General features: G+C 44.5%; 3 protein-coding genes across 7 annotated transcripts; 1 reads left to right on the forward strand and 2 right to left on the reverse strand.

The window, feature by feature from the left end:
- Positions 1-4,974: 4,974 nt before the first annotated feature.
- On the reverse strand, positions 4,975-8,100 carry LOC101546281 (serum amyloid A-3 protein-like). Its single transcript, XM_004607834.2, has 4 exons — positions 8,066-8,100; positions 7,138-7,232; positions 5,620-5,758; positions 4,975-5,268 (listed from the first exon to the last, which is right to left on the reverse strand). The coding sequence occupies exons 2-4, from the start codon at positions 7,226-7,228 to the stop codon at positions 5,106-5,108; spliced, it is 393 nt and encodes a 130-aa protein (XP_004607891.2). The 5' UTR covers positions 7,229-7,232; positions 8,066-8,100; the 3' UTR covers positions 4,975-5,105.
- Positions 8,101-16,588: 8,488 nt separating this feature from the next.
- HPS5 (HPS5 biogenesis of lysosomal organelles complex 2 subunit 2) lies at positions 16,589-64,221 on the reverse strand. 5 transcript variants are annotated; one of them, XM_055141404.1, is made up of 23 exons: positions 64,058-64,221; positions 60,216-60,379; positions 57,383-57,493; positions 56,666-56,730; positions 53,985-54,177; positions 52,629-52,762; positions 49,681-49,893; positions 49,232-49,303; positions 43,546-43,634; positions 41,755-41,933; positions 40,577-40,735; positions 39,170-39,353; positions 38,422-38,545; positions 37,069-37,218; positions 34,925-34,999; positions 33,585-34,210; positions 32,031-32,151; positions 31,520-31,675; positions 30,147-30,266; positions 23,428-23,541; positions 22,613-22,719; positions 20,257-20,527; positions 16,589-17,668 (listed from the first exon to the last, which is right to left on the reverse strand). In XM_055141404.1, the coding sequence occupies exons 2-23, from the start codon at positions 60,321-60,323 to the stop codon at positions 17,608-17,610; spliced, it is 3,432 nt and encodes a 1,143-aa protein (XP_054997379.1). In that variant the 5' UTR covers positions 60,324-60,379; positions 64,058-64,221; the 3' UTR covers positions 16,589-17,607. The 5 variants fall into 5 exon arrangements, with proteins under 5 accessions (XP_054997379.1, XP_054997380.1, XP_054997378.1 ...); XM_055141405.1 differs by lacking the exon at positions 64,058-64,221 and adding an exon at positions 63,865-63,881; XM_055141403.1 differs by lacking the exon at positions 64,058-64,221 and adding an exon at positions 63,697-63,880.
- Positions 64,222-64,317: 96 nt separating this feature from the next.
- Positions 64,318-108,865, forward strand: GTF2H1 (general transcription factor IIH subunit 1). Its single transcript, XM_055141407.1, has 15 exons — positions 64,318-64,500; positions 78,152-78,320; positions 81,488-81,680; positions 83,451-83,616; positions 85,832-85,925; positions 88,488-88,637; positions 88,967-89,046; positions 89,868-89,995; positions 90,102-90,189; positions 94,752-94,840; positions 95,194-95,311; positions 102,486-102,576; positions 103,180-103,295; positions 106,031-106,123; positions 107,554-108,865. Exons 2-15 carry the CDS (start codon positions 78,167-78,169, stop codon positions 107,638-107,640), a joined length of 1,647 nt encoding a protein of 548 aa, XP_054997382.1. The 5' UTR covers positions 64,318-64,500; positions 78,152-78,166; the 3' UTR covers positions 107,641-108,865.
- Positions 108,866-137,136: the final 28,271 nt, after the last annotated feature.

Consider the following 137,136-nt stretch of genomic DNA (forward strand, 5'->3'; position numbering starts at 1 on the left):
GTGATGCTCAGGGGACTGTATGGAATTCCAGTTCCCTCTTGCATCATTGGCCTGAGGGGGCCAGAGTGGGGCTTTAGGGTCACTTCCGTGCAGATAAGCACCAGGCCCCTGAGCGGGCAGTTGGGGTGGGAGAGACTGCTCGGAAGAGTCCGTGGGCTTCCAGCCTCCTCAACTCTGTTAGCAACTGAATGCCCACCCTCCCCAGGATGACACTATCCCTGTCTGTGTAACATATATTCATTGTATGTTCCTCAATACTCACTCCATTCTCTCTGATGAACACAAAAACTTCTCCTGACTACTTTCTATCCATACTCACTCTTCCTACTTCACAAGAAAATTTCTTTTTGTGTGTGTGGTGGGGGGGGGTAGAACACTGGCAGTTTTTCTTCAGATTTTACACGTATTGTTAATGGAACCCACCATGTAAATATATAGAAATTGAACAAATAGCGATCTAGAGCACTGTCGCACTGTAGCACTGTCATCCTGTCCTGTTGTTCATGGATTTGCTCGAGCGAGCAACAGTAACGTCTCCATTGTGAGACTTGTTACGGGTTTTGGCATATCAAATACATCATGGGCTCTTGCCAGGCTTTGCCATGCAAGCGGGATACTCTTGGTAGCTTGCTGGGCTCTCTGAGAGGGGCGGAGGAATTGAACCCAGTCGCCATGTGCAAGGCAAACGCCCTACTCTCTGTGCTATCTCTCGAGTTCAACAATCTAGTGCATAAATGTAAATACATGTACTATTAACAATTTTATATTTATTGTCAATGTAACATGCAATGTAAATGTACAGGATCTGAACAAAAAATCTACTACATAGCTCTTTGGTATTATTTAATTTTTAGCCAAAGCTCCTGGGGGTGCTCAGGGGACCACATGGGATTTGGGGGATCAAATCCAGACCTGCTGTGTGCAATTGCCCTACCTGCTCTACTATCACTTCAGTCCCTCAATCCAGTACAAGGTTTAAGTCAGTCACGAATTTTCAGCCCCAGGTCCTATTGTGTGGAAAACTGCAGACTGTTGATAATCTGCCCATTACCTAGGTTCTAACTTCAGGACTGGGATGCAGACAGGTGCCAGTGCACAGGTATAAGAAGCTTAATGATTTTAGTTTAAATGATACAAGCACTGCGACAGTCTTTATTAGAATTCAGCTTTCCTTTATTATAGGTTTTTAAAAATAATATTTAAAAAGTGCATGATTCCCGGGGCTGGAGAAATAATAACACAGGGGGTAGGGCGTTTGAAAAAAAAAAAGTACATGATTCCTTTGGGCGATTTTGTTTAGGAAAGGTTAGAGATAAAACATTGTTAGGAATAAGTTAGCTGTACAGAGGCTCAAATTAGAAGAGAACAAATACTGAGAAAATACTAAACATGAGCTCATAAGAAGCAATTTGACTTAAATCATCACATTTGTGTATTCACCATTTCACTTATTCTGTGTGTCAGTCCCATGACACCCCATGACACTAGGAGTTTTGCAACATTCTCATGTAACCTATAAAGATCAACTCCTGTAAATTATATTTTGTCTTCATGTGCCCAGGATGAGAAACTTCTGCTTCCTGAATGGGTGAGAATTTCTCCACTCCACTGGAAAGGGGCAAGATATGGTACCTGAGCACCATATCTTAGTATGGTAATTCCTGAGTGCAGAGCCAGGAGTAGCCCATGAGCATTGCCTGGTATGACCCAAAGAGGAAAAAAATAATTTTTATTTCTACAAGATGTAAAGATTTGAAACTGGCTGTGTAATTTAAATCATGTGTATATACTTTACAATACTTAATAAGTGGGTAAGACGGTTGATTTTGGTATCAGTATTTGACCACAGTAAAATAAAAAAAAAAGTATGACTGAGAGAATTAGGTATCTGGTACCAATAACGGTCTTTTGTTTTTTCTGGCCACCCCAGGACTGCTCAGGGCTACTATCAGATTATATCTTGGAGGACTGTGTAGTGCTAGAAACTTAACCCAGGCCTCCTGCACACTAGCATGTGTTCTAGCCTGCTGAGCAATCTCTGGGCCTGGTACCAAGGACGTTCTTTTTTGGATATTTTATCTTGGTCATACCCAGTGTTGCTCTGGGTCTATACCGAGCTTGGTATATGTGGATCACTCATACCAGTGCTCTGGGGGGAAGGTGGGGCGAGAGCCATGAGGTTCCAGGACTACAAACTGGACCCACATACAGAGCATGCACTCATTCTACAGAGCTGTCTCTTGTCCCCAATAACTTTTTTTTTTTTTTAGGGCAGGGGTGGCGAGGAAACCCAGAAGTGCTCAGGAGCTATTTCTGATCCTGTACTTGGTAGCTGCACCCAGGAATGTTTGGGGGGTCAAACTGAGATCTGCTGTACATAAGGCAGCACCTTACCCTGTGCTGTCTCTCTCAGTCTCCCAGTAACAGTCTTAAAGACCCAAGTCATATCAGATTTTGGTTTCACTACACAATGTTTTGGGCATGACTGAACAAAATATGTGAGCCTCTTCCTTTTTCTTGTTTTTCATTTTAGGCTGACTCCTGGCTCTGTAACCAGGAATCACTGCTGGCAGTGCTCAGGGCCTGGAGTAACCCTTGAGCACCACCAGGTGTGTCTCAAAAGCAAAACTAAACAAAAAGAAAAGGATTATTCCATCGCCCATCATTCTATCATTCACATTCAGTCACTGTGAACTTTTCACGATCTCCTGTCTAAGGATGAAATAAGCATCGGAAATAAGCTTTTTTTCCGAGCCTCTCCAGGGACGGAAAGACACTGAAACCCAGCTACCGATGACTCCTATGGAACAGGTCTTTAGCTCAGTTTAATCAGCATTTTTCCTGGGATGGACACACTCGGTCGCGCGCTGGGTAAAGGCAGCGGGAAGCGCGCGCGGCTCCAGGCCCCGTTCCAGCCTGGGCAAATGTGCAAAAGCAGCGTGGGGGTTGGGCGGGGCGGTGCACCTGGGTGAGTCCCCTGAGCACTTGGAAGAGCCAGCGCTTGCTGTGCACCTGTCCCCTATGCAGTCCCCCAGGCCTCGTCCTCCGCCCGCCACAGCGCCCCCTGCCGCCCGCGGGCCGTGCGGCTTTAGCAGCGCGCGGTGTCTACTATGGGACTCGCCACTAGGTCTGGGGAACATTTTTTTTTTTTTTTGCAGGATATTTTCTCCCTTTATTAGTTTTTTTAATTAATTTTTTTGAATTTTGTTTTCAGATATTTGTTCCCGTAATTGTTTCCATTCGATATTTCAACACCCATCCCACCACCATAACACCTTCCCACCAACATTATTTTGGATTTTCTCCCCACCACCACCCAAGCCTGCCCCCTAGCAGATGCTAAATTATTTATTTTGCATTGCTTGGAATGAAGAGTATGAGATGTTGCTCCTGGAATTCTTAAATTGTTTGGGGTTCGAAGGCATCTCTGTCACCTCCTACTCTATTCCAAGATTCATTTGGGAGTCTCTGAATCATGGTTGTTAATGTGCAGTAATGCCCTGAAATTAATTTCTTCTGAGATTTATGTATAGATCTGTTTAAAGCCAGGCCGATAAATTAGCTTGTATAGCTGAGCTGGAGGTGGTTTGTGGGGGTGTCTCCCACATACCTAACTTTTCGAAGTTTAATTTCTTGGTAAACGGTCCCTAGGTGGTGGGACCCGGCCAAAGGCCCAGCTGCAATTTTGGGGTATCAGGAAGCCTGAAGGCACCATCAGGCTACTGATGTACTGGCCCTGAAGGCATAGCTTGACCTGCTGGAGGCACCATATCCCACCTTTTTTTAACTTTTCAATTGAATCACCGTGAGCTTCAGTTACAAAGCTTTCATAATTGAGTTTCAGTCATAAATGTTCAAATGCCCATTCCTCTACCAGTGTACACTTCCCATCACCAATGTCCCCAGTACCTGCTAGCCCCTTCCCCCTAACTAACACCACCCTCACCACCACCCCTTCTATGGCAGGCGCTTTCCTTCTCATTCTGTCTCTCTACTTTGGGGTATTATGGCTTGCAATGCATATACTGATAGGCCATCATGTTTGGTCCTTAGTCTACTTTCAGCACACATGTCACATTCTCTGCACCTTGTTTATTTAAAAGCTCTGAAAAAAAACTGTATATTTTTTGAGGTCTCTTTGATCCTCTTTTTTATATGACAATGACCCTGGAAGATTATTTTCTTTTGTTTTTAAAATTTGTATTAGTGAATCATCGTGAGATAAAGTTACAGACTTACAAACATTCATGCTTGCGTTTCAGTCATACAATGATCAAGTACCTATCCCTCCACCAGTGCCCATTTTCCACCACCAAAGTTCCCAGCATCCCTCCCACCACTGCCACCCTGTCCCCTCCACCCCACCTTGTGGCAGAGCATTCCCTTTAACTCTCTCCTTTTGGGTGTTGGAGTTTGCTATAGAGATGTTAAGTAGGCATCATGTTCAGTCTATAGTCTATTTTCAGCCAGTATCTCACATCCCTAGCGGGCCCACCTAGCACCCTTTACTTGGTGGTCCCTTCTCTATCTAGTTGCTTTTTTCCCCAAATGAGGCCAGCTTCCAAGCCGTGGAGTAATCCTCGTGGGACTTATCTCTACTATTCTTGAGTGTATAACAAAAATAGAAATGTTAATTCTCTTTATTTACCCATGTTTACTTGGGGACTGGAGTCATATTACAGTGGAAAAGGCATTTGTGTTACACACTGCCGACCCAGATTCTATTCCTGAACTCTATAATGGTCCACTGAGTGATTCCTGAGCACTAAGCAAGGAGTAAGTTCTGAGCATAGCGGAAGTCCCAATCTCCGCAAATTACTTATTTAATTTGGATATTAGAATTTTCTGCGATGCTTATCGATCATCCCTATAGTACAGAATAGGCTCATGTACTCAGGAAAATGTCCCCTATTATTTTATACCCAGGCACCAACAACAACTTGGATTTCACAAACGTTTATTAAACACTTGCTGTTCTCTTTATCAAGAATCAAGTACAAGAGATTTGGTATTCAATGTAGATTCAATATCAAATTTAGGTCAGAAGCTGAACTGCCCCACTGAGGCTCACAGCCGGGTCTCCTGAGAGCAGGTGAGGATGAAACTCAGTACTTGCTAGGCAGGCCTTTAGGCCGGAAGTGATTGGGGTCTTTGCCACTCCTGCCCCATTCATTGGCAAATTGGTCAGCCCTGGAGTCTTCCCGTCCGTGACCGCTGTCTCCATGCTTTATAAAGTCCGTGATTCTCGGATAAGTCTCTCTGGCATCACTGGAACAGAGGGAAGGAGAAAAAGATAAACCACGGGCAGAAGAGCAATAGTCCCACCCTCGCATCTCTCTCCCTTTCCAAGGGAGCCAAGAAGAGAGAAGCTGTAGGATTGGCCCTGCAGGGGCATAGCCCAGCTCTGCCCACTCTGACCCCTGTGTGCTGGGAGAACAGCCCTGAGCTGTGGGTGGGACTCGCCCTCCCCACTGGCCTTATTCTGACTCTCTCAGGCACTCCAATCTCACCTTGGGCACAGAGGAGAGTGGCAGAGGGGAAGACCACTCCCTCCACTGACTCCCTGCTGAACACAGTCAGAATTTTCTCACCCACCCCTGCACCCCTAAGGCCCCTCACCTGATCACTTTGGCCGCCCAGGCCCCGCCAGGGCCCCTTCGCGCAGCATCATAGTTCCCCCGGGCGTGGAAGTATTTGTCTGAATTTTTGTAATTGGCCTCTCGCATGTCACTGTAGGCTCTCCACATGTCTCTGGTCCCTGGAAGGAAAAGAAAGTGATGAAATGCAGATGATCACGATGTGGGGAAATACAATTAAAATGCTCCTGCCCAGATTTCAAGAGCTTGGGACAAAGCACCTGGAAGCAGATGGGCTTTGAAATGAAGGTCCCTTTCCCCTCCCTCTGGTTACCATTGAGAGACGCATTACAAGACTGATTCTCTGTGTTCCCCTCTGGCCCCTGTTGCTGCTTTGACAATGGCTGTGTGTGGAGTGTACACCCCAACCCTTGCACTATCTCCCATCTCCCATTAGACTATGCTCTCTTAGCTCTTTGTGTCTCAGTTTCTCTGTTAAGAGATGCTACCTCAAAGGATCAAAGGATTAGAACATGAAGATAAAAATGAGCTTTTATGCACTTGAAAACTACTAAATGGTTCATTTGCACTTGAAAACTTTAAAATGGCTTCACCTTATTAAAAATTCCATTATTTTAACTGTACTACTGAGGCTGGGGCCAGGAGAGGTAGGAGAGGCACTTGCCCTACCTACACACAGCTGACCTGGTTTGATCGCCAGTACAACAGAGATTCCCCCAAGTTTCACCAGGACTGATCCCTGCACATAGAGCCAGGAGGAAGCCCTGAGCACAGTCAGGTGTGCCCCACCCCATCACCAAAACTTTTTACTACGAACTAAGGAATTGGAAACCCAACTCCCAGGTTTGACCAAGTCACTTCAGAGCAGCATCAAAATGCTTAGCTAGAACGTCCATGAGGGGGCAGTAGGTCCTTACTTGTATTATTTAAGGAACAAGCACCTCTCATTTCCAACTCTCTTCCTCACACCTGTTAAAAGTTGGGATCCCAACTTTATGTGCCCTGGGGTCTATGGGTATTCACAGAAGAGGGGAAAACCTGGCAAAATGCTGCGATAAAATCCTTACTTAGGGCTGGACGGTGCGGAGGGCGCTCCCCTTGCATGTGGCCAACCCTGGTTAGATGCCCAGTATCCAATACGGTACCCCAAAGACAACAGAAGTAACTCCTCAGAAAACAGCCAGGAGTCACCTCTGAGTACCACCAGGTGTGGCCCCAAAACAAAACAAACAAAAGTCCCTACTCAAAGGAGTAAAGGCATAGTACCGCGGGTAAGCTGTTTGCCTGGCATGCAGCAGACCCAGGCTCGATTCCCAGCATCCCATATGCCCCTTACCCCAGTACAGCCAGTACTAATTCCTGAGTGCAGAGCCTGAAGTAACCCCTGAGCATCGCTGGGTGTAAACTCCTCCAACCGCCCCCCCCAAAAAAAAAATCTCTACTCAGTTTCTATCCACTGATGGACTGTGTCCTCCACTCAGGTAATTACAGGAGACAACCCGGTTACAGACCCTGACCCCCACTCTCCTCCGGGACTTACCTTGACCAGCTTGCTTTATGAACGACAACCAATTTTGGCTGCTGACGCAGAGAAACAAACAGCAGAAAATGACAGCCGTGGACAGTTTCATCTTGCTGCAGGTACACAAGCAACAATGAGGCAATTCAGGCTGTTGATCTGTAAGATTGACCCCAGCTCACATTCTGCAAAGGACTTCCACTTACATGCATAGATTGGCATGTAGATAGATAATAGATGTGGAGAGATACGTCCTGATCATCTAAGATACATTTAGAATATTTATTCTCCATTTCAACTTGTTTCTTCAGAATCCTAGTGCTTTTCTAGGATTTACTAGAGGCTTGATACTCACAGCAATTACACTGGGCTTTAAGCATAAACCGTTGTCCATTCCAAGCACCCCTCCTCAGCTCTGAGATCTAACTGTGTAGCAGGTTTTCCTGGATCCATGGGAGGATCCTACCTCTGAAATAGCCCCTGAGTTTAAAACTCCACCAATATTTGTTGTGTGTCTCCTCTAGCCACCACTGACTGCCCATCGCAGGCACAAACAACATAATTTCTAATGATTTGCCAGACTGAAAAGTATTCATGGGGCTGGGGTGTTAACTCAAAGGGCTGGGGCACCTGCTTTGCTCCTGCAGGTGCTCCAGCATTTTGAACTTGGGCTGGGAGAGGGGGGAGGGTTGTCTAGGCACTGTCAGAGTAACCCTGGTGACTGGAGCACAATTTCTGAGCAGAGTCACAGAGCACTGGGAGCGGTCCCCAGAAGCCTGAATAGTGCTGCAAGGTCCAGCAACAACAATACCAAAATGAGTAGCACATCTGAGGAGACCCAATGGTCAGAACAGTTCAGTCAGGAAGGATGCAGCCCAAGAACGCTGCTGAGGAAGAGGATTGCCCCCTACCCCCATAGAAGGAAACTTGGAATGTTCTAGAACCTCACCTTTGGCTGTCTCTTCCTGCTGAGTCTCCTGGTGCCGCCCAGCAGTCTGCGCTATCTGCTGGGTAAGGTGTCTCTGCTATATATACAGACACTTGTTCCCAGAGCACATGGGAAGAGAGGGTTGAGGCAAAACAGTGAGTATGGGGAAATCCCTTGCGTCCAGAGCACAATTTCCCTGATTGCACAATCTGGTAGATGTCCAGTTTGTAGCAAGATGGAGTTTTGCTGCCAATTTCTGGAGTTCTTGTAAGTCTGCTTGAGTCTTTCTGGAAAGGTCTGTGAAGGTCTTGGCTGGGAGCTTTTGCAGGAAGGAGGTTGGGCAGCATGGTTTGACAGGGCTCTGTAAGCAAGGAGCTCCCGTGGAAAGGAGACCTGCTCTCACCAGGGGAGACTTGGCTTTTCTTTCCCATAATGGGGAGTATCAAAAGGTAACTCAGGCAAATTCAGAAATGTGAAAGAAATACCTTTGTTCCACAGTTTGAAAGAGAACCCAAGTGATGGTTCTTTCCTGCTGTCTCCAGCTGAGAACAGCAAAACTCCCAGTATTACAGATCCAAGAGAAGAGGTCATACAAACAGGATCAATTTCAGAGGCCCACAAGACAGAGGAAGAGGTGGCAGTGAGGTTCCTTAGAATCAACCCCCTTCTCGTCTGATTCCTTTGTCTGGTCCCATGGAGAGGCTCAGACAAGGGGGCAGAGGGGAGAGTCGTGGTGTCAGTCTTGTTAGCGTTCAGTACTTTTGGAGATTGGTGACTTCCTTATATAGACTTGGGGTGTCAAGAGGAAAAATGTCTTTTGAGTCCCTAGTTGGGTGCATGCTGAGCCATGAAAACTCTCCTTGTTCTTTCTCGCCAAGCATAGGGGAGTTAAGAAGGGAATCCCTGGGGCTGGAGCGAAAGCACAGCACGTAGGGTGTTTGACTTGCACGCAACCAACCCAGGTTTGATTCCCAGCATCCCATATGGTCCCCTGAGCACTGCCAGGAGTAATTCCTGAGTACAGAGCCAGAAGTAACCCCTGTGCATCACCAGGTGTGACACCCCCCCAAAAAAGATGGAATCCCTGAATGACTTGGTATGTGTAAGACTCAGAAAAATCTTCTGGTGTTTTTTCTCATGCAGGATTTCTTTTTTATTTGGGGGAGGGAATTGAGTTACACCTGACAGTGCTTAAGGTTTACTCCTGCTTCTGTGCTCAGGGATAAGTCTTAGCAGCACTGGGGGGGAATCATATGGGGTACTGGGTTCATAACCTGGGCTGGCTCCATGCAGGACGAGTCACCTACCCACTGTACTATGTCTCCTGCCTCCCTGCTACAATTTTATCCACAGTGAAGGAAGTTGTGTCGACAGGGAGCTTATAAGTGATGCAGTGTCTTTAAATAATCAAAAATGACTCACATACTAAGACAAGAGAAGTAGGTAGAAAGATCCCAATTAAAAGCATATTTGGGGACTAAATCTACCTTTCTGCTTTCTGTTGGGGTTTCCTTGCTTTGTACGAGGTGTTTTGGGGTCACCCCAGAGACGAACAGTGCTTACTTGTGGCTCTGTACTCAGGGATCATTCTTGGTGGTGCTGGAACACCATATGGGTTGCTGGGATTTGAACCCAAGTTGGCTGCATGCAAGGCAAGTGCCCGACTTGCCGTACTATACCTCTGGCTCCCGTAGTTATTTTGTCTCGTAGAGCTTACTTATAGGAAGAAAAAAGTCCTCTGAGCATTTTCTGTTTATCATTTTTTCAATCTGCTTTAAAACCTAGTATAGTAGAGGATTCTCAGAGGTTATTTTCATTCACTACTTTGAATATTGTATTCTCTTCTTGCTTACAGTTTCACTTGAAATCCAGGATGAGTCTTATGCATTGCTTTTGTTTTTGTTTCTAAATGTGTGAGACTTTGCTTCTCTTGCATTGCTTCTCTCATTCTTGCCATTTTGATTGCAGCATGGTATTTGGGTTTGTTTTTTTTTTTTTGGAAATCATTGGGCTTCCTGGATCAGTGTAAAGTTCATCCCTCACACAATGGGGAAAAGACTACAATTTTTCCACTAAGAATTCTTCCTCTTTCGAGTCTCAGCAATAGTATAGCGGGTGGTGCACTTGGTTTGCACACAACTGACCTGAGTTCAATGCCTGGGGTGAAACAATGATGAGTTCTTTCCTTTTATATTTGTCCCGGAGATCTCTTAAGCTCTGTTCCTTTTGAAGGGGAGTTGGGTTTGGCCACACCTGGAGGTGTTCAGGGCTTACTCCTGGCTCTGTGCTCAGGAATCACTCCTGGTGGCTATCAAAGGACCCTGTGAGATGCTGGGGATCTAACTGGAGTCAGCCAAAAGCAAGAATCAAGTCTTAATTCCTGTAATCTCTACAGCCCATCTCTCCATTGAAAATCTATTTTTATTTTCGCTCATATTTATTGATGCTATTGTTTACCTTCTCCTGGAGGTCACTGATTTGAGCTTTGGCTCCTTCCATTCTGTCCTTGAGTCTCTTGCATCTGTATCTTTTTAAAGGTCAGTTACTGTCGATTTCCTTTCTGCTGAATAACTTCTCTCCTTTTTCTTGAGAGGGTGTTCAGTCCACACTCAGTGGTGCTCATGGGCTACTCTCAACTCTGTGCTCAGCGCTTGCTCCTGGAGGTGCTCAAGAGAAGCAGGTAGTGCCAGGGACCAAACCAGACTCAGCTGCATGCAAGACAATCCTCAACTCCTCTACTACTATCCCTAACCTTTTTTTTTTTTCTTTCTTTTTTTTGCTTTTTGGGTTACACCCTGCGATGTACATGGGTTACTCCTGGCTCATGCACTCAGGAATTACTCCTGATGGTGCTCAAGGGACTATATGGGATGCTGGGAATCGAACCTGCGTTGGCTGCATGCAAGGCAAACCCATACCCATGGTGTTATCGCTCCAGCCCCACCTTTGCAATTTTTTTTCTATCAAACTATCTTTGAACTTGTATTCTTCCTATGATTTTATTGCACCGAACAATAAGAGAATTCTTGTTTTGAATTCCTCCTCGGGCAGTCTTTTTTTCTTTTTGGGTCACACCTGGCAATGCACAGGAGTTACTTACTCTTGGCTCATGCACTCAGGAATTACTCCTGATGGTGCTCAGGGGACCATATGGGATGCTGGGAATTGAACCAGGGTCTCTGCCCAATGCAAGGCAAACTCCCTACCTGCTGTGCTATTGCTCCAGCCCCTCCTCGGGCAGTTTTAGCAGTTCAAAATAGCTGAGGATCTTCCAGGGCCAGATGAATGCCTATCATCATCACCTCACCATCACCATCATCATCATCATCATCATCATCATCATCATCATCATCATCATCATCACCATTTTGTTCCTGGTGCTACATGGGGATTTGCCACGGAGCTTAAAGTTCAAATTATCCCAGCAATGATCAAGGGCTCCTATTTGTAAGGCTAGGTTGGTACCTCTGACTCTACTGATTTATGGCAATTTGTCTGAGAAGCGAGATCAGGGGGTAGACAGGGGGCTGGAGAGATGGGATAGCAGTTGGAACACTTGCCTTGCCTGAGGCCAACCTCAGCTCATTTCCCAGCAGCCCCTATAGTCTCCTGTGCATCACCAGGAGTAATTCCTGAGTGCAGAGCCAGGGTAAGCCTTGAACATTGCCAGGTGTGACCAAAAACAAATAAAAATACGAAGTCAATGAGAATGGTGCATATTAGTGAGACAAGATTGAGGAGAGGGGTATGCATATTGGACCCAATAGAAATAGAACCGTAGTTGCGAAGCACCTGAGGGTGGAGGATGAAGAGCTAGCAGTGTCCTTCAGGCACGATACACATGCAGACAGGACCAACTCTTGTCCCTAGTTGGCCTCATTAAGAGCACAGTATGATATGATTAGTATTGCAGTTTTGCCCCCTCTAACAAACTTTTCTACATGCATTATGGGCCGTCACACTACACAGGCAATTCAGTTATATAATCCACACCCATCAGCCATCCACATAAGGGTGACCTAAAATCCCACATCAGGTGATGCAATCCCCTAATCCACCTTAACATTAGAGTATAAAAATTACTGCTTGAGCATAACAGATCCAACTACAGTTCCTTTTGTTGGAGGAGGTAGATGGGAGGGACATACCTAGGGGTACTGAGGGCTTATTCTTGGCTTTGTCCTCAGGGATCCTTTTTCTGGTGGTGGGTGCTTAGGGATCACATGGGCAGGGTTCGAACCCAGATCAGCTTTGTGCAAGGCAAAACCCCAACTCGCTGTACTATTGGGTTCTTCAGTAATAGTTCCTGTGACTGACACAGGATGTGAAAACATCCTGTTTTCACCAGATGTGGTGGTTGATCTTTCTGAATTTATAGACAAGGAGCTGTACAAAATTCTGTCTCTAATGCTGTGTCATTGTTCAGCTACCCAGAGAGTTCTCTGCCTCAACTCCCTTTCCTGCAATCTTGGCCCCACTTCCTCTTAGATTCATTTTGTTTTTTTCTGGGCAACCCAGCAGTGCTCAGGGTTTACTTCTTACTTTGCACTCAGGAATTACTCTTGGAAGTGCTTGGGGGACCATATAGAATGCTGGGTCGAACCTGAGTCGGCCATCTGCAAGGCAAACACCTTCCCTGCCAGACTATCTCTCTGTCCCTTGGATTTCATTTCTGACACCTGCCAGATACACCAGCAGGGACCATCCTGAAAAAACAGACTTCAAGCCTTCGAGACGGAGTCCCTGTCCTCCCAACTCCCACATTCCAGCAGCCTAGATGCCCAAATCCAAATGTTCCAATATGCTCCATGACCTCGTGTGCCCTCTCAGCCAGGCTGCCCCTCACAGCACAGCTGGACTCCTGGCCCAGGTCTCAAGCAAACAGCAAACATCCTTGTTGGCTCAGGTTTACACAACTGGGACCATAACCTGAGGATAAAGAAACCACTGATGTCTGGGAAGTTTTCCTGTACAGTTTTCCAGAATTATAGCTTGCGGGGACTTTCCCAGGCTCTACACCTGCCCTTTCTTCTCTCCCTGGATCCGTGTAGGAGGGAGCACTGGCAGAGCAATAGATGTCCCGAGCCAGAGGGACCAGCAGCTTCATGGAAATCAGGTCGGGCCTGTTCCAGAAAGTGATCTATGTAACAGCAAGTACCCTACCTGCTGTACTATATTCCTCTTTTTTTTTTTTTTGTCTATTATTTTTTTTATGAATCACCATGAAAAAAGTTACAAAGCTTTCAGGTTTAAGTCTCAGTCATATAATGATCAATCACCCATCCCTTCACCAGCACATATGGTCCACCACCAAGAACCCCAGGATACCTCCCATCCCACCCACCCCTCTCGCCTGTGCAGCTAATGATCTTCACTTTACTCTCTCTTTACTTTGATTACACTCAATATTTCAACAGAAAACTCACTATTATTATTTGGAATTTTCCCCCAACAATCAGACCTGCTGGAAGGCATCATTTGATAATTTGTTTCCCATTGCTGAGGATGAAGAGCATATGAGGTCTGTCAAGGCCGCACGGTTTTGGATTTCTGGTATTTTAGTAATTAAGTGCAGGGAAATTTCTGCCAGAAGTCTCATCACTGCAAGCTCGTACCTCTGTTTAGTGGGCTCTATAAGATGGCGGTCGTCTCGCCGCCGCCGCCGCTGCTGCCAACAAAAGGAAAGGCCGAGAGAGAAAATCCTTTCCCCTCCCAGGGCGGCTTGGGGCCGTAGCTCAGTTCACAGTCTAGAGGTATTTCTGCAAGAAGCCGCTGGGTGCCGAAAGTAATTAGTAGGCCTCCGGGATCATGGTCTTTTAGGAGCGGAAGAGCCGTTCGTGTGCGGCCGCTCGGGTCTCCTCTGGGTGGAGAGCCTGTATTATATTACTCTTAACCCCTCACGAGATTTTTTTTTGTTTTGTTTTTGGTTTTGGATCACACTTGGTGATATTCCCTGGTTATTCCTGGCTCTACACTCAAATTACTTCTGTTGGTGCTCAGGCCCTGGCTTGGAGCCCCTACGAAACAAATGCCCTACCCAGGGTACTATGGCTTCGGCTCCCGTCATGGCCAAATGAGTTCTTCGAGAAAGCACAACCTTTATTCCAAGCAAGAAATCCTAGCCCCAGCCAGTTGGGTCTTTTCTACTCCTGCCAATAGCGGACATGAATATGAGTCCAGTACAGTATACAATGCCCCTCAGGAAACTGCATGAAGCATGATCAAAGCTGGCCAAAGGCTGTCCATTCTTTTTTTTATATTTTGACACTTCTGGTGGTACTCAGGGCTTACTCCTGGAGGGAACTGAGAGATCATAAAGGGTGCCAGGGGTGGAACACTGCATGAAAGGTCAGCTGCATGCAAGGCGGTATGCATATCTCTGTGTATGTACTATATATACTATAGTACTATATACAGTACCATATATATCCTACCGGCTGTACTATATCCCTGGCCCTGTCTATTCCTTCTTTTCCCCTTCCCACTTCCCTTTCCCTCTCTTCTTTCCCAGTAGGTCTATTCAAAGAGAACTTCTGAATAGGGTTTGCTGACGCTGCCTATAGGCACTGGCTGTCTAGTTTCAGATTGCTCTGTCCTGCTTGGTCTAATGTGAGTCCTGCCCTTGTAACTGAGTACAGGTGAGAACGATTAGCACACACAAGCACGCACTAAGAATCTGCACTGCCCTGTCACTTGGGCTGACAGGCCAGAGACAGAAACAGGTCTCAGGAGCTGTCCTCGGCACTTTAAGAATTTGCCGGCTCTTGGCATGGGCAAGTAAGACAGTCACCTACTTGAACTTGAGAACTCCTTGGCATGTCAGGCCTCTTCCCCCACTAGAAGCTGGTAAACTGAGGCTCAGAGCAGCATGTTTTATAGCCAGGAACTTACAGCAGCCAGCAGTGGGCAGAGCAGAGAATGATGCAGATGTGCACAAGGATAAAGGCCTGGCCAGGTGGCTGTCTTGGGTCAGGGGTTCCTCCTGGCTCTGCAGGAATCATTCCTGGTGGGAGTTGGGGGACCATATGGAATGCCAGGGATTGAATTGCGTGTGCAAGGCAAATGTCCTATCTGTTGTCCTACGTGGCCCCTGGCTTGTTTCTCTTGGATTACCTAAAATGCTTGGGTTATGTTTTATTGTTGTTTAATGAAATGGTGTGTTATTGAAAAAGTAGCTGTATTTAATTTCTCAAGTGATAGTTAGAGGCCAGGGAGAGAGCTCAAAATGCTGGAGGGCCTGCCCAGTCGATCTTTGTTACCCCATGACCCCTAAACCCCACTAGCTATCACCCTGGAGGCTCTCATCTCAGCTGTACACACACAGGCGTCAGACAGAGAGCAGAACAACTGACCTGCACTCCACCTCGAGTCTGCGGGAGACTGACCTGGGTGTGGCCTGGCGACTTTTGGCATCTCCCCACATGACAACATGCAGCCAAGGCTGAAAATATGTGTCAAAGGGGAAGGCTTCCTTGAGCCTTCCCCTCTGTTAAAGCAGTTGTTTAGGGTCCATTTATGTCCCTACAACTCAGAGGGACTCAATGAGGTGTCTTCATGGTAGAACACATTTACCTCGGGGTTTCAGGGAGACTTTGTGTTGCCTTTCTCAGTCCTGCCTTCCGTGGATCCTCCTCCAACCCCAGGTCCCCGTCTCTCCTTGCAGTCACAGCACTACCAGACCAACCAAGGCTCTTAGTGTCTCAGGGACATCGGCAGTGTCTGCAGTTTGGCTGGTCGCTGAGGGGTACGCTGCTTCCTCTACTGGGTAAGAGCAGGGGTGCTCTGAGCAGCTCAGGACAGCCCTGAACTGACTTCTTAGTGGAGCTAAAGTTGAGAAATATTGGCACTGAGAAATCCTGTCCGATAATGACACTTCCCGTTTCCTGTAAACACAGGACAGGGGGCTGTCAAAGATTTGCAGGTTTGCCCCATCTCTTTCTCCCCTGCAAGTTTGGGGACTCTCTGGGGTTAGGAAAAGGTAAACAAGACAGAGGCTTGTAGTTGGAATGCTGAGCCCACTTCTCCCTGGGAGAAGTTCCCTCTTGCATCATTGGGCCTGAGGGGCCCAAAGTGGGGCTTTAGGGTCACTTCCATGCAGATAAGCACCAGGGCCGCTGAGCGGGCAGTTGGTGTGGGAGAGACTGCTCGGAAGAGTCCGTGGGCTTCCAGCCTCCTTGAACTCTGTTAGCAACTGAACGCCCACCCTCCCCAGGATGACACTGTCCCTGTCTGTGTAACATATATTCATTGTATGTTCCTCAATGCTCACTCAATTCTCTCTAATGAACACGAAAACTTCTCCTGACTACTCTCTATCCATACTCACTCTTCCTACTTCACAAGGAAATTTTTTTTTGGGTGGTGGTGGGGGCAGCACACGGGGCAGTTTTACCTAAGATTTTACACTTACTGTTAATATAACCCACCATGTACAGGAACTGAACTAATAGCAATCTAGTGCAGACAATGCAAATACATGTACTATTAACAATTTTACATTTATTGTTAATCTAACATGCCATGTAAATGTACAGGATCTGAACAAATACAAATTTAGTACATAGTTCTTTGGTTTTATTTAGTTTTTTGGCCAAAGCTCCTGGAGGTCCTTGGGGGACCATATGGGATTCTGGGCATCAAATCCAGACCCCCATGGTACAAGGCAAATAAATGCCCTACCTCCTGTACTATCACTTCAGGCCCTCAATCCAGTACAAGGTTTAAGTCAGTCACTAATTTTCAGCGCCAGGTCCACTGGTGTAGAAAGCTGCAGACCGTGGCAATCTGCCCATTAGGTTCTAACTTCAGAGACTGGGATGCAGACAGGTGCTAGCCCACAGGTATAAGAAGCTTAAAGAGCATTAGCTTAAATAATACAAGCACTGTGACAGTCTTTGTTACAATTCAGCTTTCCTTTATTATGGCTTTTTAAAACTAATATTTAAAAAGTGCATGATTCATTTGGGCGATTTTGTTTAGGAAAGATTCGAGATAAAACATTGTTAGGAATAAGTTAGCTATACAGAGGTTCAAATTAGAAGGGAACAAATACTGAGAAAATACTAAACATGAGTTCATAAGAAGCGATCTCATTGGAATCTTCACCATTTCACTTATTCTGTGTGTCAATCCCATGACACCAGGTCCTACCTCAGTAGTTTTGCAACATTCTCACATAACATGTAGAGATCAAGTCCTGTATATTATATTTTGTCTTCATATGCCCAAGGCGAGAAACTTCTGCTTCCTGAATGGGTGAGAATTTCCCCACTCCACCGGAGAGGGGCAAGTAATACTGTAGTTGAGATAAGGGCGGCAGCACTGTGACTGTTGACATTCGGATTTCATAGCACTCACTTCAGCAATGAATTTCCTTCCACAACTCATCTTTGGTTGAGAAATACTGGCAGTCCCAGAGAGAGTCAGATGGCAGAGGGTTACTAAAAACGTACACCCCAAAGGAGGTAGGGTGGTCCTGCCCTTTAGCAAACACATTCAGCAGGTTCAAGCGCAGGGTTCATGTTCTCCCAAAATACAATGAGGACTGCTGAATCTTCATCCACTTAGGCCTGCTGAGACCAGAGGAACCGATCACATTTCTCAAGCATGCTTTGTACCAAGGCTCTGAAATCCCAAAGAAAAGAAACAGGCACATTTACTTCTCATTGTTCACGTTTCCAAAAACCTTAACACACGGGGCTGGGAAGATAGCTCTAAGGGCAGGAGTGCTTGTCCGTCAAGTTTGACCCCCCAGTACCACATAAGGCCAGGCAAGGCTGGACTTATCCCTGGAGGTCTCCGACCACTGCTTGGGAGACCCTCCTACCCAAATAAAATCAAACAAACTAAAAGCCTATGAAGAATTAAAAAGCTGATTCTGTGCATTTAAAAAACAGAATCAAGGACAAGATAATATAAAGGGTAGGGCCCTTGCCTTACACATGGCCAACCCAGGTTCTATTCCAAGCACCCCATATGGTTCCCCCGAGCCCTGCCAAGAATGATCCCTGAACACAGGGCCAGGAGCAAGTCCTGAGAAAAGCCAGGTGTGGGTGAAAAACTGAAAGAAAGAATAAGGGCACAACAGGATATGGAGTGATAATATATCAAGTGATGCGTTCACCCTGCACGCAGCCAACCTGAGTTTCATTCTATCCTATCAGGTCCCAAAGCAGTGACAGGAGTAATTCCTGAGTGCAGATCCAGGAGTAACCCTGGGCAAAAACAGGTGTGGCAACAAAGACAAACAAACAAAAACATAATCAACAGAGTGAAAAGACATCCTATGGGAAAGGAATTTTATCCTACAGAATAGATGAAAATATTTGCAGATCATACGTTGATAAAGGGTTTGTATCTAGGATATACAAAGAACTCATATGACCAAAAGCAAATAAGGGGTCAGAAAGATGGTGGGGAGCTTGCTTGGCATGTGGCTGACCAGGGTTCGATCCCTCGAATCCCATATCAGTAGAACCGTGGTTCTGAAGGGGCTATTTGGAAGAGATAACTAAAAATTATTGTTTAATGGGTATAAAGCTTCAGTTCTGTTGAAGGGGAGAGAGGAGGGAATTAAAAAGTTTCAGAAGCTGGAGCAACAGTACAGTGGTTAGGGCATTTGCCTTGCATGCCGCTGACCCAGGTTTGATCCTTAGCATCTGATATGGACCCTGAGAACCACCAGGAGTAATTCCTGAGTGCAGAGCCAGGAGTAGCCCCTGAGCACTGCCAGGTGTGACCCAAAATAAAAAAATAAACAAAAAAAACACAGCAGTCTGAGTTCTACAAGATGTAAAAGTTTGAAACTGGCTGTTTAATTTTAATCATGTGAATATACTTTACAATACTTAAGAAGTGGTTAAGACGGTTGATTTTGCTATCAGTGTTTTACCACAGTAAAATAAGAACAGTCTTCTTCCTCCTCCCCCCCCCCGCCCCCCAGCCAGGACTGCTCAGCACTAATATCAGATTATTGCTTGGAGAACTGTGTGGTGCTAGAGATTGAACCCAGGCCTCCTGCACACTAGCATGTGTTCTAGCCTGCTGAGCTATCTCTGGCCCTGGTACCAAGGACATTCTTTTTTTGGATATTTATTCTTGGTCACACCCAGTGTTGCTCTGGGTCTATACCTAGTTTGGTACATGTGGATCACTCATACTAGTGCTCTGGGCAGGGGGGTGCAGGGGAACGAACATGAGGTTCCAGGAATCACATCGAACCCACATACAAAGCATGCACTCATCCTACTGAGCTGTTTCTGGTCCCCAATAATGGCTTTTTGGTGTTTTTTTTTTTTTTTCCCAAGGCAGGGGTGGCGAGCACACCCAGAAGTGCTCAGTAGCTACTTCTGATCCTGTACTCGGCAAGCTGCACCCAGTAGTGCTTGGGGATCAAAATAAGATCTGCGGTACATAAGGTAGCACCTTAGCCCTGTGCTGTCTGATTCCCCTAGTAATAGTCTTAAGGAGTCAAATCATATTAGATTTGGTATCACTAGTCTAAACAATGTTTTGGTCATGACTGAAAAAAATATGTTTGTGTTTTTTTTTTCTTTTTTGGGTAACACCCAGAGATGCTCAGGGGTTACTCCTGGCTCTACAGTCAGGAATTACTCCTGGCAGTGCTCAGGGGACCATATGGGACGCTGGAAATTGCATCCGGGTTGGCCTCGTGTAAGACAAACACCCTACACGCTATACTATTGCTCCAGCCCTGCCAGACTTTTGCTTTTATTCCTTTTTTTGTTTTTATTTTGGGCTGACTCCTGGCTCTGCACTCAGGAATCACTCCTGGAAGTGCTCAGGGGACCATGTGGAATGCCGGGGATTGAACCCGGGATGGCTGCGTGTAAGCCAAGATCCCTACCGACTAAACTATAGCTCCAGCCCCCTAAGTCTCTTCCTAAACAAGGTTTGTGGTTTTTTTTTTTTCTTTTTCTTCTTGGGTCACACCCGATGATGCTCAGGGTTCACTCCTGGCTCTGCACTCAGGAATTAGTCTAGGTGGTGCTCAGAGGACCATATGAGATGCTGGGAATTGAACCCGGGTTGGCCCCATGCAAGGCAAACACCCCACCCGCTGTGCTATCACTCAGGCCCCCCTCTTCCTAAACCCTTTAATCAATACCAATGTCACCTCTTAATCTCTGTGGTTCTACATTCCCAAGCACTTCAGGAGAGGGCACAATAAGCGCATGACAGACAAGCATCACCTCTGCCTTTTGTCAGCAATCCTCAGGATATCACAGGTTCTGGTAAACTTCTCTGACAGTTCATGGGTCAGGCTGCACTCCTGCAGCAGTGAACAGGCCTGATCCGGGCCCATGGCCTTAGCCAACAGAAGTGCCACGTTTTCCACAGTGATGGGGGAAGGCCCATCACCGAAGATCCCATTTGGTGCCTTCTGCGGGGCTGATGCCGTGCTCTTGCTCTGGACCAGATGCAGAAGCAGCCTCCACTCCTCCACAGTCTCTGGAATCCAGCCTGCAGAGACAGACAGAAACAAGGTCTGACTGCTCGGAGCACGCTGCCAGCAAATGGAGTTTCATGCCCCAACACAAAACTACTGCAGGACAAAACACCACCTTGCCACATAGCTGTTTTCTGAACATTGTGGGATAAATTCTAGTTCGTGAGCAGAAGAAGCCACAAAAACAGCTTTAAAATTCTCCCATTCGCTACTGTCCCAGGGAGAGTTGGCGCGAGTTAATGGATATGTGATGAGGAGCCTCGAACCTGGTGACTCCTGCACTCATGTGAAGGACAGAACTTCAAGCAGACAGAGAAGCAAATCTGTATTTATAAACTGCACAGGTCTACAGAGGGCAAGATCAAGGGGCTGCTGAGAGAGCTTTATGAGAAAGCTGAGGAAGATGCTATGGGGAAGTGACATTTTATTTGGGGGCAGTACCCAGGCAGTGCCCAGGGGTCACTCCTGGTGTAGCTCAGAGGGCAATGGTCAGCCTTGTGCAAAGCAAGTGCCCGATCTGCTGTATCTATCTCCAGACCCTCTGTCGTAATTTAAAAAATGAAAACGTATCTGAACTCTTACGGATAGCTTCCCAGAGGTGAACAAATGCCATGAACAACAAAAACAGACCTGAACTCTTCTGGTTCGCTTCAGGGAAGTGCATGTATGCTTTAAATTCCAGTCTTACAAAACCATCTTCTCATTTCATCTCTGACACAGAGGATCTCAGCAGCTACTGCTGTAACTGAGCACTGCTCTGCTCCTCCCTTGCTGACAGGGCTGGAAAGGGTGTGGTTCATGAGGCTGGCTGACAAAACCTGAGGTCGCACTGTTGGCAGCCTTGCACTGAGGTGGAAAAACAACACTGGAAGAGTCTGGTATCATCTCTGAGCACAGGACCTCCTGACTTCAGATACCAGGGATGTGGCTCAGAGCAGGAGCACTTACCTCAAATTTGTCAGGTCCTGAATACAACCCCCAGTGCCCATTTGAAAAAAAAAATCATGGGGTTGGAATGATAGTATAGAGGGTAGGGTGCCTGCCATGCAAGCAGCAGACTCGGGTTTAGTCCGTGGCATCCCAGATGGTCCCCTGAACCTACCAGGAGTGAATACTGAGCCAGGAATAACCCAAGAGCACTGTTGGGTACAGCCCCAAACCAAAACCAAACAAACAAAATAAAAAATCAGTGTCTCAAAGTCCTGACCTGCTGATCATCATTTTATTCGTGCTGAATTGATGAACACTGAAAATATTTTAGTTTGGTTTTTGGGTCACACCTGGCGATGCACAGGGGTTACTCCTGGCTCTGCACTTAGGAATTACTCCTGGCGGTGCTCAGGGGACCATATGGGATGCTGGGATTTGAACCCGGGTCGGCCGCGTGCAAGGCAAACGCCCTACCCGCTATGCTATCACTCCAGCCCCTGAAAATATTTTAAAGAGGGGCTGGAGAGATATTACAGTGGGTAAGGCACTTGCTTTGCAAGCGGCCCACCCGGGTTCAATTCCTGGTGTGCTAAATGGTCCCAAGAGCACTGGCAGGAGTAAACTCAAAGCATCATCAGGTGGCCAAAAACCAAATACTAAAGCATTTAAGTATTTCAGAAGGCTTAGGGGAAAATGCCATGACATTTCAATTTCACAGAAATGATCTTTAACTTCTGGCTGCAGTAAACGGTGGCATGATGCAGAGTAGAGGACTTAAGCATGTTTTCAAGATAGCCCTGGGATAAGCTCCAAACTTAAGCAGCCATGAGACTTTGGGGATACTCATCGTCTTTCCTTGGGCCACAGTTTTTACTTCTGTAACACGAAATAGTAACCACTCAAGCGGTTGATACCTCATTTGACAGCACCGAGGAAAGTGCCTTAGATAGAGTAGATACCAAATTCAAAGCTGCCTGCAGCTCAAGGATTTTATTGCCTCATCATGGTTTTGTTATTATACTAAGTGGTTGAGATCCAAAGAAAATACTCCATAAATTCGACAGCTTGCTAGAATGACACTCAGATTACTGAAACACTGAATTCCTTGACTGGCACGTCTGGAGTGACTTCTGAATCAGCGCCAGAGTAATCAGCCTGGACTCACTTACCCTTGTCCCCTTCCATCAGGCCCAAATCGTTCAGATACACAATGGTGGTGAAGGCTTCTCTTCTTCTCTCCAGTTCCAAACACAGAGTCAGATATCCAGGCCAGAAACTTGGAAGAAACAAAAATTGGCCAAAAGAGCAAAAAAAAAAACAATGAATTTATCTGGAGTTTCTTGATAATAAATAGCAACCACACTGGTATTTAAATTTAAATGAACTAAATGGAATTAAAAATGAAAAAGTCACTTTATGGTTTGGGGCCAAAACTAGTGATGCTCCAGGGAAACCACATGAAGAGCTGGGGATCAAATCTGGGTCAGCCTCCTGCAAGGCAAGTACTTACCCACTGTATTTTCTTGCCGACCTCTCTTGGATCTGGTGCTTAATTAAATGCTATCTGTATACTTGACAACTGGCCAACAGCCAAGCAGATAAAGGAGAGAGGACCATCAAGGGCCAGTCTCTTCTACACAAAGCAAAATTATCAACAAAATGTGAAAGATGGTCTGCAGAAATAGCACAGGGGTTAAGGCACATGCCTGCAGTCAACCCTGCTTCCATTCCTGGCATCACATTTGGTCCCTGAAGCACCACCAGGAGTGATCCCTGAGCACTGCGAGGTGTGGTGCGGAAAAACAATAAAAAAAGTGAAAGACACGATGTCTCTACAGGATCACTTAAAACAAAAAAGGTAATTCATATAGGAAAGAGGATTCCCGAGTGAGAGACCATTTCAGTCCAGGTCCTCAACTGCAAAGTTACAGGAAGAAATGGTTCTAATCATAACATCTGATTTTCTAAGGAAATTCTCACTTACCCATGAGACCTACAGATGTCAGTCATTTTCTCTTTAGTTGCAAAATCTGCAGGAAGTTTAACCAGATGAAGAATTAGCTGACTGTAATTCCAGGAAAACAAATGTGAATAAGGCCTGCAAAAATAAAACACTCTAGGTAAATCATGTAGGAAATCAATTCTACAAAATGTTTATGAGTCATCTAATAAAGTTTAATTATATTAGTTCTATTGCTATTATACTTTACAAGTATTTGTACTTGCCATGCTTTTTTGGGGGGTAGGGGATGGGGGTGATCTCCCAAGCACTGCTTGGGTACTAAAAGCTTCTCCCACTGATCCTTCTGGCTGGCAGGCAGAGCTGTTAGGCCCAGAGGAGCCTGGGGTCACCAGGCCACCCTGGAGGTGCTCAGAGGTCTCTAGGACAATAGCTGGTGGGGTTTAGGGGCCTTGGGGTAACAAAGATCGACTGGGCAGTCCTCCAGCCTTTTGAGCTACCTCCTTGGCCTTTAAATATCATTTTTGATAATTAAACACAGCTATTTTTCCAATAACAAACATCATTTCATTAAACAACAACAACAAAACATAACCCGAGCATTTTGGGTAATCCCAAGAGAAAGAGAAGGAGCCACGTAGGACAACAGATAGGATGTTTGCCTGCATGCAGGGTTCAATCCTCTGCATTCCATATGGTCCCCCAAATCCCACCAGGAATGAGTCCTATGTGCAGAGCCTGGAGTAATCCCTGAGCACAGCCAGGTGTGGCCCCAAGCAAAACAAAACAAAAAGAAAAGGATCATTCTATAACCCATTATTCCATCACTCAAAGTCATCACTCAAAGTCATTGTGAACCTTTCACAATCTCCTAAGGATGAAATAAGCATTTGAAAGAATTTTAAAAAGCCTCTCCAGCAGGGCTGGAGTGATAGCATAGCGGGTAGGGCGTTTGCCTTGCACGTGGCCGACCCGTGTTCAAATCCCAGCATCCCATATGGTCCCCTGAGCACTGCCAGGAGTAATTTCTGAGTGCAGAACCAGGAGTAACCCCTGTGCATCGCCAGGTGTGACCCAAAAACCAAAAAAAAAAAAAAAAAAAGCCTCTCCAGGGACTGGAAGATAGTGAAGCAGGTAGTGACTTGCACGCAGGGCGGGCTGACCTGGGTTCACTCCCCAGCATCCCAGGTGGTCCTGTGAACACTGCCAGGAGTGATTCCCAAGTGTAGAGGCAGGAGTATCCCTGTAGTATCTCCAGGTGTGGCCTTAAGCCCAAAATCAATCAATCAATAAGTATAGAGCCTCTTCCCTGGAGGCCAGAGCAATAGTATAGCAGACAGGGAACGTGACTTGAAGTCAATCCAGGTTCGATTCCATAAGGGTACCTGAGTACTGCCCAAAGTAATTCCTGCATATAGAACCAGGAGTTACCCCTGAGCTGTAGCCCTAAAACAATTAAAAAAAAAAAAAGCAAAAAGATCAAAAGGGACAGCGAAGGTCATTTTCTGTTTATCAAGGGATATGTACAACAGGAAGAAATTTAACCACACTCTTAAACGTATACACTCCTAACCAACGACCGGTTAAATATTTAAAACAACTCCTAACAGACTTCAAAGAGGACATCACTAACAGCACAATAGTAGTCGGAGACTTCAATACGGCCTTATCGCCTCTAGATAGACCCACAAGAACAAAACTCAACAAGGAAACACTGACTCTGAAAGAAGAAATTGAAGAGAGAGGCCTAATAGACCTATACAGGGCCTTACACCCCAAAAAGAAAGAATACACATTCTTTTCCAGTGCACACGGAACATTTTCTAAAATAGACCATGTACTGGGCCCCAGAACATACCTCAATAGAATCGGAAAAATAGAAATTGTATCAACCATCTTTTCAGACCACGATGCGCTGAAGATAGAAGCTAACCACTCACAAATACGGAAAATCAAATCAAACACCTGGAAATTAAACAATTCAATGTTGAACAATGAGTGGGTCAGGAAGGAAATCAAGGAAGAAATCAAAAGATACTTAGAAACAAATGAGAATGAAGACACGAGCTACCAAAACCTATGGGACGCAGCTAAAGCCGTGTTAAGGGGAAAATTTATAGCTCTCCAAGCATTCCTCAGGAAGGAAGAAAGGACCCACATAGATAACTTGACTCACGACTCAAGACCTTAGAAAAGGACCAGAAAACGGAACCCAAACCAGACCGAAGGAAAGAAATAATAAAAATTAGAGCAGAAATTAATGACATCGAAACCAAAAAAACAATCCGAAAGATCAATGAAACAAAGAGTTGGTTCTTTGAGAAAATAAATAAGATTGATAAACCGCTAGCAAGACTCACAAAGAAAGAAAGAGAGAAAACTCTAATAAATCGAATCAGAAATGAAAAGGGGGACATCATAACAGAAACCAGTGAGATTCAAAAGATCATTAGAGACTACTTTGAAGGTCTTTACGCCACAAAAAAGGAGAACCCAAAAGAAATGGATGGATTCCTTGATTCCTACAATCTCCCAACACTGAAGAAAGAAGACCTGGAATACCTGAATAGACCCATCAATGTTAAGGAAATTGAAACTGTAATCAAAAACCTCCCCCAAAACAAAAGCCCAGGCCCAGATGGTTTCACTGGCGAATTCTTCCAAACATTTAAAGAAGACCTATTGCCTGTTTTCCTCAAACTTTTCCAGGAAATTGAAAAAACAGGAACTCTCCCAAACAGTTTCTATGAAGCACATATCTCCCTAATACCAAAAGCAAACAAATATGAGCACTGGTGAAGGGATGGGTATTCGAGCATTGTATAACTGAGATTTAAACCTGAAAACTTTGTAACTTTGTAACTTTCCACAATAAAAAAAAAAAAAAAAAAAAAAAAAAAAAAAAAAGCAAACAAAGACACCACTAAGAAAGAAAATTACAGACCAATTTCCCTGATGAACACCGATGCGAAAATCCTCAACAAAATACTAGCAAATAGGATCCAACAACTCATCAAAAAGATCATACATCACGACCAAGTGGGATTCATTCCAGGAATGCAAGGATGGTTTAACATTCGGAAATCAATCAACATAATCCAGCATATCAACAAAAGTAAAGATAAAAACCATATGATCATATCAATAGATGCAGAGAAAGCATTTGACAAGATCCAACATCCTTTCATGATGAAAACCCTCGCCAAAATGGGGTTTGGAGGAACTTTCCTCAAGATAGTCGAAGCCATCTATCACAAGCCTACGGCAAGCATTATCCTCAACGGGGAAAAACTAAGGGCCTTTCCTCTGAGATCAGGAACAAGACAAGGATGCCCACTCTCACCACTCCTCTTCAATATAGTACTGGAAGTACTTGCGATAGCTATTAGACAAGAAAAAGAGATTAAGGGCATCCAGATAGGAAAGGAAGAAATCAAACTCTCACTATTTGCAGACGACATGATACTATATCTAGAGAAGCCTAAAGCCTCTACTAAGAAACTCTTAGAAACAATAGACTTATACAGTAAAGTTGCAAGCTACAAAATCAATACCCAAAAATCCATGGCCTTCATATATGCAAACAATGAGGCAGAGGAAAGGGACATGAAAAAAGCAATCCCATTCACAATCGTGCCCCAGAAAATCAAGTACCTCGGAATCAGCTTAACCAAGGAAGTAAAAGACCTTTACAAAGAAAACTACAAAACGCTACTCCATGAAATCAAAGAGGACATGAGGAAATGGAAACATATACCCTGCTCGTGGATAGGGAGAATCAATGTTGTCAAAATGGCAATACTCCCTAAAGCATTATACAGATTCAACGCGATCCCTATAAGTATACCCATGACATTCTTCAAAGAAACGGATCAAGCAATCCTAAAATTCATATGGAATAACAAACGTCCAAGGATAAACAATTCTTGGGAAAAAGACAATGGGAGGCATCACCCTCCCCAACCTCAAACTTTACTACAAAGCAGTAACAATTAAAACAGCATGGTACTGGAACAAAGGCAGAGCTGAAGACCAATGGAACAGGGTGGAATATCCCTACACACAACCCCAAATGTATGATCATCTAATCTTTGATAAGGGAGCAAGAGATGTGAAGTGGAGCAAGGAAAGCCTCTTTAACAAATGGTGCTGGCACAACTGGACAACCACATGCAAAAAAATGGGTTTAGACCTTGACCTGACACCATGCACAAAAGTCAGATCAAAATGGATTAAAGACCTCAACATTAGACCACAAACCATAAGGTACATTGAAGACAAGGTCGGCAAAACCCTCCACGATATTGAAGATAAAGGTATCTTCAAAAGTGACACGGAACTAAGCAATCTAGTAAAAACAGAGATCAACAAATGGGACTACATTAAACTAAAAAGCTTCTGCACCGCAAAAGATACAGTGACCAGAATACAAAGACTATCCACAGAATGGGAAAGGATATTTACACAATACCCATCAGATAAGGGGTTGATATCAATGGTATATAAAGCACTGGTTGAACTCTACAAGAAGAAAACATCCAACCCCATCAAAAAACGGGGCGAAGAAATGAACAGAAACTTTACCAAGGAAGAAATACGAATGGCCAAAAGGCACATGAAAAAGTGCTCTACATCACTAATCATCAGAGAGATGCAGATCAAAACAACCATGAGATACCACCTCACACCACAGAACTAGCACACATCCAAAAGAACAAAAGCAACCGCTGTTGGAGAGGATGTGGGGAGAAAGGGACCCTTCTTCACTGCTGGTGGGAATGCCGACTGGTTCAGCCCTTCTGGAAAACAATTTGGACGATTCTCAAAAAATTAGATATTGAATTCCCATTTGACCCAGCAATACCACTGCTGGGAATATATCCCAGAGAGGCAAAAAAGTATAATCGAAATGACATCTGCACATGTATGTTCATCGCAGCACTGTTTACAATAGCCAGAATCTGGAAAAAACCCGAATGCCCCAGAACGGATGACTGGTTGAGGAAACTTTGGTACATCTATACAATGGAATACTATGCAGCTGTTAGAAAAAAGGAGGTCAAGAATTTTGTAGTTAAGTGAATGGGCATGAAAAGTTTCATGCTGAGTGAAATGAGTCAGAAAGAGAGAGACAGACATAGAAAGATTGCACTCATCTATGGTATATAGAATAACAGAGTGGGAGACTAACACCCAAGAACTGTAGAAATAAGTACCAGGAGGTTGACTCCATGGCTTCGAGGCTGGCCTCATGTTCTGGGGAAAGGGCAACTCAGAGAAGCAATCACCAACTATATTGTAGTCGAAGGCCATGTGGGGGAAGGGAGCTGCGGGCTGAATGAGGGCTAGAGACTGAGCACAGCGGCCACTCAACACCTTTATTGCGGGCCGTAGAAGCTAAATAGAGAGAGAGAACAGAAGGGAATGCCCTGCCACAGTGGCAGGGTGGGGTGGGGGGGAGATGGGATTGGGGAGGGTGGGAGGGACGCTGGGTTTACAGGTGGTGGAGAATGGGCACTGGTGAAGGGATGGGTTCCCGAACTTTGTATGAGGGAAATATAAGCACAAAAGTGTATAAATCTGTAACTGTACCCTCACAGTGATTCTCTAATTAAAAATAAATAAATTAAAAAAAAAAAAGCTTCTTGCAGAGGAAAATACATGGAACATTTTATATTTAAATACCGGTGTATGACTCAAATGAATGGTTTGAGAAACAAAAAACAAAAAAACACAAAAATCAGGGCCAGGTACAAAGAATTGGGCCTCTTGTCTTGCATGTGGCTAACCCGGGTTTGATTCCAGATGGTTCCTATGTTGGCCAGGAGTGATCCCTGAATGCAGAGCTAAGACTAAGCCTTGAGCACCGGGCAGGTCAAGGTCCCCAAAACAAAAGCAAACAAACAAAAAAAGGAGAATAAAAACCTAAATACTCTTCTGCCCAGATTTCCCATTTTCTAGTAGCTAAGTGGTCACACCCAGGGACTGCTCCTGGTGCCGTGTAGTCCCACCAATGGCCAACATCCAGAGACTTAAAACCAAGCTCCTGGAAGACATCTTATAGCTTAGTTCTCCCTCTGGGAGAACCTGGCAAGCTACCAAAAGTTTCCTGCCCACATGGGAGAGCTTTGCAAACTCCCCATGGTGTATTCACATGCCAAAACCAGTAACAATGCTGGGTCTCATTCCCCTGACCCTGAAAGAGCCTCTAATGTGGCATCATTGGGAAGGATGAGTAAAGAGAGGCTGCTAAAATCTCAGAACTAGGATGAATAGAGACGTTACTGAGACCACTCAAGAAATTTGATGATCAACGGGATGATGATGATGAAATACTGATTTAGTAGACCTAAACAACTAGAACCCCCACAGTAAATACACACTCCACACACATACACACTCCACACTGTTTTTCCTCTCCAGAAAAAAAAAAAAAAAGCCTCAGGGAATTAGTTCAATTCTCTGAAAACACGGGACAAACTTTGAACAAATGTACATTTCTCTAAGAGAAATCATCAGATTCTTAGAAGGCTGTGGCTCAAAAATATGTTCAGAACCATAAAAAACAAAAACGAAAACAAAAACACACACACAGAGTCATGTTTTCAATGGCATCATGCCTGACTAGGTCAGTCTCCTCCACGGCCGTTCCTGAAAATAAAGCCCAGGATGCTCTACAGGAAGAGAGCATCTCTTAGGTTTCTAGGAGCCACCAGAGCGCAGAAAGCGGACTCCCTCCATACCTGGGGTTTCCCTCGTCATCCACAGTGCTGGTGCTAGGCGGAGCATCGTGGGACACAGCCAGAAGCAGCCAATCCAATCTTAAAGACTCTGGTTGTAGAAGAGACTCGAGGAAGGAAAGCCTAAGAGAACAGAGGGGAAAATTCACCATTTTGATTCTAAGAAAGGGACATAAAATGCAGAGATGTGAAGACAATGTTTATAAGGGCTCAGTATAGTGAATGAAACAAAAAAGCCTTGCAACTACAAGCTGTCCAGGCGTTGGACTAGAGTGGGCAGGGCACCTGCCTTGCATTCACCCCATCTGAGTTTGATCCCTGGCATCCCATATGGTCCCCCGAGCGTAGAGGAGTGATCCCCGAGCACAGAGCCAGGAATAACCCCTGAGCACCTCGGGGGGTTGTCCCAAAACAAAAACAAAAGTAAACACTATGTCTAGGTGTACTGCCAAAAATCTAATTGTCTTTTAAAGAGCTGAACCTCCAGATAATAAGGAGAACACCAGAGGGGAAAATGAGAAATAAAAAATATGACAAAGAGGGCTGGAGCGATAGCACAGCGGGTAGGGCGTTTGCCTTGCACGCGGCCGACCTGGGTTTGATTCCCAGCATCCCATATGGTCCCCCGAGCACCGCCAGGAATAATTCCTGAGTGCATAAGCCGGGAATAACCCCTGTGCAATGCCGGGTCTGACCCAAAATGCAAAAAAAAAAAAAAAAAGACAAAGGAAGAGTGCTGAGCAGGAGAGCCCCTGTCACACAGGTGTGAGTCCCAGCGTATCTCCGCAGGCTGAGAGGGATTCCATGGTATCTGCTGCTGCAGAACCTGGGCACTGCCAAGTATGTGAACCCCAGCACACCAGAGCCTTGAAAGTATATCCCTGTCCCCTCCCCCCATCCCTGTCATCACAAAAACAAGGAAAGGAAGGGGAAGGAGGGAAACAGCAAATGCGTATCAGAGAAGGATTGGCCACCTGGATCAATAACCAAAGGGCAGGGGAGCTGCCCACCCCAGCACAGCCACAGCAGCAAAGACTGGGGTGGGAAAGGGAGGGTGGGGACGGGCAGCTCTGGGAAGTGTGCCAGGTACTATGAATGAACTGTGTACGTTCGCCAACATCCTCCTATTTCACAGGAGGTCTCTCAATTCTACGACAGCGCATAGGAAAAAAATGGTTGGTTTATGTAAAAATTTTGTTCTTTTTCCCTTCTGGGCCATACCTGACAGAGCTCAGGGGACCATATGGGGTGCCAGGGATTGAAGCCAGGTTAGCCACATGCGAGGCAAGTGCCCTACCTGCTGTATTATCCATCAAGCCCCCCCAAAATGCGACTTAGGGAAAGAAGAAAGTCTGTGAAGATTCTCTCCTTCTTACCGCTGATCTTCAGGCCTTGATTTCACCAGACTGTCTAAATAGGCCAAAAACTGGGCAGGATGATGATGACAAAGCCGCATGATATCCGAGGGCAAAATGGATGGATAAAACTGAATTAAGGATCGAAGGGCAGATTCCCCAAACTTCTCATACAATCTGCATTTAGAACAAAACATGTTTTCAATTTCAGTGAGACAACATGGTCACATGATCTAAGTACAGACCAAAAATAGAATGAAATATACTAAGAAGCTGCCCAGGTAGGGTGCTTGCCTATACGTGGCGGATAGGATTTTATCCCTGGTATCCCATATTATTCCCCAAGTACTAGGTGTAATTCCTGAAGGCAAAGCCAGGAGTAACCCCTGAGAAACACATTATGGCCCAAAAAACAAAGCAAAAATAAATAAATAAAAATAAAAAAGAAGTTGCCAACATAAAATAATACTTAAAAGAATTTTAAAATGCAAGTGCTTTAAAACTTCAAGTGCAACAATTTAAGACAACTTACCGGGCAGCATAAGCAATCAACAAAGGACTATCAAAAGGTACCAAGTCCTCTAATAATTTTATTTGTGTTGGGAGGTCTCCTTCTTCTATCTTCAAATCTGTAGAACCGGAACGTGCCATTTCTGAAAAATAAAGCACATCCTGTTCCCGTAATCTCATGAACACATTTTTTGTTTGTTTTGGAGCCACACTCAGCGGTGCTCAGTACTTACTCCTGGACCTGCACTCAGGAATCAATACTGGTGGACTCAAGAAAACCATGTGTGGTGTCAAGGAATGAATGTGGGTTGGCAGTGTGAGCAAACGCTCTACCCACTGTACAACCTCTCCGGCCCCCACAAACATGTTTTTAATGAGGTATCTACTGTGTAGTAAGATTAAATGTTTATTAAGCATTATAAATAATGTTTATCATTTATAGTAGGAGAGACGAAAAGAGCAAAATACCAAATATAAAAACCAAATTGTGAGGCAAAACATACTGCATTTTATGACAAAGAAAAAGACATATGGGGGGCTGGAACGATAGCACAGAATGTAGGGCATCTGCCTTGTACAAGGCCGACCCAGGTTCAATTCCTAGCATCCCATATGGTCCCCTGAGCACCGCCAGGAGTTAATTCCTGAGTGCATAAACCAGGAGTAACCCCTGTGCATTGCCGTGTGTAACCCCCCCACAAAAAAGAAAAAAAAAAAAAAAGACATTAAGGTCACTTAAGTGACTTGAAAAAATGAGCACCAGGAAAATTTATATAAGTGACCATCAAAGCCAAATTCCTCAGCAGGGGCTAGAGCTATAGCACAGCGGATAAGGCGTTTGCCTTGTACACGGCCAACCCGGGTTCAATTCCCAGCATCCCATATGGTCCCCCGAGCACCACCAGGAGTAATTCCTGAGTGCAGAGTCAGAAGTAACCCCTGAGCATTGCCGTGTAACCAAAAAAGCTTAAAAAAAAAAAAAAATCCTCAGCATTTTTTTTTTTTAAATTCTAGAGCCATTGACCTAAACCCATCTTTGGGAACAAAATTAATTTGATTTAAATAAGCTAAAAATATGTGAACTATTATTGAAATGGTATCAGTTACAGCAAGTCTTTCTCCAAAGGAAGGTTAGTCTTCAAGGAATAACAAAGGTATTTAATTGGGTCATACCTGGTGATGCTCAGGGGCTACAGCTGGCTCTGTGGCTCAGGGGAGCGGATGGGGTGCTGGGGCACACACCTGGGTTGGTAGGGAGCAGAGGGAGCGCCCTGCCCACTATACTATCTCTCCAGTCCCACCAACTTATTTGAAGCGTGATAAATAAAGCGCTCATCTACGGCTGACAGTGCAGTGACAGTGCAGTGATGGTACAGTGGGTAGGGCGCTGGGCTTGTACGCGGCCAAGCCAGGTTCCATCTCAGGCATTGCATATGGTTCCCAAACACCACCAAGAGTGAGTCCGAAGTGCAAAAACAGGGGTAAATCCTAAGCACTGCTAGATGTGACCTGCCCCACTCCCACCTCTAAATAAAGTGATCATCTAGTGAAACTACTTGTGTTAAAATATAGTTACCTTTCAATCCATCAATAAAAGTGTCCCAAACACCAGGACTATTGGGGTAACTAAGCTTGATGCTCTCCTTTGCTCTTTTCAAGTCGAGGAGAAAGAAGTACTTCTTTAGGAACTGACAAGGCAGAAGTTCAGGAAAGCACTGTGGCAAAGTGGCATCCATGTGCCCAGTTGGGCTTGTGATCTCAGACTTCAGTACGTTCAATTCCAAGCACAATGTGGCCAATTCAGCCAGTTCCTTCTGAAAACTGTTCTCTATGACGCATGGAGAACATATTTGAAAAAGGTCAGCCACGGGCTCACTCACACTATCGTCAGATTCACTTGTGGTTTCATTAACAGCATCTTCATTGCCTCCAGGGTCCCTCTCGCCTTTTTCAGATTCACCCGAGGTTTGCACAACAGTGTCTTCAACGCCTGAAGAGTCCCTTTCTTCATCTACAATTCCATGTTTTGACTCATCAAGCAATTTCACATCCTGTTTCAGCTTTACCGATGAGTTGCCAGTATCTGAAATGCCTGAGGAGTCCTTCAGAGCAAATGCTTTTTCTAACTCAGAAAGCCATTTCTGCAACACGATTCTCCGAGAGAGAGGTTCAAATAAAACAAATGGGTCCTGTAGCTTGGTCCTACATAAGAGATAAGCACAAAATTTATGTTTTATGAAGTTGAAGTGATAGTACAAGGAGTTTGCCTTGCACGCAGCTAAACTGGGTTCAATCCCTGGCACTCCATATGGTTCCCTGAACTCACCAGGAGTGATTCCTAAGTTCAGAGTAAGGAATAAGCCCTGAAAATCACTGGGTATAGTCCAAAAACCAAATAAATATTCATTTTATATGTTAAAAAAATAAAACACTAACAAATTATTTCACGCTAAATGAATCTAAGGAACACTTATCTAGAATAAATGTCACTGCTCCCCTTTCTCTTCTACCCACCCTCCCTCTTTTAGGAGGTCCCAAGATCAAACCCAGGGATACCCTCTAGCACTGATCTATACCCCAGTCTCTAATTCTTTTAATAACAATTATCTCAGCAATACAGAAAAAGATAACTTTTTGAAGAGAATTTTTTTGGGGGTCACTCTTGGCTCTGCACTCAGGAATTATATACTGATGGTGCTTAGAAGACATATGGTATGCCGGAGATTGAACCCAGGTCAGGCACATCCAAGGTAAGTGTCCTATTTGCTATACTATCTCTCCAGCTCCATTAAAAAAAAAATCAGTAATAAAAATTTCCAAATAAAACTATCCAAGCCTTGGTATCTCAGGACCACTACTACTGATTTCAAAGTCATCCCCAATATCCACAAATCCTTCTCATTCAGAAATACTCACATTGCTTCTGCTGTTGCTCTTTTAAGTTCTTGGAATTTGTCTTCTAACGGTTGACTGGTTGCTTCTTTTTTCCCCCTAGAAAAATGTGGAGAGAACCAGTCCTTTGTTAATAATTCCAAGTCCTTACTAAGTCCGAGTTAGTAATTACTTAATTTAAATTAAGTAATATTATACTTAATTTAGATACGAAAAACAGAGGAGTTAAAAATCAAGGGCTGGGACTACAGTGCTCGTCCATCAGGTAGGGTGACTGTCTTGCTTTCTGCCAACATGTTCCCAGCACCCCGTATAGTCCCTGAAGTCCTGCCCAGGAGTAACCCAAAAACAAACAAAATAAATGGCAAACAAACAAACAAACAAACAGAAACCCTCCCCAAACTGTCAAGGTCTAGAAAAAAACACCTGCAAATAACTAGAATATAGGACAATAAAAGGAACACAGAAAAAGTAGTATGAACATTGTGCTATGAAAGCATAGACAAAGTAGTATCATAACAATACAATCAAGGGAAGCTTTCCCAAGGCAGTTTTATTGGTGTTAGGAAAAATGGGGGTAAGTCACTAAAGGAGAAGAAAGGATGTGAAGTAAAAGAGAAGGTGGCCAGTTCTCTGGTAGGATGAAAATTTATAGTGCTAATAAGAATATGGTTGAGGTGGGCTAAGGTCAAACTGAAGCTTTTCTCTTTTTCCTCCAGTTTTTGGGCCATGCCCAGCAGTGTTCAGAGATCACTACCGGAGGGGGTTGGGGAGGATGTGGTGCTGGGGACTGAACCAGGCTTGGTTGTGGGCAAAGCAAGTGCCCTATTCCCTGAAAACTTGCTTGCTTTGTTTGCTTCCTTCGTTTTTGGTTTTGAACCCACACCTGGTGATGCTCGGGGGTTACTTCTAGCTCTGCACTCAGGAATCACCCTGGAGGTACCTGGATGCCATATGGGGTACAGGGGCTTGAACCTGGGTTGATAGTCTGCAAGGCAAGCACCTTACCTGCAGCACTACCTCTCTGGCCCCTGAAAGTCACTTTGAATGCTATAGAAATATCTTTATTCCCCACCTCCTCCATAAAAACAATGGATTTGTGAGACACAGTACAGAGGTTAGCATGCTTGCCTTGCACACAAATAACCCCAGTTCAAATCCCTGACATAACATATGGTCCCCCAAACTGCTAGGAGTAACCCCTGAGTACTGAGCTGGAAGTAGCCCCTGAGCACAAATGGTAAAACCTCTAAGCACTGTAGCACTGTCATCCCGTTGTTCATCGATTTGCTCAAGCGGGCACCAGTAACATCTCCATTGGGAGACTTGTTGCTACTGTTTTTGGCATATCAAATACGCCATAGGTAGCTTGCCAGGCTCTGCCGTGCAGGTGGGATATTCTTGGTAGCTTGCTGGGCTCTCCGAGTGGGATGAAAGAATCGAACCTGGGTCGGCCACGTGCAAGGCAAATGCCCTACCTGCTGTGCTATCACTCCAGCCCAAAATCTCTACATGAAATAAAACATAGATTCATTAATTTTGGAGGAAAATTCTATTTCACCCGACTATCCAGTTACACTGGGTCTCTGGTTCTCTTAATTCTTGGGTGAGACCTACAATTACTTGCCTCTAATGCTCAGATCCCCTGGATAAGGGGATAAGACAGAGCCCAAACAGAGAAGATAATTTGTCTACGCCAAATCCGGGGCTCTGCTATAATTTTACTAAATTAAGAATAAGCTGCCAGCATATCACAGGACTATCCACGAAAAGATTCTCGTTGCAGAGGCCACAGAACATTAGTGATTTATCCAAGTCACGTGACAGAATAGAGTCAAAGTCGAGACCCTGGTCATCCTATCATTCACCCACTGCTTCTTTAAGGTCTCGAGCAACACTGAACATATCTGGAAGGGAGGCAGGTTGTGTGGGGGCAGCGGGGAATGGGAGAGGTAACACGACTGATGTGTTATGAATTGATGTCATTTTCCAACACTTAATTAGGGAGATTCACTTTTCTTTTATAAGCTACGTGATGTACAATCCAAACAGTTACAGATGCACCTTCTCAGGTGTCAGTTACAGATGACAGGGCATAGTCAGCAGTATTCTGCAAACCGACAGCTGCAGGGCCTTCAAGTCACACAGATTTACATGCAATGGCTTACTCAGTAACTTCTGTTCTTCGATCGGTGGCTGCACTCACAGCCTCTTCACATGACTGCTCATCACCCCTAGATTCTGCTCGTGCTTTCAGATCAGGGCTTGCGTGAAGGGTGCCAATCTTCTCGGTAGTCTTACGCACAAAGCTAGAAACACTGGAAGTCAAATATCAAAAATTAATGAAAAAATCAGAATAAAATCATGAATAATAATAATAAAAAAAGCTGAGTATTCTGTGTTGCTTGGTTCTAGGAAGACAACTTAATAAAAAGAAAGACTTCTTATAGCAACTTCCCTGATCAATATGTTTCACATAAGGCCCATGAAAAATTAACAATATAGTAAGGATTCAGCTCATCTACTGAACTTGACTCAGTGCTAAAGAAAAGGTCTTCAAACCAAAGAAAGAGAGAAAAAGGTCTTCAAAGGAGAGCAGGTAATTACCAGCTCCAAACTGGTCAGAGAAGTAACAAAGAATTTCTTCATAAAACTCAGCTTCTCACTAGTCACAACAGTCTTAACAACAAAAAATCTGTATCCAGTAAAACTCATGATATAAATAGTTACTCAAAGTCTCTCTTAAATTCAAATGCCAAAATGCCAATCCTGTTGTCATGGAATAGCTAGAAACAGTTCTAAAGACTAATCCTGAATCCAAACTGAGAGTCAAGAAGTGACTAATAATATATGAAAACTGCTCCTATTAGTGAGAGGACAAAGCGTTTACTGCTATTGTTTTTGTGCCACATCTAGCAAAGCTGAGGGGTTGCTCCTGGCTCTGCACTCAAGGATCACTTCTGACGGGGCTGAGGGAAGGGCCATGTAGGGTGCTAGGGATCAAACCTGGGTCAAGTGCCCAACCTGAGTCAGATGCAGTGTAACTGCTCTGTGCCCAAAAGCTGCCTTAAAAAAAAAAAAAAAAGTTCAGGTCACACCCAGCGATGCTCAGGGGTTACTCCTGGCTCTTCACTGAGGAATTACTCCTGGCAGTGCTTGGGGGACCATGGGATACCAGTGATCAAAGACAGGCTGAGCACGTGCAAGGCAAGTGCCTTTGCTGCTATACTTTCGATCTAGCCTCTGAAGCTGACTTTTAAAACTTTGCTGTGATGTGAGGAAACGAGATAGGGAAGGAGGCACTTCTGTATTATTAACTCAAGGATCTAGCAACTCAGAGAAAGACAGAAGCTAATCTTTCAATATGGAAATCCTCCAAGATGGAAAAGGAGAAGTTAGCCACTTCATACTACAGACTGAATGAGAAATAATCTAAAGACTTCCTTTTTCCGATTTAAAATATCTTTTCTTTCCCAGCACAAAAACTAGAAATAAGATTAAAATGATAAGACCAATTTTACCTTTCCTTGACAGCCTGAAGGGACACAAGAGGAGATGGAGAACGAAATGATAATGGGATGCCGAAGGGGAGGACAGTCTCACTCTTATCTGTCTCACACGTCACTGGAGCATGAGAAACACTGTCTGATGAATGGAACCAGGGGGAAAAGAAACAAAAATCTAATCACGGGGGAGTTTTATTTTAAATTCTTAAAGAAATTCTGAAATGAACAAACCGAAGAAAAGGAAGGATTCAATATAAAAAAATCACAACTGAACCAGATACAAATGAGCAGAACACAAGTTCACAAAGATGCATGGGATGGTCCACAAGTAAGACACTAAGGCAAGTACCTTCATTTTCCTACTAACCCTGAATCCCCAAAAGTCAAAAAAGGAAGTTTAGAGTCTCTATTAATCTCTTCTCAATATTCAGTCACAGGAATACGCGAACATCACAAAGTGAAGGCAATGGCCCCCAAAACTGTAGTAATTTTTCATTCCTGATGGAAAATAACTTGGTTAGTCAGAATAAACTCTTCAGGTTAATGACCTTCTTTCTTATTAACCTTTTCATCATTCTGATGCATGATCAAAGTTAGGTCATTTACCAATGTTAGTCTAGATGTGAGAGGAAAAGCAAACAAATCAATGAAATACAAACCTATTAAGTCTACCTCTCAGACAAAATTTTATGCACAAGATAATCATCATGGCAAACACAATAACTGCTTCTCATCAGCAATCAGCATGAGTTACATTCATCACCTTCATTTTTGTGTGGGTTGTGACTGTGCTCGGTGTAATCCTCTTCTTGATGTGACATGCATTCTTTTAGCCTCTCATCTTCTGAGAGGGTTTGGCTATGAATCGAACAGGAGTCTTCATCGGACTGACTGCCTCTTCTACTAATGACACGATAAATTCCAGAGTCCAAAATGCTGAAACTTTCCTAAAAGTAAGAATAATTTCAGGGGCTGGAGCGATAGCACAGTGGGTAGGGCGTTTGCCTTGCACGCAGCCGACCCGAGTTCGATTCCCAGCATCCCATATGGTCCCCCGAGCACCACCAGGAGTAATTCCTGAGTGCAGAGCCAAGAGTAACCCCTGCGCATCACCGGGTATGACCCAAAAAGCAGAATAGATAAATAAATAATAATTTCAAAACTCAAAGTAAGATTTTCCTTCTAATACAATATGGCTTTTTAAAGAGAAATACCAACTCTGAAAGTAGCAATTCACTAACAATCACTGGGGCTGTTGGGATAGTGGTGGTGGTAGTGTACCTCAATGGCAGAGCACACGCCTTACACGTACGAAGTTCTAGGGGTTGACACCTAGCAGCTCCCACACAACAAAAAAACTAAAAAATATTCTGGTTTTTGGAGGAGGCTATTGGTCCATACCTGGCAATGCTCAAAGAACAAAACCACATTCAAGGCAAATACTATGCAGTCAGCTGAACTATCTCTCTGGCCCAAGAATAACAATAATTACGCAAGTACGGGGGCAAGAGACGGTTCTAATGGCCATGCTGGCATACAAGGTGCAGGCCTGTCTGCAGGAGCCCAGGGCTCCTTCTTGGGGCCATAGGATCCAGTAGCACAGGAGTATTTAGTTTCTCAAAACAAGAAAAAAAATGTGGCTTGTTAGACCAAACTGCTGAGCAAAGGCATCCTGCAGCTGTGTCCCCCTCATGTGCTAAGAGTTTTGTGCTACACTGGTGGAGGGATGGGTATTTGATCATTGTGAGATTGTAACCCAAACATGAAAGCTTGTAACTATCTCATGGTGATTCAATAAAATTTTTAAAAATTAAATAAAGTTTTGTGCTATAATATTTTTCTAGATAATCTCTAGATATTTCATAAAGCCTGGCTATGAGAATGGGGGGAAAAATAAGACAGTTCTGAGCTAAAGAAACTCAAATTGGCATGACACATCCAAATTCACTATTCGGTGTACCTAACTTGTACATAAAGGAAATAAAATAAAACGTAAATCTAAGACGCATCTAAATGGAGGCTCCATTGGGCTGAACAAAGTTCAAAGAACCATCTTGAAACCCTCCCCTGAAACACACTGTTAAGAAAAATAAAGTTAGTTTTGGTATCTTTATCTATAGCAGATAAATATTACTATATAATAAAACTATTTAAAAACGAGAATACCTACATGTGATGAAATTGAGCTTCTTCTACTGCTGCAAGCTGAATCTAAAGGTTCAAATTTTAACATCAAATCTTCTAGTTGAGAAATCAGATCCCTACAGGTTGTGAGGTCCAGCTGAGATTTCAAATGTTCCAATTTATCTACAGTCAAAGATTTTCTTCCCTAATATAAAAGGGCAAATAGAAAGTCAATGGAGCAGTTTATGGTTTGTAACAATCTATATCCAAAAGACCAATGTACTGAAAGAGAATCAGTACAAAACAGGAAACCTCAAAGGTGCTCTAAGAGAATCAAGGGACTCGAGTGATAGAACAGGGTGATGAGACACATGCCATGCATGCAGTCAATGTCAGATAGATCCCCAGTACCGCATGGTTGCCCCAACATTGCCAGGTACAACCCCAGAGGCCCCCAGGTACCAAAGAATGGCCTGGGGAATCAGACCACTTCGGGATCTGAGAGCATATTCTTCCTGGAATTAAAATGCTGGCCTAGTTAGTCAAGCAGGAACCCCCAGGGCATCCTAAGTGCTTTTCAGAAGACCCCCCCCCCCCCCCGCCACACACACACACACACACACACACACACACACACACTAAATAAAACAGAGTCTTAACAAGCTAGGCTGGGGGATGGCTCAGCAGCTTAAGCTTGCCCTGGAAATTTAAAGTCATGAGTTTGTGTCCCTGGTGCTGTCCACAGACTTGAGTGCAATCTTCAAAATTTTGCTATTTGTTTTCTGTCACACCTGGTGATGTTTCTGTTTTGTTTTGCTTTGTTTTTGGATCATACCCGTGATTCTCAGGGGTTACTCTTCACTCTGCACTCAGTAATGACTCCAGGTGGTGCTGGAGGGACCATATGAGATTCTGATGGAAAATATACCTTTTGTCCTATCTCTACTCACTCCTTGATGTATGTATCATGCTTTCTTATGTCTTGTTTTGGGGCCACATTGGGTACTGCTCAGGGCTCACTCCTGGATCAGCCACACGTAAGACGAGTGTACCTCACCTGCTGTACTATCTCTGACACTGTGTCACACTTTTTCGGGGGATTCACTGTTACTTTAAGTGTAGATCATATACAGGAAAGATTAATAAAGACAAAAATTTTAGAAAATAACCCTCAAGCTAGGCTTGTTTCAAAAATGCAAGTGAATACTAAGCTCTCTGACTCACCCTGCTGGCAATGAGAGAATTCTGGAAAAGACAGCAAGTGCGAGCAGCCAGGTTCCACAGGCCTCGCCTCAGCAGACGCTCCACACAGCGCTCCACGGACAGCAGTGAAAGATGCGAGACTTTCCCATTTAAGTGCAAACAGATCAGTTCATTCTTGCAGACAGCCACATCCTGAATATCTATAAAAACCAAAGGGGCAAACATAGAGGTTGTTAACCAAATAGTCCTCTCCCATTTTTGCAAGGACTGAAGTTGAATCTAATGCACTTTTCACAGGGCTTATCTTGAATGTCACCTGTTTTATAATCCTTGCTCCCTTCTTCCCCTCCCTTTCTTTCTCATCTCTGTGCAAGGCAAGCACCTTACCTGCTATACTATCTCTGTGACTCTATTCTTGCATTGCAGTGAAGTCACATATTAGATCTAAATCTAAAAACATCAAGGATGAAAAATATAGAGAAATAATCTCTTCATTCTGAAGTTGCCTATTTAAAATGCTACTTTCTGTAAAAGGGGCTTGGACTTACAAAAGAGCATTCTGGGAGACTGGAGAGAGAATCCAGTGGGTAAGGCTCTCGTCCTGCATATGGCTGGCGGGGTTCAACCCCCAGCACCCCATATGGTTTCCCGGAGCACTGCCAGGAGTGATTCCTGAGTGCAGAGCCAGGAGCGATCTCAGACCACTGGGTATGGCACTAAAACTAGAAAAATAAATCACTGTCACTATATCACTGTCATCCCACTGGCTCATCGATTTGCTCAAGTGGGCACCAGTAACATCTCCATTGGGAGACTTGTTACTGTTCTTGGCATATAGAATACACCACGGGTAGCTTGCCAGGCTCTCCGAGAAGGGCGGAGGAATCGAACACGGGTCGGCCGAGTGAAAGGCGAACACCCCACCGCTGTGCTATCGCTCCAGCCCCCAGAAAAATAAACAAATAAATAAATAAAATATTCTACAATACAGACCAAACCATAGCATTTCTGAGAGTCTCAATTTGAGGTTAGTGAAGGATTTTAACACAACATGTAAGTCACAAATATTTTACGAGAAGATATTTGTATTGGCAGAACATCAAGAAAGGGGGATTAAGAAGCTAGTTTTCATGGAATTAACACAATAAATTAGTGTTGATCAGATTGGTTAAGTAATGGTTCCTTTATTTTTTTTTAAGTTTTTTTTTAACTGAATCATCATGATACAAAGTTTTCAAGATTGAGTTTCAGTCATACAATGATCGAACACCCATCTCTTCCTTTATCATTTTTTTATATTTAAAAAATAGAAAGTGAAAAAGGACCCCAAAAGTCAAAACACTCTATGAGAAGCAATGCTAAAGATGCTGGATTTGCTCCATATTTGGTTTAAAATGAAAGAATAGAAATTTAATTTCTCTACCTTAGTCACATACAAGGACTTTTGGACCTCAAACTATTACAACACCAAACTCCTAATAGAGATAATAATTCAGGGTAATATGTAGAAGGAACTAATCTAATTCTTAGCAGAGGTTAGAAATATTTATGAATGAATGAAAATTTCATTTCATTTAAAATTACACATGAAAAATTAAACTGAACACAAACTGACAAATGTATTTACGAGAAATACCTGACAGTGGGAAAAAATTATGTTAATTTAATCTTTGAAAGAAATGTTGCCTCATTCTATTTTTCTGCTTCTTACACTATAAGAGACTCTTCCAACAATAATTAAATCCTCCACAAGCATGAGATTAAAAATTATGCAAGAAAAAAAAATTATGCAAGGAAGTAAAATATAATTACCTTTGACTTCACTCCAAAGAAGAACTTGAACATTCTGAGGAATAAAAATATAAATTCCCCTTTCTGTCCAAGTTAGCAAACAATGCTCGCTGCAAATGAAAATAAATCAGAATGATTCTAGTTTGATGAAATAGCTAAATTTATTATATAGAGATTCCCTAAATTCAGACCTTCACAGTAGCTATTAAAAACCACACTGTATGGGGTTGGAGTGGATAGTACAGCGGGTAGGGCATTTGTCTTGCACGTGGCCGACCAAGGTTTGATTCCCAGCATCCCATATGGTACCCCAAGCAACGCCAGGAGTAATTCCTGAGTGCAGAGCCAGGAGTAACCCCTGAGCATCGCCAGGAGTGACCCAAAAAGCAAAACAAATAAACAAACAAAACAACAACAACAATAACAAAAAACCCACACTGTACATGGGTCTGGAGAAACTGTATAGTGGGGAGGGCCTTGTGCACGTGACCGACCCTGCTTTGATCCCCAACATCCCATACGGTCTCCTGAGCCCCACCAAGAGTAATTCCTGAATGGAGAGCCAGGAGTAGGTCCTGATCATCGCTGGGTGCAACCTCCCAAAATCAGACTGCACAAAGAAGAACACAATAATGACCCAGTTAATCAAGTCCTATTACTACTTTCTGTATATAACAGTCCACTGAAATATGGTGACAAATTGCAAAAAACTTTATGCATATATATATATATGTGAAAACACATTAAATATTTTCTAGAAAAAAGAAGAGGCTTGTATTCTTTGGAGGGCCATGCCCATTGGTGCTCTGCGGCTACTCGTGCCTCTTCTGGTGGGGCTGAGAGTAGCACATGGGGTGCTGGGGATTGAATCTGGGTCAAGCCTGCATGCAAGGCAAATGCCCTTGCGCACTGTCTATCTCCCTGGCCCCAGGAATGGTAATATTTGTCCTTACTTGGTGTGGGCAATAAAGTCTGAGAACTCCTTTTACCCTTTGTGCCTCTGTCTTTCCCTTGTGTCAAATTGAAAAGGGTCCAAAAGACAGAGCTGAAGGGACTTTGATACTTATGGAGGGCAAGTTTAGACAACGTACTTTTGAAGAGGTGTGGGAAAAAAAAAACACACACAAAAAACCCGCACTTCTGAAATATAGACAGTAATGTTAATCACTGTTACCTAAAATTTAAAAAAAAAAAATGGTGGAGAAAGGAGTGTGGCTCAATGGCAGAGCATATGCCTCACATATGTCAGGCTTTGGGTAAAATCCTGAGTCCCATAAAAAATCTAATGGGGTAGGGCACTAGCCTTGCACATGGCCGACCCAGGTTTAATCCCCAGCATCCCATATGGTCCCTGAGTTCTTCAGGAGTAATTCCTGAGAGTAGAGTCAGGAGTAGCCCCTGAGCACCAATGAGTGAGGGCCCCTCGCAACATATATGTGTATATACATATATGTATGTATTCAGTGAAATGTATATTATTATCATATGTATTATGATAATAATAAAAGAAGCAACTTTTGAAAGAGAAAACTCCTGGTCAATTACATGCTAATACTTTATTAAAAGCTCTACCTATATGGTCCCCAAAATACTTTACCTATATTTTCTATCATTGTACCAACTCTTCAAACCATATATTATCCCCATTTTGCTTCTCTGGGTCCCACACAGTGGTGCTCAGGGGACATGCCCAGTGCTATGCTATAGCTATGGGCAGGAGTTGGTTCCCGTGGTGCTCCTGGGACCATTATAGACTGGGGACCGAACCAGGGCCAGCCATATATGAAATGCCTTAACAAGCCCTGCACTATCCAGTCCATCCTCATTTTATATAAAAGGAAACTGAAGCTTAGGGGAGTGGTGAAATAATATGCCAAGGACTGAATGTAGGAAGTCACAGTTTATGCACACACACAGGGGGCTGCAGTGCAGGCAAGGCATGTTCCATCTAGGTTCCACCTCTAGCACTGCAGACCCCGAGCACTACCAAGTGTGACCCTGAAAACAAAACAAAGCCAAGATCACTCTTACTAGATCAGTAATGAATGTCACGAAGATGAAAGAAATGGACAGATTCTTCTTAACATGTTGATGCTGGTGCTGCGATTTGTGTTCATTAAGCCACATCCCAGTGTGAGCCACCGGCAGTACACGTCATGGCAATGTGTTAAGGGTAAAGAAGACAAGGGAGATAGCTCAGTTGGGCTAGAGTACAGGCTTTGCATGCAGAGGACCTGGGTTCAATGCCCAACACTAAACGGCAATGAGCTAGGTGTAGGCTCTAGTAGCCAAATGTAACCCAGACACACAAAAAATCAGAAGGTAGAGGAAAACAGCCAGAAAGCCAGAGGATCCCTGGATTAAGAAACAAAACCAACCTGGATGGTGACTGAAATGAATTCCTTCAAAATTTCAACCACTAGGAGTGGCCCTGCTCCCACACACATCCCTGGCTCCATATTGACAAAAAGGAAAAAAAACAAAAAAACAAAAAAGCAAAAACTAGAGTAAGTAATACCTACTTACCCAAAAAGAAAGTATGTAAGAATTCTTTCTTATGGGATCTGCTGGTGCAACTGTAAAGGTTGCCACAGGATACAAGTGTATAAAGTTATGATTAAAGTAAATAAAAAGCTCTCCACTCATGATTTAAAAAAAAAAAACCCATTGAGCTCAGGGAGATGATAGCTCAAAGAAGGGGGAATGCATGTCCTGTGCGTGTGAAGCCCGGTGTTTGAACCCCAGAACTATACGGCTCCAGAGCACCGCGGGACTGAACATCAGGTCCTGCAGAGACCGGCCAAGACTCACCAGGGTTCCCATCACTGGTCACTACTGACAAGACCCTTATTTTTCTTTTCCTTCAGTCTGTGGGGGAGGGGAGGTTCCCAAGCAGCGATCAGGGGGCCTGTATGCAGAGGCTACTGCCAATGATACCCGGGAAACAAGGCCGGGCAGTTCAGTGCTAGAGGGACGACCAGAGCCAAGGTTTGAACTCCAGTCCCCGGCATGCAATACATGCGCCTCTGACTATCAAGCTCTCTCCTTGGCTAAGGCACCAATTCCAAAACAAAACAACAGCAATAAAAAAATCTTTAATGAATTGTTTCATGGAACTATTCTTTGAAAGTTTCCTATGTAGAGAGCACGAGAGCACTGCGTCCATAATAAAGAAGTTGCCCGTACAGTACTGGGAAGGATATCAGTGAAACTGGAGGTGGACAGAGTGATGAACAGATGCATCCACAAATAGGGAAAAAACTGAACAAATACAGAAAAACAAGATTCTAGTGCAAAGAAGGTAGAAACTAAGACTCCTGGAGACATGAGCAAAGACTTCAAAGTGGCATTAATTATTACTTACGGCTCAGAAGCTGGCACAGCCAGATCATTAAAGGGCTTTGTTTGTTATGGCAGGAATTGTAGGAGGAGCTCGAAATAGCTCAGCTCATAAGGAGTAACTCCAAGAATGCAGCAGATGGTGGTCTCCCCATGAGAAAGCGCACCTTAGGCAAGGGTCTTCTTGTCACACCACACTCAGGTTCACAAATATTCATTGTGTCTGTCAGGCACCAGCACAATGCCAACCACCACTGACAGTGCGCAGAAGCGACACAGCTCTCACGGAGCTTAGCCCAGGGTAAAGACAGGCACAATGACTGTAGGAGTATGTAATTATAAACTATGATGGGCACCATGAAGGAAGTTTTTAATATGCTGCACTCAATTATGGGCATTTAATAACTTTTTCCCGGTAATTATCAAGATTAGTTATCATTTCATAGTGTCCTCAATTTACTTGAAGTACTTTAGTGTAGGTAGAATAATATATATACACACTAATTAGGAACAATTAGTTAACACTTCAAGTGGCTTAAAAAAAAAGTTTTTGGGGTTTTGGTTCACTCCCCAGGGTGCTCAAGGGTTACTCTTAAATTTGTGCTCTGTGATCATCCTGCTTAGGGACCGATGGTGCGGGGCACTGACCTAGCTTCCTGCATGCAGAGTATGCTTTAGCACCCACTCTGTTGAACCATCTTTTAAGTCCCTCAAATGTTTTTCAAAAAACCACATACTTAAAACTGGATAATTTTTTGTTTGTTTGTTTATGGGTTTTTTTTTTTTTTTGCCTTTTGGGTCACACCCAGCGATGCTCAAGGGTTATTCCTGGCTTTGCACTCAGGAATTACTCCTGGCGGTGCTCAAGGGACTATATGGGATACTGGGAATCAAACCTGGGTCGGCCACATGCAAGGCAAACACCATACCCACTGTGCTATCATTCCAGCCCCTGGATAGATTTGTTTTTGTTTTTGTGTCACATCCGGAGGTGCTCAGGAACTAGTCCTAGCTCTGTACTTAGGAATTACTCCTAGTGGTGCTTGGGGGTCAAACTTGGATTGGCCAGAGCAAGGCAAGTGCCCTGCCTGCTAACCTACCAGTCTGGCCTTAAGAGTGGTTAGAGTTTAAAGGAACTCAATCAAAGGTTGTTGGGGACCAGGATGCAGAATGCTGGGGCCCCGAGATGGAGTGCTGCCCCGGGGTGGACCTCCTAGAAGACTTTTCTCTGAAGGCAGAGCTTCATATATGTTTATGTTCAACCAAAACCCATGATTATATTTATATTTGACCAACAGCCTCAGATATGTGAAAGCCAAGTAAAGAACATTTATAGTTCTCCAGGCATTTAATGGTTCTAATCAATAAATGAAGCTCAGGACAGTCAGGCTCTCGGTCCAGAGGGCTGCTAGCCCCCTGATCCCATACTTTTCCTCTCATTTCTTTCTCTTCTCTTAATCCTCACTATGCCCTGCTTCAGGCCTGTTCACCCAGGGCTGGTCCCTGGTAAGAGGTAAAACCTAAATACCTTATAATAACCTCTAAACAAAACAAATCAGTATTTACTAACTAGGGAGTATAAGTACTAATTTTCCATTAGTGAAGTAAGCTAAGTTCTAGATACATAGATCGCACCGGGAAGCAAAGCTGACACTTCCTAGGCTTGTAGAACAAGGCTTTTAGAACTAGCCAACTATGGCTGGGAATATAGCTCAGGGTAGAGCACACACCTAAAAGAATTTGACAAAGGCATATGCAACATTCAAGTTCTAGCCTTGCCACAGCATGTCACCCGGAGCTCCAGACCTGTAGCCCTGAGGTTCCCTGAGCACCAAGAGGATGGGTCGAGAGATACCCAGCACTGGCTGACTAAGAGCTGGAAGTAGACCCAGGGCTCCCTGAGCACTGCCTAGGGGACCTGTAACCCCCTTTACCTCTCCCCCCACCCTGTACACAAAGAACTGCAAGCTGAACATTTCACAGCCCTGCGCACTTCTGGTGGGGCCCCCAAACCAGTAACAACAACAAAACGCCCACAAAACACTTCCTGAAATACAGTCATTTCCTAGGCTATTTATTTTTGGTTTTGGATCATATCCAGTGGGATCAGGGAAACAGCGTTGGTGGTATAGTGGTGAGCATAGCTGCCTTCCAGTGGGATCAGGGGGCTGTACAGGATGCCAGGGATTGAATTTGAGTCAGCTACATGCAATACCCTGCCCTCTGTACTATTGTTCTGGTTCCATTTTCTAAAAATCATTTCACACAAACAAAAACAAACCCCAAAGCCCCACCTTAAAAAGCTGAATATCTTAGAAAAAGAAGAATATTCTTAAAAAGAAAAAAAAAATCCAAGAGATAAACTTACCTAAGATGCAAGAGTTTGGGGAAAGACAAAGACTGGGGGGATCCAATAGTATGGTCATACTGAGGTTCTGATCTAGGAAGGAAACACACCTGTTAACAATTCAGTAACTATGTTAAAGTATAGGAAATGTTTGCGCCCAAAACGAACTCAAGAACCCAACTACACCTACCCTCATTGTTGAATCACATAAAAGAAAACTGATTAAAGATTCTAGATTTTCATAATCTTTTTTGTTTGGTTTGGCTTTTGGGTTACAGATGGCAGTATTCAGGTAGTACTAATTCTGGCTCTGTAGTCAGGGGTCACACCCCGTGGTATACGTAGGGTGGTGTTGGGGTTCAAACCCAGACTTCCTGCATGCATAACAAGCATGAACACAGTTCTTTAAACACCTCTTTGTCCACGTAAATTCCACAAATATTCCCTCGATAAATCATACAAACCATTACCTTAACGTAATCACAGGGAGAGGTGGGGCTGCAAGGAGTTTCTTAAACTGGTGTGTACTTATAACTTCCCCATCGAAATTTACTTCCCACATCCTGGAGCCAGGACGAGCACAATATATTAAGGGTTGCTGGCCTGCAGAACATCTTATGGGGAAAAAACACGTTCCATATTCTCCATCTCTTTCCTTGTTTCCAATTTTCCAGAACTTTTCCCTAGTGCCCCAAGAGAAAGAAAAAACATGTTTAATATCCCAAACATGAAAACAATGATATACAAATAAGGATGGCTATTATAACTCTATCACAATGTTCCTTTTCTACCAGTATATTACAGTCACATAAACTGGAAAGAATAATAAAATACAAAGGTCAAAGGTCCATTTTTTTTTTTTTTTTTTTTTGCTTTTTGGGTCACACCTGGCGATGCACAGTGGTTACTCCTGGCAGTGCCCAGGGAACCAAATGGGATGCTGGGAATCAAACCCAGGTCAGTTGTGTGCAAGGAAAATGCCCTACCCACTGTGCTATCACTCCAGCCCCCAAAGGTCTGACTTGCCTTAAAGTATTTCTGGAAGCAAATAATTATAAAAGGAAGCAATTCACTTCTATTAATACTCAGTATGTGATTTACATACATCAGGGGCTTCTTTCAAAAAAAAAAATCAGTGCCTCAAACCATTCCATGCACTCTAAAATCCCACTTACAGCATCTAAAGTCACTTTGGTTCTCTGGGCAACATGGGAATTCTTGATCTACCACTCCAACCCTGTGTCCAGGTCACTCCCTCGCTATAAATACACTTGCTATAAACTCTGCTCTTGACTCAAAATGTCAAGTCCTTCTGAAATTTATACCTTGGAACATTCTGTCCCCTTATAAATACACAACTTATGCCGGCCAAGGAGGGGAAAGATCTTTCTCGTTTTTTTTTCCCCTTTTCAGGGAAAAATGGTGTAGCGTCCGTAAGCAGGTACAAATTTGGTGGCGTGGGAAGGGAAAAAAAAAAAGAGGTTTGAACTTAAAACAGTGGGACTCATGGGCAGTGTCAGGCCAGGTGCGCACTCCACTGAGATGCGACCCAGGTGGCCACATGTTTGTGCGGCCGCTCTGCTGCTGATCAACCATGATTCAGAGGCCAGCTAGACTACTTTTGGTACCAGCAACTGCTTCCAGCAATGTCTCTAGACTGTGAACTAAGCCATAGCCCCATACTTCCCCAGGAAGGGAAATGATGCAATTTCTAACATAAATCTACCTGGATTTAATTACTAAAATACTAAAATGCAGAAATCCTAAACCATGGGGCCGCTATCACTTCATTTAGAGACTTCACATCTCTTCATTCTCAGCAATGGAAAACTAATTATCAAATGCTTCCTTGTCAGCAGGGCAACTCTGACAAGGGGAAACTCCAACAACAATAGTGAATTTTGTGTTGAAATATGGAATGTAATCAAGGTAAAGAGAAAATGAAGTAAAATTTATCAGCTACGCAGGCGGGGGTGGGGGGTTGGGGGGTGGGAAGTATACTGGGGTTTTTGGTGGTAGAATATGGGCACTGGTGAGGGGACGGGTGTTCGAGCACTGTATAACTGAGACATAAGCCTGGAAACTATTTAACTTTCTACATGGTGATTTAATAAAAATAAATAAATTTTTAAAAAATTAAAAAAAAAATAAAGACAATGGCTTTGCACACAGGGAACAGGAAAAAAGATGATCATAAGTCACTTCCTAAAAAACGTTTATTTATGGGGTTGGAGCAATAGCACAGCGGGTAGGGCGTTTGCCTTGCACGCGGCCGACCCGGGTTCGAATCCCAGCATCCCATATGGTCCCCTGAGCACCGTCAGGGGTAATTCCTGAGTGCATGAGCCAGGAATGACCCCTGTGCATTGCCGGGTGTGACCCAAAAAGCAAAAAAAAAAAAAAAAGTTTATTTATTCATGACTTACTGCCATCATTTCCCCTCTGACTTGCTTACTGAATTATGGGCCAGAGATAGTGTGAAGGTTAAGGAAGAACCTTTCAGTTATCTCTTTGCTCCCTAGCTTTTTTTCCTGTTTGTTTTTGGGTGACACCTGGCAGTACTAAGGGATTACTCATGGCTCTGTGCTCAACAATCACTCCTGGTAGACTCAAGGGACATATGGGTGTTGGGGATTGAAGCAGGGCTAGCCGCATGCAAGGTTAAGAGCCCTTCCTGCTATACTGTCTCTCTAGCCTTATAGCTCACTAATTATTTTGTTTGGTTTGGGGCCAGCTTGGAGGTGCTCAGGGCTTACTGCTGGCTCTGCACTCAGGAATCACTCCTGACAATGTCTGGGGACCATATGGGATGCCAGGCATAGAACCCTGATCAGCCATGTCCTACCTCTTCAGCACCTTTATTTATAAAACAAGCCTTTGTGCAGTGATCACTCCTGGCAGGATTTCAGACACGGCACTCTGAGCTCAGGGCACTATCAACTACGTAAGCGCCTTACAGGTCTAATGAAGTATCTCAGTCTCCTCTCATTGCTCTGTACTCTCTAGTACTAGATTTTACTTTTTTTTTTTTTTTTTTTTGCTTTTTGGGTCATACCTGGCGATACACAGGGGTCACTCCTGGCTCTGCACTCAGGAATTACTCCTGGTGGTGCTCAGGGGACCATATGGGATGCTGGGAATCGAACCCGGATCGGCCTCGTGCAAGGCAAACGCCCTACCCGCTGTGCTATCGCTCCAGCCCCTCTAGTACTAGATTTTACTTAAGTGGTTCCTTATTAACTTCAACATAATTCAGGGACTCACACCCAGGGCCTTGTAGGTGCAGGGCTGTGCCACACAGGATCCAAGACTCTCACTAGTATCTGCATAACTGAATGAGGGGCTTGGCTGAATGACACACTATCCCTTTCAGTTCTAAAATTCTGTGTATTTTCAAACTCGTGACTGGTCCATATACCTCTCAGTGTCACACAGGAAGGAGCGAGTAAGTGAAGATATAAGCAGTCTTCCATCCAAATAATCTAACTGGACAACACAGGAGTCAACAGTTGTTATGTTCTGAACAGGAAACATCACAAAGGCCGCAGCTGCCTAGATAGAACATGAGAAGGAAATAAAGATTATTGTTCTTACATATACACATAACCTCTTTCTGTTCAGCTTTTTTTTTTTTTTTTTTTGCATTATTGGGTCATGCTCGACTGTGCTCAGGGATCACTCCTGAGGATCAGGACTGTGCTCAGGGGATCATATATGTGGATCATATGTGGGTCATATGCCTGGGATCAAACCTGGGTCAGTTGTGCAGGACCTTGCCTGCTGTACTATCTCTCTGTCCCCTCTTTATTAAATAAAAGGAAAATTAAAAACAGAAAAATGAAATTTTTAAAATCCAAGCCATACTTGGCTGTTCTCAGGGTTTACTCTGGCTCTGTGTTCAGGGATCACTCCTGGTGGTGCTCAGGGGATCATAGGGGATGCCAGGAACAGAACCTGGGTCCACCAGATGCAAGGCAAGCACTCTACCCACTGTACTATTGCTCCGACCCTCCCAGAAAGAAAATTTTAAATAATCCAAAACGTAGTCAGTTTGTATAGATATAAAATCATACCACCAGGAGTAATTTCTGAGTACAGAATCAGGAGCAAGTCTAATCCAGAGCACAACTGGGTGTGGGTCCAAACAAACAGACCCTGTATTCATAATATTAAATTCATTTCAAAAGAATATATACCAAGGGCTAGAGAAAGTATTGCTGGGTGTTTCCCCTGCTTGCAGCCAACCTGGTTCCATCCCTGGCACCACATATAGTCCCCTGAGCACCACCCTGAGTGATCCCTGAGTACAGAGCCAAGATTAAGTCCTGAGCACCCCTGGGCATGAAAAAAAAAACCCAAAACAAACAAACAAAAACCCTAAAAAAAAAACAGAAATCTGGGCAACTGGTACCATTTCTCTGTTTACCATTTTATTTGTACAACTAATAAATACACATATCCCCCCCAATACACACACTACATAGCATGCTACTGAAGAACGTTGTAATTAAGCAGTCATTCCAGATAATTAAGGGGTATTACAAAAGACAAAGAATAAATTCCTCCAAGTTAGCTCACAATTCATTTTGCAACATAATCAAGAAAAAGCAAGTTATCTTATGTAGCACATATACACAATTCTCAAAACTAATAGTCTAAGTTTCAGATCTATTCTTCAATAAATAAAACAGATATATTGCCCCTTAACTGAAATTCTGTAAAAGTTACCTTGTACCTTATCCACATGCACAAAGAAAAACTGGATTACTCTCACCTTTGCTTGTTTGGAAGCATTCAGTTTAATGGCAGTCACCTTCCCCAGGTGATCACCTACAAAAACTCTAAGAATAGCTGTATCCCAACAGAGGGCAGTAACTTTTCGGCCTTTGTGTTCTGAAGATACATAAATTCGTTCTGGTTTCCCACGACGCTCTTGATTTAATTCCCAAACAACCACAAGACCTTGACTGCAAGAATTAAGTCACAGAAGAAAATTTTTGAGAATGGGGAAAAAGATACAATTGCATAATGTCACAGAATCAGCTATATTATATACACATGCAAAGTCCTGTTCTTCCTAAAAGAGGAAGTAGATGGTCAAGTTATTAATTTCGTTGCTTCAGTCAAGCAATTGGTCAAGTTAGGTTTGTTCTAAACCAGTGTTTCCCAAAGTGGGTAATACTGTCTTCCCCACTCCCTACCCTACCCTCAAGGACACTATGGTTGTGAAGCAGACAGGTAGATGGGGTAGCCTGGCAATCAGTTTGTAATAATCAGGGATATAATAAAACCAAGATGAGATCTAAAGAAGTTAGCATGTCACTAGCTCCGACGCAGCTAAAAAGCATTATTGCAGGGTCTATACTGTGGACACAGGAACACAGACTTTCACTGGTGCCAGCCCAGGCCTAGAGAAAGCTTGACCCCACTACAGAGAGAAGCTCCAGCGGGAACAAAGGGTTATGATAAGGACATGAAGGCGAACCACTGAAAGTTTCAAGTTCTTCTTGACAATGTCGAAGCAATGGACTCCTTTTCTTGTTGTTGTTATACACCCAGCAGTGCTCAGGGTTTATTACTGGCTCTATGCATGGGGGGTCCCTCCTGGTGTTTCTCAGGGGACCATATGATGTGCCAGGGACAAAGTTGGGTCAGCATGCAAAGAAAACAGCCTAGCCACGGTAGTACTGCTCTGGCCCCAACAGACTCTCAGGAAATCCTCTCATGGGGCAGTTTGGGAGAAAAATTTCTACAACCAACCAAAGGCAAACATCACGCCTCCCCATTCTGGAGTAGCCGGCATCTTCACCTGAGATGTATATGCTCTGTTCTTCCTTCTACATACCTCTAAGAGCTGTTTTACTTGATTATTTGTCCCCTACTGAAATTCTCTCCTCTGAGGGAGAGGCGACAGACCTGAAAAGTCTGGGTAAGGCCTAGGACTGACTGTCCTTTCCTGCAAAGAACAATTCCTCCCTCCAGTCTGAGATTATGGCTCCCTGAGAAATCATGTGGCTGGGGTCATCTCCAATGCTGGTAGAACAAGTGAACTTGTTCTGGGGCTGGTAGATGTGAGGTCTGTACTCAGCAGACTTTTATCACTGACTTTCCTGAGCCACTCTGGGGAGTAGAGAGGGAAGTAGGCAAAGAGGGAAGTAGGTAAAGAGGGAAGTGGTAGATTCCTCTCCCTTCTTCACACAAGTCACCTGCAACAGTTGTAGTTCCAGGTGCAACTGGGGAACTTTCTATTTGTTTAAAGAAAGTTGATTTCTGGGGGAACAAAGGGTAGTTTCTTATTTCCCCCTAAAAAAGCAATAGACCAGAGGCTGGAGCGATAGCACAGAAGGTAGAGTGTTTGCCTTGCGACCGACCCGGGTTCAATTCCCAGCATCCCATATGGTCCCCCGAGCACCACCAGGAGTGATTCCTGAGTGCAGAGGCAGGAGTAACCCCTGAGCATAGGGGCTGAGAAGTCCCTAAGACACAGGACTCTCAAATGCTCAAACTGGGATGTAATATGCAAATCCTAACAAATATACAGCCGCAACTATAGCAGTTGTGGGGGCTGAAGAAATAGTATAGTAGGCAAGGTGCTTGCAATGCACATAACCACCTGGGGTTCAATCCCCAGCACCACTAATGGCCCCTGTGAGTTGAGTCCTACCAAGAGCAATCCCCAGGCATAGAGCCAGGAACATACCCTGAGCACAGTCAGGCATGGTCCATAAGCAAACAAACAAACGCAAGTATCTGTGGGATAGAAAGATCAATAGGCTGGAGCATATGCTTTGTATACAGGCAGCCTGGATTTGTACCCTGGCACTGCATGGCCATCTAAGCACCATTAGTGAGCCCTGAGCAACTGAGCAGTGGCCCCTGAAGACCACTATCTATGACAACAAAGCAAATAATTAAGATAATAAAGTGCATTTGGATAGCCCATAAAAGAGCTTGAAAGCGGGGCTGGAGAGATAGCACAGTGGGTAGGGCGTTTGCCTTGCACGCGGCCGACCCGGGTTCAAATCCCAGCATCCCATATGGTCCCCTGAGCACGGCCAGGGGTAATTCCTGAGTGCAGAGCCAGGAGTAACCCTTGTGCATCGCCAGGTGTGACCCAAAAAGCAAAAAAAAAAAAAAAAAAAGAGAGATTGAAAGAGTAAAGTGAATATTTTGAATGCAAAAACATCGACTTTGAGTAATGGCCCTATGTGTTACTCCAAGCACACTAGAAGTGGCCCCCGACCACTGCATTAGGATTAGTCATTCAATCCAAGGTGGTTTTTAGGCCACAGCTGGTGGTACTCAGGGATCACACCTAGCAGTGCTTAGGGGGCCATAAGTAGTACCACAGATCAAACCTAGGCTAGGTGAGTGTAAGGAAAGTGCCCAACTCATTGTACTATCTCTCTAGCCCAGAGTTTTAAAATTAGACAGACTTAAAAATAGATAGCTTACCTGGTAGCCACAGCCACATAATCATCATCATGTAAGCAACAGGCAATCTGAGAAATTGCACCTTCCTAGGAGATAAAAAAATGGCTATGAAGGGTATTTTTTTTTTTTTTTGCTTTTTTGGGGTCACACCTGGCAATGCTCAGGGATTTACTCCTGGCTCTGCACTCACCAATTACTCCTGGCGGTGCTCGGGGGACCAATATGGGATGCTGGTAATCAAACCCGGGTCGGCCGTGTGCAAGGCAAACGCCTTACTCACTATGCTATCACTCCAACCCCCATGAAGGGTATTTGTTAGCACTTTAGTGGTGGGAAAAACACAGTAACTTCATCATATTAAAAGTATAAACATTACTTAAAATTAACTGAAATTTTAAAAATGTTAATGTTTAAAATTTTTATTTTGTTTTGCTTTTTTAGGGGAGGGACACACTCAGTAGTGCTCTGAATTCAGGGATAACTTCTGGCAGAGCTCCAGGAAACATATGTGGTATAGGGGATAGAACCAGATTTGCTGTGTGCAATGCAAGTATCTTACTTGCTGTACTCTCTTTCCTGCCCCCATGAAACAATTTTTTAATAAGAAAAATATTAGGCACTTTCCCAAAAATGGTACTTTAAAAACTCTCAATCTTAAATTTTATGGTCCCCATAACAAATGATATACAATAGAGAAATTCACATTGAATGGTGTATGACAAGTGTTTTCAACCTTACCTTGTGTGAAAGAAAAAGTCTGTGCTTCCAGCCCTCTTTCTGAATTAGATTGAGTCCTCCTCCTGAACTGCCCAAAGCCAACCATTTCCGAGACACAGCTATGCTTGTGCACTAAAAACATGGAGACAAGTGTGAGATCATCACAGTCTTTTTTTTGTTTTGTTTTTGCTTTTTGGGTTACACCTGGTGATGCTCAGGGGTTACTCCTGGCTCTGCACTCAGGAATTACCCCTGGCGGTACTCAGGGGACCAATATGGGATGCTGGGAATCAAACCCGGGTCGGCCGAGTGCAAGGCAAACGCCCTACCCGCTGTGCTATCCCTCCAGCCCCTATCACAGTCTTGTAAGCAATAATAGTAGTCACTGTAAGTACCAAGGATCTGTATGCCAGTTTCTTTCCCTAACCCCAACCTTGGTCCAGACAACCACATTCTCCTTCTAGCATAATAAAAATGTAAGGAAAATACAACACTTAACATTATTTTTTTGTATGTAAAATTGAAATAACCAAAAGCAAACAAGCTAAAAATAAAAACCACAATGGACTAACTCTTTAAGACTACAAAAAACCCCTGGCAATTGTCAGAGGCAAAGGGGAGGGAGGTGGGGGACACAGAGGATGAGCCTCATCACAGAGACCAAACTAGAACTTTGGTGGTGCATGCTGAGATGTTTTTACACAGCGATCAGAAGCTGTACCCCAAAATTTATTAGGTCTTGTAAACCAATGGTAAATCACTTAAGAAACAATTTTTTTTTTTTGCACCTTCCCAACAGTGGTCAGGAGGCACGGGAGCAGCAGGCCAGTGGTTCAAGGGCCTAGGGATGCAGTGCTGCTGGGGCCCTGCGATGCCAGGGCCCCCACAGTGGTGCTCCGGGTCTCCTGGGCTACACCTGGACCAGTGGGAACTGGAATCCAGGTCAAGGTATGTGCTAGGTATGTGCCTAAACCGTGTATCTTCTCCCGGATCAAAACTCAGTAAAATTCCCATCGAACAAAAAACAGAAAGAGAGGCCAGAGGGCTAGAACAGAGGTTAAGAAACCTGTCTGGAATGTGGCTGACCCCAGTTGGATCCCGACAACTCATAGTTCTCCAGAGCCAGGAGTAGCTTCTGGCAAGCACGGCTCCCAAATCTACCATACTTCCCCCCACAGAAAGAAAAGCACAGAAGTTACGGCTTAAAATTTTTAGTTGAATCACAAAATGGAATGAATAGGTAGGCTCAACTATATAAATAAATAATCTCTCCCATCTCCCTCCTCTGCCCAGGGCAAAAGCCAGTTATTGGACCATACACTTTTTATAATTCAGCCACAGAGTTCCAGTGAGAGAAAGCCTGAGACACTGTTCTGCAGGGGGTGCTGGAAGGATGGGGGGTGGGGGTGGTGAGCAGTATTCTAGAATGCAACTGGGAGGCACTTGCTTAAAGTTGTTGCTTGCTAGGGGCTGGAGCAATAGCATAGCAAGTAGGGTGTTTGCCTTGCACACGGCCAACCCAGTTCGATTCTCCGCATCCCATATGGTCCCCCGAGCACCGCCTGGAGTAATTCCTGAGTGCAGAGAGCCAGAAGTAACCCCTGAGCATTGCCGGGTGTGACTAAAGTTGTTGCTTGCTTAAAGAAGGTGGATTTCCAGGGGATTGTGGAGTGATTCTTTTTCTGCAAAGGGGCAATAGGCCAGATAAATGCAGGAACTTCTAGGGGGATAAGCAACCACCTTTATCATTTGTTCACTTAAAGCAACTCTGGTTTGCAAATTTAGAATAAAATACCCAAAGCTCTTTAGCTAGGGAGATTGTAGATAGTACATGCCACTTACTATGTCTCCCTGAATTCATCAAACAAAGCAATGGGATGCAGGACTCAATACCCTGCAGCAAAGACGGTTGATGGGTTAAGGGTTGACTAATAGACCTCCCAACTTTCTTGAAAAGCACCTATACTTTTCATACTTTTTCACCTTATGAAAAGGGTTGTGCCTAAGTTCAGCTAAGTCTCTTTAGCTTAATTTCCGGAGAGCTAAATTTCTGGAAAAGCTTTACCTTCCAAGGAAAAAAAAAGCAGTCAAAAGAAAAGAAAGCCTTTGCTTTTGGCTTCTACTTTCTTAATTGAGATGCTAATGGAACATTAAGTCTGGAGCCAAGACTCTTACAACAGTGACTAAAAACCAACAGAGACAATGGTACAACAGGAAAGAGGATATCCTTTATTACACAAAATCCAGAGACACTAAACCGGCAATGAGGTTAAAAACATTATTTATTCCTTAGGCTATTATTAGGGTATTTTGTAACTTGCAACTGAAAAAAAATGTCTAACTGATCCCCATAACTGCTCACATTCCTTTGCCTGCTTCTTATTTTCCCCCTGCTCAGATATAAAGTGTTTTGGGTAGGAACAAAAGTGTTAGGGATAAAATTATTCTGGAATTAATTAGAAAGTTTTGCTCTTTTTGAAATTAATTAGATAACTTTGAATTAACCTGATCTTAATTTAAAAAAAAAAAGGAGGGTTTGAGAGAGGAACATTATTCTTTCCACAAAATACAATAGGAATATACTTACTTATACCACATTTATTTCAAATAGACTATGGTTCTGAGAGAAGACAGTAATGTGATTGAGTAGGGAAAAACATTTAATCATAATTGTGGGCATGAAAGAAAATTTCAAATGTGACAGCTCAAAAATAAATCAAGAATGAGCGTGAACATTCCAGTATTCAGTATTACTAGCACAAGTGTCTACAAAACAAGAGTGCAGGAGCACATATGACTGCACACGAACAAATGAAGATGAGAATGAATCTGATACAAGGATCAATAAATTCACCTTTAGACGACTGGAATCTAATCGTAGGGCTGAGAGCAATGGATCGAGGAGCTCAAATTCTGCAAGAACATGGCTGTACGACTCCGGTATCACTGGCACAAAAGTCATTTAGCCAAATACTTGAAATTACGTTGAGTGATAGTCCCAATATTCCTCAATAAAACCTGCAAACATACACAAAATCAATTTAAGAAGCTTACCATCCACTCAGCATGCACTTAATGAAATTGTGGAGAACAGAAGGAAACTGGGAGGGGGATATGGCTCTGTACTGCACAAGTGCTTTGCTTAAGTGGAAAGAAAACATTTATCAGCAGCATATATAACAGAGAGCTTGTACCCTGACCCTGAAACTCCCAGAAAATCAAGTTCAGATTCTCAAGGAGTGCATAATGCCTTCCACTCTATTCATCCAACAGTGTGAGAAAGCAGAATGAATGGGATGTTACAGGAGTTCCGAATAAAATCTACCCTGTGTTCCTAAGATAAAATAGCAACTATGTAGCATTTTTCTGAATTGTAAACCTTCTGTCAGAGTCTCTTATTAAAGGTCAATCTATAAAACCCATTTAAACCCTCACCCACAAATTCAGTAATTACCAGCTATCAATTTAATAATGCTCAGTAGTAATACTACTGAAGCCCTCTCTCCCAGCTATCAGTAAATTTATGTTGAGTGAATAAATGCATTTGTTAAGAATGCAGGAATTAGGGCCTCAATGAGAGTACTAAGAATCTGATGAGCTGGAGAGATAGTACCTCTGTACAGCACTTGCCTTGCATGGGGCCAACCTGGGTCTTATCCCTAGTATGTCCCCCTCCATCCCCGGTGCCAGGAGTTACCCCTGAGCACAGAGCTAGGAGTAAGCCCTGCGCACTTCATGGTGTGGCCCCGTAACAAAATAAAACAAAAACAATGTCAGCAAGAGACCTAATAGGGCTACAGCTATAGTACAGCAGGTAAGGCATTAGTTCTAGTCCTGGCATCCCATATGGTCCTCTGAGCACAGCCAGGAGTAAGCCCTGGGCACACATGGATGTGGCCCTAAACCAAAACAAGAACATATATTTTTATTTTATTATTATTATTATTATTTGCTTTTTGGGTCACAACCCAGAGATGCTCAGGGGTTACTCCTGGCTTTACACTCAGGAATTACTCTCTGGCGGTGCTTGGGGGACCATATGGGATGCCGGGGATCAAACCCGGGTCGGCCGCATGCAAGGCAAACGCCCTACCCGCTGTGCTATTGCTCCGGCCCCAAGAACATATATTTTTAAAGAGAACTGAGATCTGATAGAAGAAGTAAGAAAAATACAAACTAGAAATGCCAAAAACCAATGAGGACAACTTAAATACTCCAATATAGATGTTCAAGTATACTCTAACAAATTGCATTAATTTCCAGGGAAAAAGATATTTAAGAAAATTCTAGCCATGGGGCGGGGGGGGGGGCAGTGCTATAGTTCAATGGGTAGGGCGTTTGATTTGCACACTGCTGGCCAGGATTTTTGGCTGGCACCCGGCTCCTAACATGGTCCCCCGAGATCCCTGAGTACAAAGTCAGAAGTAGGCCCTGAGCATAGCCAGGCGTCCTATGGCTATGAACAAAATTTCTATCTACAGGCCAGAGTCATAGTATAGTGGGTAAGATTGTTGCCTAGCATCCAGCCTATGTGGGTTCCATCCCCAGCATCTTATATGATCCCCCAGGCACTGCCAAGAGTGATTCCTGAGAGAAGAGCAGGAGCAAGCCCTGAGCATAGCCAGGTACGGAGTAAAACCCAAAACTGAAACAACAAAATAATTCTACCCATTAATTTTAACTTTTTTCAATCTTTTGTTACCTGCCAACTGAGAGTAAAAAGCAGAAACTGGGGCCTGAGAGTAGCTCAGGGACAACTGCCAGTCTTACAAGTGTGAGGCTTCAAGTTTGATTTCTGGAACTAGCCCATGAACACCAACTACATTCCAGGCATTCTTCTAAGGTCACAAGACAGGAAAAAAAGTTCTAATGCTTTCTGAGAAGGAAGAAAGCACTCTTAACTTTTTATTGTTTGGGGGCTACCCCTGGCAATGCTCAGGGGTCATTACTGGCTCTACGCTAACGGGTCACTCCTGGTAGTGCTCAGGGACCATATAGGGTGCCAGGGATAGAACCCTTCGCTGCGCAAGGCAAGCTCCAAACTGGCTGTACTACTGGGTCTGCCCCACCCCCCTATACTTTTTATTGCTTACACAGGCTTATTTTCTGCAAACTATACTATTCTTAATAAATAGGCCATTACTAGAAGAATGGCATTCTGGAAATGAAAGGGGCTAGAGCAACAGTACAGCAGGTAAGGTGTTTGCCTTGCATGCCACCAACCAGCATTCGATCCCTGGCATCCCATTTGGTCCCCTGAGCACTGTGGTCCCCTGAGCACCGCCAGAAGTAATCCCTGAGAATAACCAGGTGTGGCACAAAAACAGGTGGGGGGCGGGGAAGAAAATAAAACCTTTCTAGTTTTTTTGGGAGGAGGAAGAGGGTGTCACACTCTGAGGTATTGGGAACTACTATACTATGCGAATTGGTCCTGGTAGTGCTTGGGGGGTCTGTCTTGAAAAAAATACTCAAAACTTGAGAAATCATGATCTAAGAGATTTTATCTTCTCTTGTCCTTTTCATTACCTTTACTTTAGGACCTAGCAAATTACCAAGCATTGTGTAAATATTTACTAAAAGGTTCTGTACAAATCTTCAGTAGTTCACTCTTCCATGATCTACCATCTTATCCCCATTTCTTTATCCAACTTCATTTCCCATCTTACATTCTCCTGTGCTTCATCTGAGTTATCTTTTATACCCTATTCGTTCTGAAAACGTTACGTTTCCGTGATTTACTATAAGTTTCTCTTTAATCTTCCTCCATCTATCTTGTTGTTTCCATAAAGATGAATTTGAATATTATTTTCGTGAAGTATGCAATAGGGCTAGTTTAACAAAGAAAAACTAAACAATTAGAATCTGCTTAATGGTTACTTAAGACAACGACACAACTTCTTCTGAGGGGCTGGTTTGCCCAACGTCACAAAATGTAAGAGCCGAGACCAGAATTATTTCTCCAGAGTGCAAATCCAAACATTTTTCTGCATGGCGGGTAACATCAAGAGAGCAGCAGGATCTAGAAAAGACTTTTCTCATCCTCCTAGCACTCGTTTTACCAACGTTTGTCACAACGTTTGCTCTCACACCAAAATGCAAATCAGGGCTCTCTTCCCTCACCAAGTGTTGAAGGGAGAAAGAAAGAAGCAAAGCCAAGAGAGAGGGTAAAAAGGAAGTAGGAGAGAACTGCTCTATCTCCATCCGAAAAACGAATCATCAGAGCACAAATTCTTCCCCCATCGACCAGAAAGGACTCACTCGTTCCTGCACTCAACATTCAGACTGCCTGCAGGAGCCCATAGAACCCGTAGCAAACTTGAACACTGCAATCAGACCTCTCCAGGCCGGGAGGAGCCTCGGGGAGCAGGACTTGCAAGCCAGGCTCCCAGACGAACCAGCAGCAGCCTGGAGGTCCCAGCCCCCGCAAACTTCCAGGCTGTGAGTCCAAGCACGCACGGCAGCTCGGTACCTCCAACCCGCACCCGGGGAACTAGGAACTGCACCTGCGCTTCGGGCTTCCCTCCCGCTCCGCCCGTCTTCCCTCCTCCCCCCCCCCCCCGCCACCGCCGGCTGACGTCATCCCCGAGCGCCGGGGACGCCGGGACAACGCCGGTAACGGTACTTCCGAGTCACGTGACCGGTGACGCCCCCTGCTCGCGCGTGGGTCCCTCCCCCTCAGGCCGCGGTCGCAATTACGCTCTCGGTGGCCTGCAGTCGGCGGGCCGCTGTTGGCAAGACTAACGCAGCGCCGGGCGGCACCGGAGGAGCTCGGAGGCCCCAGGGGTGAGCCAGCCAGGATCCCGGAGCCCTTTGCGGCTTGAGGTCGGCGAGAGGAAAAAAAAAATGAAGCCGGCGGGAAGCGGCAAGGGAGGGAGGGAGGGAACGGGCGGAAGGTGTCATGGCGGCCGCGCTCGGAGGTCACGTGGTGCCCCCTCCGCCGGCCCGCCCCGGCACTTCCGGTCACGTGCCCCCCAGCGTTCTCGCTGCCAGCGATGGAGGCGAGACCCCCCGGCCTCAGAGGCGGTGGCGACGGCAGCGGCTCCGGGCTCTCAGCCTCTTCCCGGCGGCGGCTCTAGAGAAGCGCGGCGGAACGCGGCCCGCTCCCGGGCTTCCCTCGCCGGGCTCGCAGCCCCCACCCGGTAAGTGGAGCGCGAAGAATGGGGGTGGGGGCTGGGAGGGGGGGGCGGGAGCTGACAGGCCCGGGGGCCCGCGGTGGCGGCGCGCGCCTGCCGCCCCCCCTTGGCGCTTTCCCCCGGCCGCCGCCCCGCCACCGCGGCTTCCCGAGCCCGTGGCCGCCGTGGGCTCCCCGCACGCCGCGGGGCCGGGGCCAGCCCCAAGTGTCGACTTCCTGTAGGAACGCGAACTCCCCCCCTTCCGCCCCCCCCACTACTTTCCCCGAGAGCGAGGCCGCGGCCGGGAGGAGGCGGCCCGGGCTGGGTGGAGGACGTGAAGGCCCCTCCCGGGATCGCGGCCCCCCGCCCCCACCGCGCCTCGCTCCCGTTAGGCGACGTGCCGTTGTGCCCGTGGGGCTCCGCGCCGCCCGCCGGGCCCCCCTCACCTGTCAGCCCGCTGCCCTCCCCCCCCACCCGGACACGTGCCCGGGACGCGGCCGCCCCCGGGCCCCCGGACGCCTGGAGGTAGACGCTTGCCGGCTCTCCCCAGACCCCGGAGGCCGAGAGGCGAGGCTGTCCGGGAAGCCTGTATCCGATTGGTAACCTTCAGACACACACTATAGGGTCTGTAAAATGGCCGAAGGGGAGAGGGGGAGGGGAAGGGGGAGGGATCCAAAATTTACTTTTGCCCATTAGCAGAAGCCAATTAAAAATTGATATATAGCAATGGGCCTGAACCATGTTACGGTGGGAAAGGTGCTTGCCTTGTGCGTGGCCCCTCCCAAGTTCCATCCCCAGCAGCTCATAGACACCCCCGCGTCCCCAGCCCTCCACGAGTGATCCCGGAGCATCACCAGGTGTAGCCCTGGTTTGATTTTTAAGGGCTGCGTACTGTATGTCAGTGGTTTGGGATAACCCGTGTAGTGAGCACGGACTCCTAAAAGGACTGGAACAACGCGTCCCAATGAATTCTTACTCGGAACCTCAGTAAGTGGAAAGCAGGGTGCCCGGCTGGCGTGGAGTTTGGGAGGCCAAGCCCCAGGCACTTATTTCCCCTTCTTCAAAACCCAGTTTGAAGTACAGTGAACCGGCATTTGGTATTTAAAACTTGGAAATTCTGGGCCAGGAATGTGGTTCTGTAGGAGAGCCGTGCTTTGGTATATGTGCATCTCTGTGCATATTTGTCTGATGCTGGCAGTAATAAAATGGTGCGGACGCTAAAATGGGTTTTTAATGTGGATAGGAGACCATACTCGGGGGTGCTCAGGGATCACTCCTGCCTGGGTCTTGGGAGACCACATAAGGGGTACCAGGGATCAACTATGGGTTGGTCATGTACTCTTGAATTGCCGCAAGATCTCTCCCCTAAAATATATTTTTAAAAAATCGTTACTTGGGGCTGGAGCGATAGCACAGCAGGTAGGGCGTTTGCCTTGCACGCGGCCGACCCAGGTTCGATTCCCAGCATCCCATATGGTCCCCTAAGCACCGACAGGAGTAATTCTGAGTGCAGAGCCAGGAGTAACCCCTGTGCATTGCCGGGTGTGACCCAAAAAGCAAAATAAATAAAGTGTTACTGTTAATGCTTTTGGTGTACAGTGGAACTGCTGTACTTTCACCAAGCCACTCTCCACCTCTTATTTTTAAGTCAAAACTAAGACCAGGGTAGCTTAAGGGACTCCTATGCCTGCTTCAGCCTGCTTTGCATGAGGGAGGCAGTGATGGGCCTCTGAGCACTTCCGGGAGCTACCCCAGGAACCAATAAATAAAGCTCAAAACTACAACAGCTGAGTCAGAAAGGTCACATTAGAAGGAAAGATAACCTTTGGGATTGGGCCAGATCTGCTAGGAACTGGGCTCTGGAGAGAACTTTGCACTTTTTAGCAGGTCTGAATCCCCCTTTAGAAAGAGGTGTAGATAATTTGGGGATTTTATACCTGATTTGTTAACCCTCATTCAGCCAGCAGTTAACAGTGCAGCAGTTTGAGTCTTATAATGCTGGTAAATTTTTATGATAGTGTGAATGTAAAGAAAGGTAGGTTCACACATGTACAAAGAGGAGTGTAAGTTTTTTTAGGAAGGTCGGTGTAAAGGGAGAAATCAGTTAATAGTAATAAACCAACGACTAGGGCTTGTGACTTTTTCCTGTTGCCCCAAGACAGATTTCATGCAGGTCTGTTTTTCACCTTATGGCCAGCTATTCTGCACTAACTAGTTCTCCCACCCGCCCCCACCCCCACCCCCACCCCCACCCCCCCTTGGGCGCACACCCATTTCTAACATTTTAACCGCAATTTAACCTCATAGGTTGTGTTGCTAGCTTGGTTTTTTCTTGTGTTTGTGTGATGATGTCAGGCATCTTTTTCTACTTGGATTACTACCTACCTGTTCTTCTCTTGACTGGTAATACATGCTTGAAAACACATATTAGTGAATATGTGCACATCTCTCTTAAAGGTTTGCCTCTGCTGAGTTTTCTTTTTCTGAATTTTCTGCTTTTATAAAGTGAGAACTGAAAACGTGCTCAGTCTAAAATTCACTATCATTTATTTCTCTTAATACTTTCTTGTCTATGTAACTTCTTGTAACAGTACATTTTGATTACTCTTTGCATATTTCCAAGGTTTTATTACCAGTAATGCTGAATTGTTAGAATGTATTTCATTGCTCAGTGGTAAGCAGCTTTCCAAATCTCCATTTTCTGTGCTGGCAGATGCAGCAGATCTCTGTTCCAATAATAATCCTGAAGTTGATGAGAAGTTTTATTTTTTAATCATTCCCCCTCCCCACCTCCATTTATCTCTGTACATTGGAAAGAAGATGTAGGTAATAAGACGGTTACGTTTCAGTTCTTTTTGTCACCACTGTTTCCTCCTAAGTAATTAGAGTCTGTGTTAGGAATGGGTCTCTGCTCTGTTACTGAGATCTGTAGTGTTTCCTGCATTTGGCTGAGGATGTATGCAGAAGTTTCTTGTATGTCTTACCAGTATTGTATTCTATGGGGGCGAGGGGTGGGCAGTTCTTAGGATTTACTCCCAGCTCCACTCCTGGTGGGCTTTGGGAACCATATGGGATGACAAGGAGCCAACCTGGGTTGGCCATGTGCATGGGAAATGCCCACCTGTTGTATCACTTTGGCCCCCAGGATTATATTCTTTTAACAACAAAGATGTTGTAAGTCACAAACGTTGTGCCCTGTGCACTGCTCTCCCAGTGAGCAGAACATACGCAGCCTCTTCCTCCATTGTGAAACTTGTAGTTCTCAGGGAAAACATACTAAAGTAATTATTGAAAAATTTATTAATAGGAGCTGGGGGATGGTGCCAGGGTTAGTCCAATGCCTTGCATGGACCTGAATTCAATTTCTGGTACCAGTGACTTTGAGATCTTGTTGAGTGCCACCCTAGAGGCCCCAGATCCCTCCAGGTGTGGCCCTGTCAGTCTCTGGCCCTGACAGTCTCTGGCACCACGGTGCCCAAGCACCACATCCTTGGGCCCTGGGGCTAGACTTTCAGTCAACTTGAGCCAGATATTGCTGTTTGGCTCTGGGTCCTATGAACACTAGTTGGGGACCACCCACCATTATTTAATTATTTGTAGCATACTATGAAGAGAATAGAAGATTGTACCTAGTAGTTACAGGCCTTAAGAATCTTTGGTGTAAATAGAAATGGACACAAGGCCAAGGAGAAACTTAGGTCGAGTTTATTGTCTCTGAGCTCGTGCACAACTGAACAGGTGTTGGTTCCCTGGAAACCAGCCTAGGAAAGTTTTTAAAGGGACAGAGATGGAAATAAAGTGACATCTAAGCATATGGGGATTGCAGGAAACAGGGAGCATAGTGCAAAGGCTCAATGAACATGATTCTTCAGGTGACCCATGTCTCAGTATAGGAAATTTTGCCCCAGGAATGATTTTTAGTAATAGATGAGGTGGAAAGGTCAGTGATTGGGTCTAGCATTGGGGTCCATCTTAGTATGGGCTGGTTCAGTTTGGTTCCTTAGTTTTGAATTAAACACCTTTTATGTATATTCCCCGAAATAAACTACTTAAAAAGTTGAGCAGCTTTCCTTTCTTTTGAAGTGATAAGCAAAGCAATGGACTTCATGGTTACTGCAGAGGATGGCATCCCAAACTTAGTCCTTAGTCTGCCTCATAATAACTGGGGTCTAGAGTATGGAGAACAATAAATTCCCCCAACCCACCTACCTGTCCCCCGGCTTAAAAAAAAAAAAAAAAAAAAACTAGTGACCACAAAGGTAATGCAGGGGTTAAAGCACTATCATTTCTTGTGGTATTTCATATTCTATCAGGCACTACTAGGAGTGACACCTTAGTACTGCAGGGTATGGCCGACCCTTCTCCCCCATCTCCAGATTAAATGAATTGATGGCAAGGGAGAAGAATAAACAGATTCAAAAGGAATAGCTTTCAGCAAATTTTAATTTTCCTCCCTTTTGTTGTTCAATATCCAGAGATCATACGTTGAGTGCTCCGCAGGAATTGAATATTTGATTGTGGTGCACCAGAAATTACAGTTGTATCAGGGATTTAAACTCTGGACCTCATGCATGTAAAATGGTGGCATACTACCAGTCACATCCTTAGTAGACAAGCAAATAATTTTTTGTTCTGTTTTTTGGGCCACACCCACTGATGCCCAGGGCTTACTCACGGCCCTGTGCTCAGGGGTCATTCCGAGTGGGGTTTGGGGGACCATCTGGGGTTCCAGGGATCGAAGGCATGTGCAGGGCAAGTGCCCTACCCACTATACTATCTCCTACACAAATAAGTCTTTTAATTGCAAATAAATCCCTGCCTTTTATCTGAGCAACTTGCTATTTTAAAAAGTCATAATTAAAGGTTATAAATCTTAATGTATTGCTTCATGTAACTCATGAAATCTTTTCAGGAGAGCTAGGTCTTCATCAGCCAACTTATTTAAATACAATTATTCCAGTTATTTTTTTAACAGTTATAAAATTATTTATGATTGAGTATTAGGTTTACAAAGTTTGAATACCAACCCCTTTACCAGTGTCCACTTGCCTTCCCCAGTGTCCCCAGTTTTCCTCCCACCCCCAGCCAGCACTTTTCTCCTCCACCATTGTCATAGTCCCCTCTCTGACCTATTCCCCTACCCCCGGAACCCCACAGGCTTCCTGCTGAAGCCCAGTTCTCATGCTCTTTTATTGCCTTTGGGTATTCATTATCCCCCTACTATATTTTTTTTATATCTTAACATATGAGAGAGATTTTGTGTCTGTTCTCCCTCTAACTTCATGCAGCATGATCACTCCAGATTCATTCACTTAGCAGCAAATTGAATGACTTTATCTTTTTATTTTTGTTTTGTTTTTAGTTTTTGGGTCACACACAGTGGTGCTCAGGGCTTAACTCTTGAGGCTGTGCTCACGGATTATTCTGCCTATGCTGAGGAGACCATATAGGGTGCCAGGGATTAAGCATGGGCTGGCCTCTTGCAAGCAAGCCTCCTACCCTACCCACTTCTTAGGCCTCTGGCTTCTCTTAAGACTGAGTAGTATTCCATTGTGTGTATGTACTATAGTTTCTTTTTCCAGTCATCTGTTCTTGGACACTTGGGTTCATACCAGCTATTTTTGTAAATGAAATGATTTGTGGCCTTTACAGTGAACTGTTGAGAAGATGTGTTGCCCACTTTGCCGCCACTTCAAGATAATCTGGAGGCCAGGGTTTGTCTTAGTGGTAGAGCATCTGCCTCAAATGTATGAGGCCCTGGATTCAATCCCTTGCAGCACCATAGCACCCTCCCCACCATATGCACATCTGGAAATCATAAAAGTTATCAAGAATTAAGCCCCTCCGGTTTTACTAACTTTGCTTTAACTGGTCATTGTACAATGAAAAAAGCTGCTACAGTTGACATGGGACAGTTGAGCAGTCTTGTTACTAACTTGTCAGTTCCCTTCCCCTCCCCCCCCCACCCCGTTACCCCCACTTAAGTGCAAGGGATAAAATATTTGACCACAAGCGGTGTACCTAGCTTTCTCATTTTTCTTCCAGTAGATTTTAAAATGAATAGTTTTAATGTTAAATATGAGAAACTATTTTTTCTTTTTTTCGACTTAAGCTGACTCCAGGTAAGGGGATATGACCCATTGATAGACACATGTCCTCCTTTGTCTGAGACCCTGAGTTGAATCCTATGATGTGCACTGCAAAAATAGGAAATTGACACTAACAAAGAGTTCTCAGTCTATTTTTCTGTTTACGGTTTTTTGTTGTTTTTTTGGGGGGAGGGAGAGGGGCTTGGTCTTTCCGCTTTTTATTCTTTATCTTCCCAAATAAAGACTTTTCTCTTTTCTAACATTTTTCATTTATTCTCCAAGCCCAGTTAACTAGGGACTTACTCTGTCAGCTACCTTTGCTTACTGTTCTTTTGCCATCTATGAGCATATTCAAAATGTACTATATTATATGCCCTTTCTCTCCTTCCATCTTTCACAAGTTTGATTTCAAAGTTCCTAAAATGTTCTTTGTACGGTATGCTGTATAATTACATATTAGTATTTATTTAAGTTATATGTGCTCCTTATGTTGAAAAATCAGTATTGAAATATTTTGATATTTCAGTTAAGAATTTTCCTCTTCTAAGCTTTTTTTTAAAAAAAACTAAAATAATATAGCTGACATTCATATAGAAATTTAAAAAGAACTTGGAGGCTGGAGAGATTGGTGCGGGGTAAGGTGCTATCCTTGGGCATGTCCAACTCCCAGTTCTATCCCTGGCATCTCGTTTGGTCCCCTGAGCGCCACCGAGTGTATAACCAGATATTCCTTCCCCTCTCCCCCCCAATAAAAGATACTACTTGAGTTGAGGAGTTAACTGAAGTAGTAGAGCACTTACGAAGCACTGAGTAGTAGCAGTGTAGTCCTATTGTTTATTGATTTGCTCGAGCGGGCACCAGTAATGTCTACTTTGTGAGACTTACTACTATTTTTGTCATACCAAATACGACACGGGTAGCTTGCTGGACTCTCCGAGAGGGACAGAAGAACCAACCTAGGTCGACTGCATGCAGGGCAAATGCCCTACCCACTGTGCTATCCTCCAAATGAAGCATCAGCTTAAATTCTTACACTAACTTAACCTTATAAGCGTGACTTGATAGAGAATACTTCTTAAATTTTTAAACAGCTTTCATCATTATAAAATTGATATGGGGGGAGCTGGAGCAATAGTACAGTAGGTAGGGCATTTGCCTTGCACATGACTGACCTAGGTTTGATTCCCAGCATCCCATATGGTCCTTGAGCACCGCCAGAAGTAATTCCTGAGTGCAAAGCCCAGAGTGACCTCTCTGCATTGCCAGGTATGACCCAAAAAGCAAAAAAATTGGTTATAGATAATATAGAAAATGAAAAGAAAGTTCAAATCTCTGATCCTATCATCCATAAATAACCTTTTAAATTGGTTATGTGTGTTCCTCCAGTCATAAAAATTAGGAAAATAGCATAATGGAACTCCAAGGTTAGATTGACCCAGATACAAACCTATTTACTATCTATCTCCTTGATGCTTTGGGAAAACTTGATTTCTCAAACCCAGTTTCCTTCAGCTACAAAATGGAACTGGTAATATAACATCCCTTAGGGCTGTTAAGTAGGGATTGAATGATGTTAGTGCCTATAAAGAACTTAGTCAATATTATGAAATACATTTAAAATTTTAACAATGTTGAATGGGGTTGGAGAGATAAGTATAGCTGGTAGGGTGTTTGCCTTGCATGCAGACCTTTGAGCATCATCAGGTGTGGCACAATAAACAAAACAAGTGGAATAATTACACTTACTAGTTTTAGGATTTTTGTTTTACCGCCTAAAAGTGTATCTTTTGTGTCATTAAAAAACAGTGACTCAGGCTGGAATGATAGCACAGTGGTAGGGCTTTTGCCTTGCATGTAGCCGACCCAGGTTCGAATCCCAGCATCCCATATGGTCCCCTGAGCACCGCCAGGGGTAATTCCTGAGTGCAGAGCCAGGCGTAACTCCTGTGCATGGCCAGGTGTGACCCAAAAAGGAAAAGAAAAAAAAAGTGACTCAGGTCAGAGCAGCTTTCCTTGCATGTGGTCCGCTCTGGTTCTATTCCCAATACCACAGATGGTCCCTGGAGCCTTCCAGGAGTGATCCTAAGCACAGAGCTAGAAAGCCAAAAGTAAGCCTTCAGCATCCCTGGATGTGACACCCCCCCCCCAAAAAAAAAAAAAGGGATGGCTATTTTAAAATAACACGGCGGGGCTGGAGAGATAGCACAGCGGGTAGGGCGTTTGCCTTGCACGCGGCCGACCCGGGTTCAAATCCCAGCATCCCATATGGTCCCCTGAGCACAGCCAGGGGTAATTCCTGAGTGCAGAGCCAGGAGTAACCACTGTGCGTTGCCAGGTGTGACCCAAAAAGCAAAAAAAAAAAAAATAAAAAAATAAAAAAAATAAAAAAAAAATAAAATAACACGGGGACATTTTCATTGACAGGTTTTCAAACACAAGATAATTTGGGTATACAGAATGATTATATATATTAATGTTGGTAACAAGAAAAATTTAAAATTAAGAAAATTGTTTTTTGGGGTTGGAGGGTATGGGAATTTTAAAATCCCTTTTTTTGTTAGCATTTTCTTAAAGTACCAAATCTTTTTATTTTATTTTATTTTTTTGGCTTTTTGGATCACACCCAGCGATACTCAGGCTTTACTCTGCACTCAGAAATTACTCCTGGTAGTGCTCTGGGGACCATTTGCGATGCCAGGGATCCAACCCAGATCAGCTGTGTGCAAGGCAAACATCTTACCTGCTGTACTAACACTCTGGCCCCTGTACTCACCAACTCTTCACCCCAACCTTTATAAATGCTCACTTAATACATTCTGTACCTGTGTGAGAAAACAGATACCACATACTCAGTAGAATTTCAAACGTAATCTGATTTCTTGTTTATTCTGTAAATGACACCGCTGTAGTGTTAATGAGGCTAAGTGTGGGGGTGATCCAGGATGTGGCTGCGTGATAAAATGCAGGTGATCCTCTGCACCACTGTGTGGGATATAGGCGATCGGTGTGACCTCTGTCAGCTCTGAGAATGCACCCTGCTTGCTCAGTCTCCCCCTGTCCCTTCCCTCTGTTTTCTCACTGCCACTGGGCATCATTTAAACCCTTCCTACCTTCTTTATTTTTCTCAGAGCTGTCCATAGGCTTTCCTAAGATACAGGCCACACTCCCATTCCAAAGGTTTTGAACGGTTTTTACAATAGGTGGCATTTTTTATTACCTGCCTCCATCTTTACTATGCACATTCAGGTCCTACTGATACCCCAGCAGATCTCACTCCCCAAAATTGTAGTTTTTTTTCCTTCTGTTTCACTCCACCTGGCAGTGCTCAAGACTGTTTCTGACTTGGTATTGTGGGTCACCCCCAGGGATGCAGCAGGGCTATGTGCTGCCAGTATTCTTGCATGCAAAGCTTGCACTCCAGCTACTTCAGTCATTTTTATCTAATGGCAGATTCAGCATTTTGCTGTTGCATTTGTTTTAGCCTCCAAAAACAGTTACACTAAAACTTCACTTATTTGTTCAAGGCATATTTAATGTCTGAAAAAGTGAGATGTTTTAAAATGTAAGTTACTGTCATTACTTTGGGGGATAAAAACTAAAGTTACAGCTTTACCAGAAATGGCATATGTATACAAATATATGACATTTGTGTTGTCACTTTGGCAAGTCCAGCCCAAGGCAGACATTTCCATCAAGTATTTTTTACCTCCTAATTGGACCTAGACAACTTAAGTCACACTCAACTTAAGCCACACTCAAGCCTCTAGGATTTGGGTTGAGCTTTTTAAAGCATCTGGGCTGGAAAGAGAGTGGTCAAACTGACTTCTAATGCGTAGCCAGGTAAAAAATGAAACTTGGGGCCATCTTGCTGCACTCCGCAGTGAAGAGTCCTGGTCAGTGGTCACCACATACTGGAGAATGCTCCGAACCCCAGACAGAGCCAATAACACCGGGATGCCCCAGATGGAGGAGGTGCATTCTTCCCGCCTTTTCCAGATGAAATCCCGGCGACAATGAGCTTCTAACATGGCTCCGGTGTGTGGGGACCAGGGCTATTTCTCCGAACCGTGTGGCGGCTTACGTGGCCATGCGACCTTTCCTGATACACACACACACACACATACACACACATACACACGCACGCACACAAAATGCTCAGGAATGGCTCCTCCTCCCCTCAACAGCCATGATCCCAGAGGCACATAAACCAATCTCAGAACGCAGCAGCTGCTGGCAGAAATACCTCTGGACTTATTTACTAAAATACCAGAATTCTAAAACCCCGCAGCTGCTTTTGCAGCCATGGGACATCATATGCTTTTCATTATCAGCAATAGAAAACAAATGATCTAATAATGCCTTCTCAACAGGTCTGATTGTTGGAGGGGGGGAATTCCAAATAATAATAGTGGGTTTTCTGTCGATAATTGAATGTAATCAAAGTAAAGAGAGAGTAAAGTGAAAATCATCTGCCACACAGGCAGGGTGGGGAGTGGAAGGGGGGTACACTGGGGTTCTTGGTGGTGGAACATGTGCACTGGTGAAGGGATGCGTGTTTGATCATTGTATGACTGAGACTTAATCCTGAAAGCTTTGTAACGGTTCTCATGGTGATTCAATTAAAAAAACAAAAAACGAAACTTGGGCCATAGTATGGAGAATAGTTGAAGAAACTGGATCATTACAATAGCACTTTTCAGCCTTTTTACAGTTGTGACGTACACTGTTCCATAGATTGGCAAGTTGAAAATCATTGTATTTGAATATGGGGGAAATTATACCTGCATAATCTATACTGAAACAAACTTTGATCAGCTGTTAGCAGTGTGGTTTCATTTCTTGGAGTGCTTCTGGGAAAATCATACAAACTCATTGCCCCATAGATGTTTCGGTTGATATAAACTTGTACTGCTATGTTCAGATTTGAGACCTGAACTGGAGAGAACTCAACAGGCCTGGCACACGTGCTTTGTATGCAGAAGTCCTGGGTTTGAGCCATAGCACGCCATGGTCCCCCAAGCACCACCCGGAGCAAACTCTGAGCACTGAGCTCCTGAACACCGTCAGTTAGGGCCCACGAATGAAAACTGAAACAAGCCAAAAATCTGAGTTCTTTTGTAAAGTGCTGTATTTCTAAATATAGATTAAAGGCCACATGTTTAGTCAAATTGTGCATTTGATTTAAGGAAAATAGAAATAAGTTGAAAATATTAACATACAGGTAAATGATCACCCCTGAAGGAGAAGGACAAATACCAGATGTTCTCGTTCATCTATGGAGTAAGTCAGAATAAGAGACTGGACAGTATTGAACAATGACAGAGACTTGGCACTGGAATACAGAACCAAATGCCGAACAGTGGGAGTGTGGTAGGGAGAAGAAAGCAGAGGAAGTAGTGGAGGGTCAGGGACACTTAGGTAGTGGTGTGGGGCATGGTGATTTTGTTTGTCAATGCCATAAACTTCAGCATTATTGTAATTTCCTAACATAAAAATTAAGAAAACTACCAATATTTTTATCTAGATAGATGTTTTAATTGTCAAAATACTGTCAAACAGAAGAAAGAATGCTATGAATCAGAAACTACATAAATTTACACGAATGAGCAAACTGAAATTGAATTTATTTTTGTATTTTCTTTTGGGTTTTTTCTCTTACCATTTATATTGGGGTACCAATAATTAATTTACAATAGTTATACTTTCTTTTTCTTTTTTTTTTTCTGTTGGGGAGGTAGTTGCATACTGAGATGACTTTCTCCTCCAGGGGACAGTATGGGATGCTGGGAATACAGCCAGGCTTGGCCTATGTGTAAGGCAAGTGCCCTACTCACAGTCCTATCACTCTGGCCCCTGGTTATACTTTTCATATATATATATTATTCCAACACTACATTCATCATCAGAGTGCCCACTTTCTTTACCAATGTTCCAAGGGCCCCTTCCAGCCAAACCCTCTCCTAGGTAAGTTCAGTTCTGTACACACAATATTCAGTGCTCATGCCTTTGGCCATTTATTGTTCCTCGTTATATTTATATACTACATGTGAGGAATTGTGGGGGGGGGGGGGGAGGGAGGGAGGGGGGAAGTGGTGAGAGCTACATAAATAGAGCTGAACACCTGAAATTCCCCAAAATCGTAACTCACTGCTAGGTTGATAAAGATTATTCTTCAAAATATTTTTTTTACACATGCACAAAAAAATAAAAATAGTTTTAATAATTATGTGCTAATATATTTTTAAATTTTACATAAAATAGGTAAATCCAACAAATATACAATTTGGTAAGAGGAGAGGAGAATTTAAAAAATCATAAAGGAAACTTTGAATAGTCCTATAAACACAAATTGTGTTTTATTCTAATGAGAGAATATTGAGTATAAGTAAAATATTTTTAAGTAACAAATTTCTTTAGATATTGAAAAATTATTAGAAGGAGCATTCAGCATAAATGAAACTTGTTATTGGAAAAGTATAATCCATAGCAAGCTAGGAATGAACAAATCTTTATTAATGAATTTCCTGAGCTGCTGCCTGTCCATGAAGCTTTATGTTCAAAGCTGAATGATAATGTATCCGGATAGAGTGTGAATTGTTCATTTCATTCAGTATTTTTACTATATCCCACCCATCTCTTCTGACTCATACAGATTGACTGTGATTTTATGGGCTTTTTCTTGTATGTTCCTTTTTTAATCTTGCTGCTTTCAGTATTCCATCTTTGAAATTTTTCTATTTGGGTCTATTTTCTTCTGGACCCTTTGGCCCTCTTGGGTCTGGGTCCCCAAATCATTGATGATTTCTTTAGTGTTTCTTCATCAAGTTTGCCGTCTTGTTCTTCAGAGACTTAGTGATTCTACATTGTTTCTTGTAACTCATTCCATAGTTCTCTGGTGTGCTTTTTTTTGTTTCTTTTCAAACTTTTTCCCCATCCTCTGTTGCTGTTTAGAGTTTTTGCATCTCATCTTGGAGCTTACCCATCTTATTCTCAGCTGCTCTTATTCTGCTGTTTAAATAAAATCTGTTGTGTTTTTTTTATATCACTTACCATACTTTTCATTTCTGTCACTTCTGATTCAGATCAGTTTACTCATTTCTGTTCTGATATTTTCTTGCATTTTGCTACCTGTGCCAGCATTTCTTTGAGCTCATTAAACATCCCCAACATGTGTCACTGAAGTTAGCCTTAGTGCTATAATTTTCATTCACTGAGGTTGGTGGACCTTTTTTTTTTTTTTTTTTTTTTTTTAGTTCACACCCAGTGATGTTCAGGGGTTCCTCCTGGCTCTGCACTCAGGAATTACTTCTGGCAGTGCTTGGACTCATATGAGATGCTGGGAATCGAACCTGGGTCGGTCGCATGCAAAGCAAACACCCTGCCCCCTGTGCTATTGCTCCAGACCCTTGGTGGACTTCTTTGTGGCTTTCCCATTGTGTTTTCTGTGCTCCTATTGTATTGAGAATGATCATTGTTTGACTAAGAGAACCTTTACCCTTCCTGTTTATAAAATTTTTTAGATTTGAAGGAGACTACAGAAGTCAGTGGGTCTGACTAAAATTGATATGTAAAATTTTTCTCTCTATTAGCACCATCTAGACACCATGGCAACTTCATCTGAAGAAGTTTTGCTGATTGTAAAGAAAGTGCGGCAAAAGAAGCAGGATGGAGCACTATACCTCATGGCAGAAAGAATTGCTTGGGCACCTGAAGGGAAGGACAGATTTACAATCAGCCATATGTATGCAGATATAAAATGTAAGTCCGCCGTACTGAAGTCTTTTGTAGTTCTCATTATCAACCTAATGTTAATGATTACAGAATATTACCACTGAATTTTAAAAATTTGCATAGCTTCCACTTACATTAACTATATAAACAGGGCTCAAAAAGCTCTCACAAATACATTTTTTGGAAAATGGCTTTCACAGATAAAACTTAAAGAGTTGCATAATATTTCACTGATAGACTATGTAGTCATTTACCTAGTCCTTTCTTGAAGGATGTTTTCAGAATTCTTTATTCCAACCAATGCTGTAATCTAGATCTCTACAGTAATAACTTTGTGAAGTTATATATGGGTCATGCATCTAAAATGTTGATAAATGATGCCACATTATGATTCAATAAAATTGTTTCATTTAAGCAACTTGTTTAATCTTTGGTAATGTGGCTATCTTTATTGAGAATATACTCTGATATAATGAATAAAGATGGTAAAAATACAAGAGCATGCTATTTTTATGTCCTCAGGCCAGGAGATAGCAAAAAGGACTGTATCTCATGTTCAAGGCTCATAATTTGATCCCCTTTACCACTTGACTTCTCAGCATTGCAAGTGTGGGTCTCTTGGTCCCTGCAGTCCCATAGAACCTGGGTGGCTCCAGTTTGCCAGGCCCAAGCGCCAAAACCACAGACTAGCAGCTGAACTTGACTTCAAAGATCTCAGCAATGCTGGGGAGCACCCCCTCTCAAAAAAAAAGTTTATATTCTTGTACTTTTGTCATACTATTTTAGAGCATAATGACTAAAATCATGGCCTCTTTCTAAATTTATATGGTTACCTTTGATTTTATTACCCATACATAGTGTATCATACTTTGTGGCTCAGTAGTAATTACCTTTAAAACCAGTATGTAAATGCTACAGTTTAAAACTTTTACTCTGATAGGAATTTCTACATTTGACATAACAACAAAAAAGGTCTTAAGAAAGTCAAGGAGATAATCCTGTAACAGTTTGGTATCTTCACTGACAATTTATTAATAAAGATTGATTTATTTTCCTAGACTTTCCTTCTAGGACCTATATAGAGCCCATATAGAGACATACCAAAGACAACTCAAAGTTTACAAGTGTTCAGTTTACATGTTTTTTGTATTTGAACAACTACCCTAAGGACTAACTCTACTTTGCAACTGAAAATGGTCAAGATCTTCATTTTTCTCCACTGAGATAACTTAAAATTCTTAATTTTAATTTTTAAATGGAATACTGTTAGAAATTATCACGATTTTTAAGAATTTCCTAAGCTTTGCCACGTCTTGAGCTCACCGCATAGTATCTCCGTTTACAACTTGGTTTCTGTGGTGAAAATGCTGCTTCAGATAATGATGTTCCAAACTAGCATTTGCATTACAGTAGACTGCCTGCATTAACATTTATCTTAAATGAGAAACTAGCAGTATGCCTTTGCAAGACTCACAGTGATTATACTAGTAGATACTATAAAGAATATGCCTGTCTCCTTAGTTCTCAACAGTTCTTACTAGCTATTGGTGAGGGAAGTGAGTCCCCCAGACTTTAGATTGACTATTTGAAAGAATACCTTTTCTTAAAGAAGCTACTAAAAGCTTTTAATAAGAAATTGCTGAAGTGAAAATCGGAAGTTTAATTATCTTGTTAAATTAAATCTTTGGAAATAGCCTCTCAGGGGAGTAAGACCCTAAAATAGCAACTGCTTAGGGTCCGGGTAATAGTACAAGAAGTGGGGTGCTTGCCCTACATGTGTCTGACCCAGACTTCCATCCCTGGCGCCACATATGGTCATCTCAATCCCGCCAGGTGTGATTCCTGAGTGTGGAGCCAGGAGTAAGTCCTGAGCACTGCCAGGTATGGCCCAAACAGCAACTATATAAAGAGCCTAAAAGAGATCAGTAATTTGGAAGATTGGGGTAATGGGATAGACTGGATTATAGTATAGTTTTTTATAGAGATGTATAGATTATAGTATAATTTTTTCATATTGTCTTAACATAGTATTTCATTCAAATTAATTGATCTGAAAGCATCTTTATAGCAAAAGTTCCTGCTTATTTAAAAGGGCTAGTGATTGATTTGTGCAGAGCAGTGATTCATGCAACCTGAAGTCACCCAGGTATGGGCCAAATACCCTCCATCTCTCTCTCTCTTATAAAGAAGACAAAACACTGCTATTGCAGTGAAGCCCATTCTTTAGAATGTAAGTTCTCTAGATCAAAGTATGTTAAGTGTATTGTCTTTAAATGAGCTTATATGAAATTATCATACACTGATGAAAGCTTTGCTTTCTTTTGTTTTGGGGTTTGTTTTGTTTTGTTTTTGGCTTTTCAGTCACACCCAGCAATGCTCAAGGATTACTCCTGGCAGTGCTCAGGGGATCTTGTGGTTGCCTGGAATCCAAACCTGGGTTGGCTACATGCAAAGCAAGTGCCCTACCTGCTGCACTATTGCTGCGGCCCTGCTTTATTTCTGTATGCATTTATTCCTTAGAAACAAAAAGTCATGTGTTATATTAGACTTCACCACACTCATCAAACATTTTCAGTAAGATCAATGCATAGGTGGTGATATTTGTATTCTACTCTACCATCTAAGAAAGCCTATGGGATCATCTCCTGCTTTTAATTTAATGAGTCTAAATTTGATTATTTGGTTTAAAATGGTTATACCAGAGTTCTCGAGTGTCAAGTTACATATTTCCCTTTTTATTTGGTAGATAAGCTAAGAACATGTTTTGCAGTTTTTTACAAAGTGATTTTATACATGAATCATAATGTTATTAATTTAAATGGTAATTTGAGACACCTCTTAAAAGCAGATTCAGTATTCCTAGTTGCCTCTTCAAAAAGCTTTAAAGAAATTTCCTCGGTTGAATGGAAATAGAAACTGTTTAGTGCATCTGGACATGTAAAAGTAAATGGAAGTGCCACACAAAGGAAGGTACTAAAGAAGGTAGCAGAGAATAGTGAGCAGTGATTTTGCTGAATGTGCTCTGGTTAAATGGAATTACTTGGAAAGAGTGCATTTCTGCAAAAGCAACAAGATTGGAATAAGGCAACTAAAGCCCAAAGGAATTCTGAATCTTCCTGTAGAAGTGACCTGTATTATATGGCAATGTCTGTGTTGTAAGTTCCTCACTTAGTTAGCCTTCTACTTCATTTTAGGTCAGAAAATTAGTCCAGAAGGAAAAGCTAAAATTCAACTTCAACTGGTCCTGCATGCAGGGGATACAACTAACTTTCATTTTTCCAATGAGAGCACGGCAGTGAAAGAAAGAGATGCCGTGAAAGATCTTCTTCAACAGTTGCTACCTAAATTCAAGAGGAAAGCAAATAAAGAACTGGAAGAAAAAAACAGGTGAAAGACAAGGAGAATCACTTTCTGATTAGATACTAGGTCTCTTTGTAAAATAATAGTTTTGTTACTTGTCACCCCTCAGCTTCAGCTGTGAAAATACAGGAAATTATAGGCTCTGATAGTTTCACCTCTGAGCTTGGTTCCCAACTTTATATCTACTGCTTGACTTTGAGCAAATTAGTATATAAACTCAGAAGTCAAGTTAGCTCCTCCTATCTAACACCTGAATGAAAGAACAGAGATTCATTAGTACAAAGGTCTTTCTACCACAGAGAAGATACTAAATCATTGTGTGTTTGTGAGTAAAAAATAGGAAAGAAACACTATAAGTGTGTTGAGAAAGGGACTAAGAATGTGCCTCAGTTGTAGAGTACTTGCCTTACATGTGTGAGGCCATGGGTTTCATTACTAGGACTGCAAAAAAAGTTAAAGCGTGTAAAATGAGAAATTTTTTAATGAGATAAATTATTCTATCACCAACATATTTCTGACCTCCTTTACTTACAAACTTGAAGTTCTTACCACCATGAAAAACGAATTGTCTCTTTCCCACTCTCTTTTTTTGTGGAACAGAGTATAGTACATTACATACATAGAGAACTTTGCATTTTTGGTATATCACATACACACAATGTCCCATTAATCACCGATTTCTCGGGCGGGCTCAGTAACATCTCATTTTGTCCTTTCCTTGAGATCTTAGAAGTCTATCTCGACTTGGCCCTCCTAACGATGTTCGCTGGGGGCTCTTCAGGGTCAGGGGAATGAGATCCAGCTTGTTACTGGATTTTGCATATGAATACACCATGGGAAGCTTGCAAGGCTGTCCCATGTGGGCAGGAAACTCTCAGAAGATTGCCACTTTCTCCTAGAGGGAGAAGTAGGCTGAAGATATCTTTGTGGCCGCATGCTTCTGTGAGCTTGCTTTTAAGTCTCTCTGGATGTTGGCCATTGATGGGATTACACACACCTGGGTTCCTCTGCTGGTACCTTCATGCATGAGGCCTGTCTGAACGTGTAGAGAGGGGCCTCCAGCATGGGTGTAGCTAGGTTCCGGTAGTCTTCAGTCGCCGGGAGCTCTGCTTGGGGTGGGGAGGGAAGCTGGAGCCCATCCCCTCCAAGGGTCCCGGGGAAGCCAGGCGTGCGGGCAAGAGACTCTGCATCACTCTCTTCTGAGAGCTTGCTTTTTGGTATATAGAGACAAAATATAAAGATTCCATGCCCTCCAAACTGTTCAGAGGCTTGAGAGATAGTACAGAGGTTAAGGTCCTTGCCTTACATGCAACTGATGGTTTTGCCCCTTGGCAATGTATATAGCCTCCTAAGCACCACTAGACATGCCTCCCCACCGCTTGTCCCCCCCATCCCCCTCGACTATTTTAAATTCAAAAATCTGATTCCTAAGTTTCATTAGTTCCATTTATTCCTCAAAACAATACCTTTTTTTTTTCTTTCAAAAGAACTTAAAGGGTTTCCACTGCCCAGAGTCTAACAAAGTAAATAAGGGGTTGGGGGTCGGGTATTTGTGGGGGGATGTTATTTGTTTTGGGCCACACCCAGCTGTGCTTGAGGCTTTCTCCTGGTTCTGTGCTCAAGGATCTTCTGGTTCTGGGGATAAAACTGGTTGGCTGCATGCAAGGCAAGTGCCTCTCCCACTACTATTTTTCCAGCCCCCACGAAATGGTGTTTCATATAAGACTTCAAAAAATTGTTACCTCACTGGTATTTTATTGTAGAAGTTGAATATGTTCAATATATTCTGTCACCCAGGATGCTGCAAGAAGATCCAGTTTTGTTTCAGCTTTATAAAGATCTTGTCGTGAGTCAAGTGATCAGTGCTGAGGAATTCTGGGCCAACCGTTTAAATGTGAATGCAACAGAAAGTTCCTCCACAACCAATCATAAGCAGGATGTTGGCATTTCTGCAGCATTTTTGGTATGTGGCTTGTCTGCATTTTTGAAGGGGCAAAAAAAATGTTAAGCCCTGATATGTCTATTAATGATTCTTTTGTAAAATATAAGCATCTTCTCAAATTAATAGAAAATTTGTTATCCAGGCTATAGTACATGTACACAATGAAATACTATTCAGATGTAAGAAACAAAGTCATGCCGTCTGCTGCTACGTGGATGAATCTGGAGAGTATCGTGCTAAGTGAAATGAGTGAATTGAGTCAGAGGGAGGACAGACAGAATGAAGTTGTTCATATGGGGCATATAAACATAGTAGATGAATGACAGATGCCTGAAAACCCTAGAAAGGAAGAGCAGGAGGACTGCTTCTTGGTAGGAAGTTTGCCACTGAGGAAATGGGTGAGGAGCTAGGTTAGGGAGAGGACCACGAGGACAATGACAGGGGAAGTGGTCACTGTTTGAGGGCTGGAGGTTAACAGGAGAGATGTGCGTAATACCGTCAGTAACAGTACTGTAAACCACAGTGCCTAAAAGGAAAAAGAAAAATCGTGCCCACCATAGAGGCAAACTTCTGAGTGAAAGGGAAGCTGGGGTGTTGTTGAAGTAAAGGGGACACTGGTGAAGTTAGTGTTGAAACATTGCATGCCTGAAAATCTTGAATAATCATAACTTTGTAATTCATGGTGGATCAATAAAAAAAAATCGGAAGTACACCAAAAATTTAAAAAATCCCCTTTGACACTTACGTTTTTCTTAGTTTTTGTGCTAGAAATCATACAGAACTTTAAAATTAGACCAACGCAGTTATCTTTAATAGTTTCAAAGTTAGAGATCTCTGGTACCTATTTTTATGGTCGCTCTATTTTGCATATAATATATTTTAGAGAAAAATTCTAATATCTTGCATGTAAAACTGGAAGAAGGGATTTTGGGGGCTGGAGAAACAGCATAGCACATGGGGCTCTTGTCTTGCACAGAGTTAACCTAGGTTTGATTCCCAGCTCCCTGAGTGACCCCCAGCCTCAAGAGCTAGGGGTAAGGCCAGAGCACCACTGGATATGGCCCAAAGACTTTTTTTTTTTTTTTTTTTTTTTTGCTTTTTTGGGTCACACCTGGCGATGCTCAGGGTTTACTCCTGGCTCTGCATTCAGGAATTACTCCTGGTGGTGCTCATGAGACCATATGGGATGCTGGGGATCGAACCTGGGTCGGCCTCATGCAAGGCAAATGCCCTACTCTCTGTGCTATCGCTCCCACCCCCACAAAGCCTTTTTTTTTAAAAGAATGTAGTCTGTGGAACCAAAATGGTATTTCTTTATTTAAATTTCAGTGCCAGGCATTTTTGGAATCTTTCTTGGTACTTTGTAGTAAGTTAATTATGGCCATTTTTTAAGAAACCAGCCCAAGATTTTTGGTTTTTGGGTTTTTTTTTGGGGGGGGGGGGCAGGTCAGACCCGGCGATGCACAGGGGTTACTCCTGGCTCTGTACTCAGGAATTACTCCTGGCGGTGCTCAGGGGATCATACGGAATGCTGGGAATCAAACTCGGGTTGGCCACCTGCAAGGCAAATTGCCCTACGCACTGTGCTATTGCTCCAGCCCCAAAGCCAGTCCAAGTTTGAATAGGTTTTACAAAGTTTGTTGGTTTTGATTTTCGGGCCACACCCCTCAGTTCTCAGAGTCAGCTGTGCAATCAGGGATCACTCCTGGTGAGGCACAGGAACATACAGATGCTAAGGCAAACCTGAGTCAGTTGTATGCAGTGAAATGCTTTATTTGCTGCACTGTATATCTGACCTGGAATGTACTCTGATTGGCGACATGCAAGGCAGATGCCCTCGCCCACTCTCTGTCCTGTAATCAAGTTTTGAGTTCCCAAAGGCAGATTGCTAATTGCATTGAAACAGGAAGGTACGCATTGAACTTTCAAGAAAGCAGTTTGGGGCAGGATGGGAGAAGAGGCATCCCTGCAGTGCTCAGGGCTTCTGTGTCTGCACTCAAGGGTCACTCATGGTGGGCTTGGAAAACCATATGGGGTGCTGGGGATCAAATCTGAGTCAGCTGCCTGCAAGGTCAGCATCCTGACTATTGTACTATTGATCCAGCCCCTCAAGGAAGCAGATCTTTTTTAGGTCACTGTGCTTCCGTGAAACCAGGCCATAGTTCTTTGAGCCCTCCAGACTATCTCTTTAGTCATTTTCCAGTATTTTAATGAGTATGTGTTTTCTTTATTTTAGTCTGATGTTCGACCCCAAACAGATGGATGTAATGGTCTAAAATACAATTTAACCTCTGATATCATTGAGTCTATATTTAGGACCTATCCAGCAGGTAAGAAGAATCACTTTTTGCAGTTGATATAATATTTGCTTTTGTGAATTCAGCAATATATTGTTGGAAAATATAAGGCTTTTTCTTTATTCTTAATTAAGTTTGGTAAACTGTGCTAATTTAGTCAGTGCCTGGTAGATATTAAGGGTTTAATAAATAATATGCTGTCTTTTACTTAAGGATGTGAGGACTTTGCTTTTCTTTTATTTTTGGCCACACCCTGCAATGCATAGGGATTACACCTGGCTCTACTCAGGAATCACTCCGGGTGGGTCTCTGGGAACCATATGGAATGCCTGGGATCGAACCCCGGTTAGCCACTTCAAGACAAGCACTCTATCTGCTGTACTATTTCTTCAGTTCTGATCTTTGATATTCTTTTCATCAGTGGTTCTTCAACTTAATCTTGCATGTACCTGAGCAAGGTGAGTCAGAGACATCACTGAGTCGATAGCTTTAACTCAGAACATCCTTTTTGCTGCCTTCAGAGTGAACTCTAAAGCCTTTTGATATTTTCACTCATTTAATCAATATAAGTATACTATAAAGTAGGTACTATTACTACTCTCATGTTAAAGATACAGAAATAGGGGCCGAAGCGATAGCACAGTAGGTAGGGAGTTTGCCTTGCACTCGGCCGACCCAGGTTCGATTCCCAGCATCCTATATGGTCCCCTGAGCACCACCAGGAGTAATTCCTGAGTGCAAAGCCAGGAGTAAGCCCTGAGGATTGCTGAATATGACCCAAAAAGAAAAAAAAAAAAAACAGATAAAGAAATAATTTTTATTCACACAGTCTATGATGGGCATTGAATTTCACATTTTAAATTAGGACTCTACCTCAAGAAACCAGGCTCTTAAACACTTTGTTCATAGGACTGTCAGCTTGTAGAGTGCTGAGATCTTTATTTTCCTAGCACTCACTTCTTTGGGTTGAATGCCCAGTCGTGTAAACAAATAAGCAACGTAGTTCTGCTCCTGCACTAGACCCTGCGGAGTAGAGTAACTAATTTCCCTCACCTTTGCAAAATACTGACCAGCTTCATGGCCTCCTGATACTCAGAACTGACCCCAGGCAGAAAAATGAGCTTTTTTGCATAACTCAATGTCTTTACCAAGTGCCACTGTGTACTACTTAAGACTGGTGAACCTCCTTAGTCCTCACCATCATTGAAAATGCCAGTGAGTGTAGAGGCTCATTCTACCTGCAGAATGGCACAGTATCCTTCCTAGAGACTGAGCGCCTACCCCTGGGGACCATGACTTGAAGCACTGGGTGACCAAGAAGGTGCTGGGTGCTGTCTATGCACACGTCTCTGGATGACTGCATCTGTCTGGAAAATACCTCTCTGCAGCCCAGTTTGAGAGCCCCAGTCCATGCCTACACCTACAAGTGTTCTGTTAAGGAGATTGCCCCACGGTGTCTGTCTCTAACAGTCAATGTGATGACGTCCTTTCCTGGAGACCAGAGTCGGGAAAAGGCTCTGTCAGCCTCAGTGCCATCAGCAAGTGTCCTCTGCTGCAGGCCTGGGCCCTGATCTTCTCCTGTGGCCAAACTTTGTAGACCTGTACCCTGAAGACTTGGGATAGAAAGAACAAGCACCTGAAGGCTGCGCAGGAGGTGTGCATCAAGGGAGGCCAGTGCTGCAACCAGCAAGTCCTTCATCTCGAACTTTTTTTTTTTTAATTTGGACTTTTTGGAGCATCGCACCCAGAAGTGCTCAGAGCTTGCTTCTAATGGCTCAGGGATCACTCCTGTTGATGCTTAGGGGACCATATGACGGATTCATTTGGAGTAGCCACGTGCAAGGAATACCTCACCTCTGTCCTAAGTCTCTGGCCCTCTAAACATGCATTTTAAGAAGAAGTAGTCTAATGCTGCCTTCAAAACTCCAAGCCTCCACACGCCACCCCCCCCCCCACTCTCTTCTCTCATTCTTGAAGAAGGAAACATTTTAGAGTCCAGGCTACTACTTTTTCGTATCGGTGACCCTCCCTTGTGTTTTGTTACGTGGTTTTGTCTGTATATATTAGTTTTCATCACCCTTTCCAGCCCACTGCCAATTGCTATTTAGTTAGAGAAAGGAGGGCAGCAGATTAAAGAAACTGGTGTTTCTCTTTACTAAAACTTCAAGACCTATTCTTTGTTAAAAAAAAAAAAAGTTTCCTTTTCAGTTGTGGCACTGTCACACTATCCACCCGCTATGCTCCCAATTTGCTCCAGCGGGTAACAGTAATGTCTCCATTGTGAGACCTGTTGTTACTATTTTTGGTATATCGAATACGCCACGGGTAGCTGTCCAGGCTCTGCCATGCGGGTGGGATACCCTCCGTAGCTTGCCGAGCTCTCCGAGAGGGACAGAGGATCCTTTGCAGTTAATATTTATAAAAATAATCCGTTACCTAACGTCTCAATTTCTGTATTATTTATATTTAGATTATTCTATATAGTATACAGAGTTCAGCTTTATGATCTGCTCAGTTTTGCTCTTAGTCAATTTCAGCTTTCTTGAGTTTTAAGATGGAAATTCAGTTTGTAATTGTTATGGTTGTTTTCCACAGTAAAAATGAAATATGCAGAAAACGTTCCTCACAACATGACAGAAAAGGAATTCTGGACGCGTTTTTTCCAGTCCCATTATTTTCACAGGGACCGTCTGAATACAGGGTCAAAGGACCTCTTTGCAGAATGTGCCAAAATAGATGAAAAGGGTAACTTTATTCCAGATACTTACAGCTTTGGTGGGGAGGGGAGGGGATGCCCACGCGGTTGTAAGGGGAGGGGTTTGGGGCCACAGCCAGCAGTGCAGAGAGGCTGGCTGCTCTGTCACTCTCGGTAGTACTCAAGGAAGTGTGTACAGTACTGGGGAGCTATTTAGTCAGCTGCATGCAAGCCTTAACCCGTCTGCTATTTCTCCAGTCCACAGTAGCATTTAATTTGCTGTTTTCTAATTTTTGGTAGGTTGTTTTTTGTTTGTTTGTTTTTCCCCTAATGCTGAAAAGGGTAAGGCCTGATGGATTTTTTTTTTTCCATTTTCTAGGGTTAAAAACAATGGTTTCATTAGGAGTGAAAAATCCACTACTTGATTTGACAGCTTTGGAAGATAAACCATTGGATGAAGTGAGTAAAATAATTTTGAGACAAAAACAGCTTTAGTCTTCAAAGCATGTGCTGTCCAAATGACCTCCATTCCTAACCCAACATTTCTCACTTGCAAAAGTGAATTTGTTTTGGGGGCCAGGGTGATAGGACAACGGGTTAGGTGCTTACCTTACACATAACTGACCAGATTCGGTCCTAGGCATCCTATATGGTATTCCCACCCCCGCCCACCAGGAGTATTCCAGAGCACAGAACCAGGAGTCAGCCCTAAGCATCACCAGTGTGGTCCAAGAAACAAAAAAAATTTTGCGGTGATCTTGTTTTTGGGCTGTAGAAATTGCTCAGTGCACATACGATGGATCTTCATCTCCTTGGTGCTCCAGGAAATAGTTTTAAATCTCCCTTCTATTCTCTATTGGGATTAATCACTTCCTTTCCTATGGCCACTGTAAGTCTCAACTGGACTTAGAGCCCAGCATCCCCTAACTAGTATTTAGGCTCCCTTGCACGCAGGGTCTAATGCACTGTATGTACTCAGGACATACTGAAATGTTATCTTAGTCTTTGATGGCCCGCTTTATAGCACTTGGAAAAGTTGACTACCTTTCCTACATTAATACTCGACTGAAAAAGTGAGTAATTCTGAGTTTGAATCCATGTCTTAGCTGTATAGCCATTTCATACTGGTTTCGAAATTGCTCTGGGAAAAAAGTGCAGTTTAATGCAGAGTTTCTTGTAAGGTTAAAAGGAATTATCTGTAGTGTCATTTATTTTTGAATGTTAACCTGTATTTTCTGTTTTTAAAAATGTGACAGTTTTAATCTAATTGTTTCTCACAGGGATATGGCATTTCCTCTGTGCCATCGACTTCAAATTCCAAATCTCTAAAAGAGAATAGCAATGCTGCCATCATCAAGAGGTTTAACCATCACAGTGCCATGGTTCTGGCAGCAGGTCTCAGGAAACAGTTAAGTATACATGCAAAGATGTCATAGCTGGACTTCTGAGATAGCTTTGTAGAGTTGTTACATTCTGCTTACACTTTTTTTAACTTTTTTTTTCTTTATATTAAGAGAAGCACAAAATGAACAAAATGGTGAGCCCAGCGGCATGGACAAAAATTGTGGAGATGCAGATTGCTTTCAGCCCGCAGTCAAAAGGGTACGGGGAAAATATCTGAACTGTTTACAGCTCAGATTTTACCAAATAAATTATATAACTGCCCATACTTTATGTTCATCTTTAATTATTTCAAGTGATTGAGTTCTTCTGACCACAACCTTAAACATTCCGCTTTCATTGTAGAACACTTTGAAGTGCGCTTCCTCAGCCTTGGCTTGTTTGTTTGCTGTGGACTCAAGATTAACTATTGGGCTGGAGTGACAGTATAGTAGGTAGAGTTTTTGCTTTGCATGCAGCCAGCTTGGGTTCTGGCTGACCTGGGTTTGATCCCCAACACCCCATACGGTCTCTTGAGCACCGCCAGGAATAATTCCTGAATGCAAAGCCAGGAGTGACCCCTGAATATCTCTTAGTATGACACACACCCCCAAAAAATATAAAAGATTATAAGCTATTATTTTCCATTTTCCCTTCATGTGTACACATGGGCTGGAGTGATAGCACAGCAGGTAGGGCGTTTTCCTTGCACGCGGCTGACCCAGGTTCCATTCCTCCGTCCCTCTCAGAGAGCCCGGCAAGCTACTGAGAGTATCCCTCCCACTTCGCAGAGCCTGGAAAGCTACCTGTGGCATCTTCAATATGCCAGAAACAGTAACAAGTCTCACAATGGAGACATTGCTGGTGCCCACTCGAGCAAATCAATGAACAACGGGACGACAGTGCCGTGCTACAGTGTACACAAACACAGATGCTGATTTATAATTTTTGTCTTCTAGAGGGTATTCAGTAAAGATACTATGACATAATAGGATTTTGTCTCATAGTAAGCCTAGCTTATCTGGAAATTACCTCATTATAAAGAAATTTGACCAGGGAGAGAGCTTAATGAGCTAGAATGCGTGCTTGGCATATATAGGGTTCCAAGTTGAATCCTCACACTTTATGGACTCTTGAGCATCACCGGGGGTGTGTATCTTCTGCCATTTATTTCTGGTTATAAATCTACATGTGTATATAATAATTAAAATTATATTTTTGTGGGGACCACACCCAGGGGTGTTCAGGGCTTACTCCTGGCCCTGCACAAGTGCTCTGCCTGCTGTCTGATTGCTCTGGACCCAGCCCTAAAAAATTAGCTTCTCTGGGGCTGGGGATGCGGGTTTCGTTAGGTCATACCTGGTGTTGTGCAGGATTTTTTACTCTGTGCTCAGGATTCACTTCCATTGGGGCTTGGGGGGCCATATGGTGGGGTACCAGGGATCAAACTCAGGTGCGCTATGTGCAAGGCAAGTGTTCTGTCTGCTTTACTATTGTTCTGGCCCTATATTTTTTACTTATACATATTTTTTTAATACATGTAATTTTAAAGTAAATTTTCCATATATTAAAACATTTTGTTCTATGAAGTATAGACAACTTCTTGGACAGTCTCTGTTAGTCTCCAGCTCTGCCAGATTATTCTGTTCTTTAATATGGAAGCAACCCTGGTAATGCTCGGGCCACCAAGAACATAAGGAAGGGTGCGGGTGAGGGAATATAGGACCATGTGGTTGGCCTCACACAGTCTACCCTAATGATCACATCACAAGCCCTTGTCTAAATATTTTTTTTTTCCATTCCCAATTACATAAACAAATGAGAAAGATTTCTTCATGGGCCAGTAGACTCTTTATTCATATTGTAAAGGTTTATGCCCATAATTTTACTTCTAGGTAGTAGAAGATACCAACAGTGAGATACAAATATTCATTACAGTATCATAGTAAATTGCAAACATTTAGTATCTTAGGTACTTTCATATAATTGATACTGACCTTGCCACTAATGAAAAAATTAAAAGGAGTGTTAGTTTTGGCTACACCAAGTGGTATTCAGTTACTATTCCTGGCTCTGCTGGAGGTCCTTATGCAGTGCCTGGGTTCAAACTGGGGTAGGCAGCATACAAGACAAGCGCCCTAACCCTTATACAATCTTTCCAGCCCCAATCACTAATCTCACTAGTGAGATTAGTGATTGGGGCTGGAAAGATGTAAAAGAATTATGTTTAAAGAATAGACTAAGGGCTACAGAGATAGTACTGCAGGTAGGGCACTTATTTCCCTGATACACAGGTTTGGTCTTCAGCACCTCATATGGTCCCCTGAGCATCACCAGGAATGGTAAGCATCACCAGGAATGAACACAGCCAAGAGTAAGCCTTGAGCATTGCCAAGGTGACCCAAAAACAACAAAAATACTGTATTATAACTTTTCACTGTAAAAAGAACCTGACAATCATAGAGATAGCTCAGTGGGTGGGAACGTGTGCTTTGCATGCATGTGGCCCAGGTCTGATTCCTCCATACCACTTAGAAATCCCCAAAATAGAAGTGGCCTTCCTCTTTGCCTGATACTGTCCCACCACCATCCCTCTTCCCCCAGACCCTGCCCAAAAGCCAACTTCATAAGCTTTAATAAAGACTTATAAAATTGTATTGAATTATTTTCTGATCATAAAGATTTTTTTCTTTATTTCATTATGTGTGTGTTTCAGAGGGCCTCCCTGTGATTCTTGGTCAACTGGGCCTGGTACTCGTGACCCTCCAAAGCTGAACCTAGGGTTGGCCACCTACACGGTGTTGGTTAATCCCTGTGCCATCTCTCCAGTCCTTAAATGTGTTTATTTCATATAATTCAGTACATTCATATTTCTGCAGGCATTATATATGCTGTTGAATTTTTTTCATACGCTTTTTTTTTTCCTTGTACTGTGAGAAGTGTAAATAATAGGTTAAAAAATATCTGTGAAATGATGCTTTTTGTCTTTGGAGGCTTGGTCATACCCAGCAATACTCAGGAATTACTCCTGGCCACACTCATGAACTATTCCTGGAGGTGCTCACAAGACATTTTGGGATTCTGGAGGTTGCATCTGGGTCGGCCACATGCAAAACAAATGCCCTACCCGCTGTCCTCTTGCTCTGTCCCCAAAAGGTTTTTCTTTTCTTGTTTTTTTGTTGTTGCTGTTGTTTTGTTTTGTTTTGTTTTTTTGCCTTACACTTGCACTATTATCTTTCTGATTCTTGGTAGGAAAGGTTAGCAGAACCATAGAGTAACCCAGTCGCAGTATCTGATCAAAGGCTGACCTTACATTGTCTTTCAAGTCATTCGTGGTTTGCTGTGTTTTCCAAACGGCTTTATTAATAGATGAGATTCAGAAGTAACGAGTCCTTATATTTAATGACATTTTCAATTAAGTATGGTGCTTGGTTGATTTAACACGCATTGATAGAGGCTTAAGATTTGTATCATGGGAGGTTGGGTATGAACATGGTTAAGGTAAAGGGTAGAATTGAGCTTGCTGACATGAAATGCAATGAAGACCTCAATTTGTCTTGAAGTTAGCTAAAAGATAGGCTGTAAAACTGAGAAAGTAGTAAAAAATGAAATGCTGAGAGCAGGTAAACTTTTGCACTCCAAAGGGATTCAAAGGGATTATTCATATTCAACTCTTGAAATAAGGTCCTTTTTTTTTTTTAAGGTTCAGATTATTACACAGTCTTAAGAAACTCTATTTTTACTTTTAAAATTTTATCTGTGTGCCACTCTTAGAGATGCGTTGATAGCGAGGGCCACACCTGGCAGTGTAGGACCAATGGGAGCATGCCGTGCCAGGGCTCAGACAGGGCACGTTGTACATTTGAAGACTATGCTTTGCCACCTGAGCTCTCCCTGTGACCCCAAATTGAATTTTTTAGGATATAGTTAATAACCTAAATGCTTTGGTAGCTGCAACTGAGAATTGACCAAGCGAATTTCATGGCTTTGTACATAATAGGTGAAATATTTGTAATTATTATAGACTATAAAAATTTACAGAAGATCAGCAAAACCAGCAAAAGGGTTCCTTAAAGACCTACATAAATGGAGGAATTGGGGGCTAGAGAGATTATACAATGACTAGGGCACCTTCCTTGCACTCAGCCGACCTGGGTTCAATTCTTAGCACCCCATTTGGTCTCCTGAGCCTAACCAGGAATGATCTCTTAGTGCAGAGCCTGAAGAAAGCCACCACCAGTTGTGGCCCAAAAATAAAAATTAATAAAATGAAGGCATTACATAAGTGGTTAACATGACATTTTAGAATCATCAGAGAGAGAGTGCTCCACTTTGCACTTGTGTGCCAAGCACTGATTATTGATATGGTGTAGAGAAACTCCAGGTTCTTTACCTTATTCCTTATTCCAAAGTGAATTTCAGGTGAATAAAAATAACAGCAGATTAATCCTGAGGAATAAGCAAAAAGGGAACAATAAAACTAGGAAACGTCAAATTTAAGTTTAATTGTTACAATTTACAACACATATAACAAAATTAATTTGGAGGGAAAGTAGTATATGCTTTTACATACCCCAGATTGTCAGAAATTAGAAGTTTAATATTTAGTGTGATTTGACTATAGGAAAACATATACTCTGCTGGTGATTGATAGGAAATAGATTTAACTGAAACCGTTACTTCTAGAAAGTGAGGCTCGTGGTGGGAAGATCTACTTTTTTTTTCTCGTGTTTTGTTATCTTTGTAAAAGGAAAGTACAATAAAAAGTGCTATGTTAATTTTAGGCAAAGTTACAAGAGTCCATTGAATATGAAGACTTGGGGAAAAATAATTCCGTAAAAACAATTGCACTAAACCTCCAGAAGTCAGATAGGTAAGTTGGACAATATTAAATTTAGGCAAAATAATCATGCAGCACAATCATTGCAGAATCCTGTAAGGGTGCATACAAGTGTTATTGCTGCCTTAGAAGTTTGGTATCCCTTTCCTTAGGAATGTACTTTGTGCTGCTCAGAAAAGGATTTAACATGACCAAAGACACACCCCCCAAAAAAAAAAAATTTGCTCTCTGCTATTTTCTCATTCCCCTTATAGGAATTCGATTAGCTTATTGAAATTTCTTTAACTATATTATGCTTTTTTTGAGAGGAGTCTTAAATTGAAAGTCAAGTGTGAGTACCTTTATTCTTTGTAATTAGTGGTTTCTTTCCTCTTCCTAACCTTCAGGTATTACCATGGTCCTACTCCAATCCAGTCTCTACAGTATGCAACAAGTCAAGATATTATTAATTCTTTTCAAAGTATTAGACAAGAAATGGAAGCTTATACACCTAAATTAACTCAGGTAGGTGACTTGCACTATGTGGAGATCAGAATTTCCATAGTTCCTTCTTCACTATATGAATATAACAATTAAACCATACAGCTCCATTTTAATTGAGGATAAAGGTTATATTTCTGGATCTAGCAAGATGGCAAAAGGGACTAGAGTGCATGCTTTGCATGCAGTAGCCTCAGGTTCAATCCTTTTCACCATGCTGTTCCCCAAACACTGCCAGAGGGCCCCCCGCCCCCCAAGCATTGCCAGGAGTATTCCTTAGTGCAGAACCAGGAGTAACCCCTGAGTACCACTGAGTACCTCCTTACCCCGAAGAAAGTTTTTTCTGCCAAATTGAAAAAGGCTTTCTCTTTGCCAAGCCCACTTTCCTTCCTTGAACACATATTTTATTTATTTTTGCGTTTTGGGTCACACCTGGTGATGCACAGTGGTTACTCCTGGCTCTGTACTCAGGGATTACTCCTGAGTAATCAGGAGTGCTTAGGGGGCCATATGGGATGCTGGGAATCAAACCAGGTCGTCTGTGTGCAAGGCCAAAGCCCTACCTGCTATGCAATCGCTCCAGCCTCCAGAACATGTACCTTTCTGTTTTTTCCACTCTGTAGAAGCCCAGGTTCTCTCTTTGAACCCTTTTTGTTGTTGTTTATATATATATATATATATATATCTTGCTCCCGAATAGCGCAGCGGGTAGAGCATTCGCCTTGCACATGGCCGACCTGGGTTTGATTCCTCTGCCCCTCTTGGAGAGCCTGGCAAGCTACCCGTGGCGTATTCGATATTCCAAAAACAGTAACTAGTCTCACTTGGAGATGTTACTGGTGCCTACTCAAGCAAATCGATGAACAACAGGATGACAGTGACACATATATACATATATATAGTGTGTATATACATATATGTATACACACCACACTTGGCAGTGCTTTGGGGGCCCTATGGAATACCAGGAATCCAACCCAGGTTGCTCTGCCCCTCTTTCTCCCCTCAAATCTTTCTAAGTAAATATAATTTTAAAAATTCGGGGCTGGAGAGATTGTATAGCTGCAAGAGTTAAGCATGCTTTGCATGTAGGAGTTCCGGTTTAATCCTGATTATCACCAAAAATGTAAATTATCACCAAAATTATTTACAATTTTAATAATATAAATAAAATTAAAATATTTCATTTTTAATTTTGGCGATAATCATGATTATTGTCAAAAATAAAAGCCTTTATCCAAGATTGAGAAGATAGCAGACGAGATAACCCAACTTTAGTCTCCAGCATCCCTTTGGCCCCTGAGCACCATCAGTTGTGACCTTGTGACCTTTAGATCACTCTCTGACTGATCACATTGGTCAGTAGAAGATTTTGCCAGAGTCAGAGGGCAAATATTTATTAGGAAACACCCACAAGTGTGGTCAGGACCTGATGGAGGGAGAGCTGCATCTGGTGGCAGCAGAGACATGGGTGGGTTTTTTGTTTCGTTTGTGCACTGTGGTTATGATACTTTCAGTGGTAGTTTCATGCATAGTATTCCAGAATTGGTCCTATAACCAGTATCCCAAGGTCCCCTCTCACCCACTCTCTGTTGTGCCACACAGACACACTATCCTTGGGGCCAGCGCTCATGTGCTGTTGCCTTTGACCATTTCTCTCCTGTTTTTGAAGATGAAATAATCTACTTTTGTGATCATTATAAGCGTCATTACCACTGTCTCCCATCGTTTATAGATTTGCCCGAGTGGGTGCCAGTAACTTCTTCATTTGTTCCTCTGACATGCTAGTGTAGCCCAGTGGCGTATGCTTGCTCAGGAACACGAAGAGCACCTTGTTGTTGCCAGTTTTGGCATTTAAATACGTCACGGGTAGCTTGCCAGGCTCTGCCATACAGGGAAAAAAAATAAAAATAAAGAGGTCTTTTTGTAGCTGTGCGCTCCAGGAAAAATTGCATTGCTCTCTTCAGGAGCTTTGTTTTATAGTCTCTGGAGGCCCAGTCCCAATCCAAGTAGGCTTGGGAATCTCAGCCATGGGTCCCGCATACCTGGGTTCATCGGTCGGTTCCTTCATGGGTGAGGCTCATCTGAGCGTATGGAGAGTGGCCTTGAGCATGGCTGTGGCTGGAACAGGGAGGGGAACTCAACCCACCCCCCTCCGATATATTTATGACACGGGTCACATCAGGCAGTGCTCAGAACCTACTCATGGCTCTATCCTCTGGGATGACTCCTGGAGGTGGTTAGGGGAACCCTGCATGGTACTGGGAGGCTTTGGGTTGTGTCCCAGGGATAAAACCTGGGCCTTTTAGGCAGACATCTTACAGCGTACTATCTCTTGGGTCCTTTTTTGGTTTTAGTTTCTAGGCCTCACTCAGTGATGCTCAGGGCTTAAAGTAAAGTTATAAAAACAAGTCAAAGGTCAAGCCATTATAAGCATAACAACCTTTAATACCAGCCACTATTCTTTTTTTTTTTTTTTGATGTTTGTTTTATTGATGGATTGGTTGGTTTACTTATTCATGGAGGGATGGAGGGATGGGGGATCCTAGCCAGTATTCTTGACTATCTCCATGATTATATAAATTATATTCACACCTTGTACTTTATCACCTTGTTGTTCAAAATAACTATTTCTTCTATTTAAATGAAATGCCTCCAGGTATAAATTATGTTGTATTCATCTTTGTGCTCTCACATATTTTGCAAGGCAGATGCTCGTATTTATTGTTTGAACAAATGACTGAATTAAGTGCTTTAATTTTATGTACTTTTTTCTTAAGTCTAGATCTGTAATGAAAAAATGACAAAATAGAATAATCTCTTTGGCTTTTCCAAGCTAAATAACTGAAATTAATCTAACTTTTTCTCATAGAACTTACTTCATTTCTTAATCATCCTTACCATTTGAATTCTCTTTAACCTTCAATTATCCTTTCAGAATCTGTCACCAGTCAGACATTCTATTTCAATAAACATCCCATTAACTTAAAATATGTGTGCTGGATTACCTCGTGGCCAATGTACATTACTGATTAGGGTTTCTCAGACTGTACAACCTGACTTTTCTGTACCATTGTAAGCACTTGATGTTAACTGTTTTATTTACTTTTTCCCTCATGTATTACATAAACACAGGTTTACAACGTGCTTATAGTGATTTGTTAACAGGTATTCCGTATTTTAACACCAATTCTACCACCATTGTACCTTCTCTCCACCATTGTCTCCAATTTTCCCAACCACCCCATAAACCTCCCCTAATATAGCAGGCCCTCAATAATGTATTTTATATTGATACCCGTAATTTGCCAACAGAATGAACATAAAATGTTTCCTTAGAAGAAGTTAGTAAAGAATGTTGTGTCTCATCATGGAGCCATTAAGTCCTTGTATAAGAGATTACTAAAATGTTATTACCGGTTAAGCCTTCTGTGTTTATATTTTGTTAATTGAAATCGGTTGCCTTCTACATTATATCCCATTCAATTTGTTGTGCTACTCCTTGTTTATCAGTCTTATGGAGTTAGTGGCTGCGTGCTCCAGGAAGTCCAAAATTTTTCATGGGGTGATAACAACCAGAGTTAAATTTTTAACTGAATGGAGGCTTTGGGTTGTGTCCGTGACTGCTGGGGTTCTGAAAGTACAGGAGATGGGGTGGGGCGGGGGAAGGTAAATCATCCTGACCCTGTGAAAGCCTGGAGATTTCAGTCACAAAGCCCACATACCTGAGTTTTTCAGCAGGTTAATTTCTGGATGAGGCTCATCCTGAGCAGTGGAGTCCAGCCAGAGCTTGGGAGCAGTTGGCTGCCAAGGTTCTGTTTGTGCAGGTACTGTGCTCACCCATCTCCCTCCAGGGTGCCCCAGACGACTCAGCCTTGTGCAGGGTCTGAAAGAATCTCTAACTTGTTGATCTCTTTAGAGTCTCTGGGTCATAACCTGTAAAAGAGCTTACATGGCATGGTGCCAAACCTTTGCTTATTTTTTCTTTTTTTTTTTTTAATTTTTGAGTCATACCCAACAATGCTCAGGGGTTACTCCTGACTTTACACTCAAGAATTATTCCTGTCAGTGCATGAGTGGAACATATGGGATGCTGGTTATCAAGCCCAGGTCAGCTGCGTGCAAGGCAAACACCTTACCTACTGTGCTATCACTCCAGCCTCTCCTTTGCTTATTTCTTATTCCTGTGCTATGTTTCTTCATATACTGCACATAATGACATCATTCTGGTTTTGTCCCTTTTCTTCTGACTGAATTTACTCAATTTGAAGGTATTATGCTGAAACTGAGGAAAGTTCCAGTTTGATCCACATGGCAGCAAATTGTAAAATTCATCTTTTCTCATAGCTGAGTAATAGTTCATTGTGTGTATACACCATAATTTTGGTGGTTTTGGTTTCTTGCCGTTTCTAGCAGTACAGGTTACTCTAGGCTCTGTGCTAAGGAATCACTCCTAGTGGTGCTCAGGACCATATGGATTGCCAGGGATCAAACCTGATGTCACTATGTGTGAGGCATTCTACTATCTCTTTGGCCCTCATAACTTTTTATCTGCTCATGTTTTTGACGTGTGGGATGCTTTCACATCTTAACTATTGTGAATAGTGCACAAATTTTTGTATCGTTCTGGTAGATCCTGGGCTAGCTGTAGGTAAGTGCAAAAAGTTTTGGTTTTGTTTGTTTGTTTTGCTTTTTGGGTCACACCTGGCAGTACACAGGGGTTATTCCTGGCTCTACACTCAGGAATTACTCCTGGCGGTGCTCGGGACCATATGGGATGCTGGGAATCGAACCTGGGTTGGCCGCGTGCAAGGCAAATGCCCTACCCGCTGTGCTATCACTTCAGCCCCAATTCTTAGTTTTTTGGCAAGTATCTGTATTGTTTTCTGTAGGCATTGATCCAGTCAACATTCTCACTAATAGGCAAGGACTGCCTTCTCCCCACATCTGTAACAGCACCATTCTTTTTTTGATTATGTGTGCCAGTGTGAGTCTGTTTAAGATGACATTGCATTGTTCTGATTTGTTAGTTCCCAGTGACAGGTGATGATGTATACCTTTTTATACACCTGTTAGCCACGTGTATGCCCTCCTTAAAGGGGTGTGTTTAACTCTTCTCTTCATTTCTTTTTCTTTTTTTGGCTTTTGAGGATCACACCTGGCGATGTTCAGGAATTACTTCTGGCATTGCTCAGGGGACCATATGGGATGTTGGGGATTGAACCTGGGTGGGTCACATGCAGGGCAAATGCCCTGCCTGTTGTACTGTCACTTCAGCCCTTCTCATTTCTTGAGGGTTTATTAAGCACTACAAGCAAACCTTCAGGTATATGGATCAGGTAGTGTTTGACAACAGAGCTATTTAACAGAAGTGATTTGCTCCTCCCTATGCAGTAAATGGCATTTGTTAGATATTCATGGGATAAGTAAATTATGTCCCTAAATATTGATATTTATCAGCATAAAGGGGTGTTTTCCTCCTTTTGGGTAAATTCATTCACTTCCTTGAAAAATGGAAAATGATACAAGCTGTTAGAGTGCTTTTTTTATTTTAAAGCTGCCATTGGGAATACATGTTAACATGGTTTGCTGACCTTTTTATTCTTAACCTCAAGTTTTTCTACAGTGGTTCACCGGTTAAGCTGCTACTAAGAAAAGGCTTCATTGGGAACTGGGTGATGACTCAGAGGGCTAGGACACACGCATTGCCTGCAGGAGAGCTAGGGAGCAGTCCACAGTACCACTGGTTGTGGCCCAAAACAAAGTAAGAAAGGGCTTCATGGAACCAGGAACATATGTAGCTCAGTGGTAGAGCACAAACTTTTGTATGTATAAGGCCCTGAGATCAGTATCTGGCTCAAAAAAAGAAAATAAAAATGAGAGATAAATCAGGTGAGTTTTGAGGTTCCTATGCACTTGCTTGATGATTCTGGATGATTGGTACATTGTAGGATGACATTACTTTGTCCTCTCCCCCCTTACCACGAGGAACTTGTCCCGGTTTTTCCCAGAGCTTAGGCTTACTCCAGTCTCACCCATCAAGGTATTCCCGAATCTCTCCCATCCCTTTGTTTAGCTGTAATCACTTCTCTGCTCTCTTCCCTAAAAAGAGTTAATCAGCTTCTCCCCCTAATCTGACTCTGCTAATTTGTAAGGTCAGACCTTCCTAGGATACTGAATTTATATTATAAGTTAATACTGCCATTCTCCTTTCCTTATGCCTTTTGAATAATTTACTTTAAAGCAATGTCCTTTTTGTATAGACACAAGAAGACAGTATTATGCTTTTGTAACTTGGGACTTAATTGGCTTTGAATATTATTCATTCCCGGGCATCTGCTTTCTCCACTTAAGCCTCAGTTGCCCTCAGTTCCTAGCACCCCAAAAGCAGGGTCCCGACGAGTGACGGGACAGATCCAGGGCAAGCGGTGAGTTATGTGCTACCCTGGCATCGAGATGGGCCTGGCCAAAGTGCCTAATTCTTAACTATAAGAGCTTGGTCATAGACAAATGTTGTCATGATCCAAAAGTAATGATGAGACTAGGATCCTACTAGGGATAGGAAAGACTGATCTGGCCTGACCACTGTAGTCTGAGATCGAGATGGCCCCCGGAGAGCAATTCTGTAAGCTTTAATGCATTTCTTATTGTGTCCATACAAAATGATTAATATTATGAATGCTTATATGTTTGCTGGATGAGGAGAGGAGAAACACACTCATGGGACTCCGCCCTTGGGTGGATCCTCCTGCTGAAAGAGAATCAGTCCTAGGAGAAGCATCCCCTGAGGGAAAACAACTTTACTCCTATTGATTGTGACCACACCTATGTGTACACCCCAAACCCCTCATTCTGGGGGGATTTAACTAGGCTGTAAGAGTGGGTTGGGGCAAGATCCAGAGAGAGATCCAGAACTGGGAGAGAAGCAGAGAGAGAGAGAATGAAATAAACTGATCAAGCAACCAGTTTGGTCTTCTTCCTTCCGTCGCCTGCCCTTGACCAACAGCCACACACAGCGGTTCTAGAGCACCGAACGTGGGCGGTGAGACAGAGCCGCCCGGAGAGCCCGAGAGTGCACACACCCCTCAGCGAGCTTTAGTTTTTTACAGTACATAATACTATTTTTGTAGATACTTACTTCTGCTTGCTGTAAATTATGTGTTTAGACAGGAGTAAAGACTGTTTTAATTTCTTTCAGGTTCTCTCAAGTAGTGCTGCCAGCAGTACCATCGCAGCCCTATCACCTGGAGGAGCACTTATGCAGGGAGGGACACAGCAAGCCATAAACCGTATGTGCTAGGCTGGTGCCCTCTGCCATCCCTTTCTTAAACCAGCTGGAAAGAACAAGTGGGGAGGGGCTGGAGCATAGTGCAGCTTGTAGGGTGCTTGCTTTGCATGTGGCCAACCTAATTTTGATCCCAGCATTTCATAGTTCCACAAGCAAGCCAAGAGTAAGTAAGCCCCGTGTACAGCTGGGTGTTATCCAAAAGCTTTACACAAATTAAAAAATGAGTGGGGAGATTTTTATTGGTCTTTTTGGGGCACATTCTGGGGCATTTGCATCCAGACCTTGAAACATTTCTAGACATAAGAACTTAGGTTTTAGTCTTACCTCATGCTGATCTATACTCCTGTGTCACATTGAATGCTTTCTTATTTTCTCCACTGCCTCTTAGAATAAAAGGAAACCTGAAAGTCTCTCCAAAATCCCTAGAGAATTTAAATTGACATTTCTTAGCAACAAAATAGTAATTCATCCCAGAATTGCACACTCTTGGCATTGGTAGGAGAACATGTCCAGATTTCTTTTCTGAATGGTCATTCTTTCAGACTCTTGGGTAGGGGTGGAGGAGAGAAAATAGCTTTTGTCTTACGGCTCTCTTCTTTTGCAGAGATGGTGCCAAATGATATTCAGTCTGAATTGAAACACCTGTATGTAGCTGTTGGCGAACTTCTCCGGCACTTCTGGTCCTGCTTTCCTGTTAATACACCATTCCTAGAAGAAAAGGTCAGAACTTCTTGGGCACAACTAGCTGCCATTGTAGTGTGACTTAGTGAGGTGTTACTTAGAAGTTGGGTGAATACAGGTTTCATAGAATCCTTATGGTGTAGGCATTGCTATTCACAGATGAAGAAAATATCTAAGCCACTGGAAGTGATTGAGCAGGAATCTTAAATCATACCACATAAGTAAAATTATGTGGTACGTTTTTAGGAGTAATTTAAAATGAAAAGTCAGCTAATGTAAAATTGGCTGTTTAACTTAAAAATTATTTGTAGGACCTGGGATCTTGGGCCCATACACAGTTGCACTCCAACATCCATCCTTCCTAATGTGCATTTCCCAGTGCCAATGTCCCCAGTTTCCATCCTTCCGTCCTAGTATGGCAGGCATTTTTCTTCATTGTTTCTCTTCTTGTTCTTTCTCTTTCTTTTTGGGGCCCTATGGTTTGCAGTACAGGTACTTATGTACTGATGCACAGGTTTTTAGGTATATCCCTTTACCTACTTTCAGCACTCAATTCTTTCCAGATTGATCATTTCTAAGAAAATGTTATACACATTGATCTTTAAAAATGACAAGACTGAGGGCTAAAGCTCTAGTACACCAGGTAGGGTGCTTGCCTTGCACGTGGCCAAGAATTTTTTTAAATTTAAATTTATTGGTAACCCCAGCACCTTTGGGAGTAGGCCCGCTCCCTCTTTACTAAATAAAATTACAGTATTTTCTGTCCATACTGAATTGGACGGAATGAAAGTAATGGAGGAGTGAAAGTAATGATAAACTTTAGTCTAATTGCTGGGTCCTTTCTTCAATCAACTATTATTGCTACCTTTAAAAAATTGTTTTTATGGCCGGTAGGGGACTTGTCTGGACCTAGATTTGATTACTCGCACCCCTTTTGGTCCCCTGAATCTGCCTGTAGTAATCCCTGAGCACAGAGTTAGGAGTAACCCCTGAGCATTATCAGGTGTTAGCCCCCAAAATACAAAATAATGTGCATCGTAATATAATGTTTTCAGGGGTCCAGGATATGGCTCAGTGACTTAGCACTCACCCAGTCGGCACAGTGTCAGTGGTTCAGGCCTTGCTCTCTTCACAGGACTGCAGTGGTTCTGGTAGCCCTGCTGTTAGGTCACAAGTTTAATACCTGGTGCTACATATGAAATGATATGGACCTCTCCTGTTGTCTGGCGTCCCAACCGGAGAAAAAATTTTTTTCTTTTTGGGTCACACCTGGCGATGCACAGGGGTTACTCCTGGCTCTGCACTCAGGAATCACTCCTGGCAGTGCTCGGGGGACCATATGGGATGCTGGGAATCAAACCCGGGTCGGCCGCGTGCAAGGCAAATGCCCTACCCGCTGTGCTATTGCTCCAGCCCCCAGAATTTTAAAAAATAATCCAGGAACAAGGCTCTAAGAGCTACCGAATTGTTCTGCTACTATTGTGATGTCTGTGAGATAGCCTCTCCGAGCAGTGCTCAGGAGGACTGAGGAACACTCTTGGAGATCCTTGGACCAAAGCTGTTTGGGCCCAGCAGTACTGAGCCCGCCCAGTGTTGTTTACAATCATGTGGTACCAGGGATCAGGCCTACTGCTGTCCATGGAAGATAGTATGGCAGTGTCCTAAGTAGCACCAGAAGGACATTGATTAAGGGAGTATGTGGCATGATAATACATTAGATATACATTATATCCATTTTGTTCTTTTTAAATTATGTCACTTCTTTTCAAAAGGGTCCACACCCAGCACTGTGGCCTTTGCTTAATGGGTTCCATTAGGCCACTAGAGCTATCCCCAGCAGAGTTAGGGGCTCATGGAGTGCCAGGAATTGACTTCAGGGCCTCACATATGCCAGGGATGTTCTCTACCACTTGAGCTTTCTCCCTGCCCCATACACATCCATTTTATTTATTTGGTTTTGTTTTGTGTTTTTTGTTGCTCAAAGCTACTCCTAGCTTTGTGCTCAGTGGTTCTTAGTAGACAGTGCAGGGGATCGAACCTAGGCTTCCAGGACCTCATGTACAAAGCATATGCTCAGCCCTTTGAGTTGACTCTATAACCCTGTCCATCTTTCCATGTGGGGATAGTGGTTTGAGCCACACCAACAGTGTTTAGGGACACCAGGACTCAAACACAGGTCCCCCACATACAAGGCAAGTGCCCTGCTCACTGTACTGTTAACCCCTCCCTACATTTATTTTTGAATGATGGCTTAGGTGGGTACTGACTGGAAGATACTCACATAGCGTCAGGAGAAGAATAGTAGCCTATCTTTTTCCTGCTTATGTGCATTCATACACATACACATAATACAAGAATTATTAGGGGGCTGGAGCAATAGCACAGCAGGTAGGGCGTTTGCCTTGCACGTGGCCGACCCGGGTTCGATTCCCAGCATCCCATATGATCCCCTGAGCACCACTAGGAGTAATTCCTGAATGCATGAGCCAGGAATAACCCCTGTGCATCGCCAGGTGTGACCCAAAAAGCAAAAAAAAAGAATTATTAGCCAGATTTTTTTTCTGAGTGCGAAATATAATAGGCATATTAGTTTTCTTTCACATTTAGGGTTTTTTGTTGGTTTTTTTTTTTCAAAGTCGCATATTATAGGGATACCTATAGGGACCAGGAATGTGAGTTAGTGGTAGAGCATCTGCCTAGGATATGTGAGGCCCTGGTTTGATCCCCAGTGCTACCAAAATAAAAAATTCATTGTTTTCTTTTTTCTTTTGTAGGTAGTGAAAATGAAAAGTAATTTGGAACGATTTCAAGTTACAAAGCTTTGCCCATTCCAAGAGAAAATTCGGAGACAGTATTTAAGCACAAATGTAAGGCAGCAATTTGATTTTTACCCAATTTTCTTTTTTTTATATATATATATATATATATAAGACAATGAAATTGTTTTTGTGTAAATGAGAAGGTAACTTTATTCTGTTGAATTAGTGTTTACTAATTGAAGTCATAGCATACATTTAGAAGGAATATAAAGTATGTGTACTTTTTAAAACTATAAAATGAGGGGCCTGAGCAATAGTATATTAGGTATCATACTTGATTTGCGTGTAGCCAACCCAGGTTGAATCTCCACATATAATCCCTGAGCCCACCAGAAATGATCCCTGAGTACAGACCCAGGAGTCAGACCTAAGCATCACTGGGTGTGGCCCCAAAATCAAAATATAAATTAAAATAAAATAATAAATTTAGTATCTGCATCAACCAGTCCCCATAGTTATTCTCTAAGGGTTCCTATTCTCTAAGAGTCAAACCCTCCTTCACATTTTTCCCAAGGTCACGACTTAATAAGCAGTTGTAATTGTCATTTCCTTGCTTTTCATTATATATGTATGTCCATAAGATGTAATTAGTTTCAAAAGCTGAAAAGGAAGCACAAATCAAGCAGTGCAAAGACTGGCAGAATTACTGTTCTGCTTGAACAGTTCCTAAGTTGGTGTCTGCCTTCGGCTTCCCTTCCTGGGTCTAGGGAAGGAGAGGTAGTTTCACATCATGTCTAGGATTCTTAACATAATTTTCAGTGCCAGACTAGAGTAGGCAAACAAGAAAACTTTATATGTAAATCTTGAAGATGAAAGATGACTGGGAAAGGAATGGTTTAACAAGTCTGAAAGATAACTGGGGAAGAATAGAATATGCAAATATGATTCCATATTTATTTATATTTCGTTTGGGAGTCACACCTGGCAGCGCTCAGGGCTTACTACTACTTCTGCATTCAGGAATCACTCCTGGGGCTTGGAGGACCATATGGGATGCCTGGGATGGAACCCTGTCCAACTGCACGCAGAGCAAGTGCCTTACTCCTGTACTGTTGCTCTGGCCCCACTGCAAGAACTTAAAAAAATTTACTCCTGTGGGAGTTTCAGGAATGAAGCATTGTTCAGATATTCTGTAACCTAAGGTTGAGACCACCACTTTGGTCTTAACTAACTGAAATGTTTAAATCTAGAAAAATCACCGGTTTAGTTCATCTCCTCTTCTTTCATCTCCCATATTTGGCAAAAGAAACTGAGGTCTAGATTCCATTTAGGCCTTTTGTGACAGAGCAGGTATCAGCCCACAGAGAGCAGATGAATTTTCAGCTTTGACTGTGTCTGAAAGCACTGTCACAGCAGGCTGGCACATGCCTCCTTTACTGGGGAAATTCAGATGAGCTGGAAGCTGAACTAAGTAGGGGCCAGGGAAGCATTAACTTCCCAGCCTTTGCCCAGTTTCCTGAGTGTGTCCTGTCTTTCAGTTGGTAAGTCACATAGAGGAGATGCTGCAGACAGCCTACAACAAGCTCCACACGTGGCAGTCACGGCGTCTGATGAAGAAAACGTGAAAGGTCCCATGGTTCTCACAGGTCTGTGAGATGAGAGAACTGTGCCCCACAGTGACTCTGGAAACCTGGCCTGACACAATGCAGGTGATCACTCAGAAGTGACAGACATCTGCACCACACGGACTCGCAGAGCCAATGCTATTGTACTTGCACATTGTGAACGGAAAAAAAGAGCTGTGATTAAACGCAAAGCTGGGGAGGTGAATTAAGGCAGAACCAAAATGAGCTAAGTTGCAAATATATATATATATTTTTAAAAAGACACTGTTTACTGCAGTTACTCAGGAACTGCTTTCGATTCACATTAAGCTGCTTTCAGAAAATTGAAAAAAAAAAAACACTTTTTTTAAAGGGTGCGTTGATAAAATCTTGGGGTCTGGGGGTTTGGTGTGTATGTTTGTGTGAGCGTGCATGTGTGTATGTGCGTGTGCGCGAGTGTGTGAGTGTGAGTGTGTGTGTGTGTGTGTGTGTGTGTGTGTGTGTGTGTGTGTGTGTGTGTGTGTGTGTGTGTGTGTGTTTTCCCTAAGTTTATAGCACAGGGTACACCTTAAGTATTTCTCCTTCATCCTCCAATTTTGGCTCAAGTTTTACTGACTCTTAGTTGTACCTCCGTCAGCAAGTTTAAACAAGTACTTTAAAGCAGAGGAGACTGTGGCTCGGCCCTCGGGAAACAGAGTCATGAGACATCGTTGGTCCTGTGTTTCCTACGGAAATAAAAAACAATACATTTTGCACTGAATGCTTGTGGCTTGGAGTCCCAAAATGCTAAAGAGGGAGCGTATATTTGCAGAGAGTCACGTGGAGTTTTTTATGCAGTTTGTCAGGAGACAGTGGCACTGCATGCTTTTCCTTGAGTGCAAATGTACATTGCTAAGGTTTTTTTAAAGATGGCATGTGCTTTGAAAAGAAGATATTGCATTTTTAAGAGTTAAAAATAATCTTATGAATGAAAATTATTAAAAAATGTCTTATTTTCACCTCTTTAGGAAAAAAATAAAAGATGTTTCTCATATCTCCTTTTCTCCAGTTACTGTCCTTCGCGAATTGATAATCATTGACTAGTGACTGAAAAGCCTAACTGCAGAAGAAAAAAATGTCTTGTTTCTGGAATCCGTGCCATATTTTGTTCCTAATTGGGTTAATTTGCTGTTTATCTGAGACTTTAGATGTCTTGTATTAAAAATTATTTTTAAAAAGTAAAGTTTTTTTATAGACACTCTTTTAACCAACATATCTTTGTGTGGTATTTACTTGGGTGGGTGGCTTGAGGGCCACTCATTCTTTTTAAGAATCATTAAAAACTGGATTTCTTTTATATAATGGTTATAACAGGTCAAAACCTATTCCCACAGGGCCAGAGAGAGAGTACAGTGGGTAGCACACTTACCCTTTATGCAGACAACCTGAGTTCAACCCTCAGCATCCCATGTGATCCCCTGAGCTCACCAGGAGCTATCCCTGAATGCAAAGCCGGGAATAAGCCCTGAGTATCACTGGCTGTGACTCCCAAAAAAGAGCAAACCCAAAAAAAACTATCCCAAGAGGCCCTGAAGTAGTCCAGTGAGTTAGCTCCTGGACTATATTGCACATGGTTTGATTCCCAGCACTGCCTGTCGTCCACCAAGCAGCACAAGAACTGGTCCCTAAGCCCAGAGCCGGAAGTAAAGCCTGAGCATCCCTAGGAAATGAGCCAACCCCGCCTCCCCTGCCCTTAAAAAAATATGTTTCTGAGTTTGAAGCAGTATGAGGAAAGAAACAACCCCTTTCTACTTCGCATTTCTCCTTTAGATCAGTATAATAATGTCTGTACTTTATCTGCCTGATGGTTTTGTTCTTGGCAAGTGATCTTTTGGCCCTGCAGGGCTAGGGGCCTCCAGGGCCATCCATACTCAGTGCTGGGGGTGGGGCACAGGAGGGGACCGTGCAGCACCAGGGAAGGCGCTCCAGGCCTTGCACATGCATGGCAGGTGCTCCGACCTTCGAGCCATCTCCCTGGCCTCTGAGCTTTACAGAATGTTGATCGAGTGCATTACCACCACAAGTACTCTAAGCAGTAGAGCAGATAGAAGATACATATGTTGGGAAACAAAATCTGTTGAGTTCTCTGTTAGAGATTCAATGACAAATACATTGGAAAAGAAACTAAGAGAAGGGAATTGAGTCAGTTTCATTAAAGATATGACTTTATTTTTGGGTTTTTGGTTTTTTTTTTTTTAGGACCACACTGAACTGTACTTGGGGCTCACTCCCGCATCTGTTGTCAGTGATCACTTCTGGTAGTGCTCAGGGAACCATTTGTGGTGCCAGAGACTAAACATAGGCCAGTCATGCGCAGGTCAGACGCTCTACTCAGTGTACTGTCTCTTAGGCCCAAAAGGTGACATTTTAGCTATCCCTTGTAGCTTGAATTGGAAAAAGCATACTAACGATTTGAAAGTATTGAAAAACCTCTACTAACAGGAGCAATGTGTTCATCAGTCACGGTTTGAGTGAGCAGATGCTGAGATCAAGTTAATGGGTTTGTGTCACTAGGTATGGAATTACAAGCTATCTCTGGCACCAGTTTTCTGTTTTTAACTAAATGGTCTGGCAGGTAGGGAGGCCAAAATCTATAAGACTTGTAACACTGCAAAGGATCCAAATGAAAATGAAGTCCTGAGAAGGGACCACCAAGTAAAATGTGGTTGGAGGTCATGTGGGGGAAGGGTGATGCGGGCCGGGCCGAATACAGACTAGAGACTGAACACAATGGCCACTCAACACCTTTATTGCAAACCACAACACCTAATCAGAGAGAGAGAACAAAAGGGAATTCCCTGCCATAGTGGCAGGGTGGGGTGGGGGGAGACGGGACTGGGGAGGGGGGGAGGGATGTTGGGTTTACTGGTGGTGGAGAATGGGCACTGGTGAAGGGATGGGTTATCGAACTTTGTATGGGGGAAACATGAGCACAAAGATGTATGGATCTGTAACTGTACCCTCACGATGACTCTAATTAAAAATAAACTAATAAATCAAAAAAAAAAATGAAGTCCTGAGGCTGGCAAGGCAGTTCAGGAGTTAAGGCGCTCACCTTACATTTGACTGCGGCAGATGCAATACTGTGTTGAATCCCCAGCACCGTGTATAGTACCCAGAACACCACTGGTGTGGCCCAGCAGCCCTCCATCTCTCTCCCCTCTCTCCTCCTGTCCCCAGCCCATGTAAATAAAAATAAAGTTCAGGTAAAAATAGAGGACTGAGTGAAGAAGTTCCTCAGGTGTGTGATAAAAACTGGAACTGAGGACTTTTTTTTTTATCAGAGATCGTTCTCAGCGTGCATGTGAAGTGTGATTCTTGGGGATCCTTTAAAAATGAAGGGCCTTGGGGTCTGGAACGATAGCACAGCAGATAAGGCATTTTTCTTGCACCGGCCGACCTGGGTTCAATTCCCAGCATCCCATATGGTCCCCTGAGCACCGCCAGGAATAATTTCTGAGTGCAGAGCCAGGAGTAATTACCCCTGTGCATCGCCGGGTGTGACCCAAAAAGAAGAAAGAAATAAAAAAAAAAAAATGAAGTGTCTTACACATGGCTGACCGGTTCAGTCCCTGGTTTATTTATGGTTTATTCCATGTGGCCCCTAAGCATCTCCAGGAGTAATTCAGTGCAGAGTTAGGAATAATTCCTGAGCATCACCACGTATAGCCCAAACACCAAAAATAATTTTTTAAATGAACTTTGCGCACCAGAGAGTGCAGCAAATAATGTTTCCATGCAGCCAACCCCAGTTTCATCTCCAGCACCACACATGGTCCCCTGAGCACTGCCAGCTTGGGTTCTTGAATACACAGGAGCAAGTCATGAGTATAGCTGGGTGTGACACAATAAATTGGGCAGCATTTAGGTCCACAGAAGTCCCACCTCCCATCATGGATAGTGTTGGCAGCTGCTGGGGATGAGGGCTACAAATTAGAAATAGGGTAAAGCAGAACTTCCCCCCAAGGACCATAGTCCTCTCTTGGCCTCTGAGATATTCCAAGGGGACCACAGTGAAAACTGTAAACAGGGGGTAAGGAAGTGGCATGGCACAAAACTAGGGGCCAGGGGCTGGAGAGATGATAGCACAGCGGGTAGGGTGTTTGCCTTGCATGCGGCCGACCCGGGTTCAAATCCCAGCATCCCATATGGTCCCCTGAGCACAGCCAGGGGTAATTCTTGAGTGCAGAGCCAGGAGTAACCCCTGTGCGTTGCCAGGTGTGACCCAAAAATAAATAAATAAATAAAACTAGGGGCCAATTATAGGACAGAGGGAGCACAGGAAGACATCAGAAAGGTTGGGAAGAGGCAAACACTGGTTTAGAGGAGCAGTTTTAAATAGTTGTGTTGACGAGTGTCTGTCCTCCAGTGTAAATAAAGGGTGAAAACCACGGGTCTACTATTGTGGATTTAAACTTCTGTTGGCTCTAGTAAAGAGGCTGACAACTGCTGCTTCCGTGTTAACTAATTAACTCAAGTTCACGTAGCCAGTTAAGTGGCAGAAGTGGGGTTTATGCAATCTTAAGCATTTGATGCCACCACATAAAGATGTTTGTGGGGTTAGAGTGCAGCATGCAGGACCCTGCCTTGTACACAGCCAAGCCGGTTCCATCCCTGACCCTGCATATGGCCCCCAGCCCCTTCAGGAATGAGCCCTGAGCACCGAGCCACAGTAAGCCCTGAGCACGGACAGGTGTTGTGCAAACTCCTTCACTCCCCCCACCCAAAAAAAGGATGTTTGTGAAAGTGGGAGATTTTATTACCCAACCAGAGCTTCTATTACCTAGTTTTTCCTTTGACCTGTCAGCACTCCTGCCTCCTGTTCTAGGCTTTGCTTCGTTTTTTGGCAGATCACGTGGGATTACTCTGCCAGGTGTGTCCCATCAGTATACAGGGCTATAAAAATCTAAGATAATGGCAGGGTACCCTGCCTTAGAATCTGTTTTCTAGAAAGAAAAAAAAAATTGGTGTTAGTCTGGGGTTGGACTTAGGCTGTGATGGGAGTAGGATTCCTTGTGATACCCGCCTCAGTCTGGAAGACAAAAGGAGGTTTTAAGTAAGCGCCCCAGGAAGGTTTCCACGGGCTGGGGGTGCTTTCCTGCGGGTGCCTTACCCTCTGGAGCTGACGGGGCCCTGTGTTGGAGGTTTGCCTGTGACAAACAGACTCGCTGTCTCCGGTGTCAGGACTTGTGTGGGATTCCCCAGTGTATCACCTCTGCCCTTTCCCAGTTTAGCTTCTTTAGGCCTCAGCTGTTCTCCCAGTTCTTCAGGCCAGGGGGATCTGTTCTTATTTTCAGTTCTTAAGTTGTCCTGAGCTTGAACATTGCCTAAGACCTAGTTCGCAGTCAGCTGTGGCACATACAATTGCTCGTTCTGTCTTGAAATCACAGGAGAGATCTTAGAACTCAGGTTTTGTAACCAGAAAGCTGTTCTCAGCCTTTTGCAGTATTCCTAATAGGACTGATGTAAAGCTACGCACTAAGGGGCAGTGAAGCATCTATCACACACACATATGCACATGCACACACACAGGATTAATGTGAAGCTTCTCTCTCTCTCTCTCTCTCTCTCTCTCTCTCTCTCTCTCTCTCTCTCTCTCTCTCTCTCTCTCTCTCTCTCTCCTCTCTCCTCTCTCCTCTCTCTCTCTCTGAAGGTAGCAGCACTGAGCAGCGCTAGGGGACTGTTTCCTGTCCTGGCTGCCCAAATGGAGAAAATTTCCTCAGTGAAACCGTTTCTTCAGTACTTTTTACCACCTCACCCCCAAAGAGAACAGCCTAATTTTAACAGCTTGTCTTGAGCAGATTTATTACTAGTCACTTGTTTGTTGTGTCCTGATTCTCCACACTTGGAACTATTGGTGAGGAGGCGGCGTGGGGGTAGACCACACCTGGTGGGCTGAGGGGCTGCTCGGGGGTCACGTCTGGCGCTGCTGGAATTTGAACCCACGCCTCCCTCATGCAAAGTGCCTCTCAGCCTGTTCAGCCTTCTCAGCACGTGTTGTTTTCTTCTTTAACAAACAAAAAATTAAGGGGCTGGAGCAATAGCACAGCGGGTAGGGTGTTTGCCTTGCACACGGATGAGCCGGGTTCGATTCCCAGCATCCCATATGGTCCCCTGAGCACCACCAGGAGTAATTCCTGAGTGCAGAGCCAGGAGTAACCCTTGTGCATCACCAGGTGTGACCCAAAAAAAGCAAAAAAAAAAAAAAATTAAGTTATTTATGATAGGTTTCACACTTCAGCACAGTTTACAAAGAAATTTTCTTCACTCATAGAACATAGGGAGAATTGTGTGTGTACATGGAATGTACAGATAGTTACCAAGTAAGAATATTATAAATTAGAACCCAGAAAATGTTTGAAATTAAAGTTGCAAAACAAAAAAGGTTTCCAGTGTCTCAGTGAGAAAGGGAAAAATAGCTTATTGTTATTTAATAATGTTTTTACCAGTACTTTCCTTTTTTTTTTTTTTTGTTTGTTTTCTTCTCTGCACTCAGAAATCACTCCTGGTGGGTTTTAGGGGAACCCTCTGGGCTGCTGCCGACCCAGCCTGGGTTGGCCACGTGCAAGGCCAGAGCCTTACCCACTGTATTATCCCCGACTTTAAAATAGAAGTTGGGATCGAGTTCAAGTTAGAAGAATTCATCATTGAAATATGCTGAGGTTGTAGAATAGCAACCTTGAAGCGTGGTTCAGTATGTACAAAGGGCTTCCCTTCAAAACAAGGTCAGTAGGCCAGCAATGGGGTTCAGCGGTGCAGTGCATGCCTTCTGTGTGTGCTCAGTCACAGACAACCACAAACAAGATCATTAATGTTTAGTCAGCATGTCCCCAGGCCCTAATGGGCTGATCAGAAATCACAGAAACTGTTGTGATTTAGAGCTTCTATTAGAAAAGATACTGTTTCTTTCTTTCTTTCTTTCTTTCTTTCTTTCTTTCTTTCTTTCTTTCTTTCTTTCTTTCTTTTTTTTTTTCTTTTTGGGTCACACCTAGCGATGCACAGGGGTTACTCCTGACTCATGCACTCAGGAATTACCCCTGGCAGTGCTCGGGGGACCATATGGGATGTTGGGAATCGAACTTGAACCCGGGTCAGCTGCGTGCAAGGCAAACGCCCTACCCGCTGTGCTATCATTCCAGCCCCAAGATACTGTTTCTCTAAGCGCATGAAGATTGGAGCAGTGACACAGCAGCTATGGTGCTTGCCTTGTGAGCAGGTGAGCCGGCTTCAATCCCCAGCATCCTGTATGGCCCCCTGAGCACAGCCAGGAGTGATCCTGGAGTCGCAAAGCCAGGAGCAAGCCTTGAGCACAGTCAGGTGTGACCCAAACCCCTCTCCCCACCATCAGGAATAAAAGATAAGATAAAGAGTGCTTGCTGTGCTCTGTGAGTAGACCGGTAGAAACCTTACATGATTACACACTCTTGCTCTACATTTGAGTTCCCTAGGTCCAGATCCCAGCCCTGCCACCAGATGGTTGTGAGATTACTTAATCTCTCCATGCCTCAGCTTCATTATTTGTAAAATGGGCATCTTGATGTTATTTTATAGATCTTTTGAAAATAAAATGAAACTAATGTAACTGCAGCACACAGGTGTTTGGTTTTAACATACTTACTCTTATATACATTCTCTTATATACATATAAGAGAATATACATTCTCTTATATGTATATAAGTTGTATACATTCTCTTATATACTCTCTTATATACATTCTCCATCCCTCTCGGAGAGCCCGACAAGCTACTGAGAGTATCCCGCCTACATGGCAGAGCCTGGCGAGCTCCCCGTAGCATATTCTATATGCCAATAACAATAACGGGACTCATTCCCCTGACCCTGAAAGAGCCTCCAGTACGGCACTGTTGGGAAGGACGAGTAAGGAGAGGCTGCTAAAATCTCAGGGCTGGAACAAATGGAGACATTACTGGCACCCACTCGAGCAAATCAGTGAACAGTGGGATGACAGTGAATGTGAATGTTACTGCTTAAAATAGCAAAGGGCAGGGGGCTGGAGCGATAGCACAGCGGGTAGGGCGTTTGCCTTGCTTGCGGCCGACCCGGGTTCGATTCCCAGGATCCCATATGGTCCCCTGAGCACCGCCAGGAGTGATTCCTGAGTGCAGAGCCAGGAATAACCCCTGTGCATCGCCAGGTGTGACCCAAAAAGAAAAAAAAAAAATAGCAAAAAGGGCACAAACTAGGCAGTCAGCAAATTATCCATTACTGATTACTAGTATATTACCGGGTTCTGTGACTTCGGCTGGTACACAGATATCACAATCAGAGGGAGCTGAGGCACTGAAAAGGAGCTTCGAAACTACCCATGAGCTCTCTTTGCCATGTAGTTGCCATGCTCTGGAATGTAAATTACATGCTTATGTAATCCTTAGAATTCATTCAACAACATTTTTACCAAGCTCCAACTATGCAGCAACAGCCCCTAGGGTGGGTAGAATCAACTTCTGGAGCTCACTTAAGAATAAACTGGGAGGGGCTGGATCGATAGCACAGCTGGTAGGGTGTTTGCCTTGCACGCGGCCGACCCGGGTTCGATTCCCAGCATCCCATATGGTCCCCTGAGCACTGCCAGGTGTGGTTCCTGAGTGCAGAGCCAGGAGTAACCCCTCTGCATCTCGAGGTGTGACCCAAAAAGCAAAAAAAATAAAAAATAAATAAACTGGGGACTCAGGAGGTGAAATCGGGGCTGGAGAGAGAATACAGCGGGTATGGCACTTGCTTTGCGTGCAGTCGACCCAGGTTCAATCCCCAACACCCCCTATGGTCCCTTGAGCAGCACTAGGAGTAATTTCTGAGTACAGAGCCAGGAGTGGCCCTGAGCATTGCCAGGTTGGTGATCTAAAAAAAAAAAATTGTGAAATCTCTTTCCTAAAGGGCCCAACATTCAACTTGAGACTTGGAACGCTCATGTTTCCACCCAGCTCTGAGTGCAGAATCTGAGAGTCTGTGCTGAGGGACGAGTGTCTCCTTTCCCTGCCGTGCACCATCTCCTGACACTGCTCAGGCAGCCTGGAAGTTTCTCTTCTACCTGCTATAAATAATGTAGTGAGGGAGAGCTGTTTTATTTCTAGTGGGCCACACTGACAAGCACAGATGGCTGCGAGACAGAGACTGCTTCTTTCTAAAGGGCAGTGAGAGAAATGGATTCTTGGGTCTGTTATTGCCGGGTGTTGGATATCAACCCCAAGTGTTTTAGGCTTCGTGGGTGAATTGCCCTTTTCCTCCTCCCAGAAAAGCTTACCATGCCCTGGATAACATCCTAATTTGGCTAAAGTTTATCTTCAACCTTTCCTTTGTGTTGGATATTAACAGCAAGTGCTTTAGGCTTCAGTGAATTCGATTCAGTGAATTGCCCCCTTTCTTCCTCCCCGAGAAGCTTTTAGGCAGGGGAGGGTGGGAAAGGGGGGCTATACCAGGGACATTGGTGGTGGGGAATGTACACTGGTGGAGGGATGGGTGTTTGATCATTGTGTGATTGTAACCCAAACATGAGAGCTTGTAACTATCTCACAGTGATTCGATAAAATTAAATTTAAAAAAAGAAGAAGCTTAACATGTTCTTGCTGTAGCACTGCAGCACTGTCAGCCCATGGTTCATTGATTTACTCAAGCGGGCACCAGTAACGTCTCCATTGTGAGATTTGTTACTATTTTTGGCATATCGAATACACCATGGGTAGCTTGCCAGGCTTTGCCGTGCAGGCGAGATACTCTCAGTAGCTTGCCGGGCTCTCCGAGAGGGATGGAGGAATCGAACCCGGGACGGCCACGTGCAAGGCAAATGCCCTATCGCTCCAGCCCAACATGCTCTTGCTAACATCCCTAATTTGGTTAAAGTTTATCCTTAACCTTTCCCTTGTATTTTTTCTCTCATTGTCACAGTTCCCCAGCTGTGAAACTTACTAGTTTTACTCATGAACCAAAACTTTCTGGTAATTCTGAACTTTGTATTTGTACTACTTCGTATTTGAAGTGCTGTATATTTTTACCTTCTTTTCTATTTCCCTATAGCCTTTTTATATTTTACTATAGAGCAATGTTCTTTGGTTAAACACAGAAAGACCATTAATGCTATGCTCTGAATATTTGGGAGTTGATTGACTCTGAAATATATCTGTTCCTGGGCATAATTACTTCATCATAATTACTTGACTCAGGCTTCCGTTGCTGTAGTTCACACCCCAAAAGGGAGGTCCCACCGTAGGCCTGGGATAAAACTGGAGCAAGTAGCACAGCTACCCGACATCAAAATGGGACATTCTAGAAAGCATAAATGCATGTTCTTGATGAAAGCTGTTACAACTTAAGAGACAGGACCTCCATGGAAAAGGACAAGCTGAACTGGCCTGAGGACTTAGTCTGGGATTTACGGTAAAAGCCTTGCTAGCTCTCAGAGCCCAGAGAACTAAGCGTTAAAAGCCTTGCTTGCTCTCAGCCCAGAGAACTAAGTGTTGGGATCTTTGTCTCTTACTGTGTTTATCCAAACAACTGCAAGTATTAATAATTAATACAACTAGAAGGAAAGATAAAAGCAATGTAGATGTCCCTGGGAGTCAGAGTATCTTCTTGAATTGATCTCCCCAAGAGAATTTCCTCTGCCAAATGTTTATCTGTGTAAATGATCAATCACACCTGTCCTTAACGCAACCCCTCTTCAGATGTTCTATAAGTGTGCTAGTAACTTTGCATTAAACGGGCCATTTTTACCATCAGACTGTGGTTCCCCCACCCCCCTGTCTCTCTGTCTCTGTTGGGGAGCCCAGGGGAGGTGGGGAGGCAGCTCTGGGCCACGGAACACACACACAGGCCTGTTGCAGCGACAGCCCCCGAGATTTGCTGTGTGATTTGCTCACACCGGGGAGGCCACCTTTTCTCCTGGCACTTGATTATTTTGTTTGTTTGGGGGCCACATCTGGTGGTGCTCAGGGATCACTCCTGGCAGGGCACAGGAGACCCTATGGGATGCTGGGTATTGAACCCGGATCAGATGCGTGCAAGGCAAGTGCTTGACCACTGTACTATCCTTCTGTCCTCTCTGGCACTTTTTCCTTTTTTTTAAATGTTCTCAGCAGTCTCTGTTAAAAAATAAGTAAATAGGGGACTGGAGCGATAGCACAGCGGGTAGGGTTCTTGCCTTGCATGCAACCGACCCAGGTTCGATTCCCAGCATCCCATATGGTCCCCCGAGCACCGCCAGGAGTAATTCCTGAGTGCATGAGCCAGGAGTAACCCCTGAGCATCGCCAGGTGTGACCCAAAAGATAAATAAATAAATAAATAAATAAATAAATAAATAAATAAATAAATAAAGGGACCAGAGCCCTTTTTTTAGCAGGTAGGATGCCTTAAACCACATATCAACCAGGAGAGAGGAGCCGCCACAGCGGGAGCCAGTCACACAGCCCACTTGTGGCTCCACACGGCAAAGCCGTCTCTCTCTCTCCTCTCTCTCAGTCCCCTAGGAAGGGCAGAGGGCAGGGGACATCACCGTGGCTGGGTCATTTGGGTCAGCCCACAGCATGCCGAGCAGGATGGAGACTCGACCTACAAAGTAAACAGAAAGTGTCCACACAGCAGCCCGGCGGGACACAGATCTTCTTAAAAATCCTTGACCAACATTTCTTGTTTTGAGGCCACCCCACGGCTGCGTGCAAGGCAGCTGCCCTGCCCACTGTGTTGTGTCTCCAGCTCTAGCAGCACTCTCCCCTATCCTGGAGACCCTCACCACGGTTTCCTATTTGCTGGCTCTTCTGACACTCCTGCGGCTCCTTCTGCTCCTAACTCTGGAGGAACCTCCCCAGCTGGCCCTTAGATTTGAATGGGCCCCTTTGTTTTTGTGTATGGTGGCTATGGCATTTGGGGACCACTGTGGCTCACTTGCCAGAGATCACTCTGAGCAATGCTTGGCGGAGCATGTGACACTGGGGCTTGAAGCCGAGGTTCTCGCCTGCAAAGCCTGCACTCAACTCTCTGACCAGCTCCCTGGTCTCGGTGCGACTCCAGTGTCAGAAATTCAGTGTATGTCAGTGGGTGTGTGGAGCAGAGGGCTTCCGTGGGAGGGGTGCAGTGTGGGGGCTGCTTCTCCATGCTGCTCTCAGCTGTCCGGATTGGAGAACTTTTCTCTGAGGCCAGTTTCCCTGGGAAGGAGCCTCACACAAGCAACTGGGAATTGCCTTTGTGGCAATTACCTCACCTCCGGGCTTGGTTCCTGCTAATTTCCACTAGGAAGAACCCTTTTTAATTATTATTATTATTATTATTATTATTATTATTATTATTATTATTATTATTATTAGTGCGGCAAGCTACCGAGAGTATTGCACCCGCACAGCAGAACCTGGCAAGCTAACTGTGGAGTATTGGATATGCCAAAAAAAAACCAGTAACAATAAGTCTCACAATGAGAGACGTTACTGGTGCCCACTTGAACAAATTGATGAGCAACAGAATGACAGTGACCACAGACAGTGGGGTGCATTATTCTCATTATTATTATTTTATTATTATTATTATGGGCTGGAACGATAGCACAGCAGTAGGGCATTCGCTTTTCACGAGGCTGACCCGTTTTCTATTCCTCCGCCCCTCTCGGAGAGCCCAGCAAGCTACCCAGAGTATCGCGCCCACACAGCAGAGCCTGGCAAGCTACCCGTGGCGTATTCGATATGCCAAAAACAGTAACAGTAAGTCTCACAATGAGAGACATTACTGGTGCCCGCTCAAACAAATCGATGAGCAAGGGATGACAGTGACAATGATGATTATTATTATTTTGGTTTGGGGGCACACTGGGCAATGCTCAAGTCTGACTCCTGCCTCTGCACTCCTGGTGGTGTTTGGGAGGACCACGAGGGATGCCGGGGATCAAACCCAGGTCAGCCGCCTGCAAGGCAAATGCCCTATCCACTGTGTGATTGCTCTAGCCCCTAGGAATAACCCTTTTTTTTCAGTGATGATGAAGACAGGAGACTGACATTTTCTTTCAGGTGGTAGAAGGAATATGAGTCTAACATTCCTTATTGCCCTCCTTTCTGCCCCTTCCCTAGTATCTAGTATGAAACCTGCCCAGAACTTTGCAAAACAATCAACTTCTATCTCCACTCCCACTCCCCGTGGGAACGCTGGCTTTAACTCTCCAAACCCTATTGACAGACCTCATCTGCTATTATCTCCTCTTCCCTTCTCTCTTCGTGGGATTCTACTGTCTATCATCTTTTCTCCTCATAATTGTAGGAGTTGGAGGGTGGGGAACTCGGAGAAACATGAGTTCAGCCTGTCATGTTTAACCAGTCGTTAGATAGCACTGAACGTTGCTGAGGTTTTATTTCAGGGCTAGGTGAATGCTCACCCTTTCATCACTGGAAGGCCCTGAGATAGTTGTTCAAAATGGTATTTCCCAAAATGGGCAACACTGCCCTCTAGAGGGGTCACTGGAGTGGTGGGGAACAGTTGGAATCTTGGGTGCAAGTTGGGGTAAGGGTTACTTTCGGTTTGCTTGAAGAAGGCAGATTTCCCAAGACAAAAAGTGTTGGGGACTGCTCAGGACCCTGAACAAAAGAGGACCCCAAAACCTTTACCCTGGACAAACCGGAAAATTCCATTACCAGCTTTGCTTGACCTGAGGCAAAGGTGCCCTTGTGACAAAGGAAATAGCCAAATTCAAGAGGTAAAAGTAGCCCAGGCCAGTTAACTAAGGCATTCCTCCTGCCAGATGCTCCTGCCAGATAAACCCTTGCCTTCCCCTCCCCACTATTTCTCAATCTACTCTTGAAGAATGTTGTAAGCCCACCTAATACACCCCGAACCTTTCCTTATTTGGTCTGAGAAGACACTTCCCTGATGATTGACAACTTATGTACCAACCCCCTGCTAAGAAAAGTATAAAACCAGCGTGGCAGTTAATAAAGTTGCCCTTGATCGGCATGTGTCGTCTTGGGCCCCCTGTTTACTAACCTCACTAGTCTTATTTCAGATCGGGACCCTCACAGAATCCACCTAATTAGGAGCGCTTTCCACTGTTGTCTCTCCGCAGGCAGGAGAGATCTCCAGGGGAACGCGCAAAAAAGTGCTGAGTAAGTAATAGGTTTTTGGGTTTGGTTTTCTTTTTCTAAAAAGATAATGGTAGGCAGGTAAGTTTGGAAACCTCTGCTCTAAACCAATACTACTCAAATCCCCACCAAGTACCTTCAGTTCCTTTCGATACAGAGAACCACAGTTTCTGAAGTCATCTTTCTTGACACAAACTTGTCACTGTTCATTAAGTTCTTCACCAGCCCAGTGTTTACTAAAGAATTTCAGCAGGGGGGCCGGAGCGATAGCACAGCGGGTAGGGCGTTTGCCTTGCACTCGGCCGACCCCGGTTCGATCCCTGGCATCCCATATGGTCCCCCAAGCACTGCCAGGAGTAATTCCTGAGTGCAAAGCCAGGAGTAACCCCTGAGTATCACTGGGTGTGACCCAAAAAGAAAAAAAATTTCAGCAGGGCCAGAGATACAGTACCTGAGTGAAGGGATAGCTGATCCTGGTTCGAGGTCAGGTACCACATATGGTCCAGCAAGCACTGCTGGGAGTGATCTCTGAGCAGAGTCAGGAGTAAGCACTATGGTGTTGGCCAAAACACCCCCTCCCAGTAAAAAAATAAAGTCAGTATACCTCAGGGTAGAGAGAGCATTTTGACATGAGCATTTTACAATATTTTAAAGTTGTAATTATGTATATATATAGTTTATATAAATATATACATATATATGGGTTTGGTTTTTTGTTGTTGTTGTTTTGCTTTTTGGGTCACACCCGGCGATGCTCAGGGGTTACTCTTGGCTCTACACTAAGGAATTATCCCTAACGGTCCTCAGGGGACCATATGGGATGCTGGGACTCGAACCTGGGTCAGGTGCATGCAAGGCAAATGCCCTACCCGCTGTGCTATTGCTCCAGCCCCTACATATATATATTAACATATATGTATGTTAACATATATATGTTAACTGGCATATTGCCCGTATTTTGCATCTAATAAAATAGTGTATTTAACAAATACTATTGAGTAGTATAAGTACTATTCAGGAATGCAAGTGTAGTGACAGCGATGAAGATCTTTGAACCCTGGGCTGGGGTGATAGCTCGTGTTGGTGGGGCACTTGTGGGAGATTCTGAGCTCCATCCCTTAGACTCTGTGGTCCCTGAGCGCAGTGCTGAGTTTACCCTGTTGAGCCTGTGACAAGAGTGACCCTTATTTTAAAATAAAGTGGTAAATCTTGCCTTGTTCAGCTTCTGTGGAAAAACAGTGTGGAGAGTTCTCAAAAAAGAGTAAAGTTTCTTTAGGACCTAGAAATCCCACTTCTTGGCATATATCACTCCCCAAACACAAGAACACCAATTCAAAGAGATAGATGGGGATTACAGGGGTTAAGCTCCTTGCCTAGCTCATGGCTCAGCTTGCTTCCATCCCTGACACAGTACATGGTCGCATTGTCAGGAGTGACCCCTGAGCATAGAGCAAGATATAAGCCCTGAAAACTGCCAGGTGTGGCCCCACAGCTGAATAAAGCACCTCCCTCACACACACCCTTAACTTTTCATAGGCTGTGTGGTCATCTGGCCTCCCTCCCGGAAATCACTGCTGCTGTGAAATGTGTGTGGACTGGCTTCTGCCACGGTCTGAGAGGCAGGTTGTCAGTGGCAAAGGAATCAGCAGAGGGTGGGAAGCAGACAGGAAGAGAGTGGTGGCCGTCCCTCGGCCTTGCATTTCTGCTTCCAGACCTTGTTTCTCTGCACCTTGCCCCCTCTGTCCTCAGGCGAGGCCCAGCTGATGGGAGGGGCTGGTAGCGGCAAGAGCTGGGGTGCCGGCTCTTCGCTTCAGTCCTCTATCTCGGCATCATCCCGGGCACCGTGCCCACCAAGTGCAGGTTTGAAAGCAGGTGGTGTCAAAGGTCTTGCTTCTTCCAGTGTCCTTCTTAGACTTGAAAGCTCGTGACTTTAGAGCTTTCCCAGGAAATGATGTCATAGAGATTATCAATCCAGATTGGGCCTGGGTTATTGCTTGGTGATAAGTCACAAGGCTTTGCATGTGTGAGGCCCTGAGCTCAATCCCTGGTACCCTAAAAATGTATCCAGGCTTCCCAAAAGAGCTAGAAAAGGGAATTAATATATATTTTGAACTCCAGCTAGATGCCTGGAACTTTACGGTTAAATGTCACAACAGGGACTGGAGCAGTAGCACAGCAGGTAGGGCATTTGCCTTGCACGTGGCCGACCCAGGTTTGATTCCCAGCATCCCATATATGGTCCCCTGAGCACCGCCAGGAGTAATTCCTGAGTGCATAAGCCAGGAGTAACCCCTGAGCATCACCGGGTATGACCCAAAAAAGCAAAAAAGCAAAAGAAAAAAAGTCACAACAGCCTATGAAAATGGCAGTATCTGCTTTCTACACAGGGTCCAAGGGCTCTAGTAATCTAAGTTCCCAAAGCGATTGGAAGAGCCGGGAGGCATACCCAGGCCACAGCAAAGAGTGGGGGGAGAAGGCCCTGGGCAAGCCTGCACCCCACAGTGCAGGCCTCACCCTGTTGCGTGGAGTTTCCATAGCCGCCTCCTCTTCCAACCTGTCAGAAAAACAAAACTCAGGAACACCAGGCCCTCCTGGGTGGTGGCTGCCTTTCCGAATCGATGCAAGGGCAGAGACTAGCCAAAGTGTGGCAACAGCCAGGGAGTGTAGCCAGAAACCCCTATGGCCCATGTCACAGGCCAGTGAGATGCTAGCCAGCCCGGCCCTGTATAGACCGCTGGGGGTAGTCCTTGGAAACGGGGCACCCCTCTTGAAAGGAAACAGAAGCTTAGCTAAAGCATATTGAGTGCAGGTTCAGGAAATGCCCTCACCTCAGGGAGAGGTCAGAGAGGTCAGGCATGAGTACGGGCCAAGAATTCCACCAGCCAATGATCGTCTTGAATAGATGAACAAATTGTCCACAGGGTGACAAACGCCTCCCTCGGCAGCACATTTCCTGTGAGCGGAATGCAGTTGATTGGGCAATCCCTGTGCACCAGGCCCTTTAGTTGGCATTGAACCGTGACAGGGGAGGCTAGTGGGCGGGGTGGGGGGGGAGTCTTTTTCCCCCTGGCTTCACAGATAGATGCCTAAGGCTAAGGGTAAGAGCCCAGAAGCCCACCAGCAGCAGGAGCAGTTAGGGTTGGCACTGAGCCTGCTGGCCCCCACGCCCAGGTCCCCCTGAACGCCCATTTGAAGGGCAGAGAAGTAGCTTGGAGGAACACACAGCTGGTGGGGGTGTTGCTGTCTGCGCCTCCCCTTCGTTAGATCAGGAAAGGATTCTTCTTTTTTTTTTTTTTTTTTTTTTTTTTTTTTTTTGCTTTTTGGGTCACACTTGGCTAAGTACAGGGGTTACTCTTGGCTCTACACTCAGGAATTACTCCTGGTGGTGCTCGGGGGACCATATGGAATGCTGGGAACTGAACCCAAGTCTGCTGTATGCAAGGCAAATGCCCTACCCTCTGTGCGATTGCTCCAGCCCCAGGGATTCTTTTTTCATTTGTTTTTGGGGACACATTCTGTGGCGCTCACGGGTTACCACTGGCTCTGTACCCAGGGCTCACTCCTAGCAGGCTTGGGGAACCATATGTGATACCGGGGATTGAACCCGTGTGCGAGGCAAGCGCCCTCCCCACTGTATTATTGCTCCAGCCTTCAGGGAGGGATTCTTAAACTTCTTCCACTCACTTTCCACCTGAGAAATTTTTTATGCCACCCTGGATGTAGAGGTCTCTCCAATACATGATCAAATCAAACGCAGATAATAAAACCTCAAGAAATTGTAAGATCGAACACATGTAGCACTTTTTTTTTTTTGCAAATTAAGAAAAAATTTAATTTGCAAACTGTGGGGCATATTCAGTTACGTGCCCCACAGTTTAAGCGGCTCGGCCCGGGGCCAGAGAGATAGGATGCCTGGTCAGGCGTTTGCCTTGCATGTGATTGACTGGGGTTGGATCTCTGACACCCCAGGTGGTTCCCTGGGCCCCCCAGGAGTGAACCCTGAGCACAGCTGGGTGCAGCCAAAAGAAGAAGGTAAGCAAGATATAGAAAAGGCTTCCTATGTCTTTCTGTATCTCCATGTGGGTCCGAAAGACAGAAAGGTGGAAAGCAGAGGCTCTTTCGAGGGTTCCACACGGTCCCTCTCCCACACCTCCCCCAGGACTGAGACAAGTGCAGAAACAGGCGGCAGAGCTGCTGCAGATGGTCACAGCGGCCCCATTGCCTTCCCGCTGCTCAGCTCAGCCCGCGTGCAGTGATGCCTCATGGAAACCTCATTGATTTTCTGCCCCGTTAGCTCGCTGAGAGTCCGCAGCTCAGCCCTCTTGAGCGAGGCACAGCAACGCACAGGCCACCTAATGAGAGGGTGTCCGTGTCCCCGCTGCTCGGGGCTGTGGCGGCACCTGGGCTCTACACAGGCGGCACCAACGATTTCATCTTGGGGTTTTGTTTTGTTTTGTTTTGTTTTGTTTTGTGGTTTTGTTTCTTTGGGGGCCCATACCTGTCAGTGCTCAGGATCAACTGCCAGCAGTTCTGTGCTGGGCGTTACTCCCAACACAGTACTCAGGGAACATGCAGCTGTAGGATCAAACTCTGGACATCCCACATGCCAAGCATGTGCTCAGCATGTTGACCAATCTTTCTTTCTTTTTTTTTTTCCTTTTGCTTTTTGGGTCGCACCCGGTGATGTTCAGTGCTAACTCCTGGCTCTGCACTCAGGAATTACTCCTGGCGGTGCTCAGGGGACCATATGGGATACTGGGAATTGAACCCAAGTCAGCCGCGTGCAAGGCAAATGCCCTATTGCTCCAGTCCCTGTTGACCAACCTTTCTGGGTTTTGTGTCTTTAAGCTGTGTGGGACCAGAGAGATAGTACAGGGGTTAAGACTCTTGCCTTGCCTGTGGCAGAACCTGGTTTGATGCCCAGCACCACATATGGTCCCCATGCTTCCCAGGATCCCTGAGCATAGAGCAAAGAGTCAGCCCTGAGCACTGCCAGGTGTGATCTCCAAGCAAAAGCTGGGTGTCTTTGGCAAGTGACATTACCTCTGAAGCCTCAGTTCCTGTTTCTATAGATGGGAAACAGATGTCCCCTGTCACAAAGAGGAGCAGTGGGGAGTAAAGGTGATAATACGGTCAGAAGCTAGCAGGTTTGGGGCCAGAGCAACAGTCCAGCATATAGGGCATTTGCCTTGCATGTGGCCGACCCAGTTCTATCCCTGGCACCCCATATGATTGTGGCGGCACCCTGCAGCAATCATAAATAATTTCCGTATGGCTCAAGTCTTTGATCTGCCCTGGACCAAGTCATCATGGAGTCTGCAGTGGTGCTCACAGTGGCACGGAGCAAGAATCCTCTATATTAGACAAGGTGTAGCTCAGCGGTATAGCACCTGCCTTGCAGGTGGGAGTCCCTGGTTTGAAGCCCCTTCCCTAACACACACTCTGTAAAAAAAGAGAGACAGAGACAGAGACTAAAGAATCCTCTTAATCTCTACCCAACTTTCATCAATGTGTACCAGTTTAGGGCATCTTTCTTCAAGTCTCCCTTCCCTGCAATGTCTCCAAAATTCCCTAGGCCGCTTTCCTCATACCGTGTGAGTGGGGTGTAGATACCCAACCTCCTGTTCTGGCCTCTGCAGGCTTCTGTATTCTGTTTTGTTTTGTTGGGGGCCAGGACCAGCCATTCCCAGGACTGTTCCTGACTATGTACTCAGGAGTGACTCCTGGTGGTGCTGGTGGTGCTTAGGGGACCGTCTGTGGTCTGTGCTGGGTTGGCAGCATGCAAGGCAAGCACCTCTTAACCCCTCCACTGCCTCGTCTGCCCCAGTCTTCTGCGTTCTTACATGGGTGTCACAGAAACCCAATTAACAAGTGGATCAAAGACCAAACTCGCCTGGGAAATCAGAACTTGCTTTGACCAGGAAAATGAATACCCCAGAGCACAGGGCAATGACCTCTCGCCTGGTACATTGTTTATGTAAGTGAATTTCAGGCTCCCTCCTGTGCTCTGCTGCCCTGGGAACAGTTATTCTGCCAAGGTGGTTGTTGGGAGCAGAGCGGGGAAGAGAAGAGGGAAGACGAGACCCGAGCAGCCCGAGTTTCCATTCTCCCTGGTGTCTCTCCTGGAAACAGAGTTTCTCTCAAGGGAACTCCCTCCCCGGGACGTGAGGTGAGTGCCATTTCTGCTCCCGGGGTGCCCTGCCAGCACCCCCTCCTTCACTGGGAGAGCCGACCAGAGAGACGTCTGTCCACCTTCTGTCTCCAGAATCCTCGTCTCTACTCCAGATGAGGGGGACCTTCTGGCTCCCCAGCCGTCCCAGGGGTGACTTTATGGGATCGGGGTGGTGGTGGCAGGGACTGGATGGCTGCCTGACCCATTGCAGCCTGCGCACAGCATCACCGCCACCCCCTCCCACAGGGAGAACAAAGTCTAAAGCCAACTAACTGGCGAGAATTTTCAACTTTCACCCGTTGCCCTGAAGAAGGGTTAAAACCGGAGCCCCGCAACCTGCCCTGAAGAATCAGTTCCATTTGGTTCCAAGGAGGGGTGCAGGCCCCAGGGGAAGGAGGACTTTCTCAGCCCTCCTCTTTTCTAGACCTTTCTCCCAAAACAACATCAATTTCTTTTCTTTTCCTTCTTTCTTCCTTTTTTTTTTTTCCGGTAGGGTTGAACCACACTCAGCAGTGTCACAGGCTTCTTCCTGCCAGTGCTCAGGGGATCAAATGCGGTGCCAGGGATTGAATCAGAGTTGGCTGTGTACAAGGCAAGTGCCTTAATGCCTGTACTATTTCTCTCGCCCGTCAAGACTCCCTCCAGTTTTTTTCCAGGGCATCCGGAATGGGCAGTTTCCCTAGAGGGTTCCAAGGCCCCCAGGATGACCCTTGTGGTGGGCCTGCAGCGGCTGCTGGTCCTGCAGGAGATTTCGAGCTGGCTCTGGAGTGTTTCACAAGACGCCAAGCAGTGGCCCCTGGTTACCATGGTGATGCCAGCTCTGTCTGTGTCTGTCCGGGGTTGACAGCAGCCTCCCTTAAGAAAGGAAGAGGGCTGCAGCGATAGCACAGCAGGCAGGGCGCTTGCCTGGCCAACCGGGGTTGGATCCCAGGCATCCATTGATTTCCCCCCTGAGCGTGACAGAAGTCATCCCTGAGTGCAGAGCTAGGAGCAGCTCCGAGCACCGCCAGGCGGGGCGCAAAAAACAAAAACCAATGAAAGGAAGAGCAACGGGCCAAAGGGATTATACAAGGATTAAGGCACTTCCTTTGCAAGTGGCCAACCGAGGTTCAATCCTGGCACTGTGTAGAGTCTCTAAGATACACTCCGAGTCACACCAGCAGTGACTCCCTACTGCCCCAACCAAAAAAAAAAAAGAAAGAAAAGAAAGGACAGAAGAGAGATTTGGTTGCTTGAGAGCTGACGGGTGGGGAGGAGGCAAGCAGGGTGACATCTGCTGCTGAGGGCCTAGAGAAGGGCCAGGCTGGGAGCTGGGGAGCTGCCCACCAAGGTGGCCTCCGGGCAGTTCCCCAGCAGGAGGTGTGGCCTCCCGCTGAGAAGCCTCCCTGCCAATCTGCTCTGGACCAAGCCTGGCACAGTGGAAAAACCCCAGGAGTCAGAGCAGCGGGAGGGCCACGCCCACAGGACAGCCACGCCGGGAACTGAGAGGTTCCAGACTCTTAGTCACTGAATGAGAAATCCTCCTTACCCCTCTGGGTTTTTCAGAAGATGATTTTAAAAATTGGGCGGGGGGGGGGGGTTTGGAAAAATAGCACAGGAATGAAGGCACTTGCCTTGCACATGGCTTGCCCTGTTCCATCTCAGCACCCCATAAGGTCCCCTGAACCCTGTTCAGAGGACAGGGCTTATTCCCGGCTCTCTTCAGCAGAGAGCCGGGAATAAGCCCTGAGTACCACTGGGTGTAGCCCAAGTCCCCCTCCTCTCCTCCCAATAATAGAAACTGAAGAAGCATTAGGTACATGAATAAAAGGAGAAATGTATTAAAAATATGAAGAATTCCTGTACATATAGGAATGTCTTAGCAAAATAAAGCAAATCACCACTTTCACCAGCTTGGACATTGCTTCTGTTTTGGTGGGGTTGGAACCACACCCAGTGGTGCTCTGGGGTCACTTTTCAATGACTTGAGGGGAGTTTATGCTCTGCTCGGGAGTGAACTCAGGTTGCCCGTGTGCAAGGCAAGCACTGTGCCTTACCCGCTGCACGGTCTCTCCAGCCTGAGATGCTGCTTTTTTTTTTTTTTTTTTTTTTTTTTTTTTTGCTTTTTGGGTCACACCTGGCAATGCACAAGGGTTACTCCTGACTCATGCACTCAGGAATCACTCCTGGTGGTGCTCAGGGGACTATATGGGATGCTGGGAATAGAACCCAGGTCAGCCACGTGCAAGGCAAATGCCCTACCTGCTGTGCTATCGCCCCAGCCTGAGATGCTGCTTTTTCCTGAGAGTTTTTGTTTGTTTGTTGGGCTGTACACCAAGCAGTGCTCAAGGCTTACTCTTGGTTCTGTGCTCAGGGATGCTTCTGGCAGGGTTCAGTGGACCACATGGGATGCCAGGAATTGAACCTGGGTAGGCATTCAAGCAAGAACCCTACCCACTATACTGTCGCTCCGGTACATGAGATGCTATTTTTTTCAAAGAACTGAACTAACTCCGAGAGCTTTGGGAAGAAGGGGAAGATTCCGTAGGCATTTCCGTTCTGAATAAACTGAACGTCCTACCCATTGTAGTTGTTCTGGAGCAAAGAGACTAAAACTTCCTGGACTCCTATTTCCCTACCACACCAGTGTTTGCCCTGTGGGCAGCCAGTTACTGCAGGGCTCCACTGGGAAAGCGAAGCCTGGCAGATGGGAGGAGCTGGGGTCTCCCTGGGATTCGATAGTAAAATGAAGGCCAAAGGCCTCTTTGAGGCTCTCATTCCTGTCGCTAAACCTGGAGGATGAGCTAAGTTGAAATGTCTCAGTAGAGGACCTGACACTGCAAATGTGATTGACCAAAGGGCAGAGCTTGGCCCCACACGCTCAGGGCTGCATGAGGCTCCAGACTGCAGGGAAAGCGAGGCAGATTAGATAGGGCCTTGGAGTAGACCTGTGGCAACGGAGTCTCTTGCAACCCAGGAGGAAGGAGCTAGGGTAGCTATCAGCTTTGCCCTTTGCTCTCTAGGGAACAAAGGTTTTACTGGGTTCCAAGCTATAAACCACTCCAGGAAAACCAAGGGATCATGGTGTGTGTGTGTGTGTGTGTGTGTGTGTGTGTGTGTGTGTGCGCGAGCGCGTGTGTTTGGGGTGGGGGGAGCAAAAAGAATAAGATTTTTAGTTTTAGTTTTGGGGCCACAGGAGTTTGAAATCCATCAGGCTGTTACCCAGCTGTGTGGCCTGAGGTGGTGATGTTGCCTGACTTGGTAGTCTTGCCCATAAAGCAAAGATAAAAATCTGGTTCTCCGGGACAGAGAGATAGTACAGTGTGTAGGGTGTTTGCCTCCATTCTGCTGACCCAGACTCCATCCCCTGCAAACCCACCGGAGTAATTCTTGAGCACAGCACCAGAAGTAACCCTCAACCATCCAAAACCAAGAACGAAGCACCCCCTCTCCCTGCCCAAATTCTGGTTCTGCTTTTCTCTTTTGGTTGAGGTGGAAGCACCACAAAAGAATGAATATGAAGAATGAATCTGAGGGGGGAGTGGGGGAGGGGGAGAGAGAGATTGAGAGAGAGAGAGAGAGAGGGAGGGAGGGAGGGAGGGAGAGAGGGAGGGGGAGAGAGAGAGAGAGAGAGAGAAAGAGAGAGAGAGAGAGAGAGCACTTGGAAGAGTGGAGCACATCGGCAAAGCATTGAATTTGACTCCTGTCTCTGCATGCTCCCTCTTCAGTGACCCTGCTGGGCCCCAGCAGGGCAGGGCCAGACCCAAACCCCTGGGCTAAGCCTCACCAGGGAGTTGCTTAAACACCCACATAGAAAAAGATAAAGAGGAATGAATGAATACGAGGGCCACACACAAATGAAGGACTCAATGAGCTTTATTTCACTGTGTGGGGAGGGGGGTTCTCCCTGTCTCCCACTCCACTGCAGCCCATCCTAGTTGAGTAGAGGAGCTCTACATACAATTTGGGGGGAGGTCGGGGGCGGGGCACTCCAGGCTGAGCTCAGGACTCCCTCCTGGCTCTGCATTAAGAGATCACTCCAGGGGGACTGGAGCAATAGCACAGCGGGTAGGGCGTTTGCCTTGCACACTGCCGACCCAGGTTCCATTCCAGCATCCCATATGGTCCCCTGAGCACCACCAGGGGTGATTCCTGAGTGCAGAGCCAGGAGTAACCCCTGTGCATTGCCAGGTGTGACTTAAAAAGCAAAAAGAGAGAAAAAAAGAGAGAGATCACTCTGGGCAGGCTTGGAGGACCGTATGGGGTCCTAGGGACTTAACGCGGGTCAGTTGTGTGCAGGGTCAGAGCCCTACCCACTCTACTACCGCTCTAGCTTCTCATATTTTTTTCTAGTTACTTGGGTCTGGTGCTCAGGCCACCACACTTACACCCTTCAGTGCTCAGGGTCTAGGCAGGGAGGGCTCCTTGCACACCCCCTTGAGCAATCTCCGTGCTTGCTCCTTCGGTCCTCTTAGTGGAACCCCTGGCTCCTGAGTGGAGCAGAATGCCCTTTGGCACACTAGGAACAGGAGAGGTGGCACTCAGGCTTACCACCTTCAGCAGAAGCTGGCTGAGACAAATGGGGCTACTCTACCAAGCGGAAAAGAAGGTTGAACCAGATCAGTGGCTAAAAGATGAAATACCACCAGGACTCTAGAGCGAGACACCTAACAAACGACTCCCCGGGCCAGAGAGCTAGCAGGGGGGTTAAGGCACTTGCCTTGCATACAGCTATCCCTGGGCATCCCCAGCACTGCAATGGCTCCCTAAGCACTGCCTGAAGTGAGCCCTGGGCACAGAGCCAGGAATAAGCCCTGAGTGAGCATTGCCAGCCCTGGCTCAAAAACTTAAAAAAAAAAAAAAATCACCGAGGCAGAAAGATAGTACAGCAGGTGGGGCACTTTACCTTGCATGCAGCCAACCTGGATTCAATCCTTGTGGTCCTATGAGCACCTCCAGGAGTAATTCTTGAGTGCAGAGCCAGGAGTAACCCCTGAGTAACTCTGGAAGCGACTCAAAAACAAACACAAATTGCCTGCAGCAGATTCAGGCATGAATTCTGGGAAAGTAACACCTAAACCCACAAGGGCAATGTTTGCAACCTTATCTTAAGGCTTTTTCAATGATTCTTTTTCAATAAATGCTTTGGTTAAAAGGAAAAGGGGGTGGTTACCGGAGCTATAGCACAGTGGGTAGGGCATTTGCCTTGCATGTGGCCGACCCAGGTTTGATTCCCAGCATCTCATATGGTCTCCCCAGCACTGCCAGGAGCAATTTCCGAGCCAGAGCCAGGAGTAACCCCTGAGCATCACTGGGTGTGACCCAAAAAGCAATAAATAAATAAATAAACAAATAAATGGAAAGGGGCTAGAGAGTGCAGGAATTAAGGTGCTTGCCTTGCATGTGGCCAATCCTGGTTAGATCCCCAGCACTGCCAGGACCAACCTTTGACTCACCCTCTCCCCCCCCCCCCCCCGCCCAAAAAAAAAAAAACAAAAAAAAAAAAGAAAGTGAGGTACATTCTACCTTTCAGTTCAGGCTCCTCTGAGGAGAATCAAATAAACAGGGCAGAGCACTTTCTGCTTATCCCGGGGACCACAGACCCAAATCTCAACAAGGTGCCTTGTGACCAGCAGCTAAAAGACTGGGGCTTTGGCACTAAAGTGATAGTATAGCACGTAGGGCTTACACCCCACTGACACGGTTTGATCCCTGGCACCTCAGATGATCTTGCAGATGATCTCCCAAGCCACACCAGGAGTTGTCCCTGAGCGCAGAGCCAGGAGTAAACCCTGAACACCGCCGAGTATTGCCCCAAAACAGAAACAACAACAACAACAACAAAGAATTTGCTTTTAGTTTCCCGTGAGACTGTTTTTATGAACAAAATCAGTAGCACTCACCAATGCCTTGGGGATTCTGGAGTTTGGTGTCTCACTTCAGAGTTGATATGGGACACAAGAGAACAGCGGGCCGGGGCAGCTTCCTGTTGGCAAGGAGCACTGCCCGAGTCGTGAGCAACTGAAAATAAAGGGGTGTGGGGAGATTGGCCCCAGGGACTCGTCGGAGTTCAGGGTGTTAGAAGTGGAAGAGAGAGAAGAATCCACGTCAGTTTACCCGCAAGGACTCTGAAGCCACGGTGGAAATGAAATAGGCCTATCTGCCAGGCAGGGTCACCCAGGGCCCGCTTCTGTGTCTTCTCCCTCAGGTCAGTACAGTCACCTGTGCTGAGCCAGAACTCTGCGTATGCCCCTTGCCAGCATGCCAGAGGAAAAGGAAAAGGCTCCCGCAGCCTCGGGGCCAGATCAGATAAGGAACACTCTCTCCTCTGGGAGATCCACACAGCAGATTGTCTGGTTCAAGAGGCCCCTGGGGACTTTCCAAGCTGCTCTGGATTTCAGGTGGTCTGTTAGATGCCCCTTACGTTTTGCTGACAGTCTTTGCCTTGCAATTGATCGATAGAGGAAGTGTGTGGCCCGACTTCTAGCCAGAGAGGATGGAGAGAAAGCATCTAGCTCTTTATTTCCTGGTTCTCATACAATGAGTCTAGAGGGGTGGAGCCATCGCTCGTAGGGCTGGAGAATCTACGCTCATCTGGGAGCCCCAGAGTCAATCCCCAGAACCCCATGGTGCCCCCAGCACTTTGGGGGCGTGCAAGCTTCCCCACAAAGAAACAAAGACGAGGGGCTGGAGCAATAGCACAGCGGGTAGGGCGTTTGCCTTGCACGCGGCCGACCCGGGTTCGATTCCCAGCATCCCATATGGTCCCCTGAGCACCGCCAGGAGTAATTCCTGAGTGCAGAGCCAGGAGTAACCCCTGTGCATCGCCGGGTGTGACCCAAAAAGCAAAAAAAAAGAAAAAGAAAAAAAAGAAACAAAGACGAAGAAGGAAGAGCTGGGGCAGAGGGAAAGCACAGCAGGTAAAGTGCTTGCCTGACAAGAAGCCGACCTGGGTTCAATCCCCGACACAGCTTATGGCCCTCTGAGCCCCAGGAGGAGTGATGCCCAGACACAGAGCTAGGAGTAAACCCTGAGCACAAACCCAAAACAAAGAAAAGGCAAATTTCTGGGAGGGTGTCTTAGTCCATTCAGAATGCTACAATAAAATGTCACCATAAACTAAGTGACACAAAGAACACATTGTTTTTCCTCACAGTTTTGGAGACTGGGACGCCAACACTTAGGCTGTTAGCCTAGAGTACTAAGTAAGCCTGCTGAAAGTTCCAGAAAGGGCCTGGAGTGACAGAACAGTGGATATGGCACCTGCCTTGAATGCAGTTGACTTGGTTTGATTCCCGGCACCCCATATGGTTCACTGAGCACTGCCAGGAGTAATTCCTGAGTGCAGAGCCAGGAGTACCCTGAGCATCACCAGGTGTAGCCTATAAACAACAACAAATTTTTTAAAAGTCAGCTCCAGATAGCCATCACTTCCTGTGCTTTCACCTGGCAAACAGCACAAGGGTTCTCTGGGAACCTTTTCCTTTTTTTTTTTCTTTTTGGGGGGGTGGTAAGGCCACACCCAGCAGTCCTTAAGGGTTGGTTACTCCTGGCTCTGCGCTCAAGGATCATTCCTGGCTGGCTCAGGGACACTGAGGAATCAAACCCGGGTTGGCTGTGTGTAAGGCAAATGCTCTATCCACTGTACTATCGCTCCAACCCCTCAGGGACCTTTTTTCATGAGGGTTTTATTCACTGATTTTATTCAGGAGAGATTTGGGGGGAAGGGGTGCTGGGGGCTACTTTCCGCTTGTTGCTTGGGGCTGCTTTTAGCAGTACCGAGGTACCATGCAGTGCCGGGGTTTGTAGTCAGATCTATAGGCAAAGGATGTGTTCGGCCCTTTGAACAATCTCTCCAGCCCTTTATTCATGAAAGCATCACCGTCATGTTTTAGTCACCTCTGAATGCCCCACCCCCGCCAATTCCGTCACACTGGAGGTTAGATTTTGACAAATGAATTCAGGGTAGGGGACATATTCAATCCCAGGTGAAGGGCATCTAGAGTCTCTAAGATGGACTCTGTTATGTGACTTGTGTGAGCCATGAAACTCTGGAGGGCAGGTTGATCCAAGTCAAAAAGGGAAACAGAGGCAGCACCTAACATCTGAGGATGAGCCCCACCTCGAACAGGGCCTGGAAGGTGGTGTGGGAGCAAGTCTGATGGCGCTGGGGAGGACTTGAGGAGTCGGGGTGGAGCTTTCTGCACCCATCCTCTGAGAGTGGGATTATGGGATGGCAGGAAGCTGTGTGCGGGGGGCAGGCGTGGGGCAGGCGCCTGCGCTCTGGCCTGCGAGAAGAGCTGCTTTGACACGTCCACAGCAGACCCGGCCTGTCAGCAACAGACGCCCACGAAGCCACCAGCATCTTGGGCCCTGCACCTTCAGGAAAGCCACCGGCTTTGCAATCCCAGGTACCAGAAAGCCAGGCTGTCCGTGAGAGTTCAGAGGGCGCGTGGGGCTGTGTGTCGGAGGAGGTTCTGTTTCCCGCAGATGTGGTGGGAGCTGTGTATATACTGAGCTTCCTGCGTTGCTACACAACAAGGCACCCCCTTTCCAAAATTTCTCAGTGACCCTGCTTTTGTCCTGTCTCTTCTGTTCTCCACAACTTGCATGACTTCTGCTCACCCCTTGCCTAAGCCCCCCACCCCCCCCACACGGCCACCGCCGCCAATTGTTAACCTGGCGTTCATGTCCCAATTGGGTGTTTTATTATTTTAGGGGGGTGTTTAGCCCACACACAGCTGTGCTCAGGTCTTATTCCTGGTGGGGCACAGGAGACCCTCTGCGGTGCTGGGGATCAGACCCAGGTCAGCTGCATGGAGGGCAGCATCTTATCCCCTGAACTATCACTCTTACCCACTCTGGCTTGGTTTTTGTACAGAGTTCTATTTGGACTGTTTGTGTATTTGCTTCTGTATTTGCCAGGTTTCTTCAGAGAAACAATATATATATACACACAAAAATGAGGGGCCAGAACAATAGTACAGAGGGTAGGGAAACAAATCTAGGCTTTGTAGTCACCCAACTCTGGGTTAAGCACCAGCTGACGGCACTTATTATAAGTATGACCTTGGCAAAGTCACCAATCTCTCTTTCAAGCTTGCTTTCTTAGCTGAAACATGGAGCGAAATTGTGTTGACTCCAAAGAATTAAAGTGAATATGACTCTGTGGGGGCAGCCTCCCTGCCTGGCACCTCGGCGTGCTCTGTAAACAGTACGTGATTGTATTCCTTCTAGCATTGAATAAAGGCATTTGTG

The sequence above is a fragment of the Sorex araneus genome, chromosome 6 (assembly GCF_027595985.1).
Source record: "Sorex araneus isolate mSorAra2 chromosome 6, mSorAra2.pri, whole genome shotgun sequence".
Lineage (NCBI taxonomy): Eukaryota > Metazoa > Chordata > Mammalia > Eulipotyphla > Soricidae > Sorex > Sorex araneus.

Excerpts from the sequence above, each read along its gene's own strand:
- HPS5 (XM_055141404.1), bottom strand. The coding sequence starts at position 60,323 with ATGACTTTTGTGCCAGTGATACCGGAGTCGTACAGCCATGTTCTTGCA. Across the intron at positions 54,178-56,665 it reads TATGTGGCTGTGGCTACCAG|TCAAGGTCTTGTGGTTGTTT; the intron begins GTAAGCTATCTA and ends TAATTCTTGCAG. Across the intron at positions 52,763-53,984 it reads ATGCTTCCAAACAAGCAAAG|GCAGCTGCGGCCTTTGTGAT; the intron begins GTGAGAGTAATC and ends TGTTCTATCTAG.
- GTF2H1 (XM_055141407.1), top strand. The coding sequence starts at position 78,167 with ATGGCAACTTCATCTGAAGAAGTTTTGCTGATTGTAAAGAAAGTGCGG. Across the intron at positions 88,638-88,966 it reads TGCCAAAATAGATGAAAAGG|GGTTAAAAACAATGGTTTCA; the intron begins GTAACTTTATTC and ends TCCATTTTCTAG. Across the intron at positions 89,047-89,867 it reads AAGATAAACCATTGGATGAA|GGATATGGCATTTCCTCTGT; the intron begins GTGAGTAAAATA and ends TGTTTCTCACAG.
- LOC101546281 (XM_004607834.2), bottom strand. The coding sequence starts at position 7,228 with ATGAAACTGTCCACGGCTGTCATTTTCTGCTGTTTGTTTCTCTGCGTC. Across the intron at positions 5,759-7,137 it reads CATAAAGCAAGCTGGTCAAG|GGACCAGAGACATGTGGAGA; the intron begins GTAAGTCCCGGA and ends TTTTCCTTCCAG. Across the intron at positions 5,269-5,619 it reads TGGGCGGCCAAAGTGATCAG|TGATGCCAGAGAGACTTATC; the intron begins GTGAGGGGCCTT and ends CCTCTGTTCCAG.